The sequence below is a fragment of the Tauraco erythrolophus genome, chromosome W (assembly GCF_009769465.1).
Source record: "Tauraco erythrolophus isolate bTauEry1 chromosome W, bTauEry1.pri, whole genome shotgun sequence".
Lineage (NCBI taxonomy): Eukaryota > Metazoa > Chordata > Aves > Musophagiformes > Musophagidae > Tauraco > Tauraco erythrolophus.
Genome location: NC_141497.1, coordinates 29,362,499 through 29,479,483, shown reverse-complemented (window position 1 = coordinate 29,479,483; position 116,985 = coordinate 29,362,499). Strand labels below are relative to the sequence as shown.

The following is a 116,985-nucleotide window of genomic DNA, read 5'->3' as shown; positions in this document are numbered from 1 at the left end:
AACAGCAACAACAACAACAAGGGAGGCGGCCGGCACAGGGCTGCTGGGTCGTCGTCCCCGTCCGTCCCCCCCCGTTTTTCCCCCCCGCCCGGCTGAGGCGAGGCAGGGCTGGCCCCCCACCGCCGCCGCAGACCCAGCCTGGAGAGCGGCTGCGTCGCCGCTGCCCATGGCCAAGGTTTTACCAAGAGACAGCACATCTTAACTTGGATCGTCTCGATTGGCATTGCGGGAAATAACTAATCCTCTTCTGTGCCAGCAATTTCAACAATTAATATCAGTGTTGCAAAACCGTAAACATGCATATTCCATCGCACATCTGCAAGCGCACACCGCGCTGCCAGGGCCTATAGCAGAAGGGAACAGGTGAGCTGAGCCTCTCACGAGTGCAGCTCTTGTACCAAACTCGCTCATGCAGGCAAACATCTTGCATGACTTCTACCATCAGAATGCTAATGCTATTAGGTGACAATTTGGTATAACATGACAGCAAGCCCGCTCAATTGTACAATTGTGTACTAGCTGTTAAAATATGATTATGCCACCAGTGAATGGTGTTAATCCTCGTGGTTTACGCTCGCAGGAACTTTGGCATACACTTCTTATCAGACATATGTATTTTTGTCATCATAAGGTATTGAGCATGTTACTGGTATTCCTTACAATCCTACTGGGCAACCGATCATAGAACACGCACATGGTACTTTGGAGAATATGCTTTTAAAATAAGAAGGGGGAATGATGGGGAAATGGGATGACAGCATCGGTGGACAAGGGTCGACCAATGGATATCATCTACCTGGACTTGTGCAAAGCTTTTGACACTGTCCCGCACGACATTCTTCTCTCTAAACTAGAGAGGCATGGGTTTGATGGATGGACCACTCGGTGGATAAGGAATTGGCTCAATGGCCGCACTCAGAGAGTAGTGGTCAACGGCTCGATGTCCAAGTGGAGACCGGTCACGAGTGGTGTCCCTCAGGGGTCTGTGTTGGGCCCGGCCCTCTTCAACATCTTTGTCGGTGACGTGGACAGTGGCATGGAGTGCACCCTCAGCAAGTTCGCCGATGACACCAAGCTGTGTGGTGCTGTCGACATGCTGGAAGGGAGGGATGCCATCCAGAGGGACCTCGACAGGCTGGAGAGGTGGGCCCATGTCAACCTCATGAAGTTCAACCAGGCCAAATGCAAGGTCCTACATCTGGGTCCTGGCAATCCCAGGCACAAATACAGACTGGGTGGTGAATGGATCGAGAGCAGCCCTGAGGAGAAGGACTTGGGAGTACTGGTGGACGAGAAGCTCAATATGAGCCGGCAATGTGCTCTTGCGGCCCAGAAGGCCAACCGCATCCTGGGCTGCATCAAGAGGAGCGTGGCCAGCAGGTCAAGAGAGGTGATTCTTCCCCTCTACTCTGCCCTCGTGAGACCTCACTTGGAGTACTGCGTCCAGTTCTGGAGCCCCCAACATAAGAAGGACATGGACCAGTTGGAGAGGGTCCAGAGGATGGCCACTGTGGAGAAACCTTTTGGCTGCTGCAGCATCCTGTGAAAGTTCTTTCCCTATGCAGGCTAACTAAGAAACACCTGTAGCTCGTTACACTGGGAAAGTTACCTTGAAACAGGTGCTGTAGCATTCAGCCAATCACTCTGGGAGATGGATGGTCAAGTGACCAATAGCCTTGACCCATCTAGCAAACCATGTGACTCCTGACTATTTAAGGCAGGGCGTTTACTCCTAAGGGTGAGGCCTTTCCTCCTGAGTTGTGGAGGAGTGTGGGCCTTTGTTAGAGTAGAGTCTAAAGCCTTTGCATTAGAACATTGGTCTGCTTGGAGCCACCTGAAGCCTTCCAGCTGTGACAACTGGTGACCCCGATGTGATCCAGCCACAACTAAGATCTGAAGGTATGTGCTTCCGCACATGGGGCTCCAAGGGATGAACTGCAAATTAGAATGATGGGACAAAGCACCACAAAAGAAAGCATGATGTTTTCCATTCTCAAACCTGCAATGACAATTGCAGGTGCTAAAATACGTGATGAAGCTCTCTGTGAGCTGTTAGATTGGGCGGCAGAGCATGAATGCCTGACCGACTTCAACACTCCCTTTAGCTCAGAAGTGTGGAAGCAGCTAGGGGATAAGCTAATCTATGAAACAGTATTTGGATGAAAGAACCTGACCGGTCTGCTATGTATTTGGGGAACTGTATATGATGTAATGCAGAAATGGACGGTAGAAAGGAAGGACAAAGTATTGCCAGATTCTGATGAATCCGCAAGTGAAGTTTCTGAAGGGGACGATGAGTTATCTGAAAGGGGAGTGACCATGGGTAGTGCACCAGTTGTGCCCCCGCTGTCCTCAGATATGGAGAAAGTTGTGGGGACTGCACAGAAGCTTTACCCCTCCCTGTGAGATTATGACCAACTCAAGTGTCCTCCTCGTGATTTTTTGCGGGAATGCTCCTCCGGACAAGACAAAGCATTGGAGCGTCCCCCACCCTTTGCCCCAACAGCCTCCCCTTCTTCTGCATCTCAACCGGCTACTTCAGCCATTACAGCAGAACGTGTTCTTCCTACTGCTCCGCCATTGGCCTCTCAACCAGACCAGGCACCACAAGGACAGTTCCTGGGCATGGCACCCTGGTTTACCGCAATTTCATGTCCTGCGGCATCACCCATAGCGCCCGGCTATCTGTCACGGGCACAAATGGAGCAACCCCGAACAACGCATTTCATAATACAGCAGGTTATGGCAGGTTTGCAAGGAATGTCGCAACAACTAACGGCATTGATGGAAATGTTGCGGCAGGTTACTGCTGCCGAATCCGTACCGGGACAACCTGGGCTGGCCGTGCCAACCAGCCCAGCAACGACCCTGGAAGTGGCGCCAAGCATGCTACTGACAACAGCAGTGGCACCTTCACAGACAATGGTGCTGACACAAGTTTCCACAATCCAGACTGCATCTCCATGGACTGTTCCACAACCGGCCACATCCTCCGCCTTTACATGACCCATTGGCCCAGCGTCTGCAGCCTGTCAGAAGCCATTGGACACACCCCTGCCTGATGATGTTTCATCACTGCAGGAAGCCGTGGTGACAGTCAGATGACAACAAACATGGCCGGCCCACAACCGTCCCTGGACGCTTCCTGAATGCAAGGTGACTGTGCGTCCAAAAAATTCAAAACGGTTCTGGGAAGAAGTCAAGAGGCGGGCTCTGGAAGCTGGCGACTGGGATCTAATAGAAAAAGTTGGGTTGCCTGAAAAGGGGTCTGAGCAGATTGTTCAGGGAAGCAATGAACAAACAGAGGATCTTATCCAAGCCTTCCCAGTACAAAAGGCGCTTCCTAACTCAGGTCAAATTGACAAACACGAAACCATCGCCTGGAAGGTAGTCCAAGACCTGCAAACCAAGGTAGCACAATACGGCTTAGACTCTCCTCAGGTCATGCAGATCATCAGGATATTAAATACTGACCTACTCTCCCCATTCGACATGAAACATCTAGGTCAGGTATTATTTCAACCAGTACAATATACGGTCTTTGAGGCCAATTGGAGAAGAATGGCTGAGAGAGCTGCAGCCGGAAACATGCAATTACCCCCAACTGACCCCAGATACGGAGCTCCAGCAGATGCTCTACTGGGAGCCAATGCTTTCGCTGACCCTGATTTTCAAGCTACATGGCACCTCCAAGTTCTTGAGCAAGCCCAAAAGATCGGCGTGGGAGCTCTCTTAAAGGGCATAGATATGGCTGCCCCAAAAACACGGTATGTGAAGATTTATCAGGGGCAGAAAGAACACTTTTTATCTTTCGTAGAGAAAGTTGCTGCAGCCCTTGAAAAACAGGTCGAAGATGAAAACCTGAGACAACTACTATGTAAGCAGCTGGCAAAAGACAATGCCAATGAAGAATGTAGAAAAATCATAAATTCCATGCCAGGGGAACCTACACTAACAGAAATGATCGAAGCATGCTCTAAGCTAGAATCTGAAAGCTATAAGTCTGCTCTGGCCGCAATTCTACGGCCTATTCAACCCAAAAATGCTGACCCAGAACTGAAAAGACAACCTAAGAGGGAAGATAGACAAAGATAGATGAGACAAAGAAGAAACAAGGGTAACAGGAGACCTGCTCGCCGCATAAGATGCGATAAGCCAGGCCATTCTGCGAGATATTGTGAATCCTTGTATCATGCCAATGGCCGACCCCTGACACGTTAGGGGAAACTTCCCCAGGAGCGCAATGGGGATGTGCGCTCAGACAGAAATGTTTCCCCAGGGCATGATACCAACCCAGGCTTACTCAGCCAGCTTTCAGCCAACACAAAGGGATCAGCTGGGGTGGATGTATGCACTGCAACAACAGTCGTCTTAGAATCCTGTCGGGTCTATAAGGTTCCCTTGGATGCGTTTGGGCCTCTAGGACATGGGCTAAGTGCATTATTGGTGGGAAGATCTAGTACCACCATTCAAGGGATCTTTGTTCACCCAGGAGTTATTGACGCTGACTTCACAGGACAAATTTGTGTGATGATTTCCATGCCCACCCCCCCTGTCACAATACCGGAAAAGACTCGGATCGCTCAACTTGTACCCTTCAAATCAAGTGTCCCTAAGGCAAAACAACAGAGTCGTGAAGGTGGTGGCTTTGGTTCCACAGGACTTCCGCAAGTTTACTGGACTGCGGATATCTCCAGCCAAAAGCCACAGATGACTTGCACCTTAATATTGCCAGATGCCCAGCCATCCAGGATTCAGCTCTGAGGTTTGATTGACACAGGGGCTGATGTGACAATTGTCTCCTTCTCCGCATGGCCTCCTACATGGCCTTTAGCCCCTCCGAGGTCAGCCATTGCAGGACTGGGAGGAACCGCACAGAGTTATCAAAGCGAATGACCTGTGGTGGTAAAGAACGCAGAGGGTCAAACAGCTACAATTCGGCCCTATGTCACTACAGCTCCCCTCAACCTCTGGGGGCGGGATGTCTTGGCGGCCTGGGGAGTACGTATCGGGACAAATTTTTGATGGGGGCCACTGTACTGAAGGGCGCACAGTATCCTACGTTGCCTTTGCGATGGTTAGCAAACAAACCCATCTGGCAACCCCAGTGGCCCCTACCAAAAGAAAAATTAGTCGCCCATCATCAACTAGTTAAGGAACAATTACAACAGGGACACCTTGAACCTTCTACCAGTCCCTGGAATACGCCTGTCTTCGTAATTAAGAAGAAATCAGGAAAATAGAGATTGCTACAAGATCTCTGAAAAATCAATGCAGTAATGGAAAGCATGGGGGCATTGCAGCCTGGTATGCCCTCACCCACCATGATTCCAGCAGGGTGGGAGATCTTGATCATTGATTTGAAGGACTGTTTTTTCACGATCCCCTTAGATCCTAATGACAAACCAAAATTTGCCTTTACTGTACCTGCGGTCAACAACGCTGAACCTGCAAAGAGATATCAATGGAAGGTCCTACCTCAGGGCATGAAGAACAGCCTGACTATCTGTCAATGGTACGTTGCTCAAGCTTTGTCCGGAATCCGTAAGCAGTTCCCTGAAGCATACTGCTACCATTACATGGATGATATCCTGGTAGCAGCATCCACCCAGGACGAGCTGCTGAGGATACAGCCTCGGCTACTCACTGCTCTGCGTTCTTATGGATTGCAAGTGGCTCCGGAGAAAGTTCAACAGCATCCTCCTTGGAGATATTTAGGAGTCAAAATTTTGGACCAAACTATACAACACCAAGAGGTGCAATTCTCGAGTTCTATTAAGACCTTGAATGACGCTCAGAAACTGTTGGGCGTCATCAATTGGTTATGTCCCTATCTAGGGCTAACCACGGCGCAACTTGCGCCGCTCTTTAATATTTTAAAGGGGGACCCTGAGTTGAGTTCACCTCAAAAATTGACTCCTGAAGCGCGATGGGCACTAGAGGAGGTTCAACAGGCCATTTCTGCTCGTCAGGTTTACCGAATAGATCCCTCCATTGATATGACCGTTTTTATTACCACTCCAGATTCTCATCCAACAGGTATCATTGGCCAATGGAACAAACAGTGGTCTGACCCCTTGCGTATTCTGGAATGGGTCTTTTTGCCGCACCAACCAAAAAAGACAGCATCTACGTTATTTGAATTAATTGCTTGTCTGATAATCAAATGCCGTCAGCGCTGTCTACAATTGATGGCAGCAGATCCTGCAATAATTGTTCTGCCAGTACAGCAGGAATACTTTGAGTGGAGCCTTACTAACAGTGCTCCTCTCCAAAGTGCGCTGGAAAATTTCTCAGGACAAATTGCATACCATCTGCCTAGCCATAAATTGCTGCAATTGGCAAAATCGACAAGCTTTACCTTGCGGCCAAAAAATAGCCGAGTGCCAGTACAAGGACCCACCATCTTTACTGATGGGTCTGGGAAAACTGGGAAAGCTATTGTTACCTGGAAGGAGGAATCTGAGTGGCAGGTGCTGGAAGGCCATGAGTCAGGCTCAGCCCAGTTGGTTGAACTAAGGGCTGTTGCCATGGCCTTTCAACGGTTCTCGCAGGTACCTTTGAATTTGGTCACAGATTCTGCTTATGTGGCTGATATAACGCAACGCTTAGATTGTTCACTTCTTTCAGAAGTGAATAATGCGGCTCTGTTTTCTCTGTTAAAAACCTTGTGGTGTGCAATTCAAGATCAAGTTCACCCATATTACATCCTGCATATCCATAGTCATACTAATTTGCCAGGCTTTATAACGGAAGGCAACGCCAGGGCTGACATGCTAGCTAACCCCGCATGGGTAGCACCTCAGCCCGATAAAATCGCACAAGCCAAGGCATCGCATAATTTCTTCCATCAAAGTGCACATACCCTGCGGAAATAGTTCCACTTAACGCCCACTGAGGCTCGGGACATTGTCAGCGCTTGCGCTGACTGCCACGGACTTGCGGCACCTCTGCCATCGGGGGTAAACCCCAGAGGCCTGAAGGCCCTGCAGCTTTGGCAGACGGATGTAACGCATGTTCCTGAATTTGGCAGGTTTAAGTATGTGCACGTGTCTATTGACACTTTCTCCTCAGCTATGTGGGCAACTGCTCATAGTGGGGAGAAAAGTTGCGATGCCATTGCCCATTGGAAACTCGCTTTTGCGGTCTTGGGCATGCCTTTTTCTATAAAAACCGATAATGGCCCGGCCTACGTCTCACAGAAGACGCGGCAGTTTTTACAACTACGGGGTATAAATCATACTTTGGGTATTCCGCATTCTCCTACTGGCCAAGCCATTGTTGAACGCGCTCATGGCACCTTGAAGCGTGTTTTAGAAAAAACAAAAAGGGGGAATGCATGGAGAAACCCCACAGAGTCGCCTAGAAAAAGCGTTATACACAATTAACCATCTTACGGTGCCATCAAATTCAAATAATCCCATTATTTTGAATCACTTTCTTTCGTTGCAGTCTTCAGGCGAGACGCTCCTGCCCCAAGCAAAAGTCTGGATACGGGACCTACTCAATAAGACATGGGAAGGCCCATATGAGCTTATTGCTTGGGGTCGTGGATATGCTTGCGTTTCTACAGATACTGGGATACGATGGCTACCTGCAAGATGCGTCCGCCCTGACCTGCAACATCAGAAACAGAACAGGCAACATCCGAACGATGGCCAGAATGGAGATCATCCATCAAATGACCCTTCTAATGGAAATAATGACATTGGCCATCAACCTGTTCCTTCCACAAGTAGGGACTAAATTTCAAGTCTCTGTTGGAGTCAGAATGTTAGAATTAATAACTAAATGTATGACTGGTTTGCTAGATGTATCTCCCATGGTATTGCTGAAAAATCTCCCTGCTTGATTTAAACTAATCTTAAAACAAAAAGGGGGAATTGTGGAGAAACCTTTTGGCTGCTGCAGCATCCTGTGAAAGTTCTTTCCCTATGCAGGCTAACTAAGAAACACCTGTAGCTCGTTACACTGGGAAAGTTACCTTGAAACAGGTGCTGTAGCATTCAGCCAATCACTCTGGGAGATGGATGGTCAAGTGACCAATAGCCTTGACCCATCTGGCAAACCATGTGACTCCTGACTATTTAAGGCAGGGTGTTTACTCCTAAGGGTGAGGCATTTCCTCCTGAGCCTTGGAGGAGTGTGGGCCTTTGTTAGAGTAGAGCCTAAAGCCTTTGCATTAGAATGTTGGTCTGCTTGGAGCCACCTGAAGCCTTCCAGCTGCGACAGGCCACGAAGATGATAAGAGGGCTGGAGCACCTTTCCTATGAGGACAGGCTGAAAGAGTTGGGGCTGTTCAGCCTGGAGATGAGGAGGCTCCGGGGTGACCTTATAGCGGTCTTCCAGTACCTCAGGGGGGCCTACAGGAAAGATGGGGAGAGGCTGTTCAGGAGGGCCTGTTGTGATAGGACAAGGGGTAATGGTTTTAAAATAGAGGGAGGTAGATTCAGATTGGATATTAGGAAAAAATTTTTTACCATGAGAGTTGTAGAACACTGGAACAGGTTGCCCAGAGGGGTGGTAGATGCTCCATCCCTGGAGACGTTCAAGGCCAGGTTGGACGAGGCCCTGAGCAACCTGATCTAGTTGGAGATATCCCTGTTCCTTGCAGGGGGGTTGGACTAGATGACCTTTGAAGGTCCCTTCCAGCCCTAACCATTCTATGATTCATTCGTTCTACTTTTCCACTGGATTGTGGCCTCCAAGATGCATGTAAATCCCAGGCAATGCCTAATACTTTGCTAATGCTTTGGACTACTTCAGCAACAAAGTGTGGACCTCTGTCAGATGAAATTCCAATTGGAACTCCAAATCTTGGAATTATTTCTTGTAGTAACCATTTTACTACTTCTTTTGCTTGTGTGGTGCGACAGGTAAGAGCTTCAGGCCATCCTGTAAAAGTATCAACCCCCACCAGGATGTACCGGTACCCATTCTGTCTAGGTAATTCTGAGAAATCTACTTGCCAATAATCTCCAGGTTCTGTGCCAGATTTTAATTTACCCATTTGGACTTTTTTCTTGATTACTGGATTATTTTTCAAACATATTTCACATTTTGCAGTTATCATTTTAGCTAATCCTAGCATTTTAACCGATACTACTTGTTTCTGTAAGGAAGTTACCAAAGCTTCTACTCCCCAGTGACATTCCTGATGCTTTGTTTGAATTATTTCTCTCATCAGAATGGGTGGGACCACTACTTGTCCACTAGGGGTTACCCACCATCCAGCTAAGTTTTTCTTAGCATTTAATAACTGGCTTAATTTATCATCTTCCTCCGAATATTTTGGCTTTTCCCTAGGGAGGGTTACTGTTTTGGAGGGAATTAATGCTATTTGGAATGCTTGGTTCTTTGCTACTTTCTTTGCTGTCCTATCAGCTAAATTATTTCCAACAATTTCTTTTGTGTTTCCAATTTGGTGTGCTTTACAGTGCATGATTGCTACTTGTTCTGGTTTCTGAACTGCTTGCAGCAATTGTAAAATTTCATTTTGGTGCTTAATGTTTGATCCTTGAGAGGACAATAATCCTCTTTCTTTCCACAGAACCCCATGGACACGCACTACTCCAAAGGCATACTTGGAATCAGTCCAAATATTCACTTTCTTCTTTTCACTTAATTCTAGGGCTCGAATTAAGGCAATAAGTTCTGCCTTTTGGGCAGATGTGGTGCTTGCCAATGCTCTGGCTTCTACGACTGTGGTGTCTGTTGTTACCGCATATCCAGCGTATCGGACTCCTTGCTCCATAAAGCTGCTGCCATCTGTATACAATTCCCAGTCTGGTTGCTCCAGTGGTACATCTTTCAAATCTTCACGACTGGAATAAACATACTCGATAGTAGCCAAGCAATCATGTTCCAGTTGTCCTTCTTCCTGTGCAGAGCTTAAAAACACTGCAGGATTTACCAGGTTAGTTGTTTTTAGAATCACATCATCCTGTTCAGTTAGTACCACTTGGTATTTTATCATCCGGCTTGGGGATAACCAATGACCCCCCTTTTGTTCTAAAACAGTTATCACCATGTGTGGGACATAGACCGTTATTGTCCTTCCCAAAGTCAATTTGCGAGCTTCCTGTATCAGCAGCACTGTTGCTGCCACCGCTCGCAGGCAACTTGGCCATCCTTTACTCACTGTGTCCAGTTGTTTGGAGAAGTATCCGACAGGTCGCTTCCAGCTGCCCATCTTCTGGGTCAACACTCCCAATGCTAGGTGTTGCCTCTCATGGACAAACAACTGGAAGTTCTTAGTTAAGTCTGGAAGTCCTAAAGCAGGTGCTGACATTAAAGCACATTTTAATTCAATAAAAGCTTTTCGTTGATCTGGTCCCCACACAAAAGGGGAAATCTTCTGGGCCTCATACAAAGGTTTAGCAATCAGCCCGTAATTCATAATCCAAAGACGACACCACCCGGCCATTCCCAAAAATGCTCTGAGTTCATGAATATTTTCTGGTTCAGGTATATTGCAAATAGCTTCTTTTTGACCTTTTCCCAACTGTCGCTGCCCTTTAGAAATTTCAAAGCCCAGATATATTACAGTCCGGCAAGCTATTTGGGCCTTTTTCTTAGATACTTTGTACCCATTTAGTCCCAGAAAGTTCAAAAGGTCTATTGTTACCTGGATACAGGTCGACTTCTCCTCTGTAGCAATCAGTATATCATCCACATATTGTAGCAGTAGATGTCCAGGTCTTGGTTTCTCTTGTTTCCATATCTCAAGTTCTCTCGCCAACTGATTCCCGAAGATCGTTGGACTGTTTTTAAATCCTTGGGGTAGCCTTGTCCACGTTAACTGCATCTTTCGTCCAGTCTGTGGATTTTCCCACTCAAAAGCAAACAGTTTTCTACTTTCCTTTTCCAAGGGTATACAAAAGAAAGCATCTTTTAAATCAAGCACTGTAAACCACTGATAGGTCTCTTAACGAGGTCAGTAATGTATACGGGTTTGCTACTACTGGGTAAATATCTTTGACTATTTGATTCACTGCTCTTAAATCCTGTACCAGCCGGTATTCTCCGGATGGTTTTCTGACTGGCAAGATAGGAGTATTGTATTCGGATTCACACTCCTCTAAAATCTTATACTTTAAGAATTTGTCAATTAATTTCTTCAATTCCTGTCTGATTTCTGGTTTAATTGGATATTGTTTCAATTTGACTGTTTTTGCTCCTTCTTTTAATTCTACTTTAACAGGCTCTGCCAGTTTTGATTTGCCAGGGATATCCGTTTCCCATACTGTGGGAATCACGGCCAAATCTACATCTGAAGGAATTTCTTGTCCCTCGGTTGTTTCTTGGATCATCAGAATTTCACTTGTTTTTGATTCTGGTATTTTTAAGAGAATCTCTCCTTCTTCAAAACTGATCTGAGCATTTAATTTAGACAATAAATCTCTTCCCAATAAGGGTACCGGACATTCAGGTACATACAAAAATTCATGAGTGATTACCTTTTTCCCAAATTTTAAATCCAGGGGTTTTAGGAATGGTCTGCTTTCCTCTTTCCCAGTGGCCCCTATAATATTTGCCATTTTTGTTCCAATTTTTCCCTTACAGGTGTTTAATACCGAAAACGTTGCTCCAGTGTCCACTAAAAATTTAACTTCCTTTTCTCCCAGCTTAATTACAACCAGAGGCTCAGCTGGGTTCCCCTCCGGTCCCCTTCAATCATCCAGCATCATGATTTTAGCTATTTCTTGCTGAGCATTTCCCTTTCTGGGGCAGTCTCTTTTCCAATGTCCCTCTTCCTTGCACAAAGCACACTGATTCATTCCTAGGGGAGTGTTAAAATTCCTGCCACCACTGTTTACAAATCCTCCTCTTCCCCCGAATCCTGAACCTCTTCCCCCGAATCCTGAACCTCTTCCCCCGAATCCTGAACCTCTTCCCCTGCCTCATCCTCTATTCACTGTTCCTGTCATGACTGCTAGCAGCCTGTTTTCCCGAGACTTTCTTTCCTCCTGTTCTCTATTGTTATACACCTTCCAGGCTACTTCCATCATCTTATTTAAACTCCTAGAGTCTTCTCCCTCTAATTTCTGAAGTTTCTTCCTTATGTCTGGTGCTGATTGTCCCATAAAAATCAAAGCCAATTGTATTTGTGCTGCCTCAGTTTCCACTTTTAAATCAGTATATTTTCTGGCAGCTTCCTTCAGTCTTTCTAAAAACACTGAGGGAGATGCATTTTTGTCCTGCCTTACTTCATATAATTTAGACCAATTCAAAGACTTAGGCATGGCATGTTTAATTCCATACAAAATCCATTTTTGATACCGTCTCAATCTCTGTCTGTGCTCCACATTATTTGGATCCCACTGCGGATCCCCAGATGGAAAATTCTGTTCTAAAGTTCCAGTCATATTTTCATTCAGAACTGCCGCTTCAGCCTGTGCTCTACCTGCTTTCAACACCATTTGCTTTTCTGTATCATCCAATAAATTATCTAAGACCACCTGCAAGTCACTCCAGTCTGGGTCCTGTGTTCTAATTATAGTATCCACCACTCTTCCTACTCTTTCAGGATCCTCTCTATAAAGTCCGGCTGCCTGTCTCCAAGCTATCAAATCAGTAACTGAAAAAGGCACCTTTACATACACCGGCCCATTGCTGCCAACTCCCTGCCACAGGGGAGCTATTGTGTGTGTCTGCTGTCGAGTTCTCCGAGAAACAGGAGTATGAATTACAACCTCAGAGGGACCCTCCTCGGCATCCTCAATGCCACTGCTTTCTGGTTCTTGCATCTGTTCCTGATATTCTCGACCCCGATTTCTTTCTCTCCTAGGAGGAGATATGTCGAATTCTGGTCCCTCATCAACTTCAGAAGCAATCCTCTTTTTCAAACAATCCTTCCCAATTTCACACACTCAACAACGCTTTTTCTCCTTTTTATTCCCTGTAGCAACAGCCATTATCAAACCATTTCCATCCACTAGTTTACACTCTTTCTGCCAATCTTTTCTTTGTCTCAGATAGAAAAACAAATCTACATAAGGTATTTCATCCCATTTCTCTTCCCTTCTACAAAACAGCATTAACTGAAAAATAGTATTATAATTCAAAGTACCATTCACAGGCCATACTTCTTGATCTTCTAACGTATACAACGGCCACCACTGATTACAATATTCAATCATTTTGTTCTTTTGCAAATCATCTCCTATATCTCCCCAATGTGTTAATAAGCATCCTAACGGAGAAGTTTTCGGGATTTTGTCATTTGCAGCCAAATTACTCATACTTTTACTTTTAAACAAATGAGTTAACTTAGATGCCATGATACAACTGTTAATACAATATATAATCACTCAAATCTGTCACACTGTTTTTCTTCGACTGCACCCCTTACGGGATAGCAGAGCCACAAATCCGGACCCCGCACTCACTTTGTGCTTAACTGCACGTCTCTCTCTCACGGTCACTCTCACACAGTTCTGTAATTTATTACCTTGAGCACAAGTATGTAACACAATAAACACAAAACTCAGCACCTTAGTACTCAGTCAAGATAACCGGTTCCACAATATAGCACACAAGAAAACTTCTAACTTACGTTAGAGGCACAACTTATAGAACACTATAGCTAGCATATAGGTTCCAAGTCTCCGCTATGTCCAACCCTGCAATAGCTTTCGCTTATGGCTTACGGGCAGATGCCTAGGCTTCCACTCCACGAGGATCCTCTGCCCAACCCTGCGCAGCTTTCGCCACGACTGACAGGCAGGCTACAGCGAGGGGACTCGAACCCACTTTCCAGAGGCGGGACTCGAACCCACTCGTTTGAAACAAAAGAAAGAAGTGTCTTACCCAAAATCCAGGGGATGTCGTGAAGAACCTTATGGATCGGGGATCGATGGGTGTCCCCGAGAAATCCTCGGTGCCGGCTGGAACCGATCAGGTCCCCGACTCCTCCGGTCTCCTTCAGCGAGGTCCCATCTGGGTCGCCAAAACTGTTACCGAAAATCCGGAATAAGAAACTTATCAACACCAATGGGATGTAGATAAGCAGACACTTCTTTATTACGGCACCGGGTGCACGGAGGATATCTCCTCCTAGCGTGCGCCCCTTGCACCGAAGTTAAACTTCTTATATAGAGCTGACATATGCAAATCCATTAGGAAATCATACATAAACATATAAATTCCCGAAAATCATTAGCATATTCTCCTCCCATTTCTGATTCTGTGCCATCAAAGTTAGAATCATCGAGAAATGAGTCTGGGGTGCAATATAGGTAGGTGGTCTGTGAGTCGGTGGTCGCAATCTCCCCCTGCCGGAATTACCTTTTGCTTAAGTTCACGGTTTCTGGCAGGTACCCATAGACCATTACGAAACCGTTACGGTTGGCTTTCTTCATTTTCATTAATCTAGACCTTGATAGCTACATGCATTCTTCTAGTTCTATGTAGGTATCATAAATCAGTTTACAAATCAACTTGTGCTTTGTACTACATGTTCTTACTGGATGATTCTGACCGATCCCTTTGGTCCTGGTACAGGGCTATAGGAGTTTCATAGCAGCAGTTTCATAGCAGCATGTGTTTACTATACGAGCATACTTTTCATTAAAAGATTTCTTATAATTCTATATTATTAAAATCAACTACTAACTAGTTTATAATTAAAAACTATTGATTAAACTTTAATTACCAAAAATTCTAAGTATCAGTAACAGGGGGGTTGGACTAGATGACCTTTGAAGGTCCCTTCCAGCCCTAACCATTCTATGATTCTATGAAATCTCTCAATGAAACAATAGGTAAAGTGTTATAGTTGTTAAATTTCTTAAATCAAGAGCTAAATATTTTGGGATGAATAAAATGTCACACATGTCAAAATCAGGCACAGGCAGGGTTACAGCAAGTGGCTTTCCAACAACTGACTGAATTGGTTAAGAGAGCATTAAGACGTGTCCCTGATTTTTGGGACGGGAGGCTTCCTTTGCTTCCATTCGGCAGGGAGCGCAGGAATCTTATGAGGGGCTATAATAGAGCTTAGCAGGGTATTCCTTTGTATATAAGGGGAGATCCATGTACTATAGGGACTTTAAGAATGTATTTACCTAACACCACCATGAACCTAAGTCATAGACACACCCAGAATAGGCGCAGCACGCATGCTTATGATAGCTAGTGCGATTCCAGAGCAGGATTTTGGGAACCAGCTAAAATCATTGCAGCTTCAATATTTGCACCAGGAGTTGGAGTGGCACAGGCGTTAACTACACTGAATAAGTTGGGTTGTTGGCTTGCAAAACAAACTAATGCTACAGCTTCTGCTTTATCAATGCTCTTAATTGATGTAGATTCTATTAGACATGCTACGCTGCAAAATTGAGCTACCATAGATTTCTTATTGCTAATGCAAAGGCATGATTGTGAAATACTAGAAGGAATGTGTGGTATGAATTTGTCTGATCACTCAGAATCAATTCATGAGACAATACAGAAATTGAAAGATCGGGTGAATGAATTTCAGGTTCATCAGGATTGGTTGGGTAGCTTGTTCAAGAGTTGACGAATTACAGGTTGGTTAAAGTCTTTAGTAAAGCAGGCATTATATTGCTAGTAGTTCTTTTATGCATAGTAATAATCATCCCCTGCCTATTGTCATGCTTCCAGCAGATGGTACAGAGTACGGTTCATCAAGTAATGGTCATAGAAAAACAAAAAAGGGGAATTGTGGAATCATACACGCAGTTACAGTTGGGGTTTGACCTTGATGATTTAAGCCTGTGCTCCTTTCTGAAGTTGGGAAACACGGCTAAGAGGATGAGAAAGAAAAGGGAGTGTGAACAGCTGGTGCAGGGAGTGTGAGAAGCTGACATGGGGAGTTTGGGAAGATGACATAGAGTGTGTGAGAAAATGATGTTTAGTTTAGCAGGTGAAAAATAGCTCCTTTTTAGGCATAGCCAATAGTAAAGTTAAAATAGGTGCGTGCACTATTGTTTGTAACTAATCACAGCTGGGTGAGGGGCGCGTGGACACATCGTGGCTAGAGTAATAATCTATAAAAGCTGCCTGTATAACAATATGCTATCACAAAAAAATTTGGACACAGAAAGTCACAGCTGCACAACCTCCTTTAACAGTAATCATTAATGGGAAGGCTTATCTGGCCTAGTTGGCACAGGGGCTGATGTATCTATAGTGAAAAATCCTGACTGGCCGCCCTCTCAGCCTCGGATACAAGCCCTGGCAGCTGTGATCAGAGTAGCTGGAACACAGATCCCACAGCAGAGTGCACAGTCCTTGTTAGTAGTAGGCCCAGGTAACAAACAAGCTGTTTTGAAACCATATGTTTTTGATGTCCCATGTACATTATGAGGTTGGGATTTGTTGAATCAGTGGAATGTGAGGCTAACCTCAAATTTTTAGCACAGGTCACTGATGTCCAGGCCTGACTCAAGCTGGACTGGTTGACTGGCAAGCCGGTCTGGGTCGATCAGTGGCCATTAAAAGGTGAGCGGCTGGAGTGAGCTCAAAAATTAGTCGATGAACAGCTCAAATTAGGACATATAATTCCCTCAACTAGCCCATAGAATACTCCAATATTTGTTATCCCAAAGAAATCAGAAAATGGAGATTTATGTTAAAAGATTTAAGAGCTATTAATGCAATCATTTTACCAATGGGTGCCTTACAACCGGGTGTATCAAATCCTACTATGATTCCAGAATGTTAGCATTTGATGGTGATTGATTTAAAAGATTGGTTTTTTTTTTTTTTACTTTTTAAATTTTTTTATTTTTATTTACACCCTAACGATTGTCCTAGATTTGCCTTTTCAGTTCTAGTGCTTAACAATGAACGACCCACGCAACAATATCATTGGATTGTACTGCCTCAGGGAATGATGAATAGTCCTACAGCTTGTCAATTGGTGGTAGATGATACTTCCCATCAGGTCAGACAACAGATCAAGCTCAGCAGATTGTACACGTCTGCCCTGACCATCAACATATTGTGCCTTCAAATACTCCAGCAGGAGTAAATCCAAAAGGTTTATGTGCCAATGAATTATGGCAAACTGATATTACTTATATTCAATCGTTTCTCCGATCTAAACATGTACATATAACTGTTGATATATTTTCTGCCTTTGTTGTTGCTACTGCTCACACTGGAGAAAACCATGGGAGTACCGAAGAAAATCGAGACAGACAATGGTCCAGTATAGTACCTTTTTACAGGATCAGGGAGTGACTCACACTACCGGTATCCCTCATTCGCCTACGGGACAAGCTGTTATTGAACGAATTCATTTAACGTTAAAACAAATGCTTGATCAAAAAAAAAAAAAAAAAAAAAAATGGGGAGTCTTCCGTATATTTCCCCACAAGAGTTAAATTTATTAGGATCAAAATTTGTAGGTAGTGCCAGCAACAACCACGTTACACAAACATGTGTTGTTTTTAGCGACAAGTACGCCAGCATAGCAATCCTCCAAAGCCAAGCTGCTCAAATCTTGGGATGGCATTTTCCCTATAACGTCTTCAAAGATGGCAGCTGGACAGCCGTGTCCCCAACTAATGATTAATACAAAAGTTTTGTGTTTAAAGTAGACGGATATTGCAGATCAGGCCTGGGAAAAATTGGATTACAGTCTAATCAAAAAATTAGCCTCGGCGCTTATGGTGCCCAATCGTCACTTAATCGAAGCCAGCAAATTTTACTGTTATGGAATAACGATACTGCCAAGGAATTACCCCCCAGTGTTTTTTCTCATTTGCGGTGACTGCGCTTGGCAAGGTATCCCAAAAAATGCTTATGGAGGGCCTTGCTATCTTGGCCAGCTAGCAATGTTGGCCCCTAATTATAGGCAATGACTAAATGTGTCACGCCAATTGCACCGAGCAAAAAGAAGTACAGGTCTTACGTCTGACTGCAATGATGAAGTGTGGCTGTGGTCTGTAACAGCGCGAATTTTTGCATCTATAATTGCGCCTGGAGCAGCGGCAGCCCAGGCATTGAAACAAATTGGAAAATTAGCTTGCTGGTCAGAAAAACAAGCAAATGTCATCACTTAAATCTTAGAATAATTACTACTAGACTGTATGAAGAAAGCCATGTGTAAATCGTGTAAATGTATAAATGTGTAAATTGTGTAAATGTGTAAAATTCCAGCGAAGTGAGATAGAGAAAAAGTGATCCAAGATTTGACAGATCAAACAGAGATGACAGGGATGCAGAATGAGAAAAATGGTTCAAAAGAATTGTAATAGAAGATTGCATACTGATATGTAAACTGTCTTTATGTTTCTTATGATTTAGTATATTACGTGTGTGAAAGTTGCTTGTATATATTGCTTGTATATATGCTTTGTGTGTTTTTTCCGATCAGAAGGTGTATGGATTCCACCCGTAGCTACTAGAAAGAAAAGAATTGACTGGTACCAAATTAATGACAAAGAATTACTAACTGGACTTAGTTGTGAGCACGTAACTTTGAAAAAGGAAGCTAGGAGAAATATGTTACAACTTAAAAATCTGCTGTTAGCCAGCAGAGCACATACCTGGCAGCCTTGTTGCACGCACTGGCCACGCGTGCGGCAACGCCCAGTCAGTATCTTTTTCATAGACTCTGTTGAGGGTGTAAAAGGGATGGCTCAGAGCGGAGCTGAAGGAGGCTGCAGAACACACTTTGTGGATAAACAGGGGACGCCCTGAAGGTGCCATGCCCGCCTCCCTTCTCTGCGACGACCCTGCTGATTGACACCCTCCTGCTCAGCAGAATCTTGGATATAGTGGAAATAGCCCTCAGTAAGGAAAGTAGTATGCTAGAAACTGCTTTTGCAAGGCTGTACCAAAACAACATGCCAGTAACTGGGGTTGCCAGCCTTGTGTGCAGGGTTTTCTTCGTGCAAGAAAAGAAAGGGGGAATTTTTGGAGTGCAGAAGAGACTGCACGAAGAAAACTCTGTGTAAATAGAGACTGGAGCTCGAAAGTTAGGCCTCAAGGACAGAATGCCCTTGAAGTTAAGGATAAGAAAGCTATGCTGTATGATAAGGGAGTAGTGTTTGTTTAGAGCAGAGCTTCGCTAGGCGAGTGTCTGTTTGAAATAAGCTGTTAAATATGACAAGCGTATGTATCATCCAATAATGGTGTAGAAAAGGTGTGGTCTCAGGATTATTGGCAAATACTGTCTATATAAGCGATAAGAACTGCGCAATAAACAAGGCTTACTGATCATCATAGGATGTGTTTGTCTCCCGTCGACTCCGACAGATTGCTACTACAACAGTGCACCGACAGCCATATTGCATCATCCAAGACTGTGATTCCTATTCATAAGTTGATTCATCAACTGGAGAGCAAAGCAGTGATCATCAAGACCCACTCACCTTTTAACAGCCCCATATGACCAGTGTGAAAGTCCAATGGAGAGTGGAGACTAACAGCAGACTATTGTGGCATGAATGAAGTTACACCACCATTGAGTGCTGCTGTGCTGGACATGCTAGAACTTCAATGTAAACTGGAGTCTAAGGCAGCCAAGTGATATGCCACAATCGATATCGCTAATGCATTTTTCTCAATTCCTTTGACAGCAGAATGCAGGCCACAGTTTGCTTTCACTTGGAGAGGTGTCCAGTACACCTGGAATTGACTGCCCCAGGGGTGGAAACATAGCCCTACTATTTGCCATGAACTGATCCAGCTTGCGCTGGGACAGGGTGTGTGGAGAAATTTTCCAGCTGCTGCAGCATACTGTGAAAGTTCTTTCCCCATGCAGGCTAGCTGAGAAACACCTGTAGCTTGTTACACTGGGAAGGTTGTTTTGAAACAGGTGCTGTAGCATTTAGCCAATCATTCTGGGAGGTGGATGGTCAAGTGACCAATAGCCTTGACCCATCTGGTGAACCACGTGACTTGTAATTATTTAAGGTGGGGCATTTCTCTCATGAGTGCTGGAGGTGCATTGGAGCTGCAGCCTGAAGCCTTCTTGTTGTGATAAGGGTGAAGCTTTGGAACACCTGCAATCCATTGATGATATCATTGTATGGGCAATACAGCAGAAGAAGTTTTTGCAAGAGGGGAGAAAATGATCCAAATCCTTCTGAAAGCTGGTTTTGCTATAAAACAAAGTAAGGTCAAGGGACCTGCATGGGAGATTCCGTTTTTAGGAATAAAATGGCAAGACAGATGTCATCAGATCTCAATGGATGTGATTAATAAAATAACAGATGTGTCTCAACCAACTACCAGAAAAGAAACATAAGCTTTCTTAGCCGTTGTGAGTTTCTGGAGAATGCATATTCCAGATTACAACCAGAGTGTAAGCACTCTCTGTCAAGTGACCCAAAAGAAGAGTGATTTTATATGAGTCCCTGAGCAATGACAAGCCTCTGAACAAATCAAACAGGAAATAGTTCATGCAGTAGCCCTTTGACTAGTCCAGGATGTTAAAAATGTGCTTTACAGCGCAGTCCTACCTGAAGACTCTGGCAAAAAGTACTAGGAGAGACTCAAGGTCAACCCTTAGGGTTTTGGAGTTGAGGGTATAGAGGATCTGAATCCTGCTTATAGTCAAACTGAAAAAGAGATAATGGAAGCATACGAAGGAGTTGGAGATGCTTCAGAAGTGTTTGATATTGAAGCACAGCTGCTCCTGGCAACCTGACTGCCAGTGCTGAGCTGGATGTTCAAAGGGAGGGTTTCCTCTACACATCACACAACTGATGCCACACGGAGCAAGTGGATTGCACTGATCACACAAAGGGCTCGTATAGGAAACTTCACTTGCCCAGGAACATTGGAAGTGATCATGAGCTGACCTGAAGGTAAAGATTTCAGAACGTCACCAAAGGAGGAGGTGATGCCTGCTGAAGAGGCCTCACCATATGTCGTGGGTTAGGCTGACCCTCCCACACCCCCAGGAATGAGGGAGAGAATTAAAGGATAAACGGGAAACCCGTGGGTTGAGATAAGAATAATTTAATACAGATGATTTAATACACAGGGTAGATGCTCACCACCCCCTCGTATGCGAAGCCCGTCTCGTCCCGAAGCTGCAATCCCGGACGAACGCGAGGCCCTGAAATAGAGAGGGGCAGAGAGAGAGAGATAGTACTCCGAGAGTGGGAGTACTGGGAGAGAGAGAAAAAGAAAGGAAAAAAAAACAGAGCAAAAGCGCAGCAAGCACAAAAGAGCAAAAGCGGCGAAAGAGCAAAAGCGCAAAAGCCCTTCTTTCTGGCTGACCCTCACTTTTATACTGGGCATGATGCTGCATGATATGGAATACTAATTGGCCAGTTTGGCCCTCAATCTTAAGTTCCACCACAAATCACAAGGGGAATTCTGGAGGAGTTCCTCTCCGAGACTGGCCATAATATTCTCTCGGGTATGGACAATCCCTGTTTGGGCCCCAGAGCACAAGGTTACCAACTAGATTACTTTTGTCCTTCAAGTTAACTCAATGGCCTTAAAAGGAAATGTAGATTGATAGCCTGCCAAGATGCACGCCTCCTGGATGCCTCTCCGATGACCGCAATGAGGAGACTAAAGGGATGAGCTTATTACCTGTGGTCTGCTAGCGCTGCCCTATCACTATAACCCACGAGAGTGTGTTTATGCTAAGCAAGCCAATTGTAGAATGTAGTCATGTCACGCCATATTCTGCTATATAACCTGTGTGTTGTTTGTAATAAACGAGCATGATTTCTAACCATATTGGTGTACAGTCATGACTCTGGGCCGTCCACAGAAGGGATCTTGCAACAAGTGGCGCATGAGCAGGGACCCTGAAAAACTCGCTTAAATGCGGAAAAACTCGCTTAAATGCGGAAAAAATCGCTTAAATGCGGAAAAAATCGCTTAAACGCGGAAAAAATCGCTTAAATGCGGAAGCCTCCATAGCATCGTGAATACGGTATTGGGAGCCTGTGGACGTGCAGCAGGGAAGGGCACGGGACGAAGAGAATCGCCGGAGCCTGGTAGTTTCGCAACGGCCGAGCGAACCTCTGCAAGGTAAGACCGCGATGGAAACGGAGGCGGCAATCAAGTCGTTAACCATTATACTCTCTAAGAGAGGAGAAACGGTTAACCCTAAGGAGATAGAAAGCCTCATTAAGTGGGCGAAAGCAAATGGACATTGTAAAACCTGTCCGCTACTCTTTAATGTTGACGAATGGCATGAAGTGGGAGAACATCTCTGGGAGACCACCTTAGCGGGAGGAAAAGAGGGAAAAACAGCAAAAGAAGTGGGACGGACGTGGTGTGTCGTAATTAACACCTTGCGGGAGATGAAAGCTGAGCAAAAAGTTGCTGCTGCGGCCATAGAAGCCCTGCAGCCGGATAACACCTTTAGGGAGCCGCACGAGCCGCCGCCCTCCCGTATTGCGCAGTTCTTTGGGGTCGGACATTTACGCCCAACAAAAGGCATGCGAGCTCCCACCTGTTCTACTATCACTGAGGTGTGGAAACAAGCCGAGGGGCTGGGAGAAACTGTGTCAGAACAAAAAGCTGAGTCTAAAGAGCCTACGGGGCCCCCAGCTTGCTCAGGGACAACAGAGGAAGTGCCCGCCGCCCCTCCAGCGCCAACTGGGCACAAAGCGGAAGTGCCAGCCCAAGGGAACTCGGGGGGTGGTGACTGTATGGATTCGTCACTGCTGTCGTCGGGCCAAGGAAGAGCCTCCTGCCACCCAAAACTTAACCCTGCTTTGCCCTCCTCTGGCGTGCCAGTTCTTTTGCAGCTGATGGTCCTCGGCGGGAGGGGTCGGCAGCAGCTACGGAGCTCGAGCGGCCGGAGCCGCGACAACGACAACAACAAAAACAACAGCAACAACAAGGGGGGCAGCCGGCACAGGGCTGCTGGGTCATCGTCCCCACCCCGCCCCCCCATCCGGCTGAGGCGAGGCAGGGCTGGCCCCCCGCCGCCGCCGCTGCCCCCGCGCCGCACCCCCCCCTCCCCCTCAGGCCGAGCCTGGAGAGCAGCCACGTCTCCGCTGCCTGTGGCCCAGGTTTTACCAAGAGACAGCACATCTTAACTTGGATCGTCTCGATCGACATTGCGGGGAATAACTAATCCTCTTCTCTTCCAGCAATTTCAACAATTAATATCAGTGTTGCAAAAACATAAACATGCATATTCCATTGTACATCTGCAAGCGCACGCCATGCTTCCAGGGCCTATAGCAGAAGGGAACAGGCGAGCTGAGCCTCTCACGAGTGCAGCTCTTGTACCAAACTCGTTAATGCAGGCAAAATCTGGCATGACTTCTACCATCAGAATGCTGACGCTATTAGGTGACAATTTGGTTTAACACGACAACAAGCCTGCTCAATCGTACAATTGTGTACTAGCTGTTAAAATATGATCATGCCACCAATGAATGGTGTTAATCCTCGTGGTTTACGCTTGCAGGAACTTTGGCATACACTTCTTATCAGACATATGTATTTTTGCCATCATAAGGTATTGAGCATGTTAATGGTATTCCTTACAATCCTACTGAGCAACCGATCATAGAACACTCACATGGTACTTTGGAGAATATGCTTTTAAAACAAGAAGGGGGAATGACAGGGAAATCTCCCAATGAAACAATAGCTAAAGTGTTATAGGTGTTAAATTTCTTGAATCAAGAGATAAACATTTTGGGATGGATAAAATGTCACACATGTCAAAGTCAGGCACAGGCAGGGTTACAGCAAGTGCCTTTCCAACAACTGACTGAATTGGCTAAGAGAGCATTAAGATGTGTCCCTGATTTTTGGGACAGGGGAGGTTTCCTTTGCTTCCATTCGGCAGGGAGCACAGGAACCTTATGAACATTTCCTTGATCGGCTGCAAACAGCAGTTCAGAGACAAACAGAAAATCCAGCTGCTGCAGATGTCTTGCTATTCCAGTTAGCAATTGAAGATGCTAATGCAGACTGCCGGTGTGATAAATGAGTGAGTCCCAAACAGAACTCCAATTAAAGTTTACAATTTATTAGGTGATTAAAAGCAAGCAAACAGTGCTAGGCATGCTGGGAGTCTCTGCTCCACCAAGACGCACACCCGCTGTGGCAGTTTTTTCTTGTATTTATGCAAACATACTCATAACCCCCCTCAGAAGGTTGGTCTCTCCCAGGAAATCATTTCCATGGTCCCCACCTCAGAATCCACCCCAGCCTCCTCCTTGGGTAGTTGTCGCGGACTGCCTGTATCTTCTCACAGTGGGTCGCAACCAAATGGCTGTTGCGCCCACGACATATCTCACCATCAGAAGACTGATCCACACTCGCTGCTATCTCACTCCAACAGAGAGCTCCAACTCATGCTCTCCGGGGGCTCCTGTCGCTCCAGTCTCCAGGAGGAAACTGCCCCCCCTCTCTTCTGGGAGTGCCCCGCCTTTAACCATCCATGAGTCACATGGTCTCTGGCTGATCAACGTGACTCACAGCACCTGTCCTGAAGAGGCACAGGTGCTTTCTATTGTAGTAGCCTATGTAGCAGCCAGAAAACTTCCACAACAATTCCCCCTCTTTTTTTGAAAAAACATCTAATGACCTTTAGGGGTTTTTAACGTTCCAACCCCATGTACAGCCACCGTGTCAGATACCTTTAATACAAGGATCATGAGGAAGTGATTCTTATATTTTTTTATCATACCAAGTCGGCGGTGGATATATCCATTGTTCTGATGATGTTGGATACAACCATCCTGGCTGTTCTGGCTGCTTTTCCTGATGGTTAACCTGTGGTTGCCGTAACATTCCTTCAAAGGGTTGTCGTAACATTCCCTCAGGGCTCTTTTCTGGACTGGTCTGCGGCTCCCCTATTGCTCCCGCAAAGAGCTTGCTAGGGCTGTGAGACACATGTCTCTTCTTTCTTTCTCTGTCATTTCCTGGCCTTTGCTGACCATTAGAATAAGCCTTTGACCTGCAGTGCTTGGCAAAGTGGCCCATCTTTCCACATTTATAACACTTCTGTTTCTTAATATATGAGGCCGTTAGGGTGGTGGCTAGTGCAGTCATTTCATGCTCTACAGACCCGACCTTAGTGCACGCAATGACCATTTCCTCTAGAGAGGGGTCCCCTGGCAGTACTTCAATAACTCTCCGGCAATCAGTGTTGGCATTATCCTTTGCCAGTTGTTTTGTCAACAGGGCCCGTAGACTACTGTCATATATTTGTTTTTCTATTGCCCCTTGCAACCTTTCTACGAACTGTAGAAAAGGTTCCTTGTTCCCTTGTTTAATCGTAGAGTATCTCGCTTGGGGCTCCGCCATTTCTGTGGTGCGCATCAGTGCCTGCATCCCTATTTGCTTGACCTGTGCAAGAATTTGGGGATGCCATTGGGCTTGTATTGCCGGATTACTAAATACTTGACCCGTTCCCATCAGGGCATCTGTGCCAACGGCATAGCATGGGTCGCCTTGGGGTAATTGTATATTGAGCAGTGCCTGACGATCGGCCAACTGCCTCCAAACGCTCATGAAAATGGAGCGTTGTACTGGCTGGAACATAACCTGAGCCAGATGTTGAAAGTCATATGGCACCAGTATCTCTAGGTTCAGTAATCGCAATAATTGTGTCACTGCTGGGGAATTTGGTCCATATTGTGCTACCGCCTTTTGCGTATCCTGTATGACTTTCCATGACCAGCCCAAATGTTGATTGGGCTGGTTAGAACCCAGGAGGGCCAGTTCTACAGGGAATGCACTCGGCCCTCCCCCCATGTCCATTACAGATAATTTTTTATTACTGACTGGTAACCTTCAAATTCCAGTCCCCGGCCTTCATTGCCTTCGTCTTAATCTCGTTCCAAAAAAGTACTGGGTCGCGAGGTTGAGCTGTCACTGTAGACGCTCCCAGGGAATCTGGTTCCACTAAACGGGTGGATTTCAGCAACCTTTTCCTCAGCTTGGATACTGGCGGCAACTCCCCAGCTGAACTGTCACTTGTTTTAAAGGTCTCTCCTATAACCTCTCTTATTGCAAGGGGGGTCATGGCCTGCTGCAGCATTTTCATTGCCACTGCTAGCTGCTGGGACATTCCTTGTAATAGTGTCATGACCTGCTGCAGTATTATTGGCTGCGCCATCTGTATCTGTGCTGGATAACCAGATACTGCAGGATATGAAGTTGCCAGGGGTGGGGCCAATTGCTCAAGTGGTGGAGCCGTGGGTATGACAAATCCCAATGAGGAAGGGGAGGCTGCTGGAGCAAAGGGTGGGGGACGCTCCAATATTTCCTGCAGGGTGGGGCAGAGTTCCTGCATGGTCCCTGCAACTTTCTTAATCTCCGTGAACAGTGAAGATATATTAGATTCACTGTCCACACTGTCTGGGGCCAGTTCTCCCTCAGACAGTTCATCATAACCTTCAAAACCTTCGCTCACAGATACATAAGCTGTTAATTCATCTTCCTCTTCTACTGCCATCCCCTTTTGAATTATTTTATCTAGGGCCTCCCATGTACATATCAGGTCGGTCAAGTCCTTTTGCTCAAGCACAATTTCACAAAGTAACTTATCCCCCAGCTTTTTCCAAAGCTCAAGGCTAAAGGTGGTATTGAAATTCGCTAGGTCTTCATGCTCTGCTGCCCACTTAAGTAAATTATAGAGATCTTCATTGCTTATATTGGCCCCTGCAGCCATTATCACAGATTTAAGGAAAGCAAAAGTCTGGTTTTCCTTTACAAAGTTTTGTCCCATTTTCCATTGCCAGCAGCTCACCTCATTCCAGATGTCTAAGTCAAAGCTAATCAATTCACAGCTCTCCTGCTGCTCTCAAGCTCCACTGGGCTCTACCACACTTCATTCTGCAGTCCAAGTAGTTCCCATTCCGATGAATCACGTCAGGGTCACCAGATGTCACGGACTGCCTGTATCTTCTCACAGTGGGTCGCAACCAAATGGCTGTTGCGCCCATGATGTATCTCACAATCAGAAGACTGATCCACACTCGCTGCTATCTCACTCTAACAGAGAGCTCCAACTCATGCTCTCCAGGGGCTCCTGTCACTCCAGTCTCCTGGAGGAAACTGCCCCGCCTTTAACCATCCATGAGTCACGTGGTCTCTGGCTGACCAACGTGACTCACAGCACCTGTCCTGACGAGGCACAGGTGCTTTCTATTGTAGTAGCCTATGTAGCAGCCAGAAAACTTCCACAACAGGTAGTTAGTATTTCAAAACTTCCAACATTTCACAGATATCTATTTCTATATCCCCTCCATCAGTCCCCCCTTTTTTTATTGGATCAAGTAAGTTCCTTTACTTGCGTAAGTTTCCTGATTGATATAACTTTTTGTGCATTGAAGATATCCTCTTAAACATGCGCCAAACCCATGTGTACAGCAGTGTTAGTAACAATATTAAAGCAGCTGTAGCTGTTGGCAGTGTTAAAACAGGATGTTTTAAATGGCTGAAAAATCCTGAAGTGGAAGGTGACCATCTAAAGAGTGCTTCCCAGCATCTATGCTCTCCATCCTTTTCTACCTTTCGCAATTTCCTTTTATCTCATTTTGCATCATGATGAACTGTCACCAGAGTTCTCTGCTCTGTAGTGACAGAGCATTCTGTGTATCACTGGTGGTTAGCAGCATCATGAGGCATTTCACAGGTTTACGTTTTTGCATTTCGCAGAGATCTTAAGCTAAGACAATCACTTATCTTGAATAGGTACACCCTACTCCTCGCCACCTATTTGCACATCCATTGTCCCATATAGACACGAATCAAATGAATATTTTTCACATGGGCGAGCTCTTGATCCTATCAGAAATCGGGCAAAAACAACTGCAGATTTAATAAAGGGTGTCAGAATGTGGGCTCAAAAATTAGGCGATGAACAGCTCAAATTAGGACATATAATTTCCCTCCACTAGTCTATAGAATACCCCAATATTTGTTATCCCAAAGAAATCAGGAACATGGAGATTTATGTTAAAAGATTTAAGAGCTATTAATGCAATCATTTCACCAATGGGTGCATTACAACTCGATGTATCAAATCCTACTATGATTCCAGAATGTTCGCATTTGATGGTGATTGATTTAAAAGATTGGGTTTCGTTTTTTTCTGCCTTTGTTGTTGCTACTGCTCACACTGGAGAAAACCATGGGAGTACCGAAGAAAATCGGGACAGACAATGGTCCGGTATAGTACCTTTTTACAGGATCAGGGAGTGACTCACACTACCGGTATCCCTCATTCGCCTACGGGACAAGCTGTTATTGAACGAATTCATTTAACGTTAAAACAAACGCTTGATCAAAAAAAAAAAAAAAAAAAAAAGGGGGAGTCTTCCGTATATTTCCCCACAAGAGTTAAATTTATTAGGATCAAAATTTGTAGGTAGTGCCAGCAACAACCACGTTACACAAACATGTGTTGTTTTTAGCGACAAGTACGCCAGCATAGCAATCCTCCAAAGCCAAGCTGCTCAAATCTTGGGATGGCATTTTCCCTATAACGTCTTCAAAGATGGCAGCTGGACAGACGTGTCCCCAACTGGACTCAACTCATGGGATGGCCCTGTGCCTCTGCTTACATGGGGAAGAGGGTATGCTTGTGTTCTCTTTCCAACAGGTCCATACTGGTTACCAGCAAGAAACGTAAAGCCAACCAGGACTTTTGAAACTACAGATAGAGAAGGGGAGATCCAAGAATTAGCAGAGCAAGCAGAGATCACAGAAATGCCAAACGAGGAGAATGGTTCAAATGGACAGACTCGTAATAGGAGATTTCATGTTAATATATCAACTGTTCTTATGTTTCTCATTGTTAGGTATATTACATGTGTGAAAGTTGCTTGTATATATGCTTTGTGTGTTTTTTCCGATCGGAAGGTGTATGGATTCCACCCATAACTACTGGAAGGAGAAGAATTGGCTGGTACTGAATTAATGACAAATAATTACAAACTAGACTTAGTTGTGAGCGCGTAACTTTGAAAAGGGAAGCTAGGAGGATTGTTAGTGAACAACATGTTGTGATTCGCAAAAACCGCTGTTAGCTGGCAGAGCACATACTGGGCAGCCTTGTTGCACGCACTGGCCACGCGTGCGGCAACGCCGTGTCAGTACCTTTGTCATAGACTCTGATGAGGGTGTAAAAGGGATGGCTCAGAGCGGAGCGGAAGGAGGCTGCAGAGCACACTTTGTGGATAAACAGGGGACGCCCTGCAGGTGCTGTGCCTGCCTCCCTTCTCCATGATGACCCTGTTGATTGACACCCTTCTGCTCAGCGGAATCTTGGGCATAGTCTAGATGGTAAGACTCCCAGAAAGGGGAACAATATGCTAGTAACTGCTTCTGCAAGGCTGTACCAAAATAAAATGCTAGTAACTGCTTCTGCAGGGCTATAGTAGAGCTTAGTAGGGTATTCCTTCACATATAAGGGGAGATCTATGTACTATAGGGACTTTAGGAATGTATTTATCTCATACCACCATGATCCTAAGTCATAGACGCACCCCAGAATAGGCGAAGCACACATGCTTATGATAGCTAGTGCGATTCCAGAGCAGAATTTTGGGATCCAGCTAAAATCATTGCAGCTTCAATATTTGCACCAGGAGTTGGAGTGGCACAGGCATTAACTACACTGAATAAGTTGAGTCACTTGGGCTAACAAAACCAACGTCTCACAATTCTGTTTATCTATGCAAAGTGCCTCTGACCCATTTCGCACGTGCCTTATTGGTGTGCCAATACTTTGGCCAAATAATAGCACTAACATAACAGAGTTCAAAGATTCGTCAATACCTCTGCCCTCTCATACCAACAACCCAGTGGCATGAGACGGATCTGCAGTGGGTGAGATTGGCCTTTCGATGTAGGATCCCAAGTCCAAGCCGCCTTGATTAGAGCACTCAATGTGACCATCCCCGCAGGACTGCAAGAACTTGATCTCTTGGGTAGCCTGTTATCAGGAACATGGAAAAATGTTCCTGGTTTATGGAACCAGTCGATGAGTCACAACGCCATATGTAAAACCATTCGCCCTCCTATGCAACTTGTAAATGGCTCTGGAGTGGTTTAGTTCCAAATGCTGAAGCAAGCCTAACAGGCTAAATTAGGACGCAGTTTTTTCTTCCAAGACAAACCGCATTTCAATGTGTCCGGCACATCGACGTGGGGAGATGTAAAAACCGGAGCGCTTATTGGGGAAGTATTTACACACGATACGCTCCTGCCCCCTGGAATTTTTCTGATCTGTGGAGATCATGCCTGGCCCGGAATTCCACAAGGAGCTATCGGTGGTCCTTGCTATTTGGGTCGCCTAACTCTCTTTGCCCCTAGCATTCATGATTTTCTAGCTGAACAAACAAGCCGAATAAGCCGGGGTAAGAGGAGCCTGAAAGAGTTTGATAGCACTTGTAATGACAACGTGCGGCTGCTGAATCCAGCTGAAATAGTAGCACTATCTGTCTTCCTTCCAGGAGCCTCTGACAGCAATGCTAATAATCAGTTGGCTAAGCTTGCTTGTTGGGCATTGAAGAAATTTAATCTTACCTCTAGTATTCTCACTTCTCTATTGATGATGTAGATGATATCCGGCATGCTGTATTGCAAAATCGCGCTGCTATTGATTTTTTATTGTTAGCTCAAGGCCATGGTTGTACTGACTTTGAAGGCATGTGCTGTATGGACCTATCTGACCACTCTCAAAGCATTCATAAGCAACTTGCAAACCTCCAAAGTAACATGCATCATAACATGACACAAGATGACCCATTCTCAAACTGGTTCAGTAGTTGGAACATACTGTCAGGGAAGTTTCCTGGCTGCTACAATAGAAAGCACCTGTGCCTCATCAGGACAGGTGCTGTGAGTCACGTTGGTCAGCTGGAGACCATGTGACTCATGGATGGTTAAAGGCGGGGCACTCCTAGAAGAGTGTGTGTCAGTTCCCTCCTGGAGATTCTAGTGGTAGGAGCCCCTGGAGAGTGTGAGTTGGAGCTCTCTGTTGGGTTGAGATAGCAGCGAGTTTGGATCAGCCTTCTGATGGTGAGATATGTTGTGGTTGCAACAGCTGTTTGGTTGTGACCCACTGTGAGAAGATAGAGGCAGTCCACGACATCTGGTGACCCCGACGTGATTCGTCGGAACGTGAGCTACTTGGACTACAGAATGAAGTGTGGTAGAGCCCAGTGAAGCTTGAGATCAGTAGGAGAGCTGCAAATTGATCGGCTTTGACTTAGACACCTGGAATGAGGTGAGGTGCTGCGAACAGAAAATGGGACAAAACTTTGTAAAGGAAAACCAGACTTTTGCATTTCTTAAATCTGCGATAATGGCTGCAGGGGCTAATATAAGCAATGAAGATCTCTATAATTTACTTAAGTGGGCAGCAGAGCATGAAGACCTAGCGAATTTCAATACCGCCTTTAGCCTTGAGCTTTGGAAAAAGCTGGGGGATAAGTTACTTTGTGAAATTGTGCTTGAGCAAAAGGACTTGATTGACCTGATATGTACATGGGAGGCCCTAGATAAAATAATTCAAAAGGGGATGGCAGTAGAAGAGGAAGATGAATTAACAGCTTATGTATCTGTGAGCGAAGGTTTTGAAGGTTATGATGAACTGTCTGAGGGAGAACTGGCCCCAGACAGTGTGGACAGTGAATCTAATATATCTTCACTGTTCACGGAGATTAAGAAAGTTGCAGGGACCATGCAGGAACTCTGCCCCACCCTGCAGGAAATATTGGAGCGTCCCCCACCCTTTGCTCCAGCAGCCTCCCCTTCCTCATTGGGATTTGTCATACCCACGGCTCCACCACTTGAGCAATTGGCCCCACCCCTGGCAACTTCATATCCTGCAGTATCTGGTTATCCAGCACAGATACAGATGGCGCAGCCAATAATACTGCAGCAGGTCATGACACTATTACAAGGAATGTCCCAGCAGCGGCGATGAAAATGCTGCAGCAGGCCATGACCCCCCTTGCAAGAAGAGAGGTTATAGGAGAGACCTTTAAAACAAGTGACAGTTCAGCTGGGGAGTTGCCGCCAGTATCCAAGCTGAGGAAAAAGTCACTGAAATCCACCCGTTTAGTGGAACCAGATCCCCTGGGAGCGTCTACAGTGACAGCTCAACCTCGCGACCCAGTACTTTTTTGGAACGAGATTAAGACGAAGGCAATGAAGGCCGGGGACTGGAATTTGATTCAAGCCTTGGGGTTACCAGTCAGTAATAAAAAATCATCTGTAATGGAAATGGGGGGAGGGCCGAGTGCATTCCCTGTAGAACTGGCCCTCCTGGGTTCTAACCAGCCCAATCAACATTTGGGCTGGTCATGGAAAGTCATACAGGATACGCAAAAGGCGGTAGCACAATATGGACCAAATTCCCCAGCAGTGACACAATTATTGCGATTACTGAACCTAGAGATACTGGTGCCATATGACTTTCAACATCTGGCTCAGGTTATGTTCCAGCCAGTACAATGCTCCATTTTCATGAGCGTTTGGAGGCAGTTGGCCGATCGTCAGGCACTGCTCAATATACAGTTACCCCAAGGCGACCCATGCTACGCCGTTGGCGCAGATGCCCTGATGGGAACGGGTCAAGTATTTAGTAATCCAGCAATACAAGCCCAATGGCATCCCCAAATTCTTGCACAGGTCAAGCAAATAGGGATGCAGGCACTGATGCGCACCACAGAAATGGCGGAGCCCCAAGCGAGATACTCTACGATTAAACAAGGGATCAAGGAACCTTTTCTACAGTTCGTAGAAAGGTTGCAAGGGGCAATAGAAAAACAAATATATGACAGCAATCTACGGGCCCTGTTGACAAAACAACTGGCAAAGGATAATGCCAACACTGATTGCCGGAGAGTTATTGAAGTACTGCCAGGGGACCCCTCTCTAGAGGAAATGGTCATTGCGTGCGCTAAGGTCGGGTCTGTAGAGTGTGAAATGACTGCATTAGCCACCACCCTAACGGCCTCATATATTAAGAAACAGAAGTGTTATAAATGTGGAAAGATGGGCCACTTCGCCAAGCACTGCAGGTCAAAGGCTTATTCTAATGGTCGGCAAAGGCCAGGAAATGACAGAGAAAGAAAGAAGAGACACGTGTCTCACTGCCCTAGCATGCTCTTTGCGGGAGCAATACGGTAGCCGCAGACCAGTCCAGAAAAGACCCCTGAGGGAATGTTAAAGCAGCCAGAACAGCCGGGGTGGATGTGTCCAACTTCATCAGAACAGTGGATATATCCACCGCCAACCTGGTATGATAAAAAAATATAAGAATAACTTCCCCATGACCTGGTCTCAAAGGTATTCGATGTAATGGCTGTACGTGGAATCGGGACATTAGACACCCCTAAAGGTCATTAGGTGTTTTTTTTTTTTCAGAAAAGAAAAGGGGGAATTGTTGGGGAAGTTTCCTGGCTGCTAGAATAGAAAGCACCTGTGCCTCGTCAGGACAGGTGCTGTGAGTCACGTTGGTCAGCTGGAGACCACGTGACTCATGGATGGTTAAAGGTGGGCACTCCCAGAAGAGAGTGGGGCAGTTCCCTCCTGGAGACTGGAGTGGTAGGAGCCCCTGGAGAGGGTGAGTTAGAGCTCTCTGTTGGATTGAGATAGCAGCGAGTTTGGATCAGCCTTCTGATTGTGAGACACGTCGTGGTCGCAACAGCCGTTTGGTTGCGACCCACTGTGAGAAGATACAGGCAGTCTGCGACAACGTACCAGGTTGGATAAAAGGATTAATCATACAAGGCATAACAATATTAGTTGCATTGCTGTTTATGATTCTCTTAGCAGGGCGTGTCCTGACATGTGCCTCTTGGGTCCTCCTTAAAGCAATGCCAGGACTATGGATTGTCCAAAAACAAAAAGGGGGAAGTGTGGAGGAGTTCCTTTCCAAGACTGGCCGTAATATTTTCTCGGGTATGGACAATCCCTGTTTGGGCCCCAGAGCACAAGGTTACCAACTAGATTACTTTTGTCCTTCAAGTTAACTCAATGGCCTTAAAAGGAAATGTAGATTGATAGCCTGCCAAGATGCACGCCTCCTGGATGCCTCTCCGATGACCGCAGTGAGGAGACTAAAGGGATGAGCTTATTACCTGTGGTCTGCTAGCGCTGCCCTATCACTATAACTCACGAGAGTGTGTTTATGCTAAGCAAGCCAATTGTAGAATGTAGTCATGTCATGCCATATTCTGCTATATAAACTGTGTGTTGTTTGTAATAAACGAGCATGATTTCTAACCATCTTGGTGTACGGTCATGACTCTGGGCCGTCCACAGAAGGGATCTTGCAACAGGGAATCGTGTCTCCCTTGTCCCAACTATGTTCCCCCCTTATCCTGACGTGCTTCTGCACTCCGGCACACTGAAAAGTCCTTGGAGTCTCACATCCAACCACAAACATCAACTTGCTATCAGCATTCTTCTCAGAGCGAGCCTCTGAGTAAAACCAAAACCCGGAGCTCTTCTAGCTGCTAAAAAGAAGAGCTAACCCGGTCCCAGCTAAAACCAGGACACCATATAATAGACTATCAGATGAGAAACAATGTTCCCTGTTCACTGATGGATCCTGTCACCTTGTAGGAAAACATTGAAGGTGAAAAGCTGCTGTGTGGAGTCCTACACGACTAATCACAGAGGCTGCTGAAGGAGAAGGTCAATCAAGTCAGTTTGAAGAGGTGAAAGCTGTCCAACTGGCTTTAGATATTGCTGAATAAAAAAAGTGCCCAGTGCTCTGTCTTTATACTGACTCATGGATGGTGGTAAATGCCCTATGGGAATGGTTACAGCAATGGAAGCAGAGCAACTGGCAGCGCAGAGGCAAACCCATCTGAGCTGCCCCATTGTGGCAAGATATTGCTGCCTGAGAATCTGGTTGTAAAAGTACATCGCATAGATGCTCATGTACCCAAGAGTCAGGCCACTGAAGAATATCAAAACAACCAGCAGCTGGATCAGGCTGCTAAGATTAAAGTGGCTCAGGTGGATCTGGACTGGCAACATCAAGGTGAAAAATTTTTAGCTCATTGGGCCTGTGATGCCTCAGGCCATCAAGGAAGGGATGTAACATACAGATGGGCTCGTGATTGAGGGGTGGACTTAACCATGGACACTATTGTGTTTCTGTCCATGTCTTCAATGAAGATGTTAAATAGCACTGGTCCCAGTACCAACCCCTGAGGAACACCACTCGTCACCCTCTTCCCTCCAGGGCCTCGTCCCATTGTACTCTAGCAAGGAGATCCTTGAAGAGGCCGAATTCTGCTTTCCTGAAATCCAGGGTAGTGAGCCTGCTATGCACCCTCCTTGCTTCTCTAAGTATCTTGAATTCTACTATTTCATGATTGCTGCAGCCAAGGCTGTCCTTGAGCGTCACGTTCCCCACCAGCCCTTCATTGTTAGTGAGAACAAGGTCCAGTGTAGCACCTCTCCTTGTTGGTTCCTCTACCACTTGGAGAAGGAAGTTATCATCCATGCATTCCAGGAACCTCCTGGATTGCCTGTGCCTTGCTGTGTTGTCCTTCCAACAGATATCAGAATCTCCCACTGTTATGGTTTGAAGTGGGGGGGGGAGGTCCGGGTGGCAGAAGCTGCCCATCAGACCAGACTCCCGTCCCCCTCGGGGCTTGAGCCAATCGGTGCCTCTGCGAATTGTCCTATTTACGTCGGACAAAGGAACCGGAAAGGTGTGCCTGTGCCCAGGAGCAAGGAGACGGGAGGGGGGCACAGCCCCGGCTCCCGGCCGGGCCGGTGGCCCGGGCCGGGCCCAATGCCCACCCCGTCGAGGATGGCGGCGGCGGAGCCGCTTGGGGAACTCGGGGAGAGCCCCGCTCCTGGGGCGCCCACCGGGCCGAGTTCACCCAGACAGGACTGAAATCTAAGAGAAACGGCCACACAGATAAGAGGTCAGTGAAGATGGGATGGAACAACGTGTGCCGCGGCTGAGTCCCCCTTGCCAGCAGCCCCTTTGCAAACAAGTCCTCGGTGGAGCAAGCAGAGACCCACTCGCAACCAGTGGATGACCCACGTCGGGAAGAGATGCCTAAGCCTGAGACTATTGTGAATCATGGGCACAGGTAGAGACACATTTACGCATTTTACGCATTTTACGCATTTTACGCATTCAGAGTCTGTACGGAGACGCATTTAAGGTCGACATGACGACCCACGCCGGAGCACATTTAAAGTTTGTTGATGACCCACGCCAGAGCGAGTGGCTACAGCTCCTTAAAAGCCCAGGACTGGTAAAGCCCGCACTTGGGGCAAATCCGATGGGGTAAGGATTTGCTCCCCCAGTGGGTAGGATTCACGCTTTCGTCGTGAGTAGGGGATCCACTGGAGCAAGGGACAATGGTGTAAGGACTCCTTTTCCTTTAAGAGAAGCGGCAGTAACAACTTGGAATGAACTGACCTGCACTCCCCCATTCCCTGCCCCCCTGCGCCGCTGGGGGGAGGAGGTAGAGCCGGAAAGAAGAAGCAAAGGGGGGGGGGGAGTGGTGTTGTTTTTAAGACCTGGCCTTGTTTTCTCGTTATTCTCTTAAGTAACCGTTTTTGTGTGCTTTTCCCTTTCTAGGTAGCTGTTAATAAATAGTTTTGCATTAAGAAAAAGCCTCTTTTGCCCGGGACCGTGGTTGGTGGGTGCTCCTCTGTTCCTGTCTCGATCCTCAGCTCTTTTATTACATTTTTCTCTCCTCTCCATTTTACTGGACTGGGAGAGCTGCGTGGGTTTGGTTGCCGGACTCAGCCTAACCCACGACACCCACCAACCATAGTCCCAGGCAAAACCGACTCAGTTTGGGGAGAAATGAATTTAATTCGTTAATGGCTCATTCAGAGAGGACAAGAAACAAAGCCAGATCTCAAAAACACCTTCCTCTCACCCCTCCCTTCTTCCCAGCTCTACCTCCTCCCCCAGCAGTGCAGGGGGACAGGGAATGAGGGGTTGCAGGTTATGGCTATTGCAACTGTGGCTATTGCCCATATTGCCCAGCTTGGTTGAATTGATTGAATTCCTAATTAAGGTTTAGACCCTGCCTACAAAAGGCAGTCCATTTCCTCCTGGCTGTGAGAGATGCAATGACATCCTTGGAGCTGCAGCCTGGGCTGGTGAGCAACAGCAGTTTGGTTCATCACACATTATTTCTGCTGCTCCTTTCTTAAAGGAGGAGGACTCCTTATGCTCTTTTTTCCCCCTGCTCCAATGGATCCCCTCCTCATGGGACAGTCCAAAGACTTCTCTAATGTGAGTCCTTTTTGCAGGATGCAATCCTTACCCATCAGATTGCTCCAGTGTGAGCTTTTCCCTATGGAGTCATGGCTTCTTCAGCTGCCACCCACTCTGGCATGAGGTTCTCCATGGGCTTCAGGTGCCTCTCCGTCTCATTGTCATCCTCCAGCAGCTCACAGAGACCATTCTCTATGACTCCCTTCAGGCACAGGCACCTCTGCTCCAGTGTGGGGTTCACCAAGAGCTGTGGGTGGATCTCTGCTCCACTGTCAATCTCCATGGGTGGTAGGGGGGCTGTCTGCAATCTCACCACTGGTTGCAGGGGAATTTCAGCTCTGGGACATGTTCTTCTGTTCTGTCTTCGCTGTCCTTGGTGTCTGTGTGGCTGTTTCTCTCAGACCTTAGTCCTCTCTTTGCTGCAGCCGTCTTCAGTTGGGTAGTGGTGGCCCAGTGTAGGCTGCCACCTGCCCAGGGGGCCAGCCCCCTTGCCTCCCTCTCTCTCTTCAGTGTAGGTGCAGCCTCAGTTCGAACTCTGTCCTCATCTTAAATAGGACATTTGCAGAGGCACTGATTGGCTCAGCCCTGGCCTGAGGGGATGGGGAGGGTCTCACCTGTCTGACCGGTTTTGAAGCCGGGGAAGCTTTTCACAGGTACTTACAGAGGCCATTTCCATACCCCCTCCCATGCTGCCAAAACCCCATCACATAAAGCCAGCACATTAAGCCTTTTCACAGCCACTTACAGGGGCCATTTCTGCAGCCCCTCTCATTAACCTAGTACAGTTATTTCTATGTTATTGCTTTTATCTTGTAATGGAGAATAAGCATTTGGAGGAAGGGGAGATTTTGAAGAAATCTCCCTTAGGATGTATTCTGAAGTAAAGAAAGATCTCAGAGGAGGAGATCCTCTAAACAACAACAAAAAAATAATAGAATATTGTAATTATTGGTGGCTGTTGTATATTTTTGGAGAGCCAGGAAAAGTGGCTTATGAATGGCACTATGAGATATAATTAATGCTGTTTTGTAGGTGAGAAGGGAAGTGAGATGAGGTCTCGTATATGGATTTGTTCTTTACACGAAGAAATCTTCCAGAGTGGCAGAGGAATTGTGGATATGTTCCACTGGACCCTATGATATTGACATTAGAAAAGGAAAGGGAAAATGAAAAACTAAAAATATGATTTGGAGTTGATGATTGCTCCCCAAGAGAGATGGGGAGACACTGATGACAATGATGGTATTGGTAATGTGCAGAGAGTAGGAGAAAGGGGCCGAAGGCAAGAAGAAGCGGTCAGTGAAGAAACAGAGACAGAGGTGTTGTTTTGCATGTGATAATGGTGTGAGAGGAGAGCAAAGTGTTGTACAGGATGCTGTTAATAAACAGAGAGAAAAGCATAAGGATAGAAAATTGTAGGCAAGCCTGTTAACTGCTGCATCAGCAGATGCCTCAAACAGAGGGAAAGGAAGAAATTTTAGGAGAAATACTCCTAGAGGAAGAAGCAAAGGATATATTCATTCCTCGACCCTCGGGTAATACCCTGATTGGGCAGAATCAATGTGTATGCTGTAGGGAAGAAGGTCATTGTGGGAAAATAACTGAAATTGGAGGGGAATGGGAGAATATTGACCCCCAAAATTCAGCTACATCTCAACATAAGCTGTAATATCAGAGCAGCTCTGAGATGAGACACAGCTGCTGCTCCCAGGAAAGACCTACATAATATCCTTGAAATGTGGAGTAGAGTGATACGGAGGTATCGCGGCTCTTCCCTGTTATCAGGGAAAAGGGGCGCCTGGTGAAGATAAAGATGAATCACAACCGCTGCCTCAGCAGTGATGGTGAAATTCTGTCCTTTAGCTACCAAATCACACCTCCACCCACCTCCGAGCTGCGACTACCCCTCACGAGAGAAATTACACCAATCTTAATCTGTGACCACCCCTCATGAGAGAAACTTACACCAGTCCTAATAAAGTTATGTATGACTAGAGTCACTCGAGCTCCACCTAAAAGAAATGAAAAAGGTATAAAATGGCAAAAGACAAAGGGGATGTTAGGGAGAAGCCCCTCCATCAAAACGTCCGGGATCAGTCGATGGGCTGAACCTCTCTTCTCCCCCAGATAGGGATGCCTATTGGGTAAGAGCTCTGTGTTATGTGCACTTATTTATTAGCATCTTGCTAGCTATTTAGTATTATCACTGTAGTATTTTAATTAAAGTTGTTCTTGTAGTCAGTCACTATCACTGGCTATCTATGAATCTATATCCTGTCATGATTATGTCAAATTGTCAAACTGGTTCAGTAGTTGGAACATACCAGGTTGGATAAAAGGATTAGTCATACAAGGCATAACGATATTAGTTGCATTGCTGTTTATGATTTCTCTTAGCAGGGTGTGTCCTGAGATGCGCCTCTTGGTCCTCCTTAAAGCAATGCCAGGACTATGGATTGTCCAAAAACAAAAAGGGGGAAGTGTGGAGGAGTTCCTCTCCGAGACTGGCCATAATATTTTCTCGGGTATGGACAATCCCTGTTTGGGCCCCAGAGCACAAGGTTACCAACTAGATTACTTTTGTCCTTCAAGTTAACTCAATGGCCTTAAAAGGAAATGTAGATTGATAGCCTGCCAAGATGCATGCCTCCTGGATGCCTCTCCGATGACCGCAGTGAGGAGACTAAAGGGATGAGCTTATTACCTGTGGTCTGCTAGCGCTGCCCTATCACTATAACCCACGAGGGTGTGTTTACGCTAAGCAAGCCAATTGTAGAATGTAGTTGTGTCACGCCATGTTCTGCTATATAACCTGTGTGTTGTTTGTAATAAACGAGCATGATTTCTAACCATATTAGTGTACGGTCATGACTCGGGTCCGTCCACAGAAGGGATCCTGCTACAGTGCAGGTCATGGATACCAAATTTTAGACTGATGGCCAAATCTTTGTATGAGGCCATAAAAGGGCCAGGAGAAGTCCTGGAGCGGACACCAGAGTGCCGGAAAGGCTCTGATGATATCAAAAGACTTTAATGAAAGCTCCTGCCTTAAGACTGCCAAATTTGACCAAACCTTTTACATTATATGTACGTGAAAGATTACGAGTGGCTTTGGAAAATTTGACACAGATGTTGGGGGATTGGAAAAGACCTGTAGAATATTTCTCGAGACAATTGGATGAAGCAAGCAAGGCATGGCCTGCGTACCTTCGAGCAGTTGCTGCCACAGTATTATTGATCCAAGAGGCTTTCATAGATTCATAGATTTCTAGGTTGGAAAAGACCTTAGAGATCATCGAGTCCAACCGTCCCCAATCCTCATTAAACCATATCGCTAAGTAGATCATCCACCCTATTCTTAAACACATCCAGGGATGGGGACTCAACCACCTCCCTGGGCAGCCTATTCCAGTGGCTGACAACCCTTTCAGAGAAGAAATACTTCCTAACATCCAACCTGAATCTGCCCTGACTAAGCTTATACCCATTTCCTCTTGTTCTATCACCCAACACTAATGTAAAGAGCCCTTCCCCTACCTCCCCACCATCCTTTCTCAAGTATTTGTAGGCTGTAATCAGGTCTCCCCTCAGCCTCCTCTTCTCCAGGCTAAACAGCCCCAACTCCCTCAGCCGCTCCTCATAAGTTTTATTTTCCAGCCCCTTGACCAGTTTAGTCGCCCTTCTTTGGACTTGCTCCAGGAGCTCAATATCTCTCTTAAAGTGAGGGGCCCAAAACTGGACACAATATTCCAGGTGCGGCCTCACCAGTGCCGAGTACAGGGGCAGGATCACTTCCCTATTCCTGCTGGTCACACTATTCTTGATACACGCCAGTATCCCATTGGCCTTTTTGGCCACCTGGGCACACTGCTGGCTCATATCAAGCCAGTAGTCAACCAACACCCCCAGGTCCTTCTCCGCCAGGCAGCTCTCCAGCCACTCTTCCCCGAGCCTATAGCGATGCTTGGGGTTTTTATACCCCAAGTGAAGGACTCTGCACTTGGCCTTATTAAAGCTCATGCCATTGACCTCAGCCCAACTATCCAGTCTGTTCAAATCCCTCTGAAGGGCCTCCCTACCCTCGAGCAGATTGACACAGCCTCCCAGCTTGGTGTCGTCTGCAAATTTACTGAGGGTGCATTCAATCCCCTCATCCAGGTCATTGATAAAGATGTTAAACAGAACTGGACCCAGCACTGAGCCCTGGGGAACCCCACTGGTGACCGGCCTCCAGCCGGATTTAGCCCCATTTACCACCACTCTTTGGGCCCGGCCATCCAGCCAGTTTTTAACCCAAAGGAGGGTGTGCCTATCCAGGCCAGCAGTTATCAGTTTCTCAACCAGAACACTATGAGAAACTGTATCAAAGGCTTTACTGAGGTCAAGGAAAACTACATCCACAGCCCTTCCCTCGTCAACTAGGCGGGTCACCCTGTCATAGAAGGTGATCAGGTTTGATTGGCAAGACCTGCCTTTCATAAACCCATGTTGACTGGGCCTGATCACCCAGTTAACCTGTATGTGCTCATTAATAGCACTCAAGATAACCTGTTCCATGACTTTGCCTGTCACCGAGGTCAGACTGACAGGCCTGTAGTTCCCCGGATCCTCCTTCCGCCCTTTTTTGTAAATGGGGGTAACATCCGCCAGCCTCCAGTCCAGCGGAACTTCCCCAGTGAGCCAAGACTGCCCAAAGATAATGGACAGGGGTTTGGCAGTGACATCCGCCAGCTCTCTCAGGACTCTCGGGTGGATACCATCAGGCCCCATAGACTTGTGGGCATCCAGCCGAAGAAGCAGATCCTTGACCCGTTCCTCTTGGATCACAGGAGCTTTGATTTGCTCTCCCTCCCTGCTCTCAGACATCAAAGGCCAGCTCACCTGGGAACTACTAACCTTATTATTAAAGACTGAGGCAAAGAAGGCATTAAGGACCTCAGCCTTGTCCTCATCCCTAGTGACTAACGTACCCCCTGTGTCCAGTAGGGGCTGGAGGTGATCTTTAGCCCTCCTTTTGTTATTAATATATTTATAGAAAGACTTTTTGTTGTCCCTTACGGAGCAGGCTTTAAAATTATCTATGGGACAGAAGATCACTGTATTTGTTCCACATGCAGTACTGGCAGTCTTGGAACAAAAAGGACCTCATTGGCTATCCCCAAGTAGAATGGTTCAGTATCAGGCTATGTTAGTTGAACAAGATGATGTAACACTAAAAACATCATCTACTTTCAATCCAGCACCCTTGTTACCTGCCAGATTTGAAAGATGTTCCCCTGTGTCCTGGTTTTAGCTGGGACAGTGTTAGCTCTTCTTTTTAGCAGCTAGAAGAGCTCCGTGTTTTGATTTTACTCAGAGGCTCGCTCTGAGAATTACTAATGGCCAATTAGTATTCCATATCATGCAGTGTCATGCCCAGTATAAAAGCGAGGGTCAGCCGGAAAGAAGGGCTTTTGCACTTTGGCTCTTTCGCCGCTTTTGCTCTTTTGCGCTTGCTGCGCTTTTGCTGTGTTGCCTTTTTTTCTCTCTCTTCCAGTACTCCCACTCTCAGAGTACTATCTCTCTCTCTGCCCCTCTCTATTTCGGGGCCTCGCGTTTGTTCCAGTTTTAGCTGGGACAGTGTTAGCTCTTCTTTTTTTTTAACAGCTAGAAGAGCTCCTTGTTTTGGTTTTACTCAGAGGCTTGCTCTGAGAAGAATGCTGATAGCAAGTTGATGTTTGTGGTTGGATGTGAAATTCCAAGGACTTTTCAGTGTGCCGGAGTGCAGAAGCACGGCGGGATAAGGGGGGAGCATAGCTGGGACAAGGGGGACACCATTCCCCTTGTGATTTGTGGCGAACTTAAGATTGAGGGCCAAACTGGCCAATTAGTATTCCATATCATGCAGCGTCATGCCCAGTATAAAAGTGAGGGTCAGCCGGGAAGAAGTGCTTTTGCGCTTTGGCTTTTGCGCTTTGGCTTTTGCCACTTTTGCTCTTTTGCGCTTGCTGTGTTTTTCGCTCTATTGCTTTTCTTTCTTTTTTTTTTCTTTCCTCTCTCTCTCCCAGTACTCCCACTCTCAGAGTACTATCTCTCCCTCTCTGCCCTTCTCTATTTCGGGGCCTCGCGTTCGTCCGGGATTGCAGTTTCGGGACGAGACGGACTTCGCATACGAGGGGGTGGTGAGCACCTACATTGTATTAAATCATCTGTATTAAATCATTCTTATCTCAACCCACGGGTTTCACGTTTATCCTTTAATTCTCTCCCTCATTCCTGGGGGTGGGGGAGGGGGAGTGACCGGCTCTGTGTGTGGGGGGCGGTTCAATCTAACCCACGACAGCGTTCGTCCGGGATTTGCAGCTTTGGGACGAGACGGGCTTCGCATACGAGGGGGTGGTGAGCATCTACACCGTGTATTAAATCATCTGTATTAAATTGTTCTTATCTCAACCCAAGGATATCCCATTTGTCCTTTAATTCTCTCCCTCATCCCTGGGGCTGGGGGAGGGTGAGTCAACGACTTGGGGGGGGGGGGGCGGTTTAGTTGCTGGAGCAGCCTAACCCACAACACCCTGGAGGATCCAGATTGGACTCTGTTTACAGATGGTAGTAGCTTTGTTTCGGGAGGAGAACGAAAAGTTGGATATGTAGTAGTAACTTTGGGAGAAGAGGTGGAGACGCGCCCTCTTCCAATAAATACTTCTGCACAAAAGACAGAATTGATTGCTCTCACAAGAGCTCTGGAATTGTCATGAGGAAAATAGGTAAATATCTACCCTGATTCTAAGTATGCTTTTGGAGTTATACATGCTCACAGAGCCATGTGGTTGGAACGAGGACTGCTCTCCTCTCAGTGATCTCCTGTATAACATGGAGTGGAAATTCTGATACTATTCACAGTATATTCTTTACCCAAGGAAGTAGCTGTGATATATTGCCAAGCTCGTCAGTCTGGACAGACTGACGTGATTAAAGGAAACTGAAGAGCCAATGAAGCAGCAAAAAGAGTATCCTTTAGTAAAATAGTTGAGGCTCTAATTCCAGAGGTAAAAATAGAATTAAATGGTCTGAGTTACACTGAGAAAGAAAATGAATTAGCTAAACTTTTGAATTGTGATAAGAAAAATGAATGCTGGGTCACACCCAATGGACATTGTACAGTTACAACTCCAATTATGAGGGAATTGTTGCATTGAACTCATAAAGAAACACATATGGAAGCAGATGTGTTAGTTTTGGCTGTTAAGAGATATGCAATTGGACCCAGAATGCAGCAGCACGCAGAAGAAATTGTTAGACAATGTCAAATTTGCTGTAAAAAAGTCCAAAAATACAAAAAACCTCCCTCTACCTGGAGAGGTAAAACGGGGATATCTCCCCAGGGAATAATGGCAGATTAATTTTTCTGAATTACCTAAAAGTAATGGATAGAAGTACCTTTTGGTAATAGTAGATACCTTTTCAGGATGGCCTGAAGCTTTCCTGTGTTGAACCAACAAAACTAGAGAAGTAATAAAATGATGTTAAGAGAAATAATTCCTAGATTTGGGATTCCAGAGGGAATATCATCAGATAGGAGTCCTCATTTTGTGGCAGAAATAGTACAAGAGGTTTTATTTTTTTTTTAAAATAAGATAGGATTTATATACTCCATGGAGACCTCAATATAGTGGAAAGGTTGAAAGAATGAATCAGAGCCTAAAAAGACAAATGAGTAAGATATGTCAAGAAACTCAGTTAAGATGGCCTGACACATTGCCGTTAGCTTTATTGAGAATCAGAATAAGACCAAGTTCTAAAGAGACGTTAAGTCCTTGTGAAAATTTATACTGGAGGCCCTATCAGATAATAACTGGAATTGGGGAGATACAGGTTATAGGAGAACAATCAATTGAGAGATTATGTCATATACTTGGGAAAAGTTCTCTCCTCTTTGCACAGGTACATCACATTGACTGCACCTGTCGCCTTGGATGTCCAGGTGCATAATTTTCAGCCAGGAGATTGGATCTACGTTCAAACCTGGAATGATGAACCTTTGAAGGAAAGGTGGAAGGGACCATACCAAGTCCTGCTCACAACGCATGCAGCAGTGAAAGTCTCTGGAAGTGAAACCGGGATCCACTATAGTAGGATAAAGCCAGCTGCAGTCCCAGAATGGGAAGCCAAACAAGTAGGACCAGCACATCTAAAATTCATCTGAAAATATCAATAATGACATTGATAATCTATTTGAACTGGTTATGAATATGATGCACAGAGGAGGGTGAGGAGAATTTAATTTTGGATTTGATACAAGCATTTGGAAAAATGCACAATCTTACTAGTGTAACGGCCTGCATACCCATCCTCCAAGCAGCTGGCCAGCCCATGCCATGGGGAATAATTCCTGTAGATCTACTTTTGTCAATTTGTGAGACATGAATAAGAATAACTTTTTATTAGTTTATAATAACTGCTTTGCTTATTATATGTTGATAAAAATAAGTTGTGTGAAAATGTTGTACAAAAGCCGAGACTCCTCTAAAATTGATAAGTCTCAAAGGAAGGAATTGTTATCCAACAATGAAGGGATTAAAATTACAGAACCACAGAATCACAGAATGTTAGGAATTGGAAGGGACCTCAAAGGATCATCTAGTCCAATCCCCCTGCCGGAGCAGGACCACCTAGATCAGATCACACAAGAACGCGTCCAGGCGAGTTTTGAACATCTCCAGAGAAGGAGACTCCACAACCTCTCTGGGCAGCCTGTTCCAGTGTTCTGTTACCCTTACTGGGAAGAAGTTCTTCCTCATGTTTAAGCAGAACCTCCTATGTTCCAGCTTATATCCATTTCCCCTTGTCCTATCATTGGATGCCACTGAGAAGAGCCTGGCTCCATCCTCATGACAATCACCCTTTACATATTTATAAACATTAATGAGGTCCCCCCTCAGTCTCCTCTTCTCCAAGCTAAAGAGACCCAGCACCCTCAGCTTTTCCTCATAAGGGAGATGCTTCACTCCCTTAATCATCTTTGTGGCCCTGCGCTGGACTCTCTCAAGCAGTTCCTTGTCCTTCTTGAACTGAGGGGCCCAGAACTGGACACAATATTCCAGATGCGGCCTCACCAGGGCAGAGTAGAGGGGGAGGAGAACCTCTCTTGACCTATTAACCACACCCCTTCTAATACACCCCAGGATGCCATTGGCCTTCTTGGCCACAAGGGCACATTGCTGGCTCATGGTCATCCTGCTGTCCACCAGGACCCCCAGGTCCCTTTCCCCTGTGCTGCTCCCCAACAGTTCAGTCCCCAACTTGTACTGGTACATGGGGTTGTTCTTACCCAGATGCAAGACTCTACACTTGCCCTTGTTGTATTTCATTAAATGTCTCCCTGCCCAACTCTCCAGCCTGCCCAGGTCTCTCTGAATGGCAGCACAGCCTTCAGGTGTGTCAGCCACTCCTCCCAGTTTAGTGTCATCAGCAAACTTGCTGACCATGCACTCTATTCCCTCATCCAAGTCATTGATGAATATGTTGAACAATACAGGTCCCAGTACTGACCCTTGAGGGACTCCACTGGATACAGGCCTCCAACTGGACTCTGTCCCATTGACCACTACTCTCTGGCTTCTATCCTTCAGCCAGTTCACAATCCACCTCACTATCCAATCATCCAGACCACACTTCCTCAGTTTAGCTGTGAGGATGCCGTGGGAGACTGTGTCAAATGCTTTACTGAAGTCAAGATAGAACGCATCCACTGCTCTACCATCATCCACCCACTGGGTGATGTCCTCATAAAAGGCTATCAGGTTTGTCAAGCACGACTTCCCCTTAGTGAAGCCATGTTGACTGCCCCTAATGACCCTCTTATCTGTGGAGGAGTTCCTTTCCAAGACTGGCCATAATATTCTCTCGGGTATGGACAATCCCTGTTTGGGCCCCAGAGCACAAGGTTACCAACTAGATTACTTTTGTCCTTCAAGTTAACTCAATGACCTTAAAAGGAAATGTAGATTGATTGCCTGCCAAGATGCACGCCTCCTGGATGCCTCTCTGATGACCGCAATGAGGAGACTAAAGGGATGAGCTTATTACCTGTGGTCTGCTAGCGCTGCCCTATCACTATAACTCACGAGAGTGTGTTTACATTAAGCAAGCCAATTGTAGAATGTAGTCGTGTCACACCATGTTCTGCTATATAACCTGTGTGTTGTTTGTAATAAACGAGCATGATTTCTAACCATATTGGTGTACGGTCATGACTCTGGGCCGTCCACAGAAGGGATCCTGCAACACTTATCCTTGATATGCCTAGAGACAGCACCAAGGATAAGTTGTTCCATTATCTTTCCAGGGATGGAGGTGAGGCTGACCGGTCTATAGTTACCTGGGTCTTCCTTCTTGCCCTTTTTGAAGACCAGAGTGACATTTGCTTTCCTCCAGTCCTCAGGCACCTCTCCCGTTCCCCACGATTTAGCAAAGATGATGGTGAGTGGCCTGGCAATGACATCCGCCAGCTCCCTCAGCAGCCGCGGGTGCATCCCATCAGGACCCATGGACTTATGGATGGCCAGGTTGCTTAACTGGTCCCTAACCAAGTCCTCATCAACCAGGGTAGACTCCTCCTTTATCCTGACTTCCTCAAGAGCCTCAGGGTTCCGGGGCTCATCAGGATAGCCTCCAGCAGTATAGACTGAGGCAAAGAAGGCATTCAGTAACTCTGCCTTCTTCTTATCCTCTGTCACCAGGGCACCCTCCTCATTCACCAGTGGGCCTACATTGCCTCTAGTGTTAGTTTTATCTGCAATGTATTTGAAGAAGCCCTTTCTGTTGTCCTTGACCTTTCTTGCAAGGTTTAATTCCAAGGAGGTCTTAGCTTTCCTAGTTGCCTCCCTACATCCTCTGACAGCAGACCTATATTCCTCCCAAGTGGCCTGCTCCTACTTCCATGATCTGTACACTCTTTTTCCACTTGAGTTTGCCCAACAGTTCCCCATTTAACCATGCAGGTCTCTTGGTGCCCTTTCTTGACTTCCTACCTGTTGGGATGCACCGGTCTTGAGCTCGGAAGAAGAGGTCCTTGAAGGCTAACCAACTATCTTGGGTCCCTTTACCTTCCAGTACTCTGTCCCATGGGATTTCTCCTAGCAATTGTTTGAAAAGATCAAAGTTGGCCCTACTCAAGTCCAGGGTTCTAGTTCTGCTAGGTATTCTCTTCCTGCCACATGAGATCCTGAAATCCGCCATTTCATGGTCACTACAACCAAGGCTACCCTCGACCTTCAGCGCTTCAACCAGACCCTCCTTATTAGTGAGAATAAGATCCAGCAGCGCTCCTCTCCTAGTAGGCTCATCCACCATTTGCATCAGGAAGTTATCATCAATGCACTGAAGGAACCTCCTGGACTGTGGATGGCTGGCTGAGTAGGCCTTCTAGCAGATATCAGGATAGTTGAAGTCTCCCATCACAACCAGGGCCTGCATTTATGAGACCACTGTCAGCTGCCTGTAGAAGGCCTCATCAACCTCCTCATCCTGATCCAGTGGTCTGTAATAGACACCAATAACAGTATCACACATTCCAGATTGTCCTTTAATTTGCACCCACAAGCTCTCAACTTGCTCCTGATCCGCCCCTGGACAGAACTCAATGCACCCTAGTTGCTCCCTCACGTAAAGAGCAACTCCACCACCTCGCCTTGCTGGCCTGTCTTTCCTGAAGAGGACATAGCCATCCATGACCACATTCCAGTCATGCGAGCTGTCCCACCAAGTCTCAGTAATTGCTACCAGATCATAATCCCCTGATCGAACACAGATTTCTAACTCCTCCTGTTTATTCCCCATGCTGCATGCATTGGTGTACAGGCATTTCAGAGAGCCAGCTGAGCACGCCGATTCCACCCTAGGGAAGTGGGAGGCCTTATTCCCTGGGCCTAGTTTACTGAGCCTAGTTATATCCCCCTCCCCCTTCAAACCTAGTTTAAAGCCCTCTCGATGAGCCCCGCCAGCTCATGAGCCAGAATGCTTTTCCCCTTTTGAGACAGCTGAAATCCGTCATTTGCCATAAGACCCGGTTCTGTGAAAGCCTCCCCATGATCAAAGAAACCAAATTTCTGTCAGTGGCACCAGCCTCTGAGCCATCTGTTAATCAAGTGTGTTTTCCTGTTCCTATCTGTATTCTTTCCTGCCACCAAAGGGATTGAGGAAAACAGTACCTGTGCTCCTGACCCTTCAACCAATCGCCCCAGTGCCCTGAAGTCCCTTTTGATGGCTTTTGGACCTCTCTCTGTTACCTCATCAGTTCCGACCTGCATGACCAGTAATGGATAATAATCAGAGGGCTGTACTAGACCAGGGAGTTTCCTAGTGACATCCCTGACCCGGGCCCCAGGGAGGCAGCAGACTTCCCTGTGGGTTGGGTCCGGTAGACATATTGGCCCCTCTGTTCATAGAATTGTAGAATGGTTAGGGTTGGAAGGGACCTTAAAGATCATCTAGTTCCAACCCCCCTGCCATGGGCAGAGAAATCCTCCACTACACCAGGTTGCCCAAAGCCTCATCCAAACTGGCCTTGAACACTTCCAGGGATGAGGCATCCACAGCTTCTCTGGGCAGCCTGTTCTGTTGCAGGATCCCTTCTGTGGACGGCCCAGAGTCATGACCGTACACCAATATGGTTAGAAATCATGCTCGTTTATTAAAAGCAACACACAGCTTATATAGCAGAACATGGCGTGACACGACTACATTCTACAATTGGCTTGCTTAGCATAAACACACTCTCGTGGATTATAGTGATAGGGCAGCGCTAGCAGACCACAGGTAATAAGCTCATCCCTTTAGTCTCCTCATTGCGGTCATCGGAGAGGCATCCAGGAGGCGTGCATCTTGGCAGGCAATCAATCTACATTTCCTTTTAAGGCCATTGAGTTAACTTGAAGGACAAAAGTAATCTAGTTGGTAACCTTGTGCTCTGGGGCCCAAACAGGGATTGTCCATACCCGAGAGAATATTATGGCCAGTCTTGGAAAGGAACTCCTCCACAGTATTTCAAGGACCCAAAAGGGTATCAGTGGGCTTTTGGCATAGCTGAATTGGAGACAGAGGAAATCAAGCAGCTGTTTACTTTGCCTGGTCTCTCAGACAGCCCTTCTGTTTTGAGATTGCTGAGGGTTGAAGAACAACAGGTGCCAATTGCTACTACAGCAGTGCACCAACAGTAATATCAAACCAATCGAGACTCTGTGATTCCTATCCATAAGCTGATTCATTGACGGGAGAGCCAAGGAGTGATCATCAAGACCCACTCACCTTTTAACAGCCCCATATGGCCAATGTGAAAGTCCAATGGAGAGTGGAGACTGACAGTAGACTATCGTGGCCTGAATGAAGTCATGCCACCACTGAGCGCTGCTGTGCTAGACATGCTAGAACTTCAGTGTGAACTGGAGTCAAAGGCAACCAAGTGATATGCCACAATTGATATTTCTAATGCGTTTTTCTCAATTCCTTTGGAAGCAGAATGCAAGCCATAGCTTGCAGCAAACAGGCAAACCCATCTGGGCTGCACCATTGTGGCAAGATATTGCTGCCGGGGTAGAAAAGACAGTTGTAGAAGTACATTGCATAGATGCTCACGTACGCAAGAGTCTGGTCACTGAAAAACATCAAAACAACCAGCAGGTGGATCAGGCTACTAAGATTAAAGTGGCTCAGGTGGATCTGGACTGACAGAATAAGGGTGAAATATTTTTAGCTCGTTGAGTTCATGACACCTCAGGCCATCAAGGAAGAGATGCAACATACAGATGGGCTCGTGATTGAGGGGTGAACTTAACCATGGACACTATTGCGCAGGTTATCCATGAATGTGAAACGTGCTGCGATCAAGTAAACGAAGTGGTTAAAACCTCTTTGGTATGGAGGACGTTGGTTAAAATATAAATATGGGGAAGCCTGGCAGATTAATTATATCACACTGCCACAAACCCGCCATGGCAAGTGCCATGTGCTCACAATGGTGAAAGCAACTACTGGATGGCTGGAAACATATGCCATGCCCCATGCCACTGCCCGGAACACTATCCTGGGCCTGGAAAAGTGAGTCCTATGGCGGCAATTCACTCCAGAAAGAATTAAATTAGACAACAGGACTCATTTCTGAAAAAATCTTATAGATACTTGGGTCAAAGACCATGACATTGAGTGGGTATATCACATCCCCTATCATGCACCTGCTTCTGGGAAGATCAAACTATTCAATGGAGTGTTAAAAACTACACTGAAAGCAATGGATGGTGGAACTTGGAAACGTTGGTATACACATTTAGCAAAAGCCACCTGGTTAGTCAACACTAGAGGTTCTGTCAACTGAGATGGTCCTGCCCAATCAGAACTTTTACCTACTGTAGAAAGGGATAAAGTCCCTATAAGTGCACATTAGGAATATGATGGGGAAGACAGTCTGGGTTATTCCTGCCTTGGGTAAAGGTCAACCACTTTGTGAGATTGCTTTTGCTCAAGGACCTGGGTGCACTTGGTGGGTGATGCAGAAGGACGGGGAAGTCCGATGTGTACCTCAAGGGGATTTGATGTTGGGTGAAAATAGCCAATGAATTGAATTGTATTATGTTAATTGCTGTATAACCCTGCCACTGCATATTTTCATTGCTATGGTTGTTCTATATTATACTAATGTCATTATATTAAGAATCATCCAGGTTAATGAATGCGATGGGTGTACAGAAGGGGCTGCAGAAATGGCCCCTGTAAGTAGCTATGAAAAGCTTCTCTGGTTCCAAAACCGGTCGGACCGGCCTCTGGCCAGGTCAGACCCTCCCCATCCCCTCAGGCCAAGGCCAAGCCAATCAGCGCCTCTGCAAATGCCCTATTTAAGATGGGGACAAAGGAGCCTGAAGGGAGTCTGGATCTACACTGAAGAGAGAGGGGAGGCGGGGGGACTGGCCTCCTGGGCAGACGGCTGTCCAAGCTGGACTGCCACTACCTGACTGGAGATGGTTGCAGCAGCACGGCTTGGAGAAATCCAAAGTGCCCCGCTGCCGGGGCACCCTCTGGGAGGAGTTCTTCTTGACAGGACTGCTGAGGTTCGTCAAGAGGATGGAGATGTGAGAGAAATGGCCACACAGACACCAAGGACAGTGATGATGGAACAGGAGGACGCGTGCTGGAGATGAGATTCCCCTGCAACCGGTGGTGAGACGGCAGGCGGTCCCCCTGCTGCCCATGGAGATTAATGGTGGAGCAGAGATCCACCCATAGCTCTTAGAGAAGGTCATGCTGGAGCAGAGATGGCTGTGCCTGAAGGAAGTCATAGCGAATGATCTCCGTGAGTTGCTGGAGGGTGATGACGAGGTGGAGAGGCATCTGAAGCCCATGGAGAACCCCATGCCAGAGTGGGTGGCATCTCCCTAAGAAGCTGTGACTCTGTGGGGAAGAAGCCCGCACCAGAGCAATCTGATGGGTAAGGATTGCATCCTGAGGGAAGGACTCATGTTGGAGAAGTCTGTGGACTGTCTCGTGAGGAGGGGATACACTGGAGCAAGAGAAAAGAGTGTAAGGAGTCCTCCTCCTCTAAGAAAGGAGCTGCAGAAACAATGTGTGATGAACTGACCTGCAACACCCGCCATTCCCTATCCCCCTGTGTCACTGGGGGAGGAGGTAGAGCCGGGAAGAAGGGAAGGGTAGGGAGAGGGTCTGGCTTTGTTTCTTGTTATCTTCTCTGAATGAACTGTTAACGAATTAAATTGATTTCTCCCCAAACTGTGTCTGTTTTGCCCAGTGCCATGGTTGGTTGGTGATCCCTCCCTGTTCTTAACTCGACCTTCAGGCCTTTGTTACATTTTTCTCCTCTCCACCACACTGAGGGAGAGGGGTGAGTGAGTGACCTGGTGGTGACTTAGCTTCCGGCTGGGTTAAACCATGACAATGAAGAATTAATTTTGACCGAAATAGAACTGATTCCAACAACTGACACCCAGCAACTTCCTCGAGATCGACATTTTCAACCTGCAGACCATGGACATGGACTGCACCAGATACACCAGCTACAAGCTCCAGATGCCGCATGCAACAGAGACTACGTGTCATCCGTTCTACCAACTGCGTGAACTCCGCATCATCTCTCCTGCCCTGAAAGACTGCCATGACAGATGGAGTACAGAGTTATGGACTAAATGAACTCAACAGACATTTTGGAGGAATGACCCATACATTAAGGGAATGGTATCTATGTACATATGTGAGACTTAAGGATGACATGGATGGTATGGAATAAGGGGTGGATACTGTCCTAGTTTTGACTGGGACAGAGCTTTTTTTTTTTAGCAGCTAGAAGAGCTCCGTGTTTTGGTTTTAGTCTGGGATTTGCTATGAGAAGAATGTTGATATCATACTGATGTTTATAGTTGGCACTGAGAAATCAAGGACCTTTCAGCTTCCCATGTTTTTGCCAGTGTGCAGGAGCACAACAGGATGGTGGACAGCATAGCTAGGACAAAGGATCCACAACTCCCCTTATGATTTGAATTTAGATTTGGGATTGAGGGCTAAATTAGCCAATGAAATATTCCATATCATGCAAAATCATGCCCAGTGCATAGATGAGGGTTGATCAGGAAGTAGTGCTCTTGCTCTTTCTGGAACTCTCTTCCAAGGGTTTTCTTGGACTGTTAATCTCTAGGATTGCTATTTCTCTCTCTCTTTTCAGGCCTCTCACTCATCCAGGACTGAGGTGTCGGGACTTATCTGTTTGTTATATATATATATTTTCATTATTATTGTTATTTTATCATTATTATTCCCATAAAGGGCCCACAACTCCCCTTATGATTTGAACTTAGACTTAGGATTGAGGGCCAAATTGACCAATGGAGTATTCCATATCATGAAACGTCATGCTCAGTATTTAGATGAAGGTGGACTGGGAACTTTGGAATTATCTTCTGAGGGCTTGTTCTCGGACTCTCAGACTCTTGGAGTTCTCTCTCTCTCTCATTCTCTTTTCAGGCCCCTCGCTCTTCCAGAATTGTGGTGTCGGGACGCATCTGTTTCAGGATCATCAGCTGGGACAGGACAGGTATTGGTCACCAGGTGGTGAGCAATTATACTGTGCATCACTCGTTTGTATATATTATTAGCATTATGCATATATATTCATATATTCATATATTATTGTCATTGCTATTATTATTATTGTTATTATTATTATTATGTTCTTATCTCTTATGGGTTTGATGGATGGACCACTCGGTGGATAAGGAATTGGCTCAATGGCCGTACTCAGAGAGTAGTGGTCAACGGCTCGATGTCCATGTGGAGACCGGTCACGAGTGGCGTCCCTCAGGGGTCCGTGTTGGGCCCGGCCCTCTTCAACATCTTTGTCGGTGACGTGGACAGTGGCATGGAGTGCACCCTCAGGAAGTTCGCCGATGACACCAAGCTGTGTGGTGCCGTCGACACGCTGGAAGGGAGGGATGCCATCCAGAGGGACCTTGACAGGCTGGAGAGGTGGGCCCGTACCAACCTCATGAAGTTTAACCAGGCCAAGTGCAAGGTCCTACATCTGGGTCATGGCAATCCCAGGCACAAATACAGACTGGGCGGAGAATGGATCGAGAGCAGCCCTGAGGAGAAGGACTTGGGAGTACTGGTGGACGAGAAGCTCAATATGAGCCGGCAATGTGCTCTTGCGGCCCAGAAGGCCAACCGCATCCTGGGCTGCATTAAGAGGAGCGTGGCCAGCAGGTCAAGGGAGGTGATTCTCCCCCTCTACTCTGCCCTCGTGAGACCTCACTTGGAGTATTGTGTCCAGTTCTGGAGTCCCCAACATAAGAAGGACATGGACCAGTTGGAGAGGGTCCAGAGGAGGGCCACGAAGATGATAAGAGGGCTGGAGCACCTTTCCTATGAGGACAGGCTGAAAGAGTTGGGGCTGTTCAGCCTGGAGAAGAGGAGGCTCCGGGGTGACCTTATAGCGGTCTTCCAGTACCTCAAGGGGGCCTACAAGAAAGATGGGGAGAGGCTGTTCAGGAGGGCCAGTTGTGATAGGACAAGGGGTAATGGTTTTAAAATAGAGGGAGGTAGATTCAGATTGGATATTAGGAAAAAATTTTTTACCATGAGAGTTGTAGAACACTGGAACAGGTTGCCCAGAGAGGTGGTGGATGCTCCATCCCTGGAGACGTTCAAGGCCCAGTTGGACGAGGCCCTGAGCAACCTGATCTAGTTGGAGATATCCCTGTTCCTTGCAGGGGGGTTGGACTAGATGACCTTTGAAGGTCCCTTCCAGCCCTAACGATTCTATGATTCTATGATCTCAACCCACACGTCTCCTTTCCTTTTCTCGTTTAATTATCTTCCCGATTCCCCAGGAGTGGGGGAGGGTGAGCGAGTGGCTGTGTGGCGTTTAGTTGCCAGGGAGGCTTAAACCACAACAATAACCCAGACTGTTTTTCCCAGCCAGTTCCTTATATGTACTAAAGGGATCTTATCTCTTTCCACAGTGCGCAGGGGTTTTGACTGGGCAGGGCCAGGTCAACTGGCAGATCCTCTAGTGTTAACTAGCCAAGTGGCTTCTGATAAATGTGTGTCCCAATGCTTGAATGTCCTAGCACCCATTGCTCTCAGTGTATTTTTTAACAGTGCATTGTATCATTCAGTATTCCCAGAGGCTGGTGCATCATAGGTCAATGCCATGCTCCTTGTCCCAGGTGTCTGAGGTTGTTTTGGAAATGAGTCCCATTCTGATTCAATTCTTTCAGGGGTGTCATGTTGCTGTAAAAGTTGCTTTTCAAGGCCCAAGATTGTATTCTGGGCAGTGGCATTGGTCACAGGATATGTTTACAACCATCTAGTAGTCACTTCCACCATTGTAAGCACATAGTGCTTGCCATGGCAGGTTTCTGGCAATGTGACAAAATCAATCTACCAGGCGTCCCCATATTGATATTTCAGTCATCGTCCTCTATACCTGCCATGGTTTTAGCCCCAGCCAGCCACTAAGCATCACACAGCCATTTGTTCACTCCTCCTCCTCCCCAGTGGGATGGAGAGGAGAAAATATAACAAAAGGCTCAAGGGTCGAGACAAGGACAGGGAGGGATCACTCACCAATTGTGGTCACAGGCAAAACAGACTCGACTTGGGGAAAAAAAATCAATTTAATTCGTTACCAATCACCTCTGTAAACTGACTCAATTCACCTTGTCCTTCAGCAGTTCCTGCAACTTGTCATGTAGGACTCCACACAGCAACTTTCCACCTTTGATGTTTTCCCACAACACAACAGGATCCATATGTAAACAGAGCATACTGCTTTTCATTTTCTGGTAATTTATTATAGAGAGGGGCCTCTTCAACATGAGTCACTTCCTCTGTTGACACTCCGAAGTTTCAGCCCTCTGACCAGTCCATGATCACTTCCAGTATTCTTAGGCAGTCGGGATTTCCCATTCGAGCCCATTGCATTATCAGTGCGACTCACTTACTCCATGTAGCATCAGTTGCATGATCTGTAGAGGGGACCCTCCCTTTGAAAATCCAGTCGAGCACAGGCAATCGAGGTGCCAAAAGGAGCTATGCTTCAGTATCAACTACTTCTGAAGTGGCTCAAACTCTTTCATATACTACTGTCCTGGTTTCAGCTGGGACAGTTAGCTCTTCTTTAGCCAACACGTAATGGCAAGCGCTACATGCTCACAATGGTGGAAGCAACCACTGGATGGCTGGAAACTTATGTTGTGTCCCATGCCACTGCCCAAAACATTATCTTGGGCCTTGAAAAGCAAGTCTTGTGGCAGCATGGCGCCCCAGAAAGAATTGACTCAGATAACGAAACTCATTTCCGTAACAATCTTATAGACACTTGGGCCAAAGAACATGACATTGAGTGGGTATATCACATCCCCTATCATGCACCAACTTCTGGGAAGATCGAACGATATAATGGACTGCTAAAAACCACGCTGAAAGCAATGGGTGGTGGAACCTTCAAACATTGGGATACGCATTTAGCAAAAGCCACCTGGTTAGTCAACACTAGAGGATCTACCAGTGGAGCTGGTCCTGCCCAATCAGAACTTTTACGTACTGTAGAAGGGGATAAAGTCCCTGTAGGGCACAGTAAGAATATGCTGGGAAAGACAGTCTGGGTTATTCCTGCCTCGGGTAAAGGTAAACCCATTCATGGGATTGCTTTTGCTCAAGGACCTGGGTACACTTGGTGGGTGATGCAGATGGACGGGGAAGTCTGATGTGTACCTTCAGGGGTTTGATGTTGGGTGAAAATAGATGATAAAATGTATCGAATTGTGTGATATTAATTGCTGAATAACCCTGTCACTGAATACCATCCTATGGTTGTTACATTATACTAATGTCATTACATTAAGAAATCATCCAGGTTAATGAAGAATGAACTTCAACAGAACTAGAACTGATTCCAGACACCCAGCAACTTCCTCGAGACCAACATCTTCAACCTGCAGACTGTGGACATGGACTGTTGTTGGATACACCAACTACGAGCTCCAGATGTCACTCGCAGCAGAGACTACGTCATCTGTTCTACCGACTGAGCGAACTTCACATCATCTTTCCTGCCCTGAGAGACTGCTACAACAGATGAAGACCAGAGTTACAGACTAAATGAACTCAACACACATTTTGGAGGGATGACCCATGGACTAAGGGAATAGTATCTATGTATATATATGAGGTTTGAACATGACGTGCATGGTATGGAATAAGGGGTGGATACTATTCTGGTTTCAGCTGGGACAGAGTTAGCTCTTCTTTCAAACAGCTAGAAGAGCTCTGTGTTTTAGTTTTAGTCTGAGACTTGCTCTGAGAAGAATGCTGATAGCGCACTGATATTTATAGTTGGCATTGAGGTCTCAAGGACTTTTCAGTTTGCCATGTTCTTGCCAGTGTGCCGGAGCACAATAGGATAGGGGGGAGCACAACCGGGACAGAGGGTCCATGACTCTCCTTATGATTTGTACTTAGACTTAGGATTGAGGGACAAATTGGCCAATTAGTATTCCATATCATGCAGTATCATGCCCGGTATAAAAGTGAGGGGCAGCCAGAAAGAAGGGCTTTTGCCCTTCCGGGACTCTCACTTTCGGACTCTCAGAGTGCTAACTGTCTCGCTCTATATTTTTGGGCCTCTCGCTCATCCGGGATTGCGGTATCGGGACTTATCAGTTTCGGGATCATTAGTTCGGGATGAGACGGGTCTCAGTCAAGGGGTGGTGAGCAATTACACGATACATCACTCATTTGTATATATTTATCACTGTACATATATGTATATATTCATATGTGGAGGAGTTCCTCTCCGAGACTGGCCATAATATTTTTTCGGGTAGGGACAATCCCTGTTTGGGCCCCAGAGCACAAGGTTACCAACTAGATTACTTTTGTCCTTCAAGTTATCTCAATGGCCTTAAAAGGAAATGTAGATTGATTGCCTGCCAAGATGCACGCCTCCTGGATGCCTCTCCGATGACCGCAGTGAGGAGACTAAAGGGATGAGCTTATTACCTGTGGTCTGCTAGCGCTGCCCTATCACTATAACCCACGAGAGTGTGTTTATATTCAATCGTTTCTTCAATCTAAATATGTACATATACCTGTTGATATATTTTCTGCCTTTGTTGTTGCTACTGCTCACACTGGAGAAAACCATGGGAGTACCGAAGAAAATCGGGACAGACAATGGTCCGGTATAGTACCTTTTTACAGGATCAGGGAGTGACTCACACTACCGGTATCCCTCATTCGCCTACGGGACAAGCTGTTATTGAACGAACTCATTTAATGTTAAAACAAATGCTTGATAAACAAAAAGGGGCAGTCTTCTGTATACTTCCCCGCAAGAATCCTTGGACAAAGCTACGTATGTTTTAAATTTTCTTAATTTGTCTGCTTCTAGGCAACATACTATGGCTGTGGATCATCATTTTAAACCCAGTGCCATTTTTGTAGAAAAATCAACGGTATATTATAAGAAACTGGACTCAACTCATGGGATGGCCCTGTGCCTCTGCTTACATGGGGAAGAGGGTATGCTTGTGTTCTCTTTCCAACAGGTCCATACTGGTTACCAGCAAGAAACGTAAAGCCAACCAGGACTTTTGAAACTACAGATAGAGAAGGGGAGATCCAAGAATTAGCAGAGCAAGCAGAGATCACAGAAATGCCAAACGAGGAGAATGGTTCAAATGGACAGACTCGTAATAGAAGATTTCATGTTAATATATCAACTGTTCTTATGTTTCTCATTGTTAGGTATATTATGTGTGTGAAAGTTGCTTGTATATATGCTTTGTGTGTTTTTTCCGATCGGAAGGTGTATGGAGTCCACCTGTAGCTACTGGAAAGAAAAGAATTAACTGGTACCAAATTAATGACAAAGAATTACAAACTAGACTTAGTTGTGAGCACGTAACTTTAAAAAGGGAAGCTAGGAGGATTGTTATTGAACAACATGTTGCGATTCGCAAAAACCGCTGTTGGCCAGCAGAGCACATACTGGGCAGCCTTGTTGCACGCACTGGCCACGCGTGCGGCAACGCCGTGTCAGTACCTTTTTCATAGACTCTGTTGGGGGTGTAAAGGAGATGGTTCAGAGCGGAGCGGAAGGAGGCTGCGGAGCACACTTTGTGGATAAATAGGGGACGCCCTGAAGGTGCTGTGCCTGCCTCCCTTCTCCGCGATGACCCTGCTGATTGTTACCCTCCTGCTCAGCGGAATCTTGGGCATAGTCGAAATAGTAAGACTCCCAGAAAGGGAAACAATATGCCAGTAACTGCTTCTGCAGAGCTATAGTAGAGCTTAGTAAGGTATTCCTTCGTATATAAGGGGAGATCTATGTACTATAGGGACTTTAGGAATGTATTTACCTCATACCACCATGATCCTAAGTCATAGACACACCCGGAATAGGCGAAGCACACATGCTTATGATAGCTAGTGCGATTCCAGAGCAGAATTTTAGGATCCAGCTAAAATCATTGCAGCTTCAATATTTGCACCAGGAGTTGAAGTGGCACAGGTGTTAACTACACTGAATAAGTTGAGTCACTTGGGCTAACAAAACCAATGTCTCACAATTCTGTTTATCTATGCAAAGTGCCTCTGACCCATTTCGCACGTGCCTTATTGGTGTGCCAATACTTTGGCCAAATAATAGCACTAACATAACAGAGTTCAAAGATTCGTCAATACCTCTGCCCTCTCATACCAACAACCCAGTGGCATGAGACGGATCTGCAGTGGGTGGGATTGGCCTTTCGATGTAGGATCCCAAGTCCAAGCCGCCTTGATTAGAGCACTCAATGTGACCATCCCCGCAGGACTGCAAGAACTTGATCTCTTGGGTAGCCTGTTATCAGGAACATGGAAAAATGTTTCTGGCTTATGGAACCAGTTAATGAGTCACGACGCCATATGTAAAACCATTCGCCCTCCTATGCAACTTGTAAATGGCTCTGGTGTGGTTTGGTTCCAAACGCTGAAGCAAGCCTATCAGGCTAAATTAGGACGCAGTTTTTTCTTCCAAGACAAACTGCGTTTGAATGTGTCCGGCACATCGACGTGGGGAGATGTAAAAACCGGAGCGCTTATTGGGGAAGTATTTACACACGATACGCTCCTGCCGATCCTCAAGGATCGGTGGTCCTTGCTATTTGGGTTGCCTAACTCTCTTTGCCCCTAGCATTCATGATTTTCTAGCTGAACGAACAACCCGAACAAGCCGGGGTAAGAGGAGCCTGAAAGAGTTTGACAGCACTTGTAATGACAACGTGCAGCTGCTGAGTCCAGCTGAAATAGCAGCACTATCTATCTTCCTTCCAGGAGCCTCTGACGGCAATGCTAATAATCAGTTGGCTAAGCTTGCTTGTTGGGCATTGAAGAAATTTAATCTTACCTCTGGTATTCTCACTTCTCTATTGATGATGTAGATGATATCCAGCATGCTGTATTGCAAAATCGCGCTGCTATTGATTTTTTATTGTTAGCTCAAGGCCATGGTTGTACTGACTTTGAAGGCATGTGCTGTATGGACCTATCTGACCACTCTCAAAGCATTCATAAGCAGCTTGCAAATCTCCAAAGTAACATGCATCATATCACGACACAAGATGACCCATTCTCAAACTGGTTCAGTAGTTGGAACATACCAGGTTGGATAAAAGGATTAATCATACAAGGCATAACGATATTAGTTGCATTGCTGTTTATGATTCTCTTAGCACAGTGTGTCCTGAAGTGTGCCTCTCGGGTCCTCCTTAAGGCAATGCCAGGACTATGGATTGTCCAAAAACAGAAAGGGGGAAGTGTGGAGGAGTTCCTCTCCGAGACTGGCCATAATATTCTCTCGGGTATGGACAATCCCTGTTTGGGCCCCAGAGCACAAGGTTACCAACTACATTACTTTTGTCCTTCAAGTTAACTCAATGGCCTTAAAAGGAAATGTAGATTGATAGCCTGCCAAGATGCATGCCTCTTGGATGCCTCTCTGATGACTGCAATGAGGAGACTAAAGGGATGAGCTTATTACCTGTGGTCTGCTAGCGCTGCCCTATCACTATAACCCACGAGCGTGTGTTTACACTAAGCAAGCCAATTGTACAATGTAGTTGTGTCACGCCACATTCCGCTATATAACCTGTGTGTTGTTTGTAATAAACGAGCATGATTTCTAACCATATTGGTGTACGGTCATGACTCTGGGCCGTCCACAGAAGGGATCCTGCAACATTCATATATTAGTAGTAGTATTAAATTGTTCTTATCTCAACCCACGTGTCTGTTTTCCTTTTCTCCTTTAATTCTCTTCCTCATCCCTGGGGATAGGGGAGGGTGAGTGAGCGGCTGTTTGGAGTTTAGTTGCTGGAGTGGCCTAAACCACAGCATGCTAATCTCTCTTGTTCATTTGGAGTGTATTGGGCTTCAGATCTTCAATATCCCCAGCTCCAAAAACCTAGAGGTCGACCTCAAGTCTCTCCAGACACTTTCTGTCAGAGGCTCCAGGTGGGGTCACTCTCCCTGGCTGAGATGCAAAGCATGTTTATCATATCTTGTCCTGTCTGGAGTGGCCCAAGTGCTACTGCACAAACTATCTCCTGTTTAATTTGTTCAAAGACTTGCTGCTGCTCAGGACCCCTTTCAAAGTTGTTCTTCTTCCAGGTCACTCCATAGAGAGGGTTTACAATGAGACTATAACCTGGAGTATGCATTCTCCAAAAATCCATGACACCTAAGAAAGCTTGTATTTCTTTGTTGGTTAGTTGGTGGAGACATAGCTGTTATTTTATTGATCATATCCATTGGGATATGACGATGCCTGTTATCCAACAATGAAGGGGTTAAAAGTTTTGTGTAAGAATTTCATGAAGGGTTTAGTAGGTGGTTTACACATACCTAAAGAACATAACAAGATGACCATCCTTGAAGCTGCCAGAAGTGATTAAAAGGGAGACTCTTTATCCAAAACTATCTACCCTTGAAGGGAACATCCCAGAGAATGTATAAACTTTGTGATCATGTTTTTCTGAACTGTGAACATGCGCAGCAGTGACTTGGGGAAAAGGTAATTCCGGCAGGGGGAGATCACAACCACTGACTCATGGACCACCTACCCTAAACATACCCCAGACCCAAAAGAAAGGGGCAGAGGAAGAGAACTGAGCATGCAAAGTAATTTACATGTCAAGTGAGAGAAAATAAACCAATTGTTTAAGAGAATAACAATGAATATGTAAGCATGTTATGAATATGCATGATTGTAGTGTATACCTAAGTTTCTGTCCAGGGGCCAGGTGTGCATGCTAGGAGGAGATATCCCCCATGCACCCTGAGACAGGACCCTCTCTGCTCAGCTGCAGGACCCGCTGAGAACAGGACTCCCTTGGGTACTCCCAGGAATTTTCCCGGAGGGACTCCTCACGTCAATGGGATCACTGCGGGAACAGACAAGGACTGTCCGAATAAAGGTATTCTTTAAATCATTGTGGGGACCTGGCCGTTAGGAAGCTGTTCATAAACCGTGAGATGAGATCTTACATGGAACAACGTATGCCGGGTTGCTAGCACCTTACTGGTATACATTTGGGAACACTTCAGTGTACATCTGTGTACATTTCGGTGTGCATTTGGGAATATTTTTCGGTTCTGATGTTGGACATTGTACTCTCGGTCCTTGCAATTTTGGTTTTGTGTTCTCGAATTTTGTAATTTTGGTAATTTCGATAATGTAAAAGATATGTGCGTGTGAGTGAGTGAGTGAGTGAGTGAGTGAAACGTGCAATTGTGCATGAAGCGAGTGCGGAAGTCTGGACCTGTGGTTCTGTTATTCTGTGAGGAAAACATCCGGAAAAGGACAAAGCGAGAGGATAAGAGTGAATGGTGAATTATTTTAAGAGTGAATTATTTTAAATAATTTATATTTTGTTTGTCTTTGTGGAGTATTGTTGGTAGTGATTATAATAATAATTTGTGTCTATCATAATTATTGTAAAGGAACTCCTGGCTGCATAGTATAATGGGTGGTCAAAAGAGCAAGGTAATTTTGAAAGAGTTCGTTAGGATGTATTCTGGCACATTGGAAAGATACTGGGGATCCCCTAGGAGGAAACATAAATAAGAAAACTTTAGTCAAATACTGTAACCAGTGGTGGCCGTCATATAAACTGGAAGATAGGGGAAAATGGCCAAATAATGGAACTTTGAATTATAATACTTTAGTGCAATTGATGCCGTTTCTCAGAACAAATGATAAATGGGATGAGGTGGTATATGCTGATATGTTTTTCACTTTAAGAAATCATCCTGAGTGGCAAAAGGAATTGTCGTGGGTTAGGTTGAACCCCACCCCCCACACAGCCAGTCACTCCCCCTCCCCCACCCCCAGGAATGAGGGAGAGAATTAAAGGAGAAACGGGAAACCTGTGGGTTGAGATAAGAACAATTTAATACAGATGATTTAATACAGTGTAGGTGCTCACCACTCCCTCGTATGCGAAGCCCGTCTCGTCCCGAAGCTGCAATCCCGGACGAACGCGAGGCCTCGAAATAGAGAGGGGCGCAGAGAGAGAGAGAGAGAGAAAGAAAGAAAAACAATAGAGCAACAGCACAGCAAGCGCAAAAGAGCAAAAGCACAAAAGAGCCAAAGCGCAAAAGCCCTTCTTCCCAGCTGACCCTCACTTTTATACTGGGCATGACGCTGCATGATATGGAATACTAATTGGCCAGTTTGGCCCTCAATCTTAAGTTCCACCACAAATCACAAGGGGAATGGTGTCCCCCTTGTCCCAGCTATGCTCCCCCCTTGTCCCGCCGTGTTTCTGCACTCCGGCACACTGAAAAGTCCTTGGAGTTTCACTTCCAATCGCAAACATCAGCTTGCTATCAGCGTTCTTCTCAGAGTGAGCCTCTGAGTAAAACCAAAACACGGAGCTCTTCTGGCTGTTAAAAACTCTGTCCCAGCTAAAACTAGGACAGTATCCACCCCTTATTCCATACCATGCACGTCATGCTCAAACCTTACATATATATTATTCCCTTAGCCATGGGTCATCCCTCCAAAATATGTCTTCATCTGTTATAGCAGTCTCTCAGGGCAGGAAAGATGACGTGGAATTCGCTCAGTCGGTAGAACGGATGACATGTAGTCTTTGTTGTGTGTGGCATCTGGAGCTCGTAGTTGGTGTATCCAGCCGCCATCTGCAGGTTGAAGATGTTGATCTCGAAGAAGTTGCTGGGTGTTTGGATTCTGCCGAAGTTCATTCTTCATTAACCTGGATGATTCTTAATATAATGACATTAGTACAATGTGACAACCATAGCGATGATGGTATGCAGGGACAGGGTTATTCAGCAATTAATATCACACAATTCAATTCATTTTATCATCTATTTTCACCCAACATCAAATCCCCTTGAGGTACACATCAGACTTCCCCGTCCTTCTGCATCACTCACCAAGTGCACCCAGGTCCTTGAGCAAAAGCAATCCCACAAATGGGTTTACCTTTACCCGAGGCAGGAATAACCCAAACTGTCTTCCCGAGTATATTCCTCATGTGCACTACAGGGACTTTATCTCCTTCTACAGTACGTAGAAGTTCTGATTGGGCAGGACCAGCTCGATTGGCAGATCCTCTAGTGTTGACTAACCAGGTGGCTTTTGCTAAATGCGTATCCCAATGTTTGAAGGTTCCACCACCCATTGCTTTCAGTGTGGTTTTTAGCAATCCATTATTTCGTTCAATCTTCCCAGAAGCTGGTGCATGATAGGGGATGTGATATACCCACTCGATGCCATGCTCTTTGGCCCAGGTGTCTATAAGATTGTTACGGAAATGAGTCCCGTTGTCCGACTCAATTCTTTCTGGGGTGCCATGCCACCACAAGACTTGCTTTTCAAGGCCCAAGACAGTGTTCCGGGCGGTGGCATGGGGCATGGCATATGTTTCCAGCCATCCAGTGGTTGCTTCCACCATTGTAAGCACGTAATGCTTGCCACTGCGAGTCTGTGGAAGTGTGACATAATCAATTTGCCAAGCCTCACCATATTGATATTTCAACCAACGCCCTCCATACCAAAGAGGTTTTAACCGCTTGGCTTGCTTGATTGCAGCACATGTTTCACATTCATGGATCACCTCTGCAATAGTGTCCATAGTTAGGTCCACCCCTCGATCACGAGCCCATTTGTATGTGGCGTCCCTTCCTTGATGGCCTGAGGCATCATGGGCCCAACGAGCTAGAAATTTTTCACCTTTATGTTGCCAGTCCAGATCCACCTGAGCTACTTTAATCTTGGCGGCCTGATCCACCTGTGGATTGCTTTCATGTTCTTCCGTGGCCCGACTCTTGGGTACATGGGCATCTACATGACGTACTTTTACAACCAGCTTCTCTACTCGAGCAGCAATGTCTTTCCACAACGGGGCCGCCCAGATGGGTTTACCTCTGCCTTGCCAGCTGCTCTGCTTCCATTGCCGTAGCCATCCCCACAGGGCATTTGCTACCATCCAAGAGTCGGTATAGAGATAGAGCATTGGCCACTTTTCTCGTTCAGCGATGTCTAAAGCCAGTTGGATGGCTTTCACCTCTGCGAACTGACTTGATTCGCCTTCTCCTTCGGTAGCTTCTGCGACCCGTCGGGTAGGACTCCATACAGCAGCTTTCCATTTTCGATGTTTTCCTACAAGGCGACAGGATCCGTCGGTAAACAGAGCGCATTTCTTCTCATTGTCTGATAGTTCATTATAAGGTTGAGCCTCCTCAGCACGTGTCACCTCCTCCTCCTCTGGTGACATTCCAAAGTCTTTACCTTCAGCCCAGTTAGTGATCGCTTCCAAAATTCCTGGGCGATTGAGGTTTCCTATCCGAGCTCTTTGTGTGATCAGCGCGATCCACTTGCTCCATGTGGCATCAGTTGCGTGGTGTGTAGACGGGACGCTCCCTTTGAACATCCAGCCGAGCACTGGCAATCGGGGTGCCAGGAGCAACTGTGCTTCCGTACCAATCACTTCAGAAGCAGCTCGGACTCCTTCATATGCTGCCAATATCTCTTTTTCAGTTGGAGTATAGTTGGTTTCGGATCCTTTGTATCCTCGACTCCAAAACCCAAGAAGTCGACCTCGTGTCTCCCCTGGCGCTTTTTGCCAGAGACTCCAGGTAGGACCATTCTCCCCGACTGCGGTGTAGAGCACGTTTTTGACATCTTGTCCTGTCCGGACTGGTCCCAGGGCTATCGCATGGACTATTTCTTGTTTAATTTGTTCAAAGGTTTGTTTTTGCTCTGGGCCCCATTCAAAATTATTCTTCTTTCGGGTTATTTGATAGAGGGGTTTTACAATCTGGCTGTAGTCGGGAATATGCATTCTCCAGAAACCCACAATGCCTAAGAAAGCTTGTGCTTCCTTTTTGTTGGTTGGTGGGGACATAGCTGTTATTTTATTAATCACGTCCATTGGAATCTGACGACGCCCATCTTGCCATTTTATTCCCAAAAACTGAATCTCCTGGGCAGGTCCCTTGACCTTACTCTGTTTTATGGCAAAGCCTGCTTTCAGAAGGATTTGGATTATCTTTTCACCTTTCTCAAAAACTTCTTCTGCTGTGTTGCCCCATACAATGATGTCATCAATGTATTGCAAATGTTCTGGGGCATCACCCTGTTCCAGTGTGGTCTGGATCAGTCCATGGCAAATAGTGGGGCTGTGTTTCCACCCCTGGGGCAGTCGATTCCAGGTATACTGGATGCCTCTCCAGGTGAAAGCAAACTGTGGCCTGCATTCCGGTGCCAAAGGAATTGAGAAAAACGCATTAGCGATATCAATTGTAGCGTACCACCTGGCTGCCTTTGACTCCAGTTCATACTGAAGTTCGAGCATATCTGGCACGGCAGCACTCAATGGTGGTGTAACTTCATTCAAGCCACGATAGTCTACCGTCAGCCTCCACTCGCCATTGGACTTACGTACAGGCCATATAGGGCTGTTAAAAGGTGAGTGGGTCTTTGTGTTGACTCCTTGACTCTCCAGTTGACGAATCAACTTATGGATAGGAATTAGAGAGTCTCGGTTGGTACGATATTGCCGTCGGTGCACTGTTGTAGTAGCAATTGGCACCTGTTGTTCTTCGACCCTCAGTAACCCCACAGCAGAAGGGTCCGTTGAGAGACCAGGCAAAGTAGACAGCTGTCTGCCTTCTTCTTTCTCTACTGCAGCTATGCCAAAAGCCCACTGATACCCTTTTGGGTCTTTGAAATACCCTCTCTTAAGATAATCTATGCCAAGGATGCACGGCACTTCTGGGCCAGTTACAATAGGGTGTTTTTGCCACTGCTGTCCAGTTAGGCTCACTTCAGCCTCTAACACAGTCAGTTGTTGAGACTCCCCTGTCACTCCAGAAATACAGATGGATTCTGTCCCTCTAAAGTTCGACGGTATCAAGGTGCATTGGGCAGCAGTGTCCACTAGAACCTTATACTTTCTGGGGTATGATGTGCCAGGCCACCGAATCCACACAGTCCAGTAAACTCAATTGTCCCTCTCCTCCACCTGGCTGGAGGCAGGGCCCCTCTAATGCCTGTTATCATATTCATCAGAGGAATCAGCAGGAATAGAGTCAGGGTGGCTAGGAGGATCAGCCCTCCCATTTTGACTAGTGGACTGCTCACTGTAGACTGGGGCAACAGCTGTCCTGGAGGAATTGGAGAAAGTTCTATTTCTGTTGGTTCTTCCTCCCAACTGGCGTACCCTGACCTCTAAAGCGGAGGTGGGTTTTCCATCCCACCTTCTCATGTCTTCTCCATGATCACGGAGGTAGAACCACAGCTCACCCCGTGATCTGTACTGTCTCTCTCGTCTCTCTCGAGGAGGGTAACGCCTGGTTCTGACAGCTGAAATTCTAGAACGTTCAGGTGGTGGGAAATCTACTTTTTCTCTTAATTCTCGGACCTCTTCAGACAGCTTTTCCACAGCCGCAACACAGGTTCGTATAGAAGTATTATCATCATATCGTCAGAGGTAGGTGACCAGATTACCTACGGATAGTGGTGCTTCATCGTCCCCGAAGTCCATTATTGCCAATGAGGTGGAATATGCTGCTGGCGCACTCCGTAGAATCTTCTGCCACATTGGTCGTGTGCACCGGACGTCATCTGGATCTTCGAGTCTTGGTCCGCTTTTCGAGTCAAGATAAATCAACTCTCGCACAGCCAGTTCTCTCAGATACTGAATAGCTTTTTCTGTGTTGGTCCACTTGCTTACATTACATGGCACCTCGTCCTTGTAGGGATACCTTTTCTTTATAGCTGCCAGGAGCCGTCTCCAGAGGCTGCGGACTTGTGTCTGTCTTCCAATTGCTTTATCAATGCCTCCATCCATGGCAAGGGCTCCTAGCTGCCTGGCTTCGTTACCATCTAACTCCAGACTATTGGCTCCCATGTCCCAGCATCTGAGCAACCAAGAGACAATTGGCTCACCTCTGACCGCCATAATCTTTTCGAATATCTCGCAGCTCGCTCATTTTTAGAGATCTGGTGGTTATCGTCTCATCTATGATGTCACTCCTCCTCCATTGAGATTTTCTCTGGGGCGAAACAGAACGCTCCCGCTTCATTTCTCGTGATGGCCCTGGTTGCTCTTCATCATCATCATCCTCTCCTCTGCGTTCTGACTTTCGCACACATTTCCTTGGTTGTTCTTCCTCCAATCGTTGTGATGGCCCTGATTGCTCTTCTTCATCTTCTAACTTTTGTATACATTTTCTTTTCCTTACGGGGGCAACTGATACCGTTGTAGTCTGAGTAGCTATAGTGCTTGTCATGGGAGTCGAGATGGCAAGCACAATAACCCGAGAAATAAATTGATATACACCCCTAAATGGCCGATTGATTTTGAATATATAGATAATTAAACATATATTCAGGAGACCTTGCAAGACAATCAAACTGGTTAAATTATTCCAACGATGTTTGGCATTATCAAAATCAAGGTAAGCTTTTGTGAATGAAAAGTCACCAGTATAATTGGCGATCATATCCATCAGGTGACGCTCAAAATTAATAAGGTAAAATTAAAATTAACAGGTTGAAGCCTGTTCCAAAGTGGGATCTGAGAATCCTGTCTGCTCTGGCTGCAGTTCTGCAGCCAATTCAATTAAATTCTGATCGTGGACTAAAAAGGCAACCTAAGGTTGAGAGCAAGCAGAAACAGATTAGACAAAAGAAGAAAAAGAAGGAGAACAGGGAAGCTGCTCACTGCGAGAGATGCGATAGGCCAGGTCATTTTGCAAAATACTGTCAATCTATGTACCATGCCAATGGTCGACCCTTGACACGCTCGGGAAACTCGACCAGGAGCGCAAAGGGGATGTGCGCTCAGACACAAATACTTCCCCAGGGCATAGCACCGACACAGGCCTACTCAGCCAGCTTAGAGCCAGCACCCAGGGATCAATCGGAGTGGATGTGCACACCGCAGCAACAGTCATCTTAGAATCCTGTCATGTTTATAAGGTTCCCTTGAATGCATTTGGGCCCCTAGGACAGGGACTGAGTGCATTGCTGGTGGGAAGATCTAGTGTCACCACTCAAGGGATCTTTGTACACCCAGAAGTTATTGATGCTAACTTTACAGGCCAGATTTGTGCTATGGTTTCCACACTCACCCCCCCTGTCACTATTCCTGAAAAGACTCAAATTGCTCAACTTGTGCCTTTCAAATCATGTGTTCCCAGGACAGAACAACGAAGTCGTGGAGATGGTGGCTTTGCATCTACGGGACTTCCGCAGGTCTTCTGGACTGCAGACATCTCTAGCCAAAAGCTGCAGATGACGTGTACCCTAATGCTGCCAAATGCCCAGCCGTCCAAGATTCAGCTCCGAGGTTTGATCGACACGGGCGCTGATGTGACAATCATCTCCTTCTCTGCGTGGCCTCCTAGGTGGCCTTTAGCCCCTGTGGGGTCGGCCATTGCAGGGTTGGGGGGAACCACACAGAGCTATTTAAGCGAACGACCTGTGGTGGTGAAAAATGCAGAGGGGCAAACAGCTACAGTTCGGCCCTATGTCACTGCAGCTCCACTTAACCTCTGGAGGCGGGATGTATTGGCGGCTTGGGGGGTACGGATTGGGACAAATTTTTGATGGGGGCCACTGTGCTAAAGGGCGCAGAGTATCCTACACTGCCTTTGCGGTGGCTAGTAAGCAAATCCATCTGGCAACCCCAGTGGCCCCTACCAAAAGAGAAACTAGTCGCCCTTCATCAGTTAGTTCAGGAGCAATTACAACAGGGACACCTTGAGCCTTCCACTAGTCCCTGGAACACTCCTGTTTTTGTAATTAAGAAAAAATCAGGAAAATGGAGATTGTTGCAGGATCTCCGGAAAATCAATGCAGTGATGGAAAGTATGGGGGCATTGCAGCCTGGTATGCCCTCACCCACCATGATTCCAGCAGGATGGGAAATCCTGATCCTTGATTTGAAGGATTGCTTTTTCACTATTCCTTTACATCCGGATGACAAGCCAAAATTTGCTTTTACTGTGCCTGCAGTTAACAATGCCGAACCTGCGAAGAGGTATCAATGGAAGGTTCTACCTCAGGGCATGAAGAACAGCCTGACTATCTGCCAATGGTATGTCGCTCAAGCTTTGTCCGGAGTCCACGAGCAGTTTCCTGAGGCATACTGCTACCATCACATGGATGATATCCTGGTGGCAGCATCCACCCAGGACGAGCTGCTGAGGATACAGCCTTGGCTGCTCGCTGCTCTGCATTCTTATGGATTGCAAGTGGCTCCGGAGAAAGTTCAAAAGCATCCTCCTTGGAAATATTTAGGAGTCAAAATTCTGGATCAAACTATACAACACCAAGAGGTGCAATTCTCGGGTTCTATTAAAACCCTGAATGATGTTCAGAAATTGCTGGGTATCATCAATTGGTTACGTCCCTATCTAGGGCTAACCACAGCACAACTTTCCCCGCTTTTTAATATTTTAAAGGGGGACCCCGAGTTGAATTCAGCTCGGAAATTGACTCCTGAAGCACGACGAGCGCTGGAGGAGGTTCAACAGGCTGTTTCTGCTCGTCAGGTTTATCGAGTGGATCCCTCCATTGATATCACTGTTTTCATTACCACTCCAGATTTTCACCCTACAGGTATCATTGGCCAGTGGAATAAACAGTGGCCCAACCCTTTGCATATTCTGGAATGGGTCTTTTTGCCATATCAGCCAAAAAAGACAGCATCCACATTGTTTGAATTGATCGCTTGTCTGATAATCAAATGCCGCCAACGGTGTTTCCAATTAATGGCAGTGGATCCTGCAACAATTGTTCTGCCAGTACGGCAGGAACACTTTGAGTGGAGCCTTACTAACAGTGCTCCTCTGCAAAGTGCGCTGCAAAACTTTTCGGGACAGATTGCTTATCATCTGCCCAGCCATAAATTACTGCAATTGGCAAAATCGACAAGCTTTACTTTGCGGCCAAAAAATAGTCGGGTGCCAGTGCAAGGACCCACCGTCTTCACTGATGGGTCCGGGAAAACCGGGAAAGCTATTGTTACCTGGAAGGAGAAATCTGAGTTGCAGGTGCTGGAAGGCCACGAGTCAGGCTCAGCCCAGTTGGTTGAACTGAGGGCCGTTGCCATGGCTTTTCAGCGGTTCTCTCAGGTACCTTTGAATTTGGTCACTGATTCTGCCTACGTAGCAGACATAACCCAACGCTTAGACTGTTCACTTTTGAAGGAAGTGAATAATGCGGCTCTGTTTTCACTATTGAAAACTTTGTGGTGTGCAATTCAAGCTCGAGTTCATCCGTATTACATTTTGCATATCCATAGTCATACTAATTTGCCAGGTTTTATAACAGAAGGCAACACCAGGGCTGACATGCTAGCTAACCCTGTGTAGGTAGCACCTCAGCCTGATAAAAATCGCACAAGCCAAGGCATCACATAATTTCTTCCATCAAAGTGCGCATACCCTGCAGAAGCAGTTCCACTTAACGCCCACTGAGGCTCGGGACATTGTCAGCGCTTGCGCTGACTGCCACGGACTTGCTGCACCTCTGCCATCGGGGGTAAACCCCAGGGGCCTAAAGGCCCTGCAGCTTTGGCAGATGGATGTAACGCATGTTCCTGAATTTGGTAGATTTAAGTATGTGCACGTGTCTATTGACACTTTCTCCTCAGCTATGTGGGCGTCTGCTCATACTGGGGAGAAAGGTCGCGATGTCATTGCCCATTGGAAACTCGCCTTTGCGGTCTTGGGCGTGCCTTTTTCTGTGAAAACCGATAATGGCCCGGCCTATGTCTCACAGAAGACACGGCAGTTTTTACACCTATGTGGTGTAAATCATACCTTGGATATTCCACATTCTCCTACTGGCCAAGCCATTGTTGAACGTGCTCATGGCACTTTGAAGTGTGTTTTAGATAAACAAAAAGGGGGAATGCATGGAGAAACCCCACAGAGTCGACTAGAAAAAGCATTATATACAATTAATCATCTTACTGTGCCACCAAATTCAAATAATCCTGTTATTCTGAATCATTTTCTTTCGTTGCAGTCTTCAGGCGAGACGCACCTGCCTCGAGCGAAAGTCTGGGTACGGGACCTACTCACTAAGAAGTGGGAAGGCCCGTGTGAGCTTATTGCTTGGGGTCGTGGGTATGCTTGCGTTTCCACAGATACTGGGGTACGATGGCTACCTGCAAGATGCGTTCGCCCTGACCTGCGGCACCAGAAGCAGAACAGGCAACCTCCAAGGCAACCTTCAAATGACGGCCAGAATGCAGATCATTCGATTGATGATCCTCCTGATGACAACCAAGACATCGACCATCAGCCTGGTCCTTCTACAAGCAGAGACTGAACTTAAAGTTTCTTATGTTATGGAGTCAGAATATAGAGCCCTTAAGGCTATTTAGAATTAATGACTGGACGTATAACTGGGTTTGCTATATGTGTATCTCTTATGGCATTGCCATAAGAATCCACTCCCTCAACCTGCTGGCCATGCTTCTTTGTATGCAGCCCAGGACACAACCAGCTTTCTGGGCTGTGAGTGCACACTGCCGACATGTCAATTTTTCATCCACCAGTATCCCCAAATCCTTCTTCTCAGGGCTGCTCTCAATCCATTCATCCTCCAGTCTGTACCGATATTGGGGATTGCCCCAACCCAGGTGCAGGACCTTGTACTTGACCTTGTTGAACTTCACGAGTTTTCCATGGGCCCACTTCTCCAGCCTGTCAAGGTTCCTCTGGATGGCATCCCTTCCCTCTAGCGAATCAACTGCACCACTCAGCTTGGAGTCATCTGCAAACTTGCTGAGGGTGCACTCAATCCCACTGTCTATGTCATTGATGAAGATATTAAACAGCACTGGCTCCAGTATGGATCCTTGAGGGACACCACTCGTTACTGGTTTTCACTTGGACATTGAGCCACTGACTAGAAGTCTTTGGACGCAGACATCCAGCCAATTCCTTCTCCATCTAACAGTCCATCCGTCAAACCCATCTCTAGATCACTAGATTAGTAGTCATTCTATGATTCCATTCTATGATTCTAGTCAGGCACGATTTGCCCTTGGTGAAGCCATGTTGGCTGTCTCTAATCACCTCCTTGTCTTCCATACATTTCGACATATCTTCCAGGAGGATCTGTTGCATGATCTTTCCGGGCACAGAGGTGAGGCTGACTGGTCGGTAGTTCCCAGGGTCCTCCTTATTGCCCTTTTTAAAAATGGGTATATTTTCTTCCTTTTCTGGCCAATGTACCTGTAAAAGACCTTCTTATTATTGCTCACATCCCTTGCCAAATTCAGCTCCAACTGTGCCTTAGCTTTCCTGATCCCATCCCTACACACTTGAGCAACATCCCTATATTCTTCCCAGGATACATGTCCCTGGTTCCACTGCCTGTGTATTTCCTTCTTACAGTTTAGTTTGACCAGGAGGTCCTTACTCAGCCATGTTGGCCTCCTGCCTTCCTTGCCTGATTTCTTTACACATGGGAATTGAGAGCTCTTGAGCTCTAAGAAAAATGTCCTTAAAGAGCTTTATCTCTGAGGGCAGTTTCCCAAGAGGTCCCATACACTAATTCCTTAAACAACTGAAAGTTCGCTCTCCTAAAATTCAGGGTCCTGACTTTACTCTTTGCCTGGTCCGTATCCCTCAGGATCGTGAATTCCACCAGGGCATCATCACTGCAGCCCAGGCTGCCACCGATCTTGACCTCTCCAATTAGTTGTTCTGTGTTGGTGAGCAACAGGTCTAGTAACACTTCTCCGCTGATTGGACTGTCTATTACCTGGATTAAGAAATTCTCCTCAGTGCGCTCCAATAGCTTGCTGTGCTGCTTTTCCAGGAGGTGTCAGGGTGACTGAATTCTCCCAGCAGGATCAGAGCCTGTGAGCGTGATGCTTCCTGTAGTTGAAGTAAGAATGCTTCTTCAACAGACTCCCTTTGATCGGGCAGCCTGTAGTAAACACCAGCCACAAGGTTTCCCTTGTTGGCTTGGCCCCTAATTTTTGCCCATAAGCTCTCTAACCTGTTCATCGCTGGTTTTCAAAGACAGCTCTGTGCAGTCAATCATTGTTTTTACATAGAGGGCACTCTCCCCTGCCCCTCCTTCCTTGCCTGTCCCTTCTGAACAGTTTATATCTGTTGATTGCAGCACTCCAGTTGTGTGATTCATCCCACTGAGTTTCAGCGATTGCAATTATATCATAGCTTTCTAGCTGCACAATGGCTTCCAACTCCTGTTTGTTACCTATGCTGCGTGTATTGGTATAGAGGCACTTCAGTTGGGCTGTTGACCGTGTCACCTTTTTGGAGAAACAAGCCCTAATTCCTTTGTGGCATTTCTCGGGTGTTTCCCTGTTGGTTCCTAATGCATCAGCATCCCCTGGCTCTTCTCTGTTACTCAAAACTCCATCCCCTTCTCCCAATAAATCTAGCTTAAAGCTCTCCTTATAAGTCTAGTCAGCTTGTTGGCAAAGATCCTCTTGCCCAGCTTGGTCAGGTGAATCCCATCTGCTCCCAGCAGACCTGACTTTTCAAAGGTAGATCCATGATCATAGAAGCCAAAACCTTGAGTATGGCACCAGCCACACAGCCAGGCATTCACCTCTTCAATTTATCTCCCCCTTCCTGAACCCTTTCCTCTGACTGGGAAGATAGAGAAGAACAGCACTTGTGCTCCAGATCCTTTTAACATTGCTCTGAGGGTCATATAGTCTCTTTTGATGGTTCTAAGTTGCCTCGTCACAGTATCATTAGACCCTATGTGGAATAGTAGGAGCGGATGATAATCTGTCAAGTTCACCAGGCTCAGCAGCCTCTCAGGGATGTCACGAATGCAAGATCCTGGTAGGCAGCAGACTTAGAATCATAGAATCATAGAATCATAGAATCATAGAATGGTTTGGGTTGGAAGGGACCTTTAAAGGTCATCTAGTTCAACTCCCCTGCAATGAACAGGGACATCTTCAACTAGATCAGGTTGCTCAGAGCCCCGTCCAACCTGACCTTGAATGTTTCAGGGGATGGGGCATCTACCACCTCTCTGGGCAACCTGTTCCAGTGTCTTACCACCCTCATCGCAAATAATTTCTTCCTTAAATCTAGTCTGAATCTACTCTCTTTTGGTTTAAAAGCATCACCGTTTGTCCTATCATTACAGGCCCTACTAAAAAGTCTGTCCCCATCTTTCTTATAAGTATTGAAAGGCTGCAATAAGGTCTCCCTGGAGCCTTCTCTTCTTCAGGTTTGACAACCTCAACTCTCTCAGCCTGTTTTCATAGGAGAGGTGCTCCAGCCCTCGGATCATTTTTGTGGCCCTCCTCTGGACCTGCTCCAACAGGTCCATGTCTTTCCTGTACTGAGGACTCCAGAGCTGGATGCAGTGCTCCAGGTGGGGTCTCACCAGAGCGGAGTAGAGGGGCGGGATCACCGCCCTCAATCTGCTGGCCATGCTTCTTTGTATGCAGCCCAGGACACAACTGGCTTTCTGTACTGCGAGCGCACATTGCCGGCTCATGTCCAGCTCTTCATCCACCAGTACCCCTAAGTCCTTCTCCTCCGGGCTGCTCTCATTCCCTTCATCCCCCAGTCTGTATTGATACTGAAGGTTGCCCTGACCCATGTGCAGGACCTTGCACTTGGCCTTGTTGAACTTCATGAGGTTCGCACATGGGCCCACTTCTTGAGCTTGTCCAGGTCCCTCTGGATGGCACCCCCTCCCTCAGGCATGTCAACCACACCACTCAGCTTGTTGTCGTCTGCAAACTTGCTGAGGGTGCACTCAATCCCACTGTCTATGTCATTGGTGAAGACATTAAACAGTACTGGTCTCAATATGGACCCTGGAGGGACACCACTCATCACTGGTCTCTATCCGGACATCGAGCCATTGACCACTACTGTCTGGATGCGACCATCCAGCCAATTCCTTATCCACCGGACAGTCCATCCATCAAATCTGTTTCTCTGCAATTTAGAGAGAAGGATGTTGTGGGGGACCGTGTCAAAGGCCTTTGTCATGGTTTGATGTGATGTGGGGGGGGTGGGGGTTCTGGTGGCAGGAGAGGGGCTTTGCTCCCTGTGACCTCCCTGGTTTTGGAACCGGGTCAGACTTGGTTCTGGCCACCAGATCGGACTGCCATCCCCCTCGGGGTTGAGCCAATCAGCGCCTCTGCGAATTGCCCTATTTAAGTCGGGACAAAGGAACCGGAAAAGGTGCTTTGCCCAGGAGCGAGGAGAGAAGGGAGGAAGGCACTGCCCCCGGTTCCTGGCTCCTGGCCGGGCGGCTGCCTGCGTCGGGCCGGCGCCGCCCACGGAGGATGGCGGTGGCGGAGCCAGCTGGGGAACTTGGGGAGCACCCCACTCCCGGGGTGCCCACTGGGCTGAGTTCACCCGGAGAGGACTGAGATCTAAGAGAAACAGCCGCATCGACACCAGGTCAGTGAGGATGGAGCGGGAGGAGGTGTGCCGGAGCTGAGTTTCCCCTGCAGCTGGTGGTGAGATAGCAGGCGGCCCCCCTGCAACCAGGACGGCCTTGGTGGAGTAGAGACCCACTCGCAGCCCGTGGAGAAGAGATGCCTGAGCCTGAGGATGGTCGTGTTGGGACGCACAACAAGGTAGAGAGGCATCTGGAGTCTGTGTGACGACCAACGCTGGAGCGAGTGGCTACAACTCCCTAAGAATCCAAGACTGTGGTAAAGCCCACACTGGGGCAACCCGTGGGGAAGAATTGCTTCCTGTGGGCTGGACTCACGCTGGAGAAGTTTGTGGATTTTTCCTCGTGAGTAGGGGATCCACTGGAGCAGGGGAAAAGGGTGTAAGGACTCCTCCTCCTTTAAGAAAGAAGCAGCAGTAACAGCACAGAATGAACTGACCTGCACTCCCCCAGTCCCTGCCCCCTGCGCCGCTGGGGGGAGGAGGTAGAGCTGGGAGGAAAAGGAAATGGGGGGGGAGGGGGAAGGTGTCAGTTTTAAGATCTGGCTTTGTTTCTTTTTATCCTCTCACGTAACCGGTTTTGTTTCCCTTTGTCCTTTTAAGTAACTATCAATAAATTGTTTTGCTTTTAAGAAAGCCAAGTCTGTTTTGCCCGGGACCATGGATGGTGGGTGCTCCCTCTGTTCTTGTCTCATCCCTCAGTCCCTTGATTATATTTTTCTCCTCTCCACTTTACTGGAGAAGGAGAGACTGTGTGAGTTTTAGTTGCTGGATCAGCCTAAAACCACGACAGCCTTACACAAGTCCAGATAGATGACATCTGTAGCTCTTCCCTTGTCCACTGATGTAGTCCCTCCACTTACCTTCCCCTCACACAGCCTTAAGGCAGGGCTGTTGCTCAGCCTGGGACAGTGCACAATACCACACATCAGTCTCCTGCTCACATTCCTAGATATTGCGCTGCCTGTTGAGCTCCTCTTGTTACATAGCTACTTGTCTGAAGAGTTCTTCCAGCTGGGCACACTTGTGCAGCTATGACATCCACCGCTGCCTTCAGGTGCTAGGGGGACTTCCAGATACCGGAGCTCCATGCAGCCTGAGGTCTGGACAGCTATATCGATCCTTGGGAGGTCAGTTTAGGGGGAGATGTCAGCATAGGTAGGCTGTAGTGCTTCTGTTTGGGTTATAGCCACAGCCTTGCAGTTGTGGCAGATGGTCACCGTTTTCTTTCAGCAGACCACCTTGAAGTCTCAGGACAGAGGAGAAAGGGACAGCAGGTACCAGCAAGAGGGTAAGGAAGAGAAGGGGACTAACTTCAGGCAACAGAGTTATTTAGGGCACAATCTAACATTTAGGAGTCCTTCAGTTCCAACTAGTGCTTGTTTCTTGGCACGTGCCTGTAATTGCAATTGTATTGGGTTTGCATGGCAAGGTTTTGGTAGTGGGGGGGCTACAGGGGTGGCTTCTGTGAGAAGCCGCTAGAAGTTTGCCGTAGGTCCGATAGAGCAAATGCCAGCCGGCTCCAAGACGGACCTCCAAGATGGGGAGGAGGTGCTGGAGCAGAGATTCCCCTGCAGCCCATAGTGAAGACCATGGTGAGGCAGGCTGTCCTCTTGCAGCCCATGGAGGTTAACAGTGGAGCAAATATCCACCTGCAGCCCATGGAGGACCCCACACCAGAGCAGGTGGATGCACCCGAAGGAGGCTGTGACCCTGTGGGAAGCCTGTGCTGGAGCAGGCTCCTGGCAGGACCTGGGACCCTGTAGAGAGAGGAGACCACGTTGGAGAAGGTTTTCTGGCTGGACTTGTGACCTCGTGGGAGATCCACGCTACATCAGTCTGTTCCTGAAGGACTGTACCCTGTGGAAAGGACCCACACTGGAGCAGTTCATGAAGAATTGTGCCCGTGGGAAGGAGTTACGTTGGAGAAGTTCGTGGAGGACTGTCTCCCGTGGGAGAGATCCCATGCTGGAGCAGGAGAAGAGCGTGAGGAGTCCTCCCCCTGAGGAGGAAGGAGCGACAGAGACAACGTGTGATGAACTGACCGCAACCTCCATTCCCCAACCCCCTGTGCCGCTGCAGGGGGAGGAGGTAGAGAAAATCAGGAGTGAAGTTGCGCCCAGGAAGAAGGGAGAGGTGGGGGGAAGGTGTTTTAAGATTTGGTTTTATTTCTCATTACCCTACTCTGATTTGATTGGTAATAAATTAAATTGATTTTTCCCCAAGTTGAGTCTGTTTTGCCCATGACAATAATTGCTGAGTGATCCCTCCCTGTCCTTGTCTCGACCCACGAGCCTTTCGTTATATTTTCTCTCCCCTGTCCAGCTGAGGAAGGAGAGTGATAGAGCGGCTTTGGTGGGCACCTGGCGTCCAGCCAGAGTCAACCCACCACAGTAATATATGAGAAGAATAGAAGCTACTACGGTAAATAAACCTGCTCCCTCCTTGGGAGTCTGTGCCTGATAATGCAGAGTGAACACCCTCAACTCCTACTGACTTCATCTGAAGTAAAAGGCCCTTTACACCTTGCAAGTGTAACTGGTAGCATCACACTTTTAGATCTTGTTCTGTACTAGAATCACTGTTCATTGAGGTTATGAATGAATTATTGTGTGGGTTGTGTTTGTAAGCTAAGGGTAAGTGGATTGCTTTCTTTTAATAACCTCCTTTCACTCTAGATGTAAAAATGTTCATTTTCTTTCAGATGCTTCAGGCGTGCTCAGTCCAACATAGAATCATAGAATCATAGAATGGTTAGGGCTGGAAGGGACCTTCAAAGGTCATCTAGTCCAACCCCCCTGCAAGGAACAGGGATACCTCCAACTAGATCAGGTTGCTCAGGGCCTCGTCCAACCTGACCTTGAACGTCTCCAGGGATGGAGCATCCACCACCTCTCTGGGCAGCCTGTTCCAGTGTTCTACAACTCTCATGGTAAAAAATTTTTTCCTAATATCCAATCTCAATCTACCTCCCTCTATTTTAAAACCATTACCCCTTGTCCTATCACAACAGGCCCTCCTGAACAGCCTCTCCCCATCTTTCTTGTAGGCCCCCTTGAGGTACTGGAAGACCGCTATAAGGTCACCCCGGAGCCTCCTCTTCTCCAGGCTGAACAGCCCCAACTCTTTCAGCCTGTCCTCATAGGAAAGGTGCTCCAGCCCTCTTATCATCTTCGTGGCCCTCCTCTGGACCTTCTCCAACTGGTCCATGTCCTTCTTATGCTGATGCACCGGTCTTGAGCTCAGAAGGTCCTTGAAGAGGTCGTTGAAGGCTAACCAACTATCTTGGGTCCCTTTACCTTCCAGTACTCTGTCCCATGGGATTTCTCCTAGCAATTGTTTGAAAAGATCAAAGTTGGCCCTACTCAAGTCCAGGGTTCTAGTTCTGCTAGGTATTCTCTTCCTGCCACATGAGATCCTGAAATCCGCCATTTCATGGTCACTACAACCAAGGCTACCCTCGACCTTCAGCGCTTCAACCAGACCCTCCTTATTAGTGAGAATAAGATCCAGCAGCGCTCCTCTCCTAGTAGGCTCATCCACCATTTGCATCAGGAAGTTATCATCAATGCACTGAAGGAACCTCCTGGACTGTGGATGGCTGGCTGAGTAGGCCTTCTAGCAGATATCAGGATAGTTGAAGTCTCCCATCACAACCAGGGCCTGCATTTATGAGACCACTGTCAGCTGCCTGTAGAAGGCCTCATCAACCTCCTCATCCTGATCCAGTGGTCTGTAATAGACACCAATAACAGTATCACACATTCCAGATTGTCCTTTAATTTGCACCCACAAGCTCTCAACTTGCTCCTGATCCGCCCCTGGACAGAACTCAATGCACCCTAGTTGCTCCCTCACGTAAAGAGCAACTCCACCACCTCGCCTTGCTGGCCTGTCTTTCCTGAAGAGGACATAGCCATCCATGACCACATTCCAGTCATGCGAGCTGTCCCACCAAGTCTCAGTAATTGCTACCAGATCATAACCCCCTGATCGAACACAGATTTCTAACTCCTCCTGTTTATTCCCCATGCTGCATGCATTGGTGTACAGGCATTTCAGAGAGCCAGCTGAGCACGCCGATTCCACCCTAGGGAAGTGGGAGGCCTTATTCCCTGGGCCTAGTTTACTGAGCCTAGTTATATCTCCCTCCCCCTTCAAACCTAGTTTAAAGCCCTCTCGATGAGCCCCGCCAGCTCATGAGCCAGAATGCTTTTCCCCTTTTGAGACAGCTGAAATCTGTCATTTGCCATAAGACCCGGTTCTGTGAAAGCCTCCCCATGATCAAAGAAACCAAATTTCTGTCAGTGGCACCAGCCTCTGAGCCATCTGTTAATCAAGTGTGTTTTCCTGTTCCTATCTGTATTCTTTCCTGCCACCAAAAGGATTGAGGAAAACACTACCTGCGCTCCTGACCCTTCAACCAATCGCCCCAGTGCCCTGAAGTCCCTTTTGATGGCTTTTGGACCTCTCTCTGTTACCTCATCAGTTCCGACCTGCATTACCAGTAATGGATAATAATCAGAGGGCTGTACCAGACCAGGGAGTTTCCTAGTGACATCCCTGACCCGGGCCCCAGGGAGGCAGCAGACTTCCCTGTGGGTTGGGTCCGGTCGACATATTGGCCCCTCTGTTCCCTTCAGAAGGGAATCACCTATGACAATTACCCTCCTTCTTTTTTTAATAGAGGCAGTCAGAATGCGTGGGGCAGACTCTGTCACAGATTACCATTGCTGAGCAGTTACAATTTGAATTTCTCCTTCAGCTGAAATGGACCCTCTGGGCCCAGGAGTGAGGCTGGTCAGGGCCAGTAAGGCCTGTTAGTGCACTCATGTTATCTGGCCATGGAAAAGTTAAAGGTTTAAGTGAAGGATTTTCTTGAATTTACTAAGACTTAAGTTAGCGGCCTGCTTGCATGTACATAGTAGTCTGTTTGCACGTACTTAGATAAAGCAAATATGTACATAATGTCTGAAACCAGGACGATCATCCTCGAATTGTCAAGCTGTCCTTAAAAGAACATCATCCTGGAAAAACATTAATTGATGCAAAGATGTACCAGACTTTGTTTCCTTTAAGATAATGAGGGATAGTGGAGGAGCCTTAAAAATATACATCAAGAGGAAGACACGCGTCCTTGTAAAGTCCAAAACATCTGGCAAGTGTTAATGACTCTGCTAGCCATTAATCACTAAAGGAGGAGCCAAAGCAAGGTCTTCAAAGACTCATAAGGAAAACATCTTGCTATGAGGCAGGTTAATGAGATTGGAAGAATACCACAAATATGAAGTAAGCAAGAATCAGCAGTAACTGGGGGAAAGGTAATTCCAGAAGGGGGAGATTGCAACCACCGACTCATAGACCACCTACCCGAAACATACCCCAGACCCAAAAGAAAGGGGCAGAGGAAAAGGACTGAGCATGCGAAGTAATTTACATGCTAGGAGAGAGAAAATGGACCAATTGTCTAAGAGAATAACACTGAATATGTAAATACGCTAATACATACTGTATAAATGTTTACTGATTTTTGGAAGGGGTGTGCTGTCTTGGAACAGGCACTCAAACTTGCACAACTTTGTAATAAAGCAATATCTCGGCTCAGTGTGTGGATTGGCTTAATGCACACTGGGCAAACGAACCTCACATTTGGGAAAACAGTTTTTGGCGACCCAGGTGGGACAGTGCTGAAAGGCCTTGTCCGGATTGACTTACTGCAGCCAGTGGGGAGTAGCAGACCGACTGGACTCCAGCGCGCACCAAGCAGTTTTTTTGGGGACTCCATCAGCTCCTCTCCCTTGCTGGGTGGTAAGCAACGCAAAGGTGCAATGCTAAAATTGAGATATTGTTAAGTGAGGTAGGAGAAGAGATCGGTAAAGGAATCATTGATATTTTTATCTGCACTTGGCATCTGCATTTGCATTTGCCATTTGCATTTGCTATTTGAATTTGCCAGCCGATTGGCTTAGTGTTCATTTTGGTACCTCTGCATAAGTCGTCTCACTAGAAGATTGTTGCAAAAACTCTGATAAAATAATCAAGATTTGATCAAGTAGAAGAATTAGGTTTGATTAAAAGGTAGAAAATTGTAAAGCATAATGTATAGGTTAGGATTGTTAAGTTTGAAATAGGTAACCATAGAGACTTCACCAGGAAGTTACTGGATTTTTCTATGTTTTGTTTTAATAAACTAAGGAAACTGTCATGGACACCAGTTATGCTGCTTGGAAACCCCCTTACCCCTTCCCATCTTGATTTAAATATCAAGGATTCCAATCAGTAGTTAAGTAGAATTAACCAAAGAATGTTTTAGGGTAAGAATATTGATCAAGTTATATAACTAGCAAAACCAATCATTTTAAGGGTCAAATTTAAGAGTGAGCATAATATGCATTTTTATGTAAAAGAACTTATGTAACAATGATTAAAAAAAAAAAGTATAAAAACCTATGGATTTTGACGCTAAAGTGGATACATTTGGACAGAACTATCTCCCATGTCCCCAGCACTGGAATCTACTTTGTGTAGATGAATTTTCTTCCTGACTGCTAACAAGATCCCAGCAGCAGGTTAGATTCATACACGTGGGTGCAGAAGAGTTATAAACTCGAGCAGAGTGTATGAAATCTTGGATCAAGTAATTTCCTAATAAATATGGTGTCTCACTCCTCTACCAAAATACCCCTTCATTCACCTCTGGGATGAATCCTAAAACATTGGAACATGTGGGAACTACGGCTGGTCCGCGGATCCCAGGACAGAAGATGAAGAAACTGGCCTTGGAGAAATTGCTGTGTACCCCTGCAGATCTGAAAACTCCCTGAACAGAAGTGGAAAACAACTTGCAGGTGCCTGGGAGAGCCAGGGAGCCGTAAGATAAAGAGGAACTGTATGATAAGAGACTGGACTGTGTTTTTGCACTAATTGTGTGATGTAATGAATTTGGCTTAAGTTATGTAGAGTGCGTGATCACCAATCATGTATTAGACTAAGGCGCGTGAACAGCTGTAGTTAACCAACCACCTAATTGCTTATGTCGCGTGCACTGCTAGAATTAGTATAAAGGCATGCTGGAACTTGCAAGGGGGGATCAATTAATTATATAATAAATCAATACTGCTTGAACCTGTGTATGTCGTGTCCGTCTCAACAGCGACATACAGCAACAGGAACAAATTTGGAGAGGATCGTTGTTGTAAACAGCGGTGGCCAATATATAAATTAAATGATAGAAAAATGGCCGAATTGGGATCTTTAAATTATAATACTATTCTGCAATTAATATTGTTTTGTCAAAGAATGGATAAGTGTGAAGAAGTACCCTATGTGGATTTTTTCTTATACTTTACAAAATGATCATGAGACTAGAATGCAAATTGTTGGATCGTGATTCTAACGGTATGCTTGTATTAACTGAAAGTGTGCAAAAGAAACAGAGAGAAAAGCATAAGGAGAGAAAATTGCAAGTGAGCCTGTTAACTGCTGCAATAGTAGATGCCTCAAATAGAAGTAAAGGAAGAAATTTTAGGAGAAATGCTCCTAGAGGAAGAAGTCAAGGATATATTCCTCTACCCTTGAGTAATGCCCTGATTGGGCAGAATCAGTGTGTATGCTGTAGGGAAGAAGGTAATTGGAAAAAGGATTGTCCAAAATTGAAGAATCAGGGAATAAGATCACACAAAAAAGGAGGACCAAACACCTGAGGCAGATTTACTGGTGATGGGAAATTATGATTCTGAATGAGGGGGACTGAGGGTGAATTTAACAGTCTCCCCAGCAGATCTTCTGGTTCCAATACATCTGGGGAATGAAATTATTAACTTCTTAATTGATACAGGGGAAACTTACTCAGTAGTGACTAGTTGTAAGGGACCTTTAAGTAAATTCTCTGTGCCAGTTGTTGGGTGCGGAGAAGGGATTTGGAGAAGTACTGAGACGACTCAATATGAGTTAGCTGCAGGAAGTCTCATTTATTGCGCAGTTCTTATTGCTTATATAGACAGTATTTGCCAATAATCCTGAAACCACACCTTTTCTACACCATTATTGGATGATACATACGCTTGTCATATTTAACAGCTTATTTCAAACAGATACCCGCCTAGCGAAGCTCTGCTCTAAGCAAACACTACTCCCTTATCATACTGCATAGTTTTCTTATCCTTAACTTCAAGGGCATTCTGCCCTTGAGGCCTAACTTTCGAGCTCCAGTCTCTATTTACACAGGGTCTTCTTCGTGCAGTCTCTTCTGCACTCCGACAATTCCCCCTTTCTTTTCTTGCACGAAGAAGACCCTGCGCACAAGGCTGGCAACCCCAGTTACTGGCATGTTGTTTTGGTACAGCCTTGCAAAAGCAGTTTCTAGCATACTACTTCCCTTTCCGAGGGCTTTACTATTTCCACTATATCCAAGATTCCGCTGAGCAGGAGGGTGTCAGTCGGCAGGGTCATCGCGGAGAAGGGAGGCAGGCACGGCACCTTCAGGGCGTCCCCTGTTTATCCACACAGTGTGCTCTGCAGCCTCCCTCAGCTCTGCTCTGAGCCATCCCTTTTACACCCTCAACAGAGTCTATGACAAAGGTACTGACACGGCATTGCCGCACGCGTGGCCAGTGCGTGTAACAAGGCTGCCAGGTACATGCTCTGCTGGCTAACAGCGGATTTTTAAGTTGTAACATATTTCTCCTAGCTTCCTTTTTCAAAGTTACATGCTCACAACTAAGTCTAGTTTGTAATTCTTTGTCATTAATTCGGTACCAGTTAATTCTTCTCCTTCCAGTAGCTCCCTTCTGATTGGAAAAAACACACAAAGCATATATACAGGCATATATACAAGCAACTTTCACACATGTAATATACTAAATCATAATAAACATAAAGACAGTTTACATATCAATATACAATCTTCTATTACAATTCTTTTGAACCATTTTCCTCGTTCTGTGTCTCTGTCATCCCTGTTTGATCTGTCAAATCTTGGATTCCTCTTTCTCTATCTCACTTTGCTGGAATTTTACACATTTACACAATTTACACATGGCTTTCTTCGTGCAGTCTCTCCAATGATCCATGTCCATTGGCTATAAGCCAAGCTCCAACGATTCCCCTTTTTTTTTTTTTTTTCTTGCAAGAAGAAAACCTTGTGCACAAGACTGGAAATAGCTCACTGAATAAGTTTCCATATAATTCCTAAGCCAAGCAGTAATAAGAGTATTATGATAAGCCATCGCAAGCCTTCTTTTACTAGGCTTAACAGCCAAGGCGACAGGTTGCTGAACAAGCCTTTTAACCAGGAGTCGAACCAACCATCCTCTACCACAATTCTCCCCGAATGCTCCTTAAGTCATTGCAATTGTTTGTGGATGGACTCACTATGGTCACTTAGATTAAAACAACACATGCCTTCAAATTCTTCACAGCCGTGTCCTTGAGCCACAAGCAAAAATCAATAGCCGCACAATTTTGTAAAATAGCGTGCCTAAGACTATTTTGGTCTAGTAGTAGCTGATACGGGGATAGGTATAGGAGTAGGCATAAGACTACATAAGACTATATTAGCTATTATTTCTATGGATAGGTATAAGAATAGGCATAAGACTCTGGGAAATACATAGCTCTGTGAAATAGCTCTGTGAATTGCTAGAAGTTATCAAATACTAATCCCTGCTTTGAAACACTAACTACCCGAAAAGAAGGCCGGTAAGAGAGACAAAATAAATGATGGCAAGGTTGTAACTCGTGACCCATAGGGAGAAAAACAGACAAAGAGGAGAGATAAGGACTAACGAGAACTAACATTTGTCTTCAAGCAATAACAAGTAGGAGACAACCAGATGTCCACTCAAGGCCAGGGAAACGGTTTGGCTCTACAGGCCCAGCCAAAACAAGAGTTTTAGAGTTTTAGGGAAGAAGTGAAAACACACAGCGAGGAAGACCTACGGCCTTCATCCCAAAGACCCCTGCCCACGACCACCAGGAGGCGTGTCAAGGAGGAGCCTGAGGCAGATCCTGAGGCAGGGGCTATGGAAATGATCTCCAGGGAGAGACTGCCCTTTCGGGGGAGGGGGTGATGAGTATGTCTGTATAAATACAAGAAAAACTGCTACGGCAGGTGTGCACGTTTGTGGTGGAGCGATCCCCCGTGCACCCAGCGCTGCAATAAACATACCTACTTTACAACTTTCCAAGTTGTGGAGTCTGTTTCCGCACATCAGTTTTGGCGAGCCAGGCAGGAGACTCTCTGCTCGACTGTGGAACCGACTGCGGAGCGGACGCCCCTTGGCGCACCCCGAGAACTTTCCTCGGAGGAGCCTCCTCTCCTCAGCCGATTACCCAGAGGCAGACAAGGACTTCCTGAGCCGCGGACAAACGGTATGTTCGGGTAAGAGTGGCCGGAGACATCCGGCGTATGGGGCTGCTGGTAAATCGCGCGGAGACGTCCGGCGTGCAGCATTGTCCCCGGGCAGGGCAGGGTGCCCTGCGGTAAGGAGGGCCCTGGGGAGTTTGCTGCCTTAGAGGATCAGAGACTGGTGAGCTGGAATCTGTGCCAGCAAGAACCAGAGACTGAAACCAGAGACTGGTGAGCTGGAATCCAGATCCGGAGACTGGGCCAGCAAGAACCAGGGACTGGCAGGCCGCTAGCGATCTTGCGAGCAGATCGAGCAAACTCAGAGGCTTTCGCTACTTCCCTGAAGGGCGAGGCGCCGTTTTGGCATTTCACTTGGGCGCCTGAACACTGAGTCTGACACAGAGGGGTGGGTAAGTAGCGCAACCTCACAGTCATATGGCTTATGGAATATTAGCAGCTGCAGAAGGGGTAATAGCTGGATCGGTAATTGTCTGTTATCTGCTCTGTCATATGTTCTCTTGTTCCTGTCGTTCTGTGTTTTGTGTAAGTAACAAGAGAAGACATTTCGTTCCAGCCGCACCTGGCCCTATACCCTGAAAAGGGTGAGAGGTGTCAGAAAGCAATGGGGACGAGTTGAAATCTCTATATACTGTTATCTATTGCAAATCTGGTACCTGTGTATTTCGTAAAGTTTATACCATTCAAAGTTTATATCGTCTAACATCAGCGCATGTAATAAGGCCTTTTAATGTTTGTATAAGTTTGCTGGGCCAGCCCTGAAATGTGTGATTGTGTGATTAATCACTGAGTGAGTGTTTAAGCGAGTGAGACGCAGCCTGGCTGCGGAGCAAGTGTGCCGTTCTGATCCATGGTCCCGTGTTCTCCGTGAGGAGAGCGGCCGGAGACGAGTGAAGCGTGTGATACCGTAAAAGCGTACGTGTGAGTGGGTGAGACGTGTAATTGTACACAAAGCGAGTGCAGAGTCTGAATCTGTGGTTCAGTTCTCCCACGAGGGAAACAGCCGGAGACGGACAAAGCGAGTGACAAACTAAAAATTGTATTATTATTATTCACATGAGCATCAGACAGAATATTAAGGTGCAGTTAAAAGGGAGAAATGGAGTAAAGGGAAAGTAAGTGAAATGGGGGGAGGAAAAAGTAAACCTTATGAAAAATCCCCTTTGGGTTGTATGTTAACACTGGAAAGATATAGTGGGACAAGGAGGCACAGAGAATACAAAGAAACTAATCAAATATTGTAACCAATGGTGGCTGCTTTATAAGCTAGAAAATGAAGCTAAATGGCCCAGTGAGGGTGGAACACTAAACTATGACACGCTTTTACAATTAATGTGTTGTTCCTAAGAAGGGAAGAAAAATGGGATAAAGTTAAATACGCAGATATGCTCTTTGTTCTCCGAAATAACCCTGAATGACAGAGAGATTGCAGACTAATGCCTCCACGAGATCCCATAGTCCTCGCATTAGAAAAGGAAAACAAGAGGGAGAACAAAAATAAATTAAAAAGCTGCTGCTCAGCCTGCAGCATTGGACAAAGGTGTACTAGAAAAAGTAAAACCCACCAGGGCACAGAACAAGATCTAACTGATATTTTCAAGCCTCCCCCTCAGTCTCAGGAGCAAAATGAGGACTCAAACGAGACCCCTACTCCTCCAGACAGCCCGATATCCTCCCGCACTAAGAAAAAACGGCCGGCGGCAGCAGAGCAGCCAACAGCACCAATTCTGCAGGCACCCCTCCGGGAAGTAGTAGGACCGGATAGTGGGACAATAAGAATTAAGGTACCATTTTCCTATAATGATTTAAGGGAATGGAAGACAGCTGCTCAGGAATATCACAGCGATCCAGTAAGCACCACCCAAAATCTTAAGATTCATAATAAAGCAGTACAACCCTGATTGGAATGATATGCAATTATTGCTAGAATGTTAACTGAGACAAAGAAATAATTAGTCATAAAAGCTGCCGAGGATCTTGCAAAAGATCACTATGAGGCTAGGGGAGGAACAAAGGAAATGGAATTTCTACTAGATATGGTGGCAACATATTCTGTTTTAAATCAAGCCTTAATGCCTTTAGGAAATTATTACATTGTAGTAAAAGGAGCAACTGGCCAGAGTGAAAAGGCTTACTTTTTGAATTTTTAAAATATAAACTGGGTAAGCAAGTGGGCATTCATAAATTCTTGTATATGCCAAACTCCCCAAAAGCCCTTTTGGGAAGAGATCTATTAGAACAATTGGGAGCCACGATAAAATTCAAGAAAGGTGAAATTACTCTGGAGGTAAATGATCATCAGTATGTACAAATAATGAGCTTGCTTTTAGTTAATATTCCCACAGAAGGAAAAATCGACACGGAAATCACTGACCGGGTGTATCCAGGAGTTTGGGCAACTGATGTACCAGGATGTGCCACAAATGTCCAGCCAGTGGTAATAAATTTGAAAAGCGAACACAGAGCGGTAAGAATTAAACAATACCCACCAAAAAGAAGATAGGGTCCAATCATAGAAACAAAATAGCAGAGGATCAATACACTGTGGTTGCTAATCCATATACCCTGTTAACCACTCTGACTCCTGATTTGACTTGGTTTACAGTTTTAGATTTAAAAGATGCCTTCTTTTGCCTCCCTCTCCATGAAGCCAGTCAGAAAATCTTTACTTTTGAATGGGAAAATCCCAAGAGTGGTCGAAAGACCCAGCTCACCTGGACGGTGTTGCCACAAGGTTTTAAGAACAGCCCTACGATTTTCAGAAACCAGCCAGCAAAAGACCTAGAGTCATGGGAACCACCACAAGAAGAAAGAAAAGTATTACAATATGTAGACGACTTCCTCACCGCGACTAAGACCAGAGAATCCTGTGTCATCTGGACTGTAAGTTTACTAAATTTTCTTGGGCTCCAGGGGTACTGGGTTTCTCAGAGAAAGGCACAAATAACATTGCAACAAGTTACATATCCTGGGTATGAAATCAGTGCTGGTCAGCGTTTCCTGGGTCAAGCCCGGAAAGAAGCCATATGCCAGGCCCCCCAACCACAGACTGTGAAAGAGCTACGAACTTTCTTAGGAATGATGGGGTGGTGTCGGCTCTGGATATACAACTATGACTTGCTTGTTAAACCACTGTATTCTTTAGTAACATCCAGCCAAAAATACCTCCAATGGGATACGGAGCATTCCACCAGCTGAAAAAGGCCCTGGTGTCAGCACCAGCATTGGGACTTCCTGATGTGAGTAAACCATTTTTCTCAGAGAATAGCATTAGGGATACTGGCATGGGACCTGGGACCATGCAGACGAGCTGTGACGTACTTTCCAAACAACTGGATGTTGCCACAAAAGGATGGCCCAGTTGCCTGAGGGCAGTGGCAGCAGTCATCCTGAATATTCAAGAGGCCCGGAAGTTTACCTTAGGCCAGAAAATGACTGTTTTCGTGTCCCACACAGTGTCCACAGTCCTTGAAGCAAAAGGGGGACATTGGCTCTCCCGCAGAGGTTCCTGAGGTATCGAGCCATCATGGCCGAACAGGATGATGTTGAAATTATAACTACTAACATTGTTAACCCAGCTTGATTTCTCAGTGGGAACACTGGAGAACGAGTGAATCGTGACTTTCTCGAAACAATTGAGGCGACACACTCCAGCCGCGCTGACTTCAAAGATGCCCCCATGAAGGGGGTAGAACACTGGTTCACAGACGGAAGCAGTTATGTTATGAGTGGAATGCGACATTTGGGATACGCCGTCACCACTTCTGAAAAGGTAATAGAATCGGGACCATTACCAACTGACACCTTGGCACAGAAAGCTGAAATCATAACCCTGACTCGAGCTCTAGAAAGAGCTGAAGGAAAAGCTATCAAGCATGCAGAGAGACTTTAAAACTTTTAATGCAGTACAACTTCCTGAAAAGTGGCAATTATGCACATCGGCACACCAGAAGGTGAGCACAGAATTGGAAAGAGGGAATGAACTGGTGGATAGAGAGGCAAAACAGGCTGCTAGAAAAGAGATACAGGTAGAAGGGGCACTAATCCCCAATGGATGTATATCTTTAGAAGGTAAGCCAGAGTATACAAAAGATGACCGTAAACTCATTACAGATCTAGAAGGATCATATAATGAGGATGGGTGGGCCATGACACCACACAAAAACTTACAGTTCCTTCTTATATGGTTTGGCCATTAGCCCGAGAAGAACACAAGAAAGGCCATTGTGGGGTGGAAGCATTATACAAATATCTTATCAAAAGTATAGTGGCTCAAAATCTGTATACCGCTGTCAGACAAGTAACTCAGCAATGTGATCTCTGCCTCCAGACTAGTCCAAAGACCATTGCACAGCCAGAAATAGGCCAAATTGGGAAAGGGAATGCTCCAGGACAACATTGGCAAATTGATTTCTCGGAACTTCCTAGAAAAGGGGGGTATCAATATTTGCTTGTACTAACTGATACCTTTTCAGGCTGGCCAGAAACCTTTCCATGTAGAACAGCTAAAGCAAGATAAATAACCAAAGCATTACTCCAAGAAATAATACCCAGGTTTGGAGTCCCAGCAGTAATATCCTCAGACAGAGGAACCACACTTCATCTCTAAGGTAGTGCAACAAATTAGTCACCATCTAGGAATAGATTGGCAATTACATACTCCATATCGGCCACAATTGAGTGGCCAAGTAGAGAAAATGAATCATTTGATTAAACAACAAATTGTTAAATTGAGACAGGAAACTAATTTGGCTTGGCCCCAATCTATGGGCGGCCTTATGAAGTACAAAAGGGGGTGTCTTCACAAATTGGTGAAGAAATTATGACTTCCTATATGGTGGCATTAAGAAAACAACTCAGAGAAATTGAAAAACATGTATTTGGAACTCGGAGCAGAGGTCTAGATGGACCTGTACATAATATACAACCTGGAGATTTTGTATATGTCAAGTCTCTTGCAGGAAGAACTTTGGAACCACAATGGGAAGGACCATTCCAAGTACTCCTCACCTCCTACACAGCAATCAAGATCAAGGAGCAGAATGCCTGGATTCATCACACCAGAGTAAAAAGTCCATAGATCTCCATGGAAGGTCACGCAAGTCCAACCAGGGAAATTACTTTTCTCACAGTCATAATTATAATTCAGGGGTGGGAAAGCACTTATAGCCAGAATGATACTGAGTGGCCTTGGTAGGTATATTGGATCCATGGAGAAATACTCTCCTCGAGAAGGTTTAAATCTATCTACCGTGGTTATGTATGGAAATCAAGAATATTTAAAACAAGAATGGAGTAAGGATACAAAGGGAATTCACCAACTTCAGGGAAATGTAGGGGGGAAAAAAAAATCAAAGTAGGATGCCAAATTATTAATTGCCCCACCCATAAAAAGGCATCCCAAATTACTAAAATTACTATCTCAATTACTCCCACAAATAATGTGCTTCTAAAGAATTAGATTGTTGGCATAATTTCACACTAGTGCAAAACCACTGAAGTGGCTTGTCTCTGAGCCAATAGTGCTATTGGACTTTCATTTAAATTTAAAATAAACGCTGGGCCAGTTACAACAATGCCCGCTGCGATAGTTACACATCATAAAGAGATAAGTCTACCACACGACCTATGCCAGTACCTAAGCTAGAACCCCATATTTATGAAATTGGTCCATGTGTAATAAGAAACACAGGACAGCAGTAAGTGTTATTCAACCCAGAATAGTCTCTCAAAAGGGTTGAGTTATCAATGCAGATTAATGTATCAGAAATCCAACCACTGTGTTCTCCTTTCTTACAAACCTCTTATGAAGGATGGGCTACTTGGCTAAGAAAGAGGAAAGGTATTTCTCAAAGACAAAAACCAAGAGACCTGACGGGGCTATTAGGAACAGGGTTGGGAGTTCTGAGTACCATAGACTCAGAAGTAATAATGAACAAGCTGGCCGCTGTCACTACAGATCTGTCAAAACTGCAATGGCCCTTACAATCCTCGTTATTGACTTTAGGAGCTCACCAGTGGTTAGCATCACAAATCTTACCAGATTGGGAACAAACAAACATAAGAGACCACAATATAATTGTGGATGTGATCGACGGGCTACAAGCCAATATCTCACTAGCCCTGAGTTGTGTTCAGGCCCAACTATGAATGCAATCAGATACTATAGTATCGCCTCTATTATAAGAGAAGGAGAAGAAGGGATATTTCCCACTGAAATCCGAAAGGTAGTCTGGGATGGTGCCACAAGTAAAGAAAGAGAGCTTCAATCCTGGTGGAATATGGTAAATTTTACTTGTAACCCCACCACGCACACAGTTACAGCCTTTGTACTAACCATTTGTAATGTTCTAAAGACTGTGATCCATCCCATTATAGCTTTAGAACCCTGCTTTATCCTTTCGAACATAGAACATGGGCCCAAAGGGTAAGAGACAGATGACAAGCTCTAAAATCCTGCATTGTGTGAGAACAAGGATTTCTAAGTGAAAGTAATACCCCATGAGCACAAGATATCTGTCTTGATACTGATCAAAAGGTGTGTCATTTTGAAATTCGCCCTGATGTTGGCTCAAAGACAATCATAATATATGCAGGGAAAGATTGTGCATGTCTATGAACAAAATGTAGCTCCATATTTGTAGAAGAAACGGAAGTAGGCACTAAAAATCATTCAAACTTCTGCATCTGTAATTTCACTCGAATCACGGGATGTGACTTCCACTATTCTGCTCCCGTCACATCCCATCATATTCTAAAATCAGACTATACATTGATCTACGGGTTAATACCCACACCTATAGGAACAAATCTAACTTTGATAAAGAAATTGCTACAGCATCCTGGTTTAAAGCAAATACTGGGCAAATTAGAAAGAGCGGACAGAAAACTCTGGTGACAGTTCATTATGATGCAAACAAGATAAAGAAAATTGTAAAAAGAGAGTAGAGAAGGATGGAGAACATAAATGGTGGGAAGCACTTTTGGATGGTCAGGATTTTTCAATCATCTAATACATCCTGTTACAATACTGTTAATAGCTACAGCTGCCTTGATGCTGTTACTAACACTGCTGTACGTATGGATTTGGTGTGTGTTTCGAAGGGTATCTTCAATGCACAAAGCGTTATATCAATCGGGAAACTTAGGCAAGTAAAAGAATTTACTTGATTTAATAGAAAAGGGGGGACTGATAGGGGGATAGGTATAGGAGTAGGCATAAGACTACATAAGACTATATTAGCTATTATTTCTATGGATAGGTATAAGAATAGGCATAAGACTCTGGGAAATACAGAGCTCTGTGAAATAGCTCTGTGAATTGCTAGAAGTTATCAAATACTAATCCCTGCTTTGAAACACTAACTACCCGAAAAGAAGGCCGGTAAGAGAGACAAAATAAATGATGGCAAGGTTGTAACTCGTGACCCATAGGGAGAAAAACAGACAAAGAGGAGAGATAAGGACTAACGAGAACTAACATTTGTCTTCAAGCAATAACAAGTAGGAGACAACCAGATGTCCACTCAAGGCCAGGGAAACGGTTTGGCTCTACAGGCCCAGCCAAAACAAGAGTTTTAGAGTTTTAGGGAAGAAGTGAAAACACACAGCGAGGAAGACCTACGGCCTTCATCCCAAAGACCCCTGCCCACGACCACCAGGAGGCATGTCAAGGAGGAGCCTGAGGCGGATCCTGAGGCGGGGGCTATGGAAATGATCTCCAGGGAGAGACTGCCCTTTTGGGGGAGGGGGTGATGAGTATGTCTGTATAAATACAAGAAAAACTGCTACGGCGGGTGTGCACGTTTGTGGTGGAGCGATCCCCCGTGCACCCAGCGCTGCAATAAACATACCTACTTTACAACTTTCCAAGTTGTGGAGTCTGTTTCCGCACATCATAGCCATTCCAAAATTTGAGTGGTGACACCTGCTTGTCCTTCTGACCAGCAGGCCAAATCCTCAATTTGCTTCAATGCCTGGGCTGCCGCCACTCCAGGCGCAACCATAGATGCAAAGACTCACGCTGCCACAGATCACAGCCGCACCCCATCGCCGCAGCCAGACGCAAGACCTGCACCTGCCCCTGCTCGGCGCAATCGGCGCAGCACATTCAGCCATCGCCTACAACTAGGGCCAACACTGCCAGCTGGCCAAGACAGCATGGCCCTCCACAAGCACTCCCTGGGATATCCCGCCAAGCGCGGTCACCGCAAATCAGAAAAACACCAGGGGTAACTCCTTGGCAGCATCGCCATTCCACAGCAGCAAAATTTGCTGACCTCGATCAAACGACGACCGGGCACCACAAGCGCCGAGGCTAATTTTCTGATTAGACCGTAATCCAATTTTTCCCAGGCCTGATCCGCAATATCTGTCTACATTAAACACAAAACTTTTGTATTGATCATTAGCTGGGGACACTTCTGTCCAGCTGCCATCTTTGAAGACGTTATAGGGAAAATGCCATCCCAAGATTTGAGCAGCTTGGCTTTGGAGGCTTGCTATGCTGGTGTACTTGTCGCTAAAAACAACACATGTTCGTGTAACGTGGTTGTTGCTGGCACTACCTACAAATTTTGATCCTAATAAATTTAACTCTTGTGGGAAATATACGGAAGACTGCCCCCTTTTTTTTTTTTTTTTTTTTATATCAAGCATTTGTTTTAATGTTAAATGAATTCATTCAATAACAGCTTGTCCCATAGGTGAATGAGGGATACTGGTAGTGTGAGTCACTCCCCAATCCTGTAAAAAGGCACCATACTGGATCACTGTCTGTCCCGATTTTCTTTGGTACTCCCATGGTTTTTCCATGGTTTTCTTCAGTGTGAGCAGTAGCAACAACAAAGGCAGAAAACATATCAACAGTTACATGGACATATTTAGATCGAAGAAACGATTGAATATAAGTAATATCAGTTTGCCATAATTCATTGGCACATAAACCTTTTGGATTTACTCCTGCTGGAGTATTTGAAGGCACAATATGTTGACGGTCAGGGCAGGCACGTACAATCTGCTGAGCTTGATCTGCTGTCTGACCTGACAGAGAGCATCATCTACCACCAATTGACAAACTGTAGGACTATTCATCATTCCTTGAAGCAGTACAATCCAATGATATTGTTGCGTGGGTCGTTCATTGTTAAGCACTGGAACTGAAAAGGCAAATCTAGGACAATCGTTAGGGTGTAAATAAATAAAAAAAGTAAAAAGGTGAAATAACCCAATCTTTTAAATCAATCACCATCAAATGCTAACATTCTGGAATCATAGTAGGATTTGGTACACCCAGTTGTAATGCACCCATTGGTGAAATGATTGCATTAATAGCTCTTAAATCTTTTAACATAAATCTCCATTTTCCTGATTTCTTTGGGATAACAAATTTTGGAGTATTCTGTGAGCTAGTGGAGAGAATTATATGTCCTAATTTGAGCTGTTCATCGACTAATTTTTGAGCTCACTCCAGCCGCTCGCCTTTTAATGGCCACTGATCGACCCAGACTGGCTTGCCAGTCAACCAGTCCAGCTTGAGTCAGGGCTGGAAATCAGTGACGTGTGCTAAGAATTTGAGGTTAGCCTCACATTCCACTGATTCAACAAATCCCGACCTCATAATGTACATGGGACATCAAAAACATGTGGTTTCAAAATAGCTTGTTTGCTACCTGGGCCTACTACGAACAAGGTCTGTGCACTCTGCTGTGGGATCTGTGTTCCACCTACTCTGATCACAGCTGCCAGGGCTTGTATCAGAGGCTGATTCAAAATTCTTTTGTGATAGCAGAGTGACCTTTATTGTTGTTATACAGGCAGCTTTTATAGATTATTACTCTGGCCACGATGTGTCCACACGCCCCTTACCCAGCTGTGATTGGGTACAAACAATAGTGCACGCACCTATTTTAACTTTACTATTGGCTATGCCTAAAAAGGAGCTATTTTTCACTTGTTAAACTAAACATCATTTTCTCACACACTCTATATCAGCTTCCCAAAATCCCCATGTCAACTTCTCACACTCCCTGCACCAGCTGTTCACACTCCCTTTTCTTTCTCATCCTCTTTATCGGTGTTTCCCAACTTCAGAAAAGAGCACAGGCTTAAATCATCAAGGTCAAACCCCAACTGTAACTGTGTGTATGATTCTACAATTCCCCTTTTTTGTTTTTCTATGACCATTACTTGATGAACCGTACTCTGTACCGTTTGCTGGGAGCATGACAATAGGCAGGGAGTGATTATTACTATGCATAAAAGAACTACTAGCAATATAATGTCTGCTTTACTAAAGATTTTAACCATCCTGTCAATTAAGAGCATTGATAAAGCAGAAGCTGTAGCATTAATTTGTTTTGCAAGCCAACAACCCAACTTATTCAGTGTAGTTAACACCTGTGCCACTCCAACTCCTGGTGCAAATATTGAAGCTGCAATGATTTTAGCTGGTTCCCAAAATTCTGCTCTGGAATCGCACTAGCTATCATAAGCATGCGTGCTGCACCTATTCCGGGTGTGTCTATGACTTAGGTTCATGGTGGTGTTAGGGAAATACATTCTTAAAGTCCCTATAGTACATGGATCTCCCCTTATATGCAAAGGAATACCCTGCTAAGCTCTATTATAGCCCTGCAGAAGCAGTTACTAGCATTTTGGTGTTTTGTTTTGGTTTTTGTTTGTTTATTTGTTTAGCTTTTTTTTCCTCAGAATCAATTACCCTTGGGAGTACAAACAATCCGAATTTTGTGGTGGATGATCGTCCCAGCAATAGTGCACATAATCCTCGTGATATAAGGCCAAAGACACCAGTAGGAATTAAATGCACCAACGTGTCAGTGATTACTGTTGACCAAAACATTCAGCTGCCAATATCTCTGCTTTATAGTGTTCCCAGCCCACATTCTGACATGCCTTTACTAAATCTGCAATCATTTTTGCCTGATTTCTGATAAGATCAAGAGCTCGTTGGCAGTCTGTGTTAGCATTTTCAATGGCTAACTGGAATACCAACACATCTGCAGTAGCCGGATTTTCTGTTTATCTCTGAACTGCCATTTGTAGCTGATCAAGGAAATGCTCATAAGGTTCCTGTGCTCCCTACCGAATGGAAGCAAAGGAAGTCTCCCCTGTCCCAAAATCAGGGACACGTCTTAATGCTCTCTTAGCCAATTCAGTCAGTTGTTGGAAAGCCACTTGCTGTAACCCTGCCTGTGCCTGATTTTGACGTGTGACATTTTATTCATCCCAAAATATTTAGCCATCGATTTAAGAAATTTAACACCTATAACACTTTAGCTATTGTTTCATTGGGAGATTTCCCCATCATTCCCCCTTCTTGTTTTAAAAGCATATTCTCCAAAGTACCATGCGCGTATTCTATGATCGGTTGTCCAGTAGGATTGTAAGGAATACCAGTAACATGCTCAATACCTTATGATGACAAAAATACATATGTTTGATAAGAGGTGTATGCCAAAGTTCCTGCGAGCGTAAACCATGAGATTAACACCATTCAGTGGTGGCACGATCATATTTTGACAGGTACTACACAATTGTACGATTGAGCGGGCTTGCTCTCTTGTTATACCAAATTGTCACCTAATGGCATTAGCATTCTGATGGTAGAAGTCATGCAAGATGTTTGCCTGCATGAGCGAGTTTGGTACCAGAGCTGCACTCGTGAGAGGCTCAGCTCGCCTGTTCCCTTCTGCTATAGGCCCTGGAAGCGTGGTGTGCGCTCACAGATGTACAATGGAATATGCATGTTTACGGTTTTGCAACACTGATATTAACTGTTGGAATTGCTGGAACAGAAGAGGATTAGTTATTCCCCGCAATGCCGATCGAGTCGATCCAAGTTAAGATGTGCTGTCTCTTGGTAAAACCTGGGCCCCGGGCCTCAGCCGGGCGGGGGGGCGGGGCCAAGCGGCCGCTCTCCAGGCGCGGCCGGCGGGCGGGGGGGGCAGCAGCGGCGTGGGGGGGGGGGGGGGGGGGGCAGCGGCGGCGGAGGGTCAGCCCTCCCTCGCCTCAGCCGGGCGGGGGGGGGCGGGGTGGCGACGACGAACCAGCAGCCCTGTGCCGGCCGCCCCCCCCGTTGTTGTTGCTGTTGTTGTTGCCGCAGCTCCGGCCGCTCGCGCTCCGTAACCGCCGCCGACCCCTCCCGCCGAGGGGACCATCAGCTGCGAACGAACCGGCGCAGCGGGGCCCGCAGCGCGTCTCCGTCCCTCCAGCCGCGGCTCGCTCCGCACACGAGCGGCAGCGCCGGGGCCGACGCCGCCCGCGGCCCCGGCCGGCAGCAGCAGCGGCGTTCCCGGGGCGCCGCCGGGCGCGGTGGGCGGTGCGGGAGTGCCGGTGTACCGACTTCGTTGGAAGAGGGGGAAAGAAAGAAGTCTGTCTTTCGTTCGGGGCCCTGGATCAAAAGGATTCGATGATGACTTTTCCAGGCCGGCAGCATCCCCACAGGTGGCTGCACGCCAACGTTTAACGTCTATAGTGTCCCAAGTCCTTGTCATGTATATATTTGAAGAGTTTGCCTCCGGTACATGGGCTGATACCCAAACCAGGAGTACCGGGAGTTTTATCAAGTCAGAACTGTTAATAGTGCTGGTTTCTCTAGCACTTTGTCAACACCTTAACTACAGACTTATGTTCTGTTAAAGCCGTGCTTCCCATTGTTCCCAGTCGCTTACCTCCTCCTGTTGAGGCAGTTGTCGCTTTTTTTTTTTTTTCTTCAGTCGCTTACTTCTTCTTTCCTTTGGTTCCTAATTCTTCGTGTTTCCCGATAATATCTTTTGCATACCCCACTGCAATCAGGGGGGCCAATATCTTTTTCCAAGTTTTAATCCACGCTCCTCTAAGAAGCTTCTCACCAACGACAATGCAACGTCCCGTTCCATTGTCTTACTGCGACAGTGGATCCCGCAGATCGTCCGGCTTTCCCCTATAGGCCACCTGTATGTAGATCCGCCCGGCTTTCCCCTATAGGCCGCCTGAAGTCGCCGTCCCTTCTCCGCTAAAATAACACTCGTTCAAAACAAGTAATAGATGTCCCGAGCAAAACGATCGTGAGTCCAGCTCATTCTTCCTGTCCCTGTTCGGGCGCCATAATGCGGAGAAGGGATTTGGAGAAGTACTGAGACGACTCAATATGAGTTAGCTGCAGGAAGTCTCGTTTATTGTGCAGTTCTTATTGCTTATATAGACAGTATTTGCCAATAATCCTGAAACCACACCTTTTCTACACCATTATTGGATGATACATACGCTTGTCATATTTAACAGCTTATTTCAAACAGATACCCGCCTAGCGAAGCTCTGCTCTAAGCAAACACTACTCCCTTATCATACAGCATAGTTTTCTTATCCTTAACTTCAAGGGCATTCTGCCCTTGAGGCCTAACTTTCAAGCTCCAGTCTCTATTTACACAGGGTCTTCTTCGTGCAGTCTCTTCTGCACTCCAACAGTTGGGGTCATGGGAAAGCCTGAGGTAAAACACTTTTTACGACCAATGGAATGCAAAATTGGGAATAAGTTTTTATCACATGAATTTTTATATATGCCTGAATGTCCAGTACCCCTCTTGGGTTGAGATTGATTAAACAAATTTGGAGCACAAATAACTTTTTCTAATAATTTGATGTAACTTCATATCCCACAAGATAATGCTTGGAAAGCCCAGCTGTGTCTGTTACAGGAAAAAAGTCAAGAATCCTGATGTACCTGAAGAAATTCTGAATGCTGTTATTCCTATAGTCTGGGCTATGAAGGTACCCGGGAAGGCAAAGGCTGCAGGGCCTGTGAAAGTGGAACTGAAACCTGATGCTAGACCGGTAAGAAAAAGGCAATACCCTATGAAATTAGAAGCAAGGCTGGGGTTAGAACTACCGACTGAGAGCTTTCTAAAATATGGACTTCTGTGAGAATGTCAGTCTGAATATAATACTCCAATACTGCCAGTGAAGAAGCCCTGATCTCAGGAGTACCAGTTGGTGGAGGATTTAAGAGCAATTAATCAAATTGTACTCAATGTACACCCTGTGGTACAAAATCCATACGTGTTATTATCCGCGATTTCTGAAAGTAACATATATTTTACTGTGTTAGATCTAAAGGACGCCTTCTTTTGCATACCTGTGGAGACAGAAAGTCAAGTTGTTTGCTTTTGAATGGGAAAGCCCAACCACCTGGCAAAAAATGCAGCTTTGTTGGACAATGCTATCACAAGGATTCAAGAATACTCCTACCTTGTTTGGTAATGTATTGGCTAAAGAACTACAACACTGACAAGGTAATTCTTCTATTACTCTTTTACAATATGTGGATGATATAGTTCTGGGAACAGGTACAGAACCACAGTGTAAAGAAGCAACTACCAGTTTACTAAATTTTCTGGGACTTGCAGGGTATCAGGTGTCTAATAAAAAGGTATATGTGGTACAAAGGATGGTTAACAGGTATACTTTAGTAAGCCAGATTTTAAAGATGTTCCCCTGAAGGATCCAGATTGGACTCTGTTTATGGACAGTAGTAGCTTCATTTTGGGAGGAGAATGAAAAGCTGGATATACAGTAGCAACTTTGAGAGAAGAGGTGGAGACCCACCCTCTTCCAATAAATACTTCTGCACAGAACGTAGAATTGATTGCTCTCATGAGAGCTCTGGAATTGTCACAAGGAAAACGGGTAAATATCTACACTGATTCTAAGTATGCCTTTGGAGTTATACATGCTCACAGAGCCATATGGAAGGAAAAAGGACTGTTATCCTCTCAAGGAACTCCTGTAAAACATAGAGTGGAAATTATGAAACTATTCACAGCAGGTTCTTTACCCAAGGAAGTAGCTGTGATATATTGCAAAGCTCATCAATCTGGACAGACTGACGTGATTAAAGGAAACCGAAGAGCCGATGAAGCAGCAAAAAGAGTATCCTTTAGTAAAATAGTTAGTGTACTAATTCCAGATGTAAAAATAGAATTAAATGGTCTGAGTTACACTGAGAAAGAAAATGAATTAGCTAAACTTTTGAATTGTGATAAGAAAAATGAATGGTGGCTCACACCCAGTGAACAATGTATAGTTACAGCTCCAATTATGAGGGAATTGTTGCATCGAACTCAAAGATACACATATGGAAGCAGATGTGTTAGTTTTGGCTATTAAGAGATATGCAATTGGACCCAGAATACAGCAGAATGCAGAAGGAATTGTTAGACAATGTCAAATTTGTTGTAAAAATAATTCAATACAGAAAAAACCTCCACCTGAAAAGGTAAAACAGGGATATCTCCCCGGGGAATATTGGAAAATAATGGATATAAGTATCTTTTGGTACTAGTAGATACCTTCTCAGGGTGGCCTGAAGCGTTCCCATGTCATACCAACAAAGCTAGAGAAGTAATAAAAATTATGTTAAGAGAAATAATTCCTAGATTTGGGATTCCAGAGGGGATATCATCAGATAGGGGTCCTCATTTTGTGGCAGAAATAGTACAAGAGTTTTCAAAATTTCTATTTACATATTCCATGGAGACCTCAATCTAGTGAAAAGGTAGAAAGAATGAATCAGACATTAAAAAGACAAATTGCAAAGTTGTGCCAAGAGACACATTTAAAATAGATAGAATCATAGAATCATAGAATGGTTAGGGCTGGAAGGGACCTTCAAAGGTCATCTAGTCCAACCCCCCTGCAAGGAACAGGGATACCTCCAACTAGATCAGGTTGCTCAAGGCCTCGTCCAACCTGGCCTTGAACGTCTCCAGGGATGGAGCATCCACCACCTCTCTGGGCAACCTGTTCCAGTGTTCTACAACTCTCATGGTAAAAAATTTTTTCCTAATATCCAATCTGAATCTACCTCCCTCTATTTTAAAACCATTACCCCTTGTCCTATCACAACAGGCCCTCCTGAACAGCCTCTCCCCATCTTTCTTGTAGGCCCCCTTGAGGTACTGGAAGACCGCTATAAGATCACCCCGGAGCCTCCTCTTCTCCAGGCTGAACAGCCCCAACTCTTTCAGCCTGTCCTCATAGGAAAGGTGCTCCAGCCCTCTTATCATCTTCGTGGCCCTCCTCTGGACCCTCTCCAACTGGTCCATGTCCTTCTTATGTTGGGGGCTCCAGAACTGGACGCAGTACTCCAGGTGAGGTCTCACGAGGGCAGAGTAGAGGGGGAGAATCACCTCTCTCGACCTGCTGGCCACACTCCTCTTGATGCAGCCCAGGATGCGGTTGGCCTTCTGGGCCGCAAGAGCACATTGCCGGCTCATATTGAGCTTCTCGTCCACCAGTACTCCCAAGTCCTTCTCCTCAGGGCTGCTCTCGATCCATTCACCACCCAGTCTGTATTTGTGCCTGGGATTGCCACGACCCAGATGTAGGACCTTGCATTTGGCCTGGTTGAACTTCATGAGGTTGACACGGGCCCACCTCTCCAGCCTGTCGAGGTCCCTCTAGGGGACGGTAGATAGATGTACTACCGATGGCCTTAATGCGCATTTGTATCGCTTCAAGAATTAAAGGAGTGAGTCCTTTTGAAATATTGTATGGGAGAACTTATTTAATAAATTTGAGAGGAAAAGATTAACAAATACATATAACCAGTAGTCAAATAATCACTGAATATCTCTTGTCTATGACCAGAACTCTCTCTTCCTTACGCAGTGTCATGGTTTGATGTGGAGGGGGTGGGGGTTCTGGTGGCAGGAGAGGGGCTTTGCTCCCTGTGACCTCCCTGGTTTTGGAACCGGGTCAGACCTTGTTCTGGCCACCAGATCAGACTCCCATCACCCTCAGGCTTGAGCCAATCAGCGCCTCTGCGAATTGCCCTATTTAAGTCGGGAGAAAGGAACCGGAAAAGGTGTTTTGCCCAGGAGCAAGGAGAGAAGGGAGGAGGGCACTGCCCCCGCTCCCTGGCTCCCGGCCGGGCAGCTGCCTGTGTCGGGCCGGCGCCGCCCACGGAGAATGGTGGCGGCGGAGCCAGCTGGGGAACTCGGGGAGCACCCCACTCCCGGGGTGCCCACTGGGCTGAGTTCACCTGGAGAGGACTGAGATCTAAGAGAAACAGCTGCATTGACACCAGGTTAGTGAGGATGGAGCGGGACAAGGTGTGCCAGAGCCGAGTTTCCCCTGCAGCTGGTGGTGAGATAGCAGGCGGCCCCCCTGCAACCAGGACGGCCTTGGTGGAGTAGAGACCCACTCGCAGCCCATGGAGAGAAGATGCCTGAGCCTGAGGATGGTCGTGTTGGGACGCACGACAAGGCAGAGAGGCATCTGGAGTCTGTGTGACGACCCACACTGGAGTGAGTGGCTACAACTCCCTAAGTATCCGAGACTGTGGTAAAGCCCACACTGGGGCAATCTGTGGGGAAGGATTGCTTCCTGTGGGCTGGACTCACGTTGGAGAAGTTTGTGGATTTTTCCTCGTGGGTAGGAGATCCACTGGAGCAGGGGAAAAGGGTGCAAGGACTCCTCCTCTGTCGGAGTGCAGATCCTTGAAGAGACTGCACGAAGAAAATCCTGTGTAAATAGAGACTGGAGCTCTAAAGTTAGGCCTCAAGGGCAGAATGCCCTTGAAGTTAAGGATAAGAAAACTATGCAGTATGATAAGGGAGTAGTGTTTGCTTAGAGCAGAGCTTCGCTAGGCGGGTACCTGTTTGAAATAAGCTGTTAAATATGACAAGCATATGTATCATCCAATAATGGTGTAGAAAAGGTGTGGTCTCAGGATTATTGGCAAATACTGTCTATATAAGCAATAAGAACTGCGCAATAAACGAGACTTCCTGCAGCTAACTCATATTGAGTCGTCTCAGTACTTCTCCAAATCCCTTCTCCGCATTATGGCGCCCGAACAGGGACGGGAAAAAAAATGAGCTGGACTCACTATCGTTTCACTCGGGACATTTATTACTTGTTTTGAACGAGTGTTATTTTAGCGGAGAAGGGACGGCGACCTACAGGCGGCCCATCGGGGAAAGCCGGGCGGATCTACTTCAGGCGGCCTATACGGGAAAGCCGACGATCCGCAGGATCCACATTCAGGCGGCCCATCGGGGAAAGCCGTGCAGATCTGCATACAGGCGGCCTATAGGGGAAAGCCGGAAGATCTGTAGGATCCACTGTCGCGGTAAGACGATGGAACGGGACGTTGCATTGTCGTTGTTGGGAAGCTTCTTAGAGAAGCGTGGATTAAAACTTGGAAAAAGATATTGGCCCCCCCTGATTGCAGGGGGGTATGCAAAAGATATTATCGGGAAACACGAAGAATTAGGAACCAAAGGAAAGAAGAAGTAAGCAACTGAAGAAAAAAAAAAAAAAAGCGACAACTGCCTCAACAGGAGGAGGTAAGCGACTGGGAACAATGGGAAGCATGGCTTTAACAGAACATAAGTCTGTAGTTAAAGTGCTGACAAAGTGCTAGAGAAACCAGCACTATTAACAGTTCTGACTTGATAAAACTCCCGGTACTCCTGGTTTGGGTATCAGCCCATGTACCGGAGGCAAGCTCTTCAAATATATACATGACAAGGACTTGGGACACTATAGACGTTAAACTTTGGCGTGCAGCCACCTGTGGGGATGCTGCTGGCCTGGAAAAGTCATCATCGAATCTTTTGATCCAGGGCCCCGAACGAAAGACAGACTTATTTCTTTCCCCCTCTTCCAACGAAGTCGGTACACCGGCACTCCCGCGCCGCGCCGCCCACCGCGCCCGGCGGCGCCCCGGGAACGCCGCCGCTGCTGCTGCTGCCGGCCGGGGCCGCGGGCGCGGCGTTTGCCTCGGCGCTGTCGCCCGTGCGCGGAGCGAGCCGCGGCTGGACGGGACGGAGACGCGCGGCGGGCCGCGCTGCGCCGGTTCGTTCGCAGCTGATGGTCCCTCGGCGGGAGGGGGCGGCGGCGGTTACGGAGCGCGAGCGGCCGGAGCTGCGGCAACAACAACAACAACAACAACGACAACAAGGGGGGGCCGGCACAGGGCCGCTGGGTCGTCATCGCCACCCTGCCCCCCGCGCCCGGCTGAGGCGAGGGAGGGCTGATCCCCCCACCCCCCCCCGCCCCCCCGCCGCTGCTGCCCCCCCCGCCCGCCGGCCGCGCCTGGAGAGCGGCCGCTTGGCCCCGCCCCCCCGCCCGGCTGAGGCCCGGGGCCCAGGTTGTACTGCGAGACAGCACATCTTAACTTGGATCGTCTCGATCGGCATCGCGGCAAATAACTAATTCTCTTCTGTTCCAGCAATTTCAACAGTTAATATCAGTGTTGCAAAACCATAAACATGCATATTCCATTGTACATCTGCGAGCGCACACCGCGCTTCCAGGGCCTATAGCAGAAGGGAGCAGGCGAGCTGAGCCTCTCACGAGTGCAGCTCTGGTACCAAACTCGCTCATGCAGGCAAACATCTTGCATGACTGCTACCATCAGAATGCTAACGCCATTAGGTGACAATTTGGTATAACAAGAGAGTAAGCCTGCTCAATCGTACAATTGTGTAGTACCTGTCAAAATACGATCGTGCCACCAGTGAATGGTGTTAATCCTCGTGGTTTACGCTCGCAGGAACTTTTGGCATACACTTCTTATCAGACATATGTATTTTTGTCATCATAAGGTATTGAGCATGTTATTGGTATTCCTTACAATCCTACTGGGCAACTGATCATAGAATACGCACATGGTACTTTGGAGAATATGCTTTTAAAACAGGAATGATGGGGAAATCTCCCAATGAAACAATAGCTAAAGTGTTATAGGTGTTAAATCTCTTAAATCGAGAGCTAAATATTTTCGGATGAATAAAATGTCACACATGTCAAAATCAGGCACAGGCAGGGTTACAGCAAGTGGCTTTCCAACAACTGACTGAATTGGCTAAGAGAGCATTAAGACGTGTCCCTGATTTTTGGGACAGGGGAGGCTTCCTCTGCTTCCATTCGGCAGGGAGCACAGGAACCTTATGAGCATTTTTTTTTTTCTTTGATCAGCTACAAATGGCAGTTCAGAGATAAACAGAAAATCCGGCTACTGCAGATGTGTTGGTATTCCAGTTAGCCATTGAAAATGCTAACACACACTGCCAACAAGCTCTTGATCTTATCGGAAATCGGGCAAAAACGATTGCAGATTTAGTAAAGGCGTGTCACAATGTGGGCTCGGAACACTATAAAGCAGAGATATTGGCAGCTAAATGTTTTGGTCAACAGTAATCACTGACACGTTGGTGCATTTAATTCCTACTGGTGTCTTTGGTCTTATATCACAAGGATTATGTGCACTATTGCTGGGACGATCATCCACCACAAAATTAGGATTGTTTGTACTCCCAAGGGTAATTGATTCTGAGGAAAAAATAGACAAACAAACAAACAAACAAAACACCAAAATGCTAGTAACTGCTTCTGCAGGGCTATAATAGAGCTTAGCAAGGTATTCCTTTGCATATAAGGGGAGATCCATGTACTATAGGGACTTTAAGAATGTATTTCCCTAACACCACCATGAACCTAAGTCATAGACACACCCAGAATAGCTGCAGCACGCATGCTTATGATAGCTAGTGCGATTCCAGAGCAGAATTTTGGGAACCAGCTAAAATCATTGCAGCTTCAATATTTGCACCAGGAGTTGGAGTGGCACAGGTGTTAACTATACTGAATAAGTTGGGCTGTTGGCTTGCAAAACAAACTAATGCTACAGCTTCTGCTTTATCAAAGCTCTTAATTGACAGGATGGTTAAAATCTTTAGTAAAGCAGACATTATATTGCTAGTGGTTCTTTTATGCATAGTAATAATCATCCCCTGCCTATTGTCACGCTCCCAGCGAACGGTACAGAGTACGGTTCATCAAGTAATGGTCACAGAAAAACAAAAAAGGGGAATTGTGGCATCATACACACAGCTACAGTTGAGGTTTCACCTTGATGATTTAAGCCTGTGCTCTTTTCTGAAGTTGGGAAACACCGATAAAGAGGATGAGAAAGAAAAGGGAGTGTGAACAGCTGGTGCAGGGAGTGTGAGAAGTTGACATGGGGAGTTTGGGAAGTTGATATAGAGTGTGTGAGAAAATGATGTTTACTTTAGCAAGTGAAAAATAGCTCCTTTTTAGGCATAGCCAATAGTAAAGTTAAAATAGGTGCGTGCACTATTGTTTGTACCCAATCACAGCTGGGTGAGGGCCGCGTGGACACATCGTGGCCAGAGTAATAATCTATAAAAGCTGCCTATATAACAATAAAGGTCACTCTGCTATCACAAAAGAATTTTGGACACAGACAGTCACAGCTGCACAGCCTCCTTTAACAGTAATCATTAATGGGAAGGCTTTTCTGGCCTAGTTTACACAGGGGCTGATGTATCGATAGTGAAAAATCCTGACTGGCCGCCCTCTCGGCCTCTGATACAAGCCCTGGCAGCTGTGATCAGAGTAGGTGGAACACAGATCCCACAGCAGAGTGCACAGACCTTGTTAGCAGTAGGCCCAGGTAACAAACAAGCTATTTTGAAACCATATGTTTTTGATGTCCCATATACATTATGAGGTCGGGCTTTGTTGAATCACTGGAATGTGAGGCTAACCTCAAATTTTTAGCACACATCACTGATGTCCAGCCCCGACTCAAGCTGGACTGGTTGACTGGCAAGCCGGTCTGGGTCAATCAGTGGCCATTAAAAAGCGAGCGGCTGGAGTGAGCTCAAAAATTAGTCGACGAACAGCTCAAATTAGGACATATAATTCTCTCCACTAGCTCATAGAATACTCCAAAATTTGTTATCTCAAAGAAATCAGGAAAACGGAGATTTATGTTAAAAGATTTAAGAGCTATTAATGCAATCATTTCACCAATGGGTGCATTACAACCGGGTGTACCAAATCCTACTATGATTCTAGAATGTTAGCATTTGATGGTGATTGATTTAAAAGATTGGGTTATTTCACCTTTTTACTTTTTTTATTTATTTACACCCTAACAATTGTCCTAGATTTGCCTTTTCAGTTCCAGTGCTTAACAATGAACGACCCACGCAACAATATCATTGGATTGTACTGCTTCAAGGAATGATGAATAATCCTACAGTTTGTCAATTGGTGGTAGGTGATGCTCTCTGTCAGGTCAGACAGCAGATCAGGCTCAGCAGATTGCAGGTGCCTGCCCTGACCGTCAACATATTGTGCCTTCAAATACTCCAGCAGGAGTAAATCTAACAGGTTTATGTGCCAATGAATTATGGCAATCTGATATTACCTATATTCCATCGTTTAATCGATCTAAATATGTGCATGTAACTGTTGATATGTTTTCTGCCTTTGTTGTTGCTACTGCTCACACTGAAGAAAACCATGGGAGTACCAAAGAAAATCGGGACAGACAGTGATCCAGTATGGTGCCTTTTTACAGGATTGGGGAGTGACGCACACTACCAGTATCCCTCATTCACCTATGGGACAAGTGGTTATTGAATGAATTCATTTAACATTAAAACAAATACCTAAAAAAAAAAAAAAAAAAAAAAAGGCAGTCTTCCGTATATTTCCCCACAAGAGTTAAATTTATTAGGATCAAAATTTGTAGGTAGTGCCAGCAACAACCACGTTACACAAACATGTGTTGTTTTAATCTAAGTGACCATGGTGAGTCCATCCACAAACAATTGCAATGGCTTGGAGAGCATTCGGAGAGAATTGTGGTAGAGGATTGTATATTGATATGTAAACTGTCTTTATGTTTCTTATGATTTAGTATATTACGTGTGTGAAAGTTGCTTGTATATATGCTTTGTGTCTTTTCTCCGATCGGAAGGTGTATGGATTCCACCCGTAGCTACTGGAAGGAAAAGAATTAACTGGTACCGAATTAATGACAAAGAATTACAAACTAGACTTAGTTGTGAGCACGTAACTTTGAAAAAGGAAGCTAGGAGAAATATGTTACAACTTAAAAAATCCGCTGTTGGCCAGCAGAGCACATACCTGGCGGCCTTGTCGCACGCACTGGCCACGCGTGCAGCAACGCCGTGTCAGTACCTATTTCATAGACTCTGCTGAGGGTGTAAAAGGGATGGCTCAGAGCGGAGCGGAAGGAGGCTGCAGAGCACACTGTGTGGATAAACAGGGGACGCCCTGAAGGTGCCGTGCCTGCCTCTCTTCTCTGCGATGACCCTGCCGACTGACACCCTCCTGCTCAGTGGAATCTTGGATATAAGGAAATAGTAAAGCCCTCAGAAAGGGAAGTAGTATGCTAGAAACTGCTTTTGCAAGGCTGTACCAAAACAACACGCTAGTAACTGGGGTTGACGGTCTCGTGCACAGGATTTTCTTCGTGCAAGAAAAGAAAGGGGGATTTGTCGGAGTGCAGATCCTTGAAGAGACTGCACGAAGAAAATCCTGTGTAAATAGAGACTGGAGCTCTGAAGTTAGGCCTCAAGGGCAGAATGCCCTTGAAGTTAAGGATAAGAAAACTATGCAGTATGATAAGGGAGTAGTGTTTGCTTAGAGCAGAGCTTCGCTAGGCGGGTACCTGTTTGAAATAAGCTGTTAAATATGACAAGCATATGTATCATCCAATAATGGTGTAGAAAAGGTGTGGTCTCAGGATTATTGGCAAATACTGTCTATATAAGCAATAAGAACTGCGCAATAAACGAGACTTCCTGCAGCTAACTCATATTGAGTCGTCTCAGTACTTCTCCAAATCCCTTCTCCACACTCCTCCTTTAAGAGAGAAGCAGCAGTAACAGCACGGAATGAACTGATCTGCACTCCCCCAGTCCCTGCTCCCTGCACCGCTGGGGGGGGGGTGTGGGGGGGAGGAAGGTGTTGGTTTTTAAGATCTGGCTTTGTTTTTTTTTATCCTCTCACGTAACTGGTTTTGTTTCCCTTTGTCCTTTTAAGTAACCATCAATATATTGTTCTGCTTTTAAGAAAGTCAAGTCTGTTTTGCCCAGGACCATGGTTGGTGGGTGCTCCCTCTGTTCTTGTCTCATCCCTCAGTCTCTTTATTATATTTTTCTCCTCTCCACTTTACTGGAGAAGGAGAGACTGTGTGAGTTTTAGTTGCTGGATCAGCCTAAAACCACGACACGCAGGTACATCTGAACCAGAACACCAGTTCCATTAGATACTCCAGTGCATTCCTTCAAACCTGGAGATCAAGTGTACCTTCAAATGTGGAAGGATGAACCAGTGGCTGAACGGTGGAAAGGACCTTATACAGTATTGTTAATAACCAACACAGTCATTAAGGTCCAGGAAATAGACTCTTGGGTACATTACACTCGAGTGCAAAAAGGCCCTGCAAGCTATTAGAAATCAAAGGAAGTAGTCCCCTTGAAATTGAAGTTGAAAAGGCATTCATGAACTGTAGTTAGTCCAAACCTGAATCATATATAGAATTAATTAGTATACAGAGATTGTTATCATAATTTTGTTGATTCCTTTTGTAGATATTTGCATCATCATGTTTTTTATGTATATATATCGCTCTTCTATTGTTGTATGGCATAACAAACTCGCAGATTCTATTAAATCAGGACAACTTGTGGAGCCAGAATCTATAACATGAAATAGTTCAGAAAACAGCACAGATTGTGAATAAAACAGATTGTTGGGTATGTACTTATCTCCCTGAACAAAGAAATTAATTTCCTTGATTGGCATCCCAATTCCAGCCAATGTATCCTGGCAAAATCTGTGGAGAAACACCTCCATCCCCTTGGCTGTTAATCAAGATTTTCAACAGGAGTGGGAAGTCAAAACCTCAGAGGTGTTCTCCTCCAAAAGGAATAGGTAAATTTGATTGCAATGGTAACACAAAGTAGGAAGATATGCAAAGTGTGGTAAAATTATAAATTGGGAAGAAAACTTCCAATCTGCTTGGCTGGTCCCAGAAGGGAAAGGATGGTATTGGCTCTGTGGAAAAAGTGCTAGAAAAGTGCTACCTAAAAACTGGGAAGCAATCTATACTTTAGGGGCCATAGTTCCAAATGTAACTATAATTAATATAATTGGAAAGCGACAAGCAGTTATGGTTAAGATCATTTATTAGGAGACAAAAGAGAAATAACCCTCTAATAGATAGACCATATGCATTTCATTTATTTGCTAGATGGTTTTTACCATGGTTGGGAGTAAGCAAACTGGAAAAAGCAATTGTTAACATATCAGCATCTTTTGAAATAATAGAAAAATCAAACAGCAGATGCTATTCAGGTTCTGCAGAAGGAAGTTTCTGAAGCAGGACAGACTGCCCTCCAAAACTGTATGGCTTTATATATGTTGTTAGCATCAAGAGGAGGGGTATGTACTATGATAAATACTAGTTGCTGTGTGTATGTAGATCAAGGGGGTAAAATAGAAACGGATTTAAAAGAGATTTGGAGACAGACTAAAATTCTTCATGAGATACAAAGAGATGACACTTCTTATGGATTTCAAGAAGTTTGGACCTGGCTAACCTCTTGATTTCCTGATTTGAGTCTGTGGGCTAAAAGGATAATTGGAATTCTGATAATAGTGCTGGTTATTTTTGTATGTATCTATGTAATTACGCAATGCCTTAGTGTTGTACTATGATCTTTGAGGTCCCTTCCAACCCTAACCATTCTATGATTCTATGTTGATTGATAAAACGTCTAAGAAGGTGAGACTCATCTAGTAATGAGACTAGATCAGTCTCAAAAGGGGGAATTGTTGTCTAGCCATGAAAGAGTTAAAAGTTTAACTGAAGATTTACTTGATGCAAAAATGTACTAGATATTGTTTCTTTATACATAACAAGGAATAATGAAGGAGCCTTAGAAAAATATGCCAAGAGGAGGACACGCGTCCTTGTAAGTCCAAAACATTTGTCTGTTAATCATGAAAGAAGGAGTCAAAGCAAGGACTTCAAAGACTCATAAGGAAAACATCTTGCTATGAGAAAAAGTTAACAAGATTCGAAGAATACCACAAATACTAAATAAGCGAGAATCAGTGATAACTGGGGGAAAGGTAATTCCAGCAGGGGGAGATCGCGACCACTGACTCATGGACCACCTACCTTAAACATACTCCAGACCCAAAAGAAAGGGGCGGAGGAAAAGGACTGAGCATGCAAAGTAATTTACATGCTAGGCGAGAGAAAATGAACCAATTGTTTAAGAGCATAACAATGAATATGTAAATACACTAATACACACTGTATAAATGTTTACTGAATTTTGGAAGGCATGTTCTGTCTTGGGACAGGCACCCAAACTTGCGCAACTTTGTAATAAAGTAATATCTCGGCTCAGTGTGTGGATTGGCTTACTGCACACCAGGCGAACGAACCCCAGATTTGGGAAAACATTAACAGTTCTGCATCTATTAGGTTCCGCAGTGCTGTAAGCACCACAAGACTCTCAGCAAAACAGAGATTATTGTCGTTATTTAGATCAACTAAACAGCAGTGCTTTTTATCTATTTTAGAATGGAAGATAGACTGTAGGGTTCTGCACATCCCATCCCTAACACCTTTTACAATAATGATAGCCAGGCAGACAGTCTGATCAAAACATAGCTCTCCTACTTTTTAGGAGAGTGCTGACCCACTCTTAGAAAATTTTCTGCATTCATATTGCTTAAATTAATAGCAGGACTATTGTCATGGTTTAGCCTGGCCAGCAACTAAACGCCACACAGCTGCTCTCTCATCCTCCCCCATCCCTGGGGAATGGGGAGGAGTAATAAAGGAGAAAAGGGAAGGAGACTCATGGGTCGAGATAAGAGCAATTTAATAATAATAATAATATAAAATTAAAAGTAACAATGATGATAATATATGAATATATATATGTATAATGATAATAATATATACAAACAAGTGATGCACAGTGTAATTGCTCACCACCCAGTGACCAACACCTGTCCCATCCCAGCTAACGATCCCAAAACAGATAAGTCCTGACACTGCAATCCCGGACAAGTGAGAGGAACAAAAAGAGAACAAGAGAGCACTTCAAGAGTCTGAGAGTGAAAGCCCTCGGAAGAGCAAAAGGCCCTTCTTTCCGGTCAACCCTCATCTATACTGGGCATGATGTTGCATGATATGGAATATTCCATTGGCCAATTTAGTCCTCAATCCTAAATCTAAGTTCAAATCATAAGGGGAGTTGTGGGTCCTTTGTCCCAGCTATGCTCCCCCCAGCCTCTTGTGCTCCTGCACTCTGGCAAAAACATGGCAAACTTAAAAGTCCTTGCTCTCTCAGTGCCAACTATAAACATCAGTGCCCTATCAACATTCTTCTCATAACAAGTCCCAGACTAAAACCAAAACACAGAGCTCTTCTAGCTGCTAAAAAGAAATAACTCTGTCCCAGTCAAAACCAGGACAAGAACATAAAGTCGTGCACACTGACAGCTTCAAGACAGAGCTGAGCATAATTGCTAGTTCAAAACAGCTGGAGTAGATGATCAAAAATTTGCTCTACATCCTGAACAAATGTTTCATAAGCTTCATGTAGTGATACCTGATATAAATTAACAATACTGTATTCTTCCACACATCACCTAGCCCCAAAACTCTGGATCAGCTATTTCCACTGCTGCACACACTCTATGAAGCCACAAGTTGTATTACCTCCACCTCCCCTGCTATATTTGAGGGCAGGGGTAAAGCTGGGCTTTCAAATGCCCCCTGAGGTGCTTGGGAGTTTTGCTGGTGGTCTCTCCAGGGAGACATCCTCATTGTGAAGTTGTGGGGGCATAGCCTCTTGCTTTGCAAGGGGCTGCAGTAACCAGGAAGTCACTTCCAGGGGGTCATCTTCTGCCCTAGTAGGACACATTCGCTGGCCCATCTGGTTCAGGGAAGCAGTTTACATTTTATGGCCCTTGAGTTCCCTGTAAACCCCTTGTCAACAAGACATTTGAAGTGATGCAAAATTCATTTAGTTTTCCTAATTAGTAGTCTTCCTTGTAACAGTGTTTTCAGTTTTACTAGCCTATGAACCAAGGCCCTAGAATTATCAGCACCAGCAGCCCTTTTATGCCCTCCTTCTTGCCTGCCACTCTTCTGTATCTGATAATAATCATAGTCTTTCATCTCTGCAACACCCCATTGGCTCTTACTGCAGAAGGAGCAAGGGGAGCAGTAGCTGTGGTCTCTAAGAGATAATCCTTCAAAACAGTAAGATGTACAAAATTATAGGGAGAATTTCCAAGAAAAGTGACAAAGCATGAAGGACTTATCATCAAACAAAACACTAGAAAGTATTAAGATGCATTAGTGTAAGCATATGCAACATTGAACCACTGCAGCTAAAACAACATAACTTTGATTCTAGAACCTTAAGGTAAGGAAGACGCAAATCTGGACATTTTACACATTCTGTATACTTCATGCTAAGTATTTTACTTCACTAATCTGTATCATATAAATCTCTGATTTAAGGGAAGAATTTATCCCTTATTTACTGCCTTATCTGGCAGCTCTTAGTGCCAGCACTGCTCCTATGGTGCTTTATTTTTTACATTACTATTGGGTGGTCAGTTTGGTTTTATTTGCATAGGAACTAAGAAAATATATAGCTAGATGAGGTCTTTGAAAGAGACATTCCAAAAGTAGTTACAAGTTGCATGTTTGTAGGTTTATTTACAAATAAGAATAGTGAAAAATTAAATGAGCAGGCAATCAATTAACTGATTGCCCAGTCCTGCCCAAGACTGAGAGAAGATCTAACCATGTATGATGTAGAAATACTTAGACCATAAGGACTCGGTGATTTCAGAAGTTTCAAATTTACATTTTCTGTAAGTAAATATAGCATGACAAGCTGCATTATGCAGTACTTTTCACTGTGAAAAAAAAAGTCTTATTAAAAAAAAGTAACCTCCAATCAGATTGTTCTTGCACTAATCTAAAGACAGCTAGCAATCAGAGAGGTATTGTAGACTACATGTTTCTTTTCAAATAGTGGAAGCATCTTTTTGTGGAATTATACCAGTGTCAAAATAAAAAGCT

At 45.9% G+C, this 116,985-nt stretch overlaps 2 protein-coding genes across 2 annotated transcripts; both read left to right on the top strand.

Annotated features, from left to right (window-relative positions):
- The first annotated feature begins 31,857 nt into the window (after positions 1-31,857).
- Positions 31,858-33,069, top strand: LOC147526297 (endogenous retrovirus group K member 9 Gag polyprotein-like). Its single transcript, XM_086630133.1, has one exon. It carries the CDS (start codon positions 31,858-31,860, stop codon positions 33,067-33,069), a length of 1,212 nt encoding a protein of 403 aa, XP_086486259.1.
- An 18,074-nt stretch (positions 33,070-51,143) lies between these two features.
- Positions 51,144-113,579, top strand: LOC147526296 (syncytin-2-like). Its single transcript, XM_086630132.1, is given in 5 exon segments — positions 51,144-51,226; positions 53,125-53,300; positions 112,865-113,031; positions 113,033-113,191; positions 113,193-113,579. Coding segments are annotated over 5 exon segments (972 nt in total).
- The last annotated feature ends 3,406 nt before the right edge of the window (positions 113,580-116,985 follow it).

What these genes read in the sequence shown, in the direction of transcription:
- LOC147526297 (XM_086630133.1), top strand. Translation starts at nt 31,858, where the DNA reads ATGAAAATGCTGCAGCAGGCCATGACCCCCCTTGCAAGAAGAGAGGTT.